At 41.8% G+C, this 144,179-nt stretch overlaps 2 protein-coding genes and 1 long non-coding RNA gene across 3 annotated transcripts; all 3 read left to right on the top strand.

Moving 5' to 3' along the window:
* Nucleotides 1-13,314: 13,314 nt before the first annotated feature.
* On the top strand, nt 13,315-16,607 carry LOC134222769 (uncharacterized). Its single transcript, XM_062701923.1, has 2 exons — nt 13,315-16,055; nt 16,220-16,607. Exons 1-2 carry the CDS (start codon nt 13,315-13,317, stop codon nt 16,605-16,607), a joined length of 3,129 nt encoding a protein of 1,042 aa, XP_062557907.1.
* A 77,425-nt stretch (nt 16,608-94,032) lies between these two features.
* Nucleotides 94,033-143,738, top strand: LOC134221411 (elongation of very long chain fatty acids protein 4-like). The gene is made up of 4 exons (XM_062700602.1): nt 94,033-94,363; nt 94,673-94,866; nt 142,856-143,099; nt 143,174-143,738. The coding sequence occupies exons 1-4, from the start codon at nt 94,303-94,305 to the stop codon at nt 143,473-143,475; spliced, it is 801 nt and encodes a 266-aa protein (XP_062556586.1). The 5' UTR covers nt 94,033-94,302; the 3' UTR covers nt 143,476-143,738.
* LOC134221412 (uncharacterized) lies at nt 127,458-127,946 on the top strand. Its single transcript, XR_009982349.1, has 3 exons — nt 127,458-127,591; nt 127,652-127,727; nt 127,780-127,946. It is a non-coding gene; the product is annotated as an uncharacterized LOC134221412 (long non-coding RNA).
* Nucleotides 143,739-144,179: the final 441 nt, after the last annotated feature.

Here is a 144,179-nt window from a genome sequence, read left to right as displayed (position 1 = left end):
TGGTCGAAAAATCTCGTCGTTTGACTGAATAGGTCATCAGTCCGATAATGTCTTATGGCCGAAAAGGTCGTTTGACAGAAAGAAAAAAAATAGCCGAGCGATTCATACGGCCAAATGACATTTGCTGAACAGGTTACAGTATCCCCCCGCTGATCCGACAAATGTATGGCCGGACTATCGAGGTTTCTCTCGTTAATCCGACTGTCAAATCCATACAAATGAACCAAAACAAAATCACAGCACAAATTTGAAAACTGACAGCATAATGTGTTTAAATGGGTGTTGATACTTTTTAATCCGGAAAATTCCGAATTAGCGAGATCCGGACTAATGAGTCGTCGGACTAGCGAGGTCCGGATAAGCGGGGGGATACTGTATATGGTCAAAGATGTTCAGCTGTTTGGCCAAATGACATTTTGGGCCAAATAGCCTTTCTGCCAAATAACCATTTCGCCTAAGTGACCTTTTCGGCCAAATAACTATTTCGGTCAAATGACCAAACGACAAACGACATTCACGGCCGTATGTCAATTTCGACTAAATTCCATTTTTGCCAGATGGGTTTTGGCCTAATGGTTTGTTCAGCCAAATGTTATACACTTTTCGGCTTTCGGCCAAATGGCCCTTCTAGTCGTTTGACCGAAAATCATTCGACGGAAGGCCATTTGCTCGAATGCATCTTGGTCAACAATTAGAATATGTACTATAAATTATGCGGAGTGTGTTAAAATGATGCACATGCATCATAATGGACATTTTTTCTATATGTAAAATTCAAAACTCGGAGATTGTAGTTCGAACAAAATTGAAACAAACTCAAAAATAGTAATCAAACGATAATATAACTAATTTGAAAAATTCATAGTACAAATTTAATAATAAATAATATTTTAAATTAACAATAGCGTCGGCTACGTCCTTACAAAAATACAAGATGACTAAATATGCTACAAATTTCGAATTCTTATATAACGGATTTATTGGAGGCAAACTTTCTTGTGGTCGGTGTGATTAAGAGTAAAGTTCTGTGCACAATTTTCCCTGACATTATGGAAAAATGAACGCAAGGCATAAGACGTTCCAGTGTTTTAGAAAATGGTAACGGAAATCTGCATTCGGCAAAACATACTTTTGCATATAAACAATAAAGACGGATCCATAAAATAATGAAAAACGATCCGTAAATAACATCTGAATGTTCCATAAAACGCTACCATAAATCCATAAAAGATTTCAGGAGATTTCATAATGAATAATGGCAGGCAAACGCACGTACTTTGGACTCCATAAAACACTCCGATCGAATAGAGCTCGCCGCCGTACCACACAGACTCCCTCATTAAACCGGTGACGGTAGTCCTCCTTGATCACGAGATCTGGACAATGCAGTGATCAAGGTGGATCCATCAGGTGCAAGACGATTTACGGACCCTCCGTAGACTGCGTGACTGACTGGTGACGTACAGCAGTGGACGGAGATGTACCGCAGAGGCCACTCCGGCCTTATGGGCCAAACACAATAAATACGTTTGCGTACGTTTTGACAGTTTTCCCATGGGAAGTCACTTCTCCCACAGGCATAAGACCTTCTCATCTTTTCAATTGTAGGGGAAGGTGGGTAGACTTGATCCCCGGGGAGACTTGATCACCCCCTGTTTTGTCGAGAACTAAAGTAGTTTTGTTCTAGCGTATTTTTCAATATAGATCCTTTAAACAAATGACCTTTATGTGGTGAGTTATTTTTTGGATTGACAACCTTATTTATTCTGCAGGGCGATTTGTATGTTTTGACCTTCCCAAAGACTGGGCACGCGAAATGTGAGCTACTTTTCATAACAATGACCGAATGCTTTCGTTTTTTTCACAGCACAAAGCCATTAATATGCTTAATGATCTGTACTGATAAAAATGTCAAAATTCTATCAAAGTTTAAGGATATTTGGATTTGAAGTTATTGCCTCAATATGGGGACACTTGATCCACCATTAGTCATCCATACAAAAATTTGGCAAAAAAATTCAAAAAAAATTAAACCTCTATTCAGGCTTCTAATTTTTTGTAGATTTGACAGATGTGATGAAGTTTTGGCAGGAAAAATATTTATTGCGTAGATATCATAAAAAGGGGATCAAGTCTCCCCAAATTTTAAAATTGCATGTGCTGTCGAATTCAATAAAAAAAATCGTTCATGTATACGTACAGCAATTTGAAAATTCTGTATATTTTGAAGGAAAAATATTTAAAAAATCGGAGGACACCTTTCTAATTTTATCAAAGCAAATTCTTGGAGAGGGATCAATTTCCCCCGAAAATTCAAAAAGTCGATTTTTGACAGCACTCCAAAAAACGATTGTGTATCAATAACAACAATAATTTAAAGACTGTCATACATCAGTAAAGTTAAATACTATATTTCTTAGAGAGTCTGTGTGGAAATCGCGTATGTTTATTTATTTTTGGCTGTGGTACATCGGAAATCAGAAAAACGGATCAAGTCTACCCAGTCTCCCCTAATATTGACGTTATAAAACAATGTTGCAACTTCCAGTGAAGGAAGTTCAATAAATCAATCAATTAAATAACATTAACATTCGGTAGGTTTTTTTAAACTATACATAATGCATAAAATCTAAAAATATATATCGGCTGTGATTATTGTGATAAGTGGCGTAGTTGACTGATGGAGGGCAGGGCTGGCAAAGGCGGGTGGGTGGTGATTGGCTGGTGGTGGCGGGCGGTTGGAGGCGTGAAACGATAGGAGCATAATATGCATATCATTAAACATGTGGATACATGTACAAAAAGTTAAGGATTTTCAGCTTCAGCGAATTTCGGATTAATACAGATTAATAGTGATGCAAAGTGATACATTTTCGAGACTCTCTGGCAAAGCGTTGTAAAGTTTACTTCCAAAGAACGTGAACCTTTTCTTCCCATATTCCGTGTTAGGTCTTATCAGTGAGATATGACTGGCTTGCCGCGATGCTCGGTCCGGATGTATTCTACGAAGGACTGTATTGTGGTGTGTTGAGCTTTCTTTAACGATCTTCACAATTTTTACCAAAGTTTGGAATTCATAAAGACCTTTTATTGGTAGCAGTGAGTCAGCATCATTGGAATATAGACGATAAGTGGGGTACATATAAGGTTTCCGAAAAACGATTTTTAGAACAACGATTTTGCTAGACGTGGAGTTCACGTAGATGGGATTTGTTTGCTGATGGTTACCAAATATTGCAACATTGAGTGTACCAACGCAAAGTACATCTTCTTCATGCAGGACTGAGGCATAAACTTGGATATCTTCCATAATATTCCGCAAATTTAACTCAGCTTTGCTTTCAATTTGTTAATGTTGGCCGACCAATTCACCATGGAATCAATCATAAGGCCCAGAAATTTGTTTTCAAACACTTTTCTAGGGTGTGTCCATCGATAGAAATCACTTTCCTTCGCGAAGAATGAATCAGCATATATTTCGTTTTGTTGAGGTTTAGGGATAGGTAGATGTAGGATGGCGTTACAATCTGTTCATCGATAGAAGGCTGCGGTCAGGGTAGAAATATTTCACAGTCAATGCAGTGAAAAACATGGATCTCAGTATAATCTGCAGTCGCCTTCATCGCCGCCGTGGTGAGAGCGACTGGGTGCAGCCGAAAAATCATTTCCAACACCAACCTTTCGATTTCCCATTCAGCCACTCACAAGTCGCTCTGACCGGCTGCTCAGTTCGCGCCTTACCGTATGACTGTGAGTGGGCCATTTAAAAGCGTGGTGATTTTTTTTCAATTTGCTGGGTGAATGTGTACATTTTGCTGTGGTAAATTTAATCTTCGCGGCGCAGTGGGTGATGTGAGTTCTGTTGTTTACTTTTTGCCTCTCCGGGAATGTGAGGTGTATTTCAAAGCAGGAAGAAAATAAAAAAATGATATAAAAAAACATCACCTTCATCCAGTGCTGCCGAATATTTACAATTACAGCCCTGGCTGCGGTATCGTCAGCAAAGACACGAAGTATCCCGTGCAGTTTTTATCTAGCTAAATTGTTGACGAATAACAAAAATAATATAGGCCCCAAATTACTTCCTTGGAGGACGCCAGTGAAAACGTACCCAGTCGTACCCACCAATACAAATACAGGAATACAAAACACCAATACCAAATACAGGAATAACACGTGCAATTTTTAGTCTGTCCGGAAATTGGCCAGTCTGAATGATTTCTTTAAAGATATCCATCAGAAACGATGCAAAAAGTTGTGACGGTTCTTGATTAATGATGCTGGAATGCCATCAGGTCCTGCTGCTTTTTTGCGTACAATTGATTGATTAGGAGAATGATCTCGTTTCGAGAAGTTGGTTTCAAAAATAGCGATGATTGTGGAGAGCTTAAAGTACCAAAGCGAATAATATTACGACTCGTGTTTATCGTGGATGAAAGCTTGGGTCCAACTCCACAGAAGTAATCGTTGAAGGTGGTGCAGATTTCAAGAGGGTCAGAAATCAACCGTCCTCCTTCCTCAAATACAATGGGTGGACTACTATTTTTTGGCTGCTGGTGAGAATCCATAAGACTTTTTAAAGTTTTCTGCTCCTCCGTGATGAGTTGAACATCGGCTTTTAATGCTCCATGCGTTTCTTTAACCGACTTAATCTCGGCCAAAAACGTGTTCAGCTTTTCAGACAAAAAGTTTTGAAATTGCTCCACATCTCCTATCGTACGTTTGTATCCATCTCATTCCGGGTTGTCGCACCTCTTTAGAATTGTATGCAGCTCGTTTATCACTTTCGAGTTTCGACTCAGCATCAGAACTGGCAATAGTTCTATGGTAGAGTTCTTGACTTCGTGGGAGTAAAATAATTCTGCTCGAGAAGCTTCCGGATTCCATTCCCAATCACATTTTTGCACTAAAAGTGCTCCAATTTATGACAATACACGCACTTTTCAGTGTTTTTCTCTTCTTTTATTCTGGCACTTGATATAGATAATCGCGTTGTCAGACATATCACACGGATGATCAGCCCGGCAGAAACAACAGCAGTCAACGAAACGAAGAGACACAATAGACATAGACAGAGACAGAGACAGACAGAGATGACAGATAAGCTTGCTTAAGTGAGAAATGTATTGAATGGACCATGGTTATTGACTGGTTTTGTTGATATATAGTTATGATACAATATGCACATCAACCGTAATAGCCAACCAGAGGGCCCTGCCAACAGAGAAGCACCGTCAGCAGAACCCCTGGACTTCGATCCCAATCAGCCGTTGTCACCCAGAAAGTAATAATGCACCATCAGCAGAATTCCCCACCGGTCGATCACCGATGTTCCAAATAGGCAGGCATAGGAAATGTTAAGTTAGCAATAATAAGTTATAAAAGGTAGTGAAAGACAGTGAATTGGGCAGTTCATAGTTAGTAAGCAGTGAATTCAGATGTAATAAGTGTAAAGTTTGATTAATAAATTATTTTTTTTTATGATTCCGTAACACTTGTTACTATAATTATATGTTGTTCAATCTACTGAGATGATAAATCTACCTTCAGATCAAGCGTATACCTCGATGTGGCTCTCGTTTCCCTTCCACTTTTATTGATTAATTATGTGCGTATCAGGTATCAGAACGTCGGCTCCAGGGGCACGTTCACCTCAATTTGGGAGATTTGTGCCATCGCCTTCACACTCTTTTTCATCACACACCTGACGGAAAAGGAAATGAACAAAAAGGAAAGGAATGTGGATGGGAGAACAAAGGGAATGTTTGGAAAAGGGCCCTTGAAGAGGGCATACAACGCATAAGCGTACCAAGATTTTGTTATGTACAGGTTATCCGACTTCGTCAGTAGATGGGAATAACCAGCCCGGGGGGAAACATACATTTTCAGTGCAAAACGTAAACAAACGAGCATAAATCTTCTTATATATAAAAATGAAATGGTCTGTGTTCGTATCCGCATAACTCGAAAACGGCTGGATGGATTTTTTTCATTTCTTCAGCAGAAACATTCGTCATAGTTTCCGACGGGTTTATATGATATTTCCTAATAAGAAAATCACGAGTTAGGTTGAGTAAATCGTGAAAAACCAAAATTAAGATTCGTATGGAAATTTCATATGGGCAGTTCACAACGCGCATTTTCGCCTACTATGCAGGACAACGTCTGCCGGGTCGACTAGTTCTATACAAAAATCCAAGATGGCTGAGTTGGGGATATTGACAAGTCCGATAACCTGTACATAAAAAAATCTTGAAGCGTACAAGAGCTTATAGCTCCTTACCACAACGGGTTATGAACAACAAAATACTCTGAAGGTTCAGGTTTCTGAAGTCAATTTCACTAAGTAAGTGTTTACCAAATATTTGGAAGCGCAATTGTGCATAGACTGGGCAGTTACATATTACATGATAAGAAGTTCCATAATCGGATTCACAACTATCACAAATAGATGATTCAACGCGTTGAATATTTGCCATATGATAGTTCAGTCGGCAGTGACCTGTTTAAGGCCTTGACTAAGACACTGCAATACTGTTTAGACAGATTAGCTTAATAGCTTGCTACTACCGGAGATGGCTCCCGGATGTACAATTTTGTTTGATGGCATGCACCCAGACTACTCCAATGCCATTTGTGCTGAGTGACAGAGTGATCAAAAGCTTCAGCCAACACTTGGATTTTGGAATAGCTGGCACACGACCAATAAAGTCATGTGATGCCCCATTATGAGCTAACTCATCACCCAATTCGTTTCCAGCTATGGAAGAATGGCCAGGTACCCATGTAAAGTGTAAAGTATTAACTAAATTCAGTTCCTCAATTTGAGTTCGACATGCGATTACTAACTTCGACTTTGAGTTGGCCGAGGCGAGAGCTTTAATAGCTGCTTGGCTATCTGAACAGAAGTATATTCCCGCGAATAGACGCCTGCACCTGCACCTACCTTCGAGGAGGGAGCCGTCAGTGTAACAAACAATGCTGTCCGACATACTTCTCTCCAAATAGCCAGATGTCCACTCATCCTGCGAGGGGAATTGTGTTGAAAATGTCCTATAAGGAAAACTACTAACGTGTGTGAGATCACTTGGAGCAAGGAAAATTTTGTCCCAATTAACCATAAGCGGTAACAACGAAGTGTGTGTAGAACTACGGTTTACAGGATTCTCTTCCATAAAACCGAGTACCCATAGTCGGTAAGTACAAGAAAATGCTTCTTGTTTGAGATGTATGTGTAGTGGGGCCACGTCGAAGAGAACTTCGAGGGAAGCCGTGAGTGTTGAAGAGAACGCACCAGTCATTGCCATATTAGGCACATCATTTGAAGATGGCATAATTTAGACTGAATTGTCCTCACTTCCCCCTTTTGCCACCACACAAGACATCCATAAGCCATAATTGGTCGTACAACTGTTATGTAAATCCATTTGATATATTTGGGTTTAAGACCCCAAGTTTTACCAAAGGTTCGTCGGCATTGGCCGAAAGCCATACACGCCTTTTTGATTCTGAACTCAATGTAAGGAGTCCAGGAAAGCTTTGAATCTAAAATTAGACTCACATACTTTACTTGATCAGTTACATTGATTTCAGAACCAAAAAGATGTAATGGACGAATACCATTACGATTACGTTTTTTCCTGAAAAGAACAATAGATGTTTTAATCGGATTGACCGAAAGGCCATATTGGCGACACCAGCTTTCGACTACCTGAAGAGCATTTTGCATCAGGTCGAATAAGGTAGTAATGCACAAACCCACTATCAATGTTAGATAGTCGTCGGCAAATCCATAGGTAGGAAAACCGCCATTATTGAGTAACCTCAATAGCGTATCTGCAACGAGATTCCACAAAAGTGGAGATAATACTCCCCCTTGAGGGCATCCGCAGACACTTAATTTCCTAATCGCTGCTTGACGTAATGTCGAGTAGAGATGTCGGTTTTAAAGCATCTGGTGAACCCATTTGGTAATTATATTAGGTAGCCCATGACAACGTGCGGCTTCCAATATTGCATCGAAAGACACGTTGTCGAAAGCACCTTTAATATCTAAGAAAGCACCCAAGCACGATTGCTTTTGAGCGAATGCTTTCTCGATATCGTACACAACCTTGTGTAGAAGAGTCACGGTGGACTTTCCAGATTGGTAAGCATGTTGATTAACATGAAGAGGCATGTTTGCCAAACAGTCATCACGAATGTGATGATCGATAATACGTTCTAAGCATTTCAGAAGAAATGAGGTCAGACTGATGGGTCTAAAACTCTTTGCTTCTTCATACGCCGCACGTCCTCCTTTTGGGATAAACTTTACAGTGACATCCCGCCAGGATATGGGAATATAGCCAGTAGCAAAACTGCATACTAAAAGCTTTTTCAAAACATGTTTGATATGCTCGAAACCTTTCTGCAGCAGAACGAGATGAATCACATCCTCTCCTGGAGATTTGTGAGGAGCAAAACTGTTTAGTGGCCATTGAACCGATTCAGTAGCTATGATTCTACCTGCTTTAGCCCAATACCCACAACTACATCAAAAGACATCAGGAACATCCGAAGATGCTATATCGACACATCCAGGGAAGTGCGTATCAAATAAGTGCTCTAACGATTTCGCAAGAATTTTATTCAATCGACTTGCTTCACTCAAATTGGAAACATTTGCACAAAGGTTTTTCCAGCCAGATCGTTCAGCAGATCGTAGATCCTTCTTGTAAGCTTTGCGAGCCAACTTGAAAGAATCCGTCCCTGCTGAATGGCGTCTGTTCCAACTCCTTCTGCACTGCTTCCTTAGCTTAGCCAAATCGGAATTCCACCAGGGGTTCCTCTTGAGGTTTTTACAGAACGTAAAGGGCAAGCTTCTTCGAAAGCTTCCACGATGTGCAACGTTGTAGTATCAACTACATCATCCAAGTCGATAGGAGTTTCTAAAGAAGGTAGATATCCATTAAAGTTGATAGAGAGCAACTCTGTATGAAGATCCCAGTTGGTTGAACGAGGATTTCTAAAACGTAAGGTCTGCGAAGTAACAATCAAATGATTAATATAGATGTAGCGATGGTCAGATATCGATTCCTCATCTGACACATGCCAATTCGTCAACTCGTGACTGATTCTATTGAAGCAAAGGGTTTATGTCTAAAACCTCTGCTATGAGAGATACCACAAAGGTTGGATGATGAGTTGCCTATGTTAAGTACACTCCTGACAGAACTCAAGTTTCAAAGTGCTCGCGTTTTCGGGGGCACACCACTCGATATGAAGAGGGCGGACAACTGTCGAAGCATGCGTAAAATGATAAAAATGACAGTTGTGCGTTGCTTCCATATCGAGTGGTGTGCCCCCGAAAACGCGAGCACTTTGAAACTTGGATTCTGTCAGGAGTGACCTTAAGTAAACTAAGTTCGGTACTACTTAAGTATTCCATCAAGCTGGAGCCTCTCAGATTGATATCCGAGCTACCCCAGATGATGTGATGAGCATTAGCATCACTGCCGACAATTAGCGGAAGGCCTTTTGAAGTGCAATATATGACAACTCGTTTGAAAGCATCTGTCACGACGAGACCCCTTGTTCTGCCTCAACTGTGGCCGACCAGCGTGATGGTCAACAGCGGTCCACAACGGACGACTGATTAGAAATGTAGATGTGCCTAGATTTGATGAATACATATATGTAGAGCAAGTAAGATACACTTCGATTGGGCTATTGTTCAAACTAAAAACAACAATTTGTAATCCAGCGCTCATAATTTGTAAGTTCTTCATAAAATTGGCTGAAATTCAAATAAAACAACTCACTAAATAGCTAATCGTCTACGGTAGCATACAGTTCGACTAAAGGGCTGTTTAGTATCAGTTAGCTCAGTGTAGCAGTGTTATTTGGTATCAAAGGTAACCATGCACATGCGAATGAATTTATACTTATATCTATAGAACGTGAATTCAATAAATTCTAGGAATAGGTTTAGCTAATATAAGGCGCAATATCCGCAGCCGAAGAGTCACTGAACTCGAAGTGAATTATCTAAATTGTAAGTAGCCCAAACAAAGACATTTCAGTTACAGAATATGTATTAAACTTAATCTATACATAGGGTTATCACTACTTACTACCGACCGTATCGTTACTGCACTTTGTAACACGAGGGTCTACCAAAATTGTATGTATAATTCGATAGATTCATGAATTGAGCAGTAAATAATGTTTTTTTTTTGTTCTAGCTTAAAGCTTACCAATCTAAATACCAGGTTTGCTAATTAGATTTGAGAAACCCCATAGAACACAGAACATTCTTTAAGAATTTTGTGATTTCTACAATGGAAAGCGGAATCGATACCACCGGGTCGAAATGCAAGGTTTGTAACCGATCAGATTCATCCGACATCAACATGGTGTCCTGTGACCAGTGTCATCAAACGGAGCATATCTCTTGCGCCGGCGAAGACAATTCGGTTAAAGATCGTAAGTACGTTTGTAAGGATTGTATCGCAAAACTAACCGCGAGTAAGCCGAAAAGAGCAAAGAATTCTACGGCTGACAATAAGTCCACCAGAACTGCTGGTGCGAAATCAGCTTCTAGGAAGGGGACGAAAAATCCCTCTATTCCGGCGAGTCAAACTTCTAGTGCAAGGGCGGCTGCTATGGAAGCTCAGTTAAAAGTCATCGAGGAGGAGAAGCAGAACAAGGAACAAGAACTGAGGGAACAGGAGGAGCTCCGTACTCGTGAGCTGGAAGAGGAGCAGCGTCAAATTGAAGATAGAAGACAGCTGATGGAAGAAGAACGGCAGCTCCGTCAACGAAAGTTGGAGGAACAACGTGCGTTGCTTGCGAAACAGCAGCTGATTCGAAGAGAATCAATTGAAAAGAAAAATGAGCTGATTAAGCAAATGTCGGAGTGTGGTAGTGGTTCAAAATCGGTTCCAGATTCGAAAGAGAAAGTGGAGAGTTGGTTAGAGAACCAGGATGTAGATGGAAGATCCGCGGGGAAAACTAAGAAGGAACTGGTAGCAGGCACCGAATTTCAACATATGGTTCCCCAGGACCCATCGCAGATTCATCGAGTGGCCAATAGACTGAATTTGTCTAATGGACCGTCAATTCTAGTACCAAAATTTAGTACCATACGTCCTGTGACACATGATGCTCGCTCTGAAATTGTAGTTCAGCCATTTCATCAGTACGTGGCAAAATCACAGCCTCATCCTTTAGTAAATCCGCATCGTATGCAGCAACAGTACCCGAGCCAACCCTTCTCTCAGCAACAAGTGTGTCGGTCTGTGGCGGCTCCACAACTGTTTCAACTGTCGCCCATGCAGAAGCAGTATCAGTCGTTACGTCAACATTGCCGCTCAATGCCACCGGGTCTGGAGCAACCATCTTTGCAACACACAACTATCCCAGAGCAAGGTATACAGGTGAATTCACCAACATTCCTGTCACTTCCTCCACAACGCCGTTCAGCGCCATCGGGTTTGGAACAGCCTTTCGTACAGCATATGACTATTCCAGAAAACGGTTTAGCATCGAGTCATCTACCATTCAATGGTCCGTCGTATCCAACAGCAGATCGGTCTTCGTTTTATGGTCGACGAGAAAATGTTAAAAATACCAGTGAACCAGTGGCAGTACTACAATCGCAACAAATTGCGGCTAGGCAGGTAGTCGGTAGGCAGCTTCCTAGATTTGATGGGAACCCTATTGATTGGCCAATGTTCATTAGCAGCTATGAACAATCGACGGCTGCTTGTGGCTATACAAATGCTGAAAACTTGATTCGTTTACAGCAGTGTCTTATAGGACACGCCAAGGAATCGGTTTGCAGCAAACTCCTACTACCAGAAAGTGTTCCTCACGCCATCGAAACTCTTCGAATTCGCTATGGTCGACCAGAACTTCTACTGAAAACTATTCTGGAGAAGGTACGTCGGACACCTGGACCCAGACAAGATAGACTGGAAACGGTGATAGAATATGGCCTGGCAGTTGGCAATTTCGTGGATCATCTTCGATCGGCACAGTTGCAAGAGCACTTGTCCAACCCAATGTTGATGCAGGAGCTGGTGGATAAGCTACCGGGCCCGATGAAAATGGAATGGGCTTCCTTCAAGGGCCAACATCCGTTGGCCAATCTGGCGTCATTCGGGATGTTCATGGAGAAACAAGTGGCAGCTGCAAGTGAAGTTAGTTTCGAACTTCCTGTGCACGAAAAAACCTTCAAGAACGAGAAACACCGCGGAAGGGACAATGCGGGTGTCCATACACATCTGCAAGGCGAAAGTTCAGGCGGCAAACCACCAACTTCAACCACAAATGCTCGAAAAACAGCTAAAGCATGCAGTATGTGTGCAAACGATGGGCATAGAGTTATAAATTGCTCTCAATTCAAGGATTTAAACATAGATGAACGGTGGAAGATCGTCCAAAAGAAAGGTCTTTGCAGGACATGTCTGAACTGCCATGGGAAGTGGCCATGCAAGTCATGGCAAGGTTGTGGAGTGGAAGGTTGTCGTCAAAAACACAACACGCTTCTTCATTCCCCTACAGTATCTCATTCCGTCAACCACTCTTCATCGTCCACTAACAAGTCCCAATCACTATTCAGAATATTGCCCGTTGTACTTTATAACAAGAACAGCTGCGTCTCCATTTTCGCCTTTATTGACGAGGGGTCGGAAATCACCTTACTTGAAGATAACGTCGCGAAGCAACTTGGAGTGGGAGGTCCCATCAAACCTTTAACGCTACAGTGGACGGGCAACGTCAAACGAACCGAATCCAAATCTAAGGAGATAAATTTGGAAATATCAGGGAAAAGCAATTCACAACGATACACTCTTCGTAATGCAAGGACAGTGAGTAGCTTGATCCTACCCGGTCAGTCGCTAAACTACAGCGAATTGGCACAACATTTCCCACATCTAAGAGGCCTCCCCATGGAGAGCTACAACACGGTTCAACCCAAGCTCCTGATAGGTTTGGATAACTTGCGGCTCGGCGTACCGCTGAAACTTCGCGAAGGAGGACCAGACGACCCTATAGCAGCAAAATGTCGCCTGGGCTGGACTGTATATGGATGCGGCAACAACGACATTAATGGTGGCGCAATTATCAATTTCCATGCCGCACCAGCTATGGACTCGGATCGTGAGTTGAACGAACAACTTCGAGATTTCTTCACCCTAGAAAATAGTGGAATCACAAATAAACTGGGAAGTCTAGAATCCGAAGAAGATAAACGAGCAAGAATTATTCTGGAAGATACGACTAGGCGAATAGGCGACAGATTCTGAGTTTCCCAATAGCTGTCCAATGGCCGTGCGACGTCTCGTGAGTCTGGAGCGAAAGTTTGCGAAAGATCAAGCGCTAGCAGATCGTGTTCGTGATAAAATCCACGAATACGAACGAAAGGGCTGTGCACCCAAAGCAACTCAGGCTGAGCTGGACTCATGCGATCGTGACCGATTATGGTTTCTGCCCTTGGGAGTAGTACAACACCCAAGGAAGCAAAAGGTCCGTCTCATCTGGGATGCCAAAGCTACCGTCAACGGAGTATCATTCAACTCCAGGTTGCTGAAAGGTCCCGATCTGCTGATTCCTTTGCCCACAGTGCTCAGTTCTTTCCGCCAATTTCCGATTGCCGTGTGTGGCGACATACGAGAGATGTTCCATCAGGTACAGATCAGAGAACAAGATCGTCTTTCGCAGTGCTTTCTGTGGCGGGATAAACCAGCCGACGACATCCAGGTATTCGTGATGGACGTTGCTACGTTCGGCTCCACATGTTCACCCGTTTCAGCCCAATTTGTAAAAAATCTCAACGCTGAGCAGTTCTCCGCTGTGTATCCTAGAGCAACTAAAGCTATCACGAAGAACCATTACGTGGATGACTATTTAGATAGTTTCGAAACGGCGAAGGAAGCAATCGAAGTCGTCAAACAGGTGAAACTCGTCCACTCAAAAGGCGGGTTTGACATTCGGAATTTCCTCTCAAACTCCGCCGAAGTACTACAAGAAATCGGTACAACATCAAAGGATGCCAACAAAGAACTTGCATTGGAGAGAGGGGAAAACATGGAGTCTGTACTGGGGATGATGTGGCAACCAAATGACGACTGCTTTACGTACACGTTGGCTCTACGAGGTGACTTGCGCTCAGCCCTGAGGGAAGATTACGTCCCTACCAAGCGTGAAGTACTCAAGGTCGTTATGAGTCTGTTCGATCCACTGGGTCTCATTTCGTTCTTCCTTATCCACGGAAAAATCATCATCCAGGGAATCTGGAGCTCCGGGACCGGCTGGGATGAAACAATTAATGAAAACTCAGCCCGACAATGGCGACAGTGGGTGCAATGCTTCGATCAGTTAAGTAAGCTCAGGATACCCCGCTGCTACTTTCTCGTTCCATCTCTCCGAAATCTCTCTGGACGACTAGAAGTGCATGTTTTTGTAGACGCTAGTGAATCAGCATACTGTTGTGTTGTGTACTTTCGGTTGATCTGCGGAAGTAACGTACAATTAGCACTTGTAGGAGCAAAAAGTAAAGTTGCTCCACTCAAGACACTCTCAATTCCACGGCTCGAATTAAAAGCTGCTGTTCTTGGAGTTCAGTATCTTCAAACGGTTTTGGAAAACCATGAACTCTCAATATCCCACAAATATATGTGGACTGATTCGACCACTGTACTTGCGTGGATTTTGTCAAATCATCGGCGGTACCAGAAATTTGTGGCTGTTCGAGTGGGTGAGATCTTGACCCTGAGTGATCCTCAGGACTGGCGATGGGTTCCAACGAAATTCAACGTAGCGGACAAAGCAACCAAATGGGGGCAAGGACCAGACTTCCAAGCGACTAGTCAATGGTTCTGCGGCCCGACGTTTTTGCACCAAAGGGAAGATCAGTGGCCAGTTCGTCGTCACATTAACACTACGGAAGAAGAGCTCCGCCCTGTTCACACTCACTGGCTAACGACTCAGGTGATTGACGTAGCTAGATTCAGCAAATGGGAGAGAATTCTACATTCGGTTGCCTATGTCCAACGTTACCTTGAAAAACTGCAAAGCAAGCGTCAGAATCTACGAATCAAGTTAGGCGCCCTGAACCAGGGCGAACTGAAGCGAGCGGAGGAGACGTTGTGGAAAATTGTGCAAGCCAAATCTTACCCTGACGAAATTTCAGTTCTATTACCGAGTCAGGGCTTACCGGAATCACGACATCCATGCGTTTCAAAATCAAGTCCTATATATAAATTGTGGCCATTTGTCGACGCCTGCGGAGTTCTTCGGATGCGTAGCCGTATCGGCGCAGCAGCATACGCCGTGGATGAAGCAAAGTATCCTGCGATTCTACATCGACAGCATCCCATCACCAAGCTTATCGTGAACTGGTACCATCGTCGTTTTCGCCATGCCAATAAAGAAACCGTGGTAAACGAAATACGCCAACGATTTGAAATTGCTAAGCTGAGGGCTGTCGTAGAGAAAGTATCTAAAGATTGTATGATGTGCCGTGTGCGGAAAGCAGTTCCGAAGCCACCTGTGATGGCTCCGCTCCCCTCAGCCCGTCTGCAACCATTTGTTAAGCCGTTTACATACGCCGGTGTGGACTATTTCGGGCCAATTCTCGTCAAGGTTGGAAGAAGTCTAGTGAAACGCTGGGTGGCAGTATTCACATGCCTTACTATTCGTGCAGTGCACATTGAGCTTGTACACAACTTATCAACCGAGTCGTGCATCATGGCGGTACGGCGGTTTGTTGCAAGGCGGGGTCCTCCGGCTGAAGTCTATAGCGATAATGGGACATGTTTTCAAGGAGCTAGCAAAGAGTTGCAACGACAGACCAACAAAGCCTTGGCGTCTACCTTCACGAGTGCTCAAACCAAATGGCTTTTCATTCCCCCGGCGGCGCCACACATGGGAGGCGCCTGGGAACGTCTTGTGCGGTCGGTAAAAGTAGCAATTGGTGCCGTAACAGACTCTCCTAAAAGACCAGATGATGAGACACTTGAAACTATATTGACGGAAGCAGAGTTCAGCCCCTCACAAACTCTTATGTACCTCTAGAGTCGGCAGACCAAAAATCGCTTACACCAAATCATTTTTTACTGGGGAACTCGAGCAGCCTATAGATTATTTCTTCCGAACCAGTACTTCAAAGAGCTTCCCTTCGCAGTAGTTGGAAACTAGCACAATGGATTTGCGACGAATTCTGGCGTAGATGGGTGAAAGAGTATTCACCGGTTATTGCCCGTCGAACCAAATGGTTTGAGGAAGTTCGAGAGTTGAACGTTGGAGACCTGGTTCTGCTGATTGGTGGAACGTCAAGAAATCAGTGGATACGTGGACGTGTTGAACAAACTATTCCAGGACGGGACGGTAGAGTACGCCAAGCAATAGTACGAACAGCGTCAGGAGTTCTACGGCGACCGGCAATCAAGCTGGCCATTCTCGACGTGTTAGAGGAGAGTAAACCTGCACTAGTTCCAGATGGTATGGACCCATACCAAGGTTTACGGGAGGGGGGATGTCACGACGAGACCCCTTGTTCTGCCTCAACTGTGGCCGACCAGCGTGATGGTCAACAGCGGTCCACAACAGACGACTGATTAGAAATGTAGATGTGCCTAGATTTGATGAATACATATATGTAGAGCAAGTAAGATACACTTCGATTGGGCTATTGTTCAAACTAAAAACAACAATTTGTAATCCAGCGCTCATAATTTGTAAGTTCTTCATAAAATTGGCTGAAATTCAAATAAAACAACTCACTAAATAGCTAATCGTCTACGGTAGCATACAGTTCGACTAAAGGGCTGTTTAGTATCAGTTAGCTCGGTGTAGCAGTGTTATTTGGTATCAAAGGTAACCATGCACATGCGAATGAATTTATACTTATATCTATAGAACGTGAATTCAATAAATTCTAGGAATAGGTTTAGCTAATATAAGGCGCAATATCCGCAGCCGAAGAGTCACTGAACTCGAAGTGAATTATCTAAATTGTAAGTAGCCCAAACAAAGACATTTCAGTTACAGAATATGTATTAAACTTAATCTATACATAGGGTTATCACTACTTACTACCGACCGTATCGTTACTGCACTTTGTAACACGAGGGTCTACCAAAATTGTATGTATAATTCGATAGATTCATGAATTGAGCAGTAAATAATGTTTTTTTTTGTTCTAGCTTAAAGCTTACCAATCTAAATACCAGGTTTGCTAATTAGATTTGAGAAACCCCATAGAACACAGAACAGCATCCGTAGGGGAAGGTTCATCATGTGGTAAATAAACCGAACAATAGACGTATTTTCTGACGGGGGTTCTGCCAGTTGCATCAATTGTGACAGAACATACATCTCTGGTTGTTAGTTCAGAGATAAGTGTAGCAACAATAGCATTGTTAACAAGCACACATGCACGCGGCATTGATCGAGAGTTTGCCATTTCTTTACTGAAAGCAGCAAAATCCGGGTTCACTAGGTTACCTAGGTAGAAGCTACCCTTGTGAAAATAGGGTTCCTGCACCAAAGCCACTTGGGATTTGCCATTTTGCATAGACTTATTCGTTGCTGCTCTTTTATGCTGGAGATTGATTTGAGCTATCTTAACTGAAGCCATTGCAAATTAAGATAATGCACTCCACAACTTCAGCATAAATATGAACAGCAACGATGAAACCAAATTGGTATTTTATCAAGAAAATCGAAGACAAAACACAGAGTACAATGTGTATAACGCATAAAGCGAATCCATATAGGTGACAATTTGTTAAAAAACTAAATAAACACATGCTCATAATCCCACCCTTATTTAATCTCAAGTTGAGATTGAATAAGAGTAGCCGATTATTTCGGAGAAGCAAAAAAGTCAACTACGCCATAGCTCCGGTTAGCGAGTAAGGGCTAGATACTGTGAAGGGTGCCCTGGTGCTTCACAGGCTCCGTTAGCGGTTAGGTTCTTTCTTCTTCTCTTCTTCTTCTTATTGGCATTACATTCCCACACTGGGACAGAGCCGCCTCGCAGCTTAGTGTTCATTAAGCACTTCCACAGTTATTAACTGCGAGGTTTCTAAGCCAAGTTACCATTTTTGCATTCGTATATCATGAGGCTAACACGATGATACTTTTATGCCCAGGGAAGTCGAGACAATTCTCAATCCGAAAATTGCCTAGACCGGCACCGGGAATCGAACCCAGCCACCCTCAGCATGGTGTTGCTTTGTAGCCGCGCGTCTTACCGCACGGCTAAGGAGGGCCCCAGGTCCTTTCTAGACCCCCCTAACCATTCATTCATAGGCTTCTTCTTCTTCTTCTTCTTATTGGCATTACATCCCCACACTGGGACAGAGCCGCCTCGCAGCTTAGTGTTCATTAAGCACTTCCACAGTTATTAACTGCGAGGTTTCTAAGCCAAGTTTACCATTTTTGCATTCGTATATCATGAGGCTAACACGATGATACTTTTATGCCCAGGGAAGTCGAGACAATTTCCAATCCGAAAATTGCCTAGACCGGCACCGGGAATCGAACCCAGCTACCCTCAGCATGGTCTTGCTTTGTAGCCGCGCGTCTTACCACACGGCTAAGGAGGGCCCCATTCGTAGGCACGGTAAGCATAAAGCCGCATCACGCCAAGAATTTGGGGTCACCTGTATGGTGGACTTCTACCACCGGAACAGGCAATCCGTAGCGTTATTCTTAGCCAGATAACTGGCTGCCGACACCACACAGCTATCTTGGCTGTTCGGGGAGAGAAGTTGACATTGACTTTACGTCAACTCTCAATGTGGCCGAACAGCCTTTTTCTGATTAATTATGTGCGTACAACAAGAACAATGAATCCGCCACGTTCTTGCAATTCTGTTATGTTGAATTTTTTAATCGAGCAAATAGATCTTTCGTTACGCGTATTGACCTTCAGGCCTGTACTCCAGTTCTTGGATGTCCTGGAATGGGACACATGTTGATGGCATGTCCAATTCAATTGAAGAATCACAAAAAATATTGATGGTTGAACCGCATACCAAAAATACCTAAAGATATTAATTCATGCGTGGAGGCTCGAAAGCCTAAACCCAGGGAACTCTCGGAAGACCTAGAACATGTGATAATAACATCCTATGTTGGTCTTTGAATTGTTATTATTATGTATCGTATTTAGAATTGTCCAAAAATCAATAAACTAAGTGAAAACAAGTTATTTAAGTAACAAATCTTTTTAGTTCTCAAGTTCATATCGCATTCTGCATTCGATGTTATCATGTGTTGAGCTACGAAAAGAAGTTAGCAATTTTTATCGATTCATAAACAATATGTAGCAGCTTTTGGTCGGGAAATGCCAGGAGTTATCTTTGGAGAGACACATCTCCTACTGTTCTATTTAGGTTCATTGTACATAATTGTTGCTATGGTAATGTGTTTCTTTGTTGCTTTATTTGGTTAGGCCTTCCTTATTCTATAAGTAAGATGCGTGGCATCAAAGCAAAACAAGAAAGACCATGCTGAACGCGGCAGAGTTCGATTTCTCTACTTCCCCGGGCATAAGAGTATCGTCGCGCTAACACGCACATAGAATACGCATGCAAAAATGGTAACTATTGAAGTGCCTAATGAACATAAGTTGCGAGGCGGCAATGTCTTATTGATGAATCACGATGAATGTAAGCTAACAAAGAAAAAGATGATGATCTACCGTGAAAATCAATCCGAATTATTATTGATAGCACACATGTATTGAACGGTAAACATCAATTAAGCAAAGCGAACCAAAAATATAATTGCAAGCAGTTTCGAAATAAAATGTAAACAAAGCAATTTGTTTGGGATTGCTATAAACATTACCCAAAGGATCACCTACTTTCCGTTGTTACAAAGATTCTACATTCAAGCCAACCAGCAAGGTCAGCAAGCTTTACGGCGTACATTGTTTTGGTTTATTTGCAACAGTTGCATTGATGGACGGTTCCGATCTATGGGGTCATTGTGACCAAGCACAAAACATTGCTCGACTGCCGAATGACGGTAAATGCAGGTTCAGTTCACTGTTGCATGATTTTTTTTTCGCTTGAGCTCGATAATGGTGCGAAGAATTTACCTCGTTACAACTGGCAGAGTCATAAACGGCTCATGGAAAAATTGCTAATACATAATTCAGTTAGAATAGGGAATTCTGTATGTGAACCCTAACGAACTGGGTTGAAATCTTAGCATATGTCAAATTGCAATAATTTCGAAAAAAAATATAATACATAGAAAGGGTGTATAATCGATTTGAATCGAAATAGATTTGAAATACAATTTGTTGAATAATTCGAAAATAAAGTATACGCCAAAATTTATAAAAAAATTGTAAGGTTTTATACAGAATTGAATAAATACTTATAAACTCCCCAAGTATTTTCTAAAATATTTTTATTCTATTGTGAAAGCTTTATATTTTCGTCAGGTTTATTCGTTCGCGCCTTCCCATACGTGCATTATAAGTGTAAAAGTCAATTAGCTACCTGCCATCGACCGAAATCAATCGAGTGTGGTTTATGAACCTTTACATGCTGGCTGATCATGAGCATCACTTTTCGCGTCGATCCGATTCAACGGATACAGCACTCTGCGGAGTGACCCGGACAGTTAATGGTCTGTGCTCACCAGAATGTGGGTGGAAGCATACAGTTTCTGAAATCTTGAACTTCGGTTCGCTGCCAGAATGAAAATCACCATCGAGCAGAACTGTTGCATATCCGAGCGGAGGACATCGACAAAGAACCGGTTCCCACTGCAACGATATAATAAAGAAGAAAATATTTTAGCAACCGCTCACCATCCATGATCACATGCAGAAATCTGCTGTAATGGCCTGAACTCGACGGAACAATCAACGCTTCCTGGTTGTCATTGACAAAATAAAAGATTTAAAAGTCAGAGCCGGTTGATCTTTACGTCGCCAAAGTAAAGTGCATCGCACCTAGCCCTCTCGGGCAAGATGATCGTACGACCGTGCACTGAGGACGACCTTGGCAATGTAACATCAAGTGAAGTGTTGAGTTTTGAGCTGGTCAAAAAAATGGAGTGGTAAAGGGTATGCGGTATATGTAGAGAGGAATTTTATTAACTAGTCCATATTGGCACAGCATACAACATGGCTGATCTAAAAATATGTTTGTAAATCAAAAGTTTCTTCTTAAGACAAAGTTTTGATTTTCTGTTCATAAGTGGATATAGACACTTAATATACTTGTTACATTTGGCTTGAAGGCCTTCAATGTGATTTTTAAAAGTTAATTTTTGGTCCAGCAGAAGTCCTAAATATTTGGCTTCGCTAGACCAATTAATTGGAACCCCATTCATAGTGACAATATGTCTGCTAGAAGGTTTCAAATAAGAAGCTCTCGGCTTATGTGGGAAAATTATAAGCTGAGTTTTGGAAGCATTCGGGGAAATTTTCCATTTTTGCAAGTAAGTGGAGAAAATATCCAAACATTTTTGCAATCTACTACAAATGACACGAAGGCTTCGCCCTTTGGCTGAGAGACCCGTGTCATCTGCAAACAAAGATTTTTGACACCCTGGTGGTAAATCAGGTATGTCAGAAGTAAAAATGTTATACAAAATGACAGCTGCAACTAGAAGGATATTTTTCACTGGAAACGCTCGCCATAGGTGCGCTCACAGAAATTATTTTTAAGCGATTCGGTTGCGAAGAAGCAAGAATATCAGGTGGGCTAAGAACTAAACTTGGCTCTTCTTCTTCTTCTTCTTATTGGCATTACATCTCCCACTGGGATATTGCCGCCTCGCAGCTAAGTGTTCATTTAGCACTTCCACAGTTATTAACTGCGATGTACCTAAGCCAAGTTACCATGTTTGCATTCGTATATCGTGAGGCTAACACAATAATACTTTATGCCCAGAGAAGTCGAGAGAATTTCCAACCCGAAAATTTTCTAGACCGGACCGGGAAGCGAACCCAGCTACCGTTAGCATGGCCTTACTTTGAAATCGCGCATCTTACCGCACGGCTAAGAAAGGCCTAAACTTGCTACTGGATGTATTACTTCTGGTGAGCTTTGTTGTAAGCTACGATACGAGTCGTGTTGAAGCAACCTCTTCCAACTGTGCTGCACGTGAACTTCGTTAAGTCTAAAGTAGACAACAATCCTCACTAATTCGTTTGTAGGTAGATCTTCCCCCATACATGTTGTCGCCGTTCAGAAGTCTATATCGAATCGGGTTACTCGTTACAAGCTGGTTCCCAAGATTAACCTGTTAACATCAGCAAACCAATTTCCGGCTGCACGATTCCTGCGAGACAAAAACAGCTGAAGATATACCTTCCCTATATGTTACCAGATGTCGAACATTCTCACATTAGCTGCCTCATCAGACCAGAACGGTAGATCACGTCAATTAAATAAATTTCTCACAACAATAACAATGTTTCTAATTACCAAAACATTGCATAAAGAAGGAAAGCTCGAATCCGTAATCCTGGAAACTCCAAGGATCAACTGTAAAAAAATTAAGAAAGCTATTTGATTTGATAATCAATTTGTTCAATTATATACAAGGAATGTAATTGTCGCTGGAAAATGCAAAAACAAGCGACAAAAGAGAATAGCGATAACTCTTTGTCCCCATCTGCAGAGGATAAAGACATTGTCGCGTTCCATTTTATTTGCAACAAACATGGAGAGCCTAACAGCCCAAGTCCTGGTGTTAGGTGGGACGCTAAACAGCCCTGACACGACGGCCCTCCGACGAGACACAGGAGGTTTGCGCAGGCCCAATAAGCCGCCCTTAAAACAACTAGTACGAACGACATAGAAGATAATACGACTCGATACAATCGGCAACGACCTAGGCGCCAAATAAAGGATCACGATTGAAAGCTTGGAACATGGAACTGCAAGTCGCTAGGCTTCGCAGGTTGCGACAGGATAATCTACGATGAATTACATCCCCCAACTTCGATGTCGTAGCGCTGCAGGAAATCTACTGGACAGGACAGAAAGTGTGGAAAAGCGGGCATCGAGCGGCTACCTTCTACCAAAGCTGTGGCACCACCAACGAGCTGGGAACCTTCTTCATAGTGCTGGGAAAGATGCGCCAACGCGTGATTGGGTGGCAGCAAATCAACGCAAGGATGTGCAAGCTGAGGATAAAAGGCCGTTTCTTCAACTATAGCATCATCAACGTGCACTGCCCACACGAAGGGAGATCTGACGACGAGAAAGAAGCGTTCTATGCACAGCTGGAGCAGACATACGATGGATGCCCACTGCTGGACGTCAAAATCGTCATCGGTGACATGAACGCTCAGGTAGGAAGGGAGGAAATGTATAGACCGGTCATCGGACCGGATAGTCTGCATACCGTATCGAACGACAACGGCCAACGATGCATAAACTTTGCAGCCTCCGCGGAATGGTAGTCCGAATCATTTTCTTCCCCGCAAGAATATCCACAAGGCCACATGGAAATCACCTAATCAAGTAACCGTTCTAATCGACGGTAAATTCTTCTCTGACATTACAAACGTCCGTACTTACCGCAGTGCGAATATTGAATCCGACCACACCTCGTTGTAGTATGTCTGCGCTCAAAACTCTCGTCGGTGTACACGTGTCAGAGTCGTTCGCCGCGGCTAAACATTGGGCGGCTACAAGACGGTAAACTAGCCCGAGACTACGGGCAGCAGCTGGAAGTGGAACTCCCAACGGAACAGCAGCCAGGCGCAGTTTCTCTTGAAGATGGTTGGAGAGATATTCGATCCGCCATTGGAAGCACCGCAACCGCTGCACTAGGCCTTAGTCTGATGATAAATAAAATGGAGAGGTAATTGTTGTGAACTTTTCAAACTGCGATAGCTTGTATGTTTCAGAAGTAAAACACAAATCATGTCAACAGATGGTTAAGTATATGTCTAAACTATGATAACTGATGCTTATTTAACCAAAAACATCATCGGAAACTGACTTCTTCTCAAAATGCGCGGCAGGCGATATGCATAAAAAACCTCAAAAATGCATCGGAGAATGATTTGTTGTGCATCCTACTCCTAATTACACAATTTTCTATATACCATGTACATGAATGTAAAATTATGATGCAATTGACTACCTTTTCAAAACCATAGGGTAGTGAGCTAATTCCCGTCGTAGTATGTACTGCATAGTTTTCAAATCCAATTTAAACGCTAACCCAACTACTGACTCTAATTAATTTACATGTAACATGTATTTTAGAGTTCCTACTTTCCATTGCGTACTATTAGCGCAATGAACAAATAATAGTTTATAAGGAATCGGTAATTAAAAATACCCTTCATTTTTTTCAATTTTGTCTTACGGGAATCTGTTCACGTCCATGATAGTTTTCATTCGTCCAAACCAATATTCGGTAGATTGCTGTCGAATGAATCTGTTGGTATTGGTGTGCGATTTCAACAAGTACACCAAACTAGTTTTTTATGCGGTGCATATGCACCGTGTTAAAACAAAATGACATAAATTTTACTTAATACTAGCAGACCCGACGAACTTCGTTTCGCCTAAAATTAATTTATTCTCTGATTAGATCTCGAGTTATGAAGAAATTGGTGTTTCATCTTAAGAACCTTCCCCGGCCCCAAAAACCTCTGCATGCAAATTTTCACGCCGATCGGTTCAGTAGTTTCGGAGTCTATAAGGTTCAGACAGACAGAAATTCATTTTTATGTATATAGATTGGCCTGTTCTGAATATGTTTTGTATCCATTGTGAAAAACAGAATAGAATATGTGAATGTACGATGTTCTTGGTTATCCAAGAAATCTCTGAAGTGAAGGTCTTTAGATCTACACGCGTAGCCAATGATCTACAGGCCTGTTTTGAATATGTAATATGCCCATTGTGGTACATATGATCGAATATGCGTATGGAAGATGTTCACGGTTATCCAAGAAACTCCTGAAGTTAAGGCCTCTAGATTTACACGCGTAACCAATGATCTACAGGCCTGTTTTCATTATGTTATATGCTCATTGTGAGACATATGATAGAATATGCGTAGGGAAAATGTTCGCGGTTCAGAAACCCCTGAAGTTAAGGCCTCCAGCTCTACTCGCGTAAAAAATAATCTACAGGCCTGTTTTGAATATGTAATATGCTCAATGTGGAACATATGTTAGAATATGCGTATGGAAGATGTTCGCGGTTATCCAAGAAACCACAGAAGTGAAGGCCTCCAGACCTACACGCGTAATCAATGATCTACAGGCCTGTTTTGAATATGTAATATGCCCATTGTTGTACGTATGATCGAATATGCGTATGGAAGATGTTCGCGGTTATCCAAGAAACCCCTGAAGTTAAGGTCGCTAGATCTACACGCGTAACTAATGAACTACAGGCCTGTTTTTATTATGTTATATGCTCATTGTGAGACATATGATAGAATATGCGTAGGGAAGATGTTCGCGGTTATCCAAGAAACCCCTGAAGTTAAGGCCTCCAGATCTACACGCGTAACCAATGATCTACAGGCCTGTTTTGAATATGTAATATGCCCATTGTGGTACATATGATCGAATATGCGTATGGAAGATGTTCGCGGTTATCCAAGAAACCCCTGAAGTGAAGGCCTGCAGATCTACACGCGTAACAAATAATCTACAGGCCTGTTTTGAATATGTAATATGCCCATTGTGGTACATATGATCGAATATGCGTATGGAAGATGTTCGCGGTTATCCAAGAAACCCCTGAAGTTAAGGCCTGCAGATCTACTCGCGTAACAAATAATCTAAAGGCCTATTTTGAATATGTAATACGCCCATTGTAGCCTAATTGTGAAGTAAATTGATCTTTGGTTGTGCGTACAGATCGGAGGCCTTACTCCAGGAATTTCTTGGATATCCAAGAGCATATGTTGTGAACGCATTCCATTATTTGTACAACAGAGAGCATGTTCCATTTTTCAATTAAGTAAATTGATCTCTGGTTACGCGTGTAGATCGGAAGGCCTTACTTCAAGAATTTCTTGGATAACCAAGAGCATATGTTGTGAAAGCATTTCATTCTTTTGTACCACAGAGATCATGCACCATTTTTCAATTGAGTAATTTGATCTTTGGTTACGCGTGTAGATCGGAAGGCCTTACTCCAGGAATTTCTTGGATATCAAAGAGCATATGTTGTGAACGCATTCCATTCTTTGTACCACAGAGAGCATGTACCAATTTGAAATAGGGCAAATTGACAAACTCCCTTGCAATTGGTGCTAGTCGACGGCATAAAATTTGTGAGAGTACCTTGTAGGCGGCGTTCAGCAATGTGATTGCGCGGTAGTTGCTACAATCCAGCTTATCGCCCTTTTTGTAGATGGGACACACGACACCTTCCATCCACTCCTGCGGCAAAACTTCCTACTCCCAAATCTTGTTAATGACCCAGTGCAGCGCTCTAGCCAGTGCCTCACCACCGTGTTTAAATAGTTCTCCTGGTAGCCACCTCCTGCCGCCACCTTTGGATCACCTCACGCTCGTTCGTAAGAAGGTTCCCGTTTATGTCCTTACACATATCAGGCTGTGGTACGTGGCCCTTACGTGAACGGTTCAACTTCTCATAGAACTTTCGTGTGTTATTAGCAGTTACGGTACAGTTGCTCCGTCTCTTCACGGTCTCGATCTTCCTGCTGACGCTTTTTCCTCCGGAAAATCGAGTTTTGTCTGTTCCGCGCCTGTTTATATCGTGCCTCGTTCGCCCTCGTGCGGTGTTGCAGCAATCTCGCCCATGCTGCATTCTTCTCTTCTACAAACTGCTCACATTCGCCGTCATACCAGTTTCTCTGATCCGGGGGCACCGTGCCAAGTGCAGTGGTTGCGGTGCTACCAATGGCGGATCGAATATCTCTCCAGCCATCTTCAAGAGACGCTGCGCCTAGCTGCTGTTCCGTTGGGAGTGCCACTTCCAGCTGCTGCGCGTATTCTTGGGTTAGTCTACCGTCTTGTAGCCGCCCAATGTCAAGTCGCAGCGTCCGACTTCGACGCGTGTTGTACACCGTCGAGAGTTTTGAGACCAGGCATACTGCAACGAGGTAGTGGTCGGATTCAATATTCGCACTGCCGTAAGTGCGGACGTTCGTGATGTCAGAGAAGAATTTACCGTCGATTAGAACGTGGTCGATTTGGTTTTCCGTTTCTTGGTTAGGTGATCTCCATGTGGCCTTGTGGATATTTTTGCGGGGAAAGAAGCTGCTTCGGACTACCATTCCGCGGGAGGCTGCGAAGTTTATGCATCGTTGGCCGTTGTCAATCGATACGGTGTGCAGACTATCCGGTCCGATGACCGGTCTATACATTTCCTCCCTTCCTACCTGTGCGTTCATGTCACCGATGACGATTTTAACGTCCCGCAGTGGGCATCCATCGTATGTCTGCTCCAGCTGTGCGTAGAACGCTTCTTTCTCGTCGTCGGGTCTCCCTTCGTGTGGGCAGTGCACGTTGATGATGCTATAGTTGAAGAAACAGCCTTTAATTCTCAGCTTGCACATCCTTGCGTTGATTGGCTGCTTTAAAACTAAACTGACATTTAATTAACATTTCAGAAATATCTATTTCAATTAAAAATAAACCTAAATTCAATTCAAATAAAATATAATTTAATATAAAACTAAATTTAAATTGAACTGCAAATAAAGTCTATTAAACTTGAATCAAAATTCAAATGAAGATGAAATAAACCTAAATGAAATTATTTTTTTTGTTTTAATTGAAACTAATTTAAACAAAATTCAAATTCAATAGAAATTTTAAGTTGAATTAAAACTAGATGTAACTAAATTGGGACAAATTGAAAAATGAATAAATTTCTAGTTTGAATAAAAATAATTGGGCATAAATCAAAAAATGAGAAAAATGAACTAAAATAAAAAGCTAAGAAGGCTCGCTGTAATCTTTTTCACAAATTTTCAAAATCTTACTATTCACGTGTAGGTACGTCAAGTTTAGTTAGACTGAAAACTATATTCAAGTAATTGGAAATAATGATTTTCTTTATTATTACCTTTACGATCAGATCCACACGGTAGCAAACGTGATATTTAGACTTTTTTTTAAATATGTGGTACTCTAGAAACTTCAAACCTTCAAGCGATCGAGAATATACTCCGTCAACGTTTCCACGTTTCCACGTTTCCTCGCCTTCTTTCTGAATGGTACTTCTATCAATTTAAAAAAGCTTCGCGATTCCCAACTACAACCGCGTACGAGATTAGAATTTTTGCTTCGTTCTCAGCCTCGCTATACAAGCTCGTTAGTACCATCTTCAGTTCAATCACTGACATGTCGATCGTTTCGGTTCTGTGACCTGCTCCCGATTAAAAGTTTCATAACAATAATCATTACTATTTCTCCGAGCCGGTGACAAGCGCGGTGTCATCATCATCAATAGACATAGACCGCTGTCATCATTGAAACGCAGTATGAAAAAATTTATAGCCCGGGACATCCTGGCTACGATCTGGCGATGGGCCAAACAATAGGATGTCAATAGCCTGTATTTCTCAAATCGAACAATAGGAAATTATCCACTGTAAACAAACAACAAACCGCTCGATTTTTGTTTCTGCCTGACACGTGCTGTCAGCTGTATTACCCAGTATTACCTAGTATTACCCAAAATGCTAGTGCGAACAGTTTTGTCATTCAGAAGAGTAACATCTTCGAATAACTTGTTATTCGCCCGGAGCCTAAATAATGAACATACTGTAAAAGAGGCCGTTTTGTGTGAATGAAACAAAAAATTCTGAAAACTCAGAAAATCAAAATCTTCCACATAATGTACATATTCACATCTGAGTTACCAAAACATTGTAAATTAATGTCCAAGTCGGGTGGTTTAATACCAGTTGGGTGGCACGACGCCATGTTTTCGTAGCCAAAATATCAGTGTAAAATTCATGATAGTACTATGATACTATGTACTATGATAGTAAGGCTTGATCGCGACAAAATCTGGACACATAACTTTAAGAATAAAAATAAACTGCTGTTGGTTCATTTCGGTACGTTTTTCACTTCAAATTATAGATAGTGGAATATATAGATGAGCGAAGATAAATCCTCTGTCTCCAAACGAACTGTCAAACGTGTATCCAAACGAGCATGACGTCACGATTTCAATGGAAACGTTAAGGGCTGTGACGTCATATGCGCGTGTGCACGGTCAAAAAAAGCGACTCAGCCATGCTTTCGCTCATCTATAGATTCTACTATCTAGACTTCAAATGGCTTCATTCCTTATCGATGCTTCGATGTATGCACGAAACTTGGTGACATTTGAATTTTCTAAGAAATAATATGTGCCGAAAGATTTGGCATCCTCAGTAGAATTTGTTTCGAGCTCGTATCCTACTGGTGGCTCATAAAATCCGTTTGACACTGTTAGGAATAAGACGTATGCAAGTAGTGAGGTTAATATTTAATTATTTTACATATCTGCATATGTCCCTGAATATGTGTATAGAATTTATAGCTACATCTAGTACCTCAATTAATAGAGGCGGAAGTAGATTTCTCTTAATAAAAGAGCGAAGCTTGATATCACTCATTAATTATATCCGACAGAACAAAAAACTCAAAGGTGCAGCCCAATCGGGTTGTACGCAAAGGTGACGTAGGACTACGTAGCTATTCGAAAATGATGGTATTCGCCATAATAATTTGTCTCGTTTTATTAACATTGAGCAAACTGCTCGGAGGCCAACTCAATCAAGAAGTCGATTAGTTGTTCCCAGTTGGATGGACTTTGAGTCTCTAACCGTGGAATTAACATGACTCATCGGCCACTAAAGCCACTCGACTGGCTTTCAGTCGGGGACATCACAATCCTTACTTTGCCACGTACGCTTACATCGCGGGCGAAAATCAAACGTTGCAAATAAATATATTTCCGTTTGGTTTCACGCCACTGCTTATTTCTCCTTTATTTCGTCAATTTTTGAGGATGATGTCCTCCAAAAAGGCCTTTATACAAAAGGTTGATCCGACAATCCGATATGAACTTTCTTCAAAGTGCAAAACTCAATCGTAACTACCAAATTTGATAGCGCATCGGAGGGAGATGATGCAGTAAATTTGAATGGATGGAATCACTAACAGCAACCAAGGTACCACGCCAAACCCGATGCCACCGAAACCATTCATTTTAGCAATAACCTCTTTCTTATCATAAAATGTTGGTCCTGAGAAGAACCATTTTTCATTTCGCAATGCGACTTTCTAATAACTAACTGCATCCAAACGCTTGCCGGCACCTTGCGTTGAAACTGTCCGACCGCCACCTGAGGATTTTTCGCACAGCCTGCAAAATTTGGAATAAATTTTCCGCATTGCCACTGCCACCCACTTCGTGCTGCTGTGTCCGCTTCGCTGCATCAGATGTCGAACCGCCTTCTGTGGAATCTCGATCAAAATGGCTCGCGCGCGCCGAACAGCAGCTTTCTTGTATTTAATAAATTAAACCCGTAAGCCCCGCCCCTTTGTGAGCTGATATAGTTTAAATTTAATGTGCACTCATAACGATTAATGAAGGGGCGGGGCTTTTCCGCGCGCGCGAGCCATTTCGATCGGGTTTCCACAGACAACGGACCGGTCGGAGAATTATGAATTCTATGAATCCAATGAAACTTTCTCGAAAGATTCTGAATTTGGTTATGAGATGTTGTTTATCTAAGATGCGTATTGTTGCGAGGAATGACAACAGAAATTCGACTCAAGACGAAGTTTCTTCATATTACCAAACATTATCTCTTGGCATCTGTCTATTCAAGCGACGTTCACTTATGGGTAGTTGCTGTAGGTAGATAGTTTTCACAAAGGTGGCGACTTTATTGATTTTATACAAAAGAAAGTTGATCCGAAATAAACTTTCTTCAAAGTTCAAAACTCAATCGTAAATAGCGAATTTGATAGCGCGTCGGAGGGAGATGATGTAGAAAATTTTAATGGATGGGATCACTATCAGCAACCAAGCTACCACGCCAAACCCGATGCCACCGAAACAGTCCATTTTCGCAATTAACTCTTTCTTTTTATAAAATGTTGGTCCTGAGAAGAACCAATTTTCTTTTCCCAATGTTCCTTTCCAACTAACTGACACCACAGTTTGTAATAAATTTTGATAATTTGGTGCGGGATCTCCACAGTGCTATTTTCATGGTCAACCTTTTCTTCATATGAAATTCTGGTTCGTTGAGGTTGAATGATCTGCAGCAACACATCGAGCACCACCACCAATGCGATGGATTTTCTTTGAAAATGTTATTAGCGCCTCCATGATGCTGTGTCCGCTCCGCTAAGATCGCTTTGATGCGTCTGCTATGCGTAAAATCTTGTTCAAACTGAGGATAGGATCCAAACCCGCAAATGATTGATTTTTGATGTCTGTGTTAGTGATGCATGTACGTGATTGGTTAGTTTGCCTATTTCTAAACTTTTTATCAATTATCGGTAATAAATAGTTGAAAATCAGTATTTTCAAATAAATACAAAGAAGCGTTGACTCATCCTTGATCGAATGGTCCAAAAAAATTGAAAATCCATCGAGAAACGGCTTAGATATTGAAGTTTAAAGTCTATCATATTTTCGTGACGGTCCCCGATTTTCGCAATCGTAAAGTGTACCCCAATATAGAAAACACAGACGTAGTCCTACGTCAAAAAAAGAGAGAGAGAAAGTTAAAAGTCGACCGAGAGTACATATGTATAATCGTGCTGCGAAATTTCTCCTTCTTTCTCTAAACGTAGGGGAACTGGGGGTAGGACGCCCACGTTAAGGAAAATGCCATTTTTATCAATGAAAACCACCATTTCAGCCAGTTTTCATCAGCGCGTACTGAAGAACAGCATATCTGCGACTGACTACCGATAACAGATATCTAATTGTCCATTTTATTGCACAGAAATTTGATTTTTAAAAAGCACCCGAAATAAAATGATTTTGAAACCATGCGGGGTGAGATGCGCCAGTGGATGGGTTAAAACGCGCATGTGCTTATCGTACTGATTTTCATTTTAATTGCCTACATTAAGGCAATTAACCGAATGTTTCAGCTGTTTCGGTCATACGAAATGAGCATGGGCGTAATGCCCCACACCGACATCAGAGGTTTGAAGGCCCATAAAATCGTTTTAAAACCATTTTTGACGACGATTTCGTGTGGAACATAAAGAACACGAGTAAGCAGCATGGCTCATGGCTCAATTATTAATTTATCAATGTATAACAGCGACAGAAAGACTAAATTCCACCGAGCTAGAATTGCATCAAAACACGCAAAAATCGTTTTTCGAGTTTTTCATGTATAACTAGAGAAAAATCATGAAATATATGTATCCAATGGCAATATTTTTCATTGCTTTATCGTATAGACTATTGAAAATAATCAAAATGGGGATATTTAACCTTATTCAGGGGTGGCGCGTTTTAACCCCTATGGGCGTGCTACCCCCACTTCCCCTACTGCTTCGTATCTCTCGGATAAACCGAATTGAAATTTGAGGGCCAGAAACTTGGCATTCTCTCGACGACGTTTGCAGCGAACGGTTGGAACAGTATTCCATCCGCTATGGATCGGCGTTTAAAAAAATCGGCTGGTGTTCACCACAATGGCGCGGAAGACGCTCCCATGAGGTAAGATAGTTGAAGAGAAAATTTATTATAATGTGATTTGAGTAAAACGGAAGTAACTGCGTAAGTGAAAAAAAAAAGATGTGAAAATATTCGGCTAATAATTGTTCAACCTGTGAATGGTGTGTAGGAGTGTACTAAAATCGTGAATTATGCAGATAGTTCTCAATGAGGAAACAAAAGAAATCCACGACGGAAGGGCGTGCGAGGAAGTTGTTCAACGCGTCATTCCAACGGAAGGGTGGAATGAAACAAAAAAAAAAGAAAGAAAAAAATACTCCTCGACGGAAGGACGTTGGAGTGATGCACAAAGTTCCAAACTCGGCTTCAAACAACTTTTGATACGTATAAAAAAAAAATTCCACGACGGAAGGGCGTAGGAATGAATCGTTTCAGGCAGCTTTTAACCCTTTATAAGGCAGTGGCAACTATATTGCCACCAACAAATAATATGTTTTTCTATTTATTAACAAGAGCTCTACTTATTATATCACATGTAGTGACTTTATTTGCTTCCTAGTAACACTCCAGATGAATTTGAGCCATAAAAAATTGAAATGTCAATTTGAGATCAGTTTTTTTACAAACAGATCGTAAGTTTCGAGTGGAAGAAGGATTTTCAGTTATAATTCGTTAAAAAACGACAAAGATATATTTTTTCCCGTTGGTATCAATTAATTTGAATCTCCTGTGTTAGATTACTACGTGATTAGCGTGAAAAAAGCTTTGCCTTTCTGTATATTTGGTTCTTGGATTTTTGACGAAATTGTGTTTTTTTTCCCAAGGGTCCCCCCTTGGGAGAAAAAACGCGAAATTTTTTTTTTCCACTTATAATGCGTTTTCTGACTAGGACTCTTGATGATGATGATGATGATACTACCATCTATTGTAGCAAGGCACCTGCCGATAGCACTGGCCATATTTGACAAACGATTTGATCATGCTTATATTACTGTTTGTATTTCATCAAACTCCTGTATGAAGGGCCAAAAATGGGTGGGGTGGTTCCATAAGCAAATACACTTATGCGAATCCACGGGATAAATAGAGAATCTCCTTCCAGAAGAAAGTTCGTACATACAATATTATAATCTAGCCCTCGTTTCCCAAATTGACCCAATAGATGGGGAGAAGAGCCCGCCCTTTATCCACGAAATGTTAACAATAGGAAGTTGGCCGTCCCACTCTTCCTATCCAAATCGCTTCAATCTGGTGCCCTGATGGTTCTTTTTTATACATATATTATGGATTTAATATAATTTTCAATATATACAATGGAATTTTCTCACCAAATTTTTTCTGACTAGGACTCTTCACCAAAAAATGTAACGTACCTTGATTTGACTGGTTCTACGTAAAACCAAATTTTTAAAAATTCGTCTTATTATATTTTTGTTGTTTTCCCGCTTGCCGGGCAGTGGCAACTATATTGCCACCAATGTTGTCCCGCTTCGCGGGCAGTGGCAACTATATTGCCACCAATTTTTCAATGTTTCTGAACTGTTTAATGTATAACATACATTTGAGTTTAATACCATGTCAACATTGTGTCCTATTGTTGTTTTTGTTAATTTATTGTTTAGATTCGTCTGCCTTATAAAGGGTTAATCTAGTGACTACCTAATGTGTAAAGTTAGGTTAAATTGTAACAGACTAATGACATGTTAATTATCTCTTAATACCATTTTCTAATGTAGTTAGATAGTATGGCTCATTATTTTAATTGGTTATTTCCGTTGGTTTCAGTGAAGCGTCACCTAAGAAGAAGGTGAAATCAGACAAGATACCGAAAGCACACAAAGCCAAGTCGTTGGCTAAAGAGTTGGAAGAATCGAAAATTCGTATGGCAGCATTAGAAGAGGCACTCAAACAAGAACGCGCTGAAAAATTGGCTTGGAAAGCGACCGCGGATGCATTAAACTCGTCGAATAGCATCGCGGAACATAGTAGCATTGATTTCGATGGTGCACCAAAACCATCTAGTACACGTCGATGTGAAACAGCATTGAACGCTGACGAGTCCCGGTTTTTGTCGTCCGTAAACCAGCTATCGGTGTCATGCCTTCCGCTAGCAGACGATGATGACATGAACAGGTTTTCATTTAAAATGTGGAGAGATCTCCTTATCGACTCGATGAAGTTGGCCGGCATTGAGGATGAGGCCACACAATTCATTCTTTTCAAGATAAAGGCAGGGACACGTCTTCTTGGAATACACAGGATTTTGTTTTTACACGATTTTTTTTCGCTCGTATTTTTGATCGTGTGACTTCAATTTGCCACCAATCTCTTCGCAACATGTTTCAAAAAATCCAGAATAAATCAAAGAAAAATCACAGGACATTTAATATACGTTAAACGTTTAGGATGAATGGAAAATTGAGAAAATGTAAATCGTGTAAAAACAAAATCCAGTGTATACAAAAACACACGCCCAACGCCCTTCATCGTTTGAAGGCGTATTTTGGATCCGGGTCCGACATTATGCTGCAGAGGAGAAAGCTTGCACTAATGGCTCAAAAACCCGACGAATCGGATTTGCATTTCGTTAACCGAGTTTCGTCAACTGCAAGGCTATGCGATTTCACTAATGGGAAGGAGCTCGAAGAAATAATTGGCACCGTCGCTGGACAAGCGCGCAGTCGTGAAGTTAGGACAGCTGCCTTAAGGATGCTCAACAGAGGCGGCACGACCATCCGTTTCAACGAAGACTACTACAGACAGAAGCACGTGAGGTCCGAAACAGCAGTCATTGCGCCGATCCGGACAGACTAACCCAGAAATCAGCCAACTCGAAATCGTTTTAATCCGTATCAACCAGCTAATCAGTTTGCATCAAGCACGCGTTTTGAGCGTCAGGCCGGCTGGCGCAACAATCGTCGAGACGCGACTGGTAGTCGATGTATTAACTATGTACAGCGGTGGAGAAAAATGCTGGAGATGTGGAAATGCATATCACACTTCCTCGGAATGTCCAGCCATCGATAGAACGTGCAGAAATTGTAATAAGGTTGGTCACTTCCAGCGGGTTTGCCGTTCCTCGATCCGACCAGTGTCATCTAAAGAGACCAAAACAGAACCGTCAGAATCTAATATCAAGAAGATAGCAGTGGTTGACGAAGCTGAAACGGAACCAAAATCAGAAAACGTAAGTGTCGAACCAGATAATTAATGATTTCAAACTATAATGACATTTGACCTGTGGTTACTATGATGGCTACTACAGACGATATAATTTTGATTATTAACTATATAATTTTGATTAAATCTGAATTGAATAAGAATTTTGTTTTGACTATTTTTTTATTAAATAAAAATGATTCAAAGTAGCATAGGAGTACAATTAACTTAAGGTCAAAATATAAAATACGTACAAAATAAGTAACAATAGCAAAAAAAAATAAAATAAATAAAAGAAAATTGTTTTGAACAAAAAAATTTACTTGTTATATTTGATGATTCAGGTTGAAATTCTGGAACATGTCAACGTTGTATCATCCATTGCTTCAGGCAAAGATGAGGGAGTCATATCAGCGACCGTGGCTGGAATGGAATGCGAATTTTTGATCGATTCCGGCGCTCACGTGAACACGTTCACCAGGAATTCTTCTGGGAATTTTTTATTGAAGAAACTTAGGAAGAAATTCCAAAAGTAATTTCTGATGGAGCCCCAGAAAGTATTGCAAGAAATTCCTTATGGAATTCGGTAGGAGTATCCTGTAGTAATATTGTGGCGAACTCCGAGAAAAAATTCCGGGAATTCTAATGAGAATCCTTCCAACGGCCCTACCTGACTCGCGAAAGATAAATCCCATATTGCATACAGGAATCATTGGATTCTCGTTAGGATTCTGCGGATTTCTGCAGTCCGTCAATTTCACAGAAAACTTTATTTTCATTGCTTTTAGATTTGCAAACTATTTAAACTTGTCGCATACCCTGAAAAAAAGTGGATGACAGTGCTGTTGACTTAATTGACCATGTTAAGAAACTAGTCGAGGTTTTTTGGATAATGTTGAATGTTGATTAAAAGTTGTCTTCCGATGGCCAGTTTATACAATTGAATTATTTATCGATATTTATCATTTGCTTTACCATTACAGCCCGCATTCGAATTTTTGTTTACTCGGGATGACCAGTTGGTAAACGCTTCACCCAGAAACAAATATCGGAAAGATATTAAAAATAAAACAAATTTGCCAGACTCATTCTCGTAAAACTCGAACTGGTTCGGTAAATGTGAACTGTTCCCTAGCGGTGCCGCTTTCTTCCACCGCAAAAACGCGTCCGTTATGCTCGTCGCTCTCGCAGTCTCGAACCACGTCCTCCCAAACAGCCAGGTGTGACGAATTCCAAATTCGATATCGATCTTTGAACCATTAAAGATCACGTGGTGGTGAGTAGCCACGTTACTGGTGGTAGGTAAAACGCCGCTGTCTCGGTTGGATCCAATATTTGGAGACTAGGCACCGTAGACAATTAGCATTTAATCAAATGATTCAACAGCACATTCGGGTGAAAATGAGAAAAAAAATGACCAAAATTGTTGAAGATTTGTTCTGGGTACATTTTTTCAATCTATTTACATACGATGATGATACTTTAATTAGTGTGTTCGCCAATTGAAATTCAGGTACTGCAATTACGCTCGATAACGTGCGATTTCAAACTAGATAGGACAAAGCTTATATGTCGTTATTTTGACACAATTTATGACGTTGTTGCCCTATTGTAGATTTCTTTCAAAGATCAGCTTCCTAAACATTGCTATATTCTAACCCAAAACAAGCATCCGCTGTTTGGACGGTTTGCCGGCTTATGATATTGAAATGATTTTCCAAACTTCCTTTAATTTGGCCCTGCACAATGTTTTACTTGATCAAGCCCGAGGGCGTAAAAATTTGGTTTTCTTCTGAAAATAAACATAGCGAAAATAACATGACGCAGTCGGTTTTTGCTCGATTCAACGGATGACGCACATTCCGATTGCAACGCTATGTCACCGCTGACTGTCCGTAGACTTACTGAAGGGCTTGAAAAGTTGGTCTACAACACTCTATGGGAAATTCGAAATCTGTCCTCTTGTTGGATAGAAAAAAATCGTACGCTTCGTTTGTCATAGTTATCTCGATGCATTAAATAAACTTTTGAAGGTTAAAAGGTTTGGAACCAGCATGATTGATCGTGGTGTTGAAAACCATTGATAGTCTAATTAGTGAAAACACTGTGATATTGTGCTTGCCACAGAATAATTCAAGTGTAAATGCAGCTGGCATTGGAAACCTTCAATAAATTTCTGTAGAAGTGCATTTAGAAAACTGTGACTCGATTTGGTAATTAGCTAATTGCCATAATCAACCAGTAAATATATAGATGAAGGAAAATTGATTAATTAGAAAATATCTAATGTAGGGATGGAGTTGTAGTTTTCTGCATTTTTTTCATCATGTGTGTCATTGACGATCAATAAGTCTTACGGGTATTGGATCACTTAAACTTTTTTCATTACTTTTGAACATCACTATCACCAATTTGGAAGGAAGAATTCTAGTTTATTGAAATCTGCTACTTAATATACATTCTACTACTTAATATACATCCTTGAGATGTGCATCGAAATAGAATTGATCAGCGTTCCGCCAGCGATATATGTTGGCATTTGATATTTGCACGCCTGTTGATCCGAGGGAAGAAAGCGGATTCGCTTGTTCCACCCGAACGAAATGAGTATTTTTGGCAAAACCAGTATTGGCGATAGGAAAGCGAATTTGCTGATGCCGCCTGTTCCATCCGAGCGAATTTTTATATTTTTGTTGAGATAGTGACAGGTCATCAGTCGAGTAGTTTTAATATTTGCATCATCGCCTAAAACTGATGAGCTCGTTTCAATATTCAAATTGCATGCATTAATGAACAGAAAAAAAAGTTTGAACCATGGCTAACCAATGTAGGTATTCTTTGGATTTGCAAATTTTTACCTATAACATTTCGAAGAACTTTTCGTCTCACTTAAGATAAATGGTAAGGTTTTTATACATCCTTCTTTGGTAGGTGTATCGACAACCACCATTTGCGTTTGCATCCGCAAGGACAAGGCCAGGACCAGTACTGGAAAAGGTCGTGATCGTCATAAGACATAGAGCAAAGCGCCTTTTCTATTTCAGGCGACCAAATGAAAGAATCGTGGGTTCTTTGATCAATTTCGCATGAAAGGCAGTCATGAAAGGATGTTGTGCTTTATTTTAAAATTAAATTTTCTTATTATTATTATATTAGTTATTTTAATAGATATATGCGAAGAATAGTGACTACTCGATAAATTAATCATACTCCTTCAATTCTCCCCCAGAAGTAATGCTGAGAGGCAGTTCCTGGGGAAACCAGGGTATTAGTAGAGAGGGTAACTCAAGTAACCTTCTGTTGCTTGGGTGGGTTTAGTGGGTCCGGTGGGCTGGCCTTCTGCCTTCCTCGCCAACCCCACTCCCTGAGCGATAATTTCAGGTGTCTGTATACAGATTTGCCTCCATCCCTCTATAAAAAAAAACTCCTTCAATTCACCGAGTTGAAAGTGGTAATAAACACAAAAATAAAGCAGATAGGGGAAATGACGGCTTTGGCAGGTTTTGTTCTATTATTGTCAGGGGGGTTTTAGTTGACCAAATTTTATTAAACTTGGCCACAATATTATTTGCAATAGGGTATTGAAACTAAGATCAATTTCAGTACACTGAGAAAAATTCCATGGTAACGGTTACTATTTTGTAGACTACGCCATGTTTTTAAAACAACCACAAATTTTCAGTTAAATTAACCACGCATTCGGACAAATTCACCACTGATTCAATTCATGCAACAACATTCCACCAGGACCACAGTTGATTTTTACTGCGCGCATGGTAAAATCAAACGGGTTTGTTGTCTGCTGAAAATCGTCGGTGCGCATTCTTAAATTAACCCTCGGAATTTCGACCGCAACATTTTTTTGCGTGTACCACTTGGTACACGGAAGAAATAAACTGCCCAATAGTGAGTTTAATTCACCCAACCTCGAACATCCGGGAAGCCAAAATTGAGTAAGTAGGGTCGAAGTAGTTTGCCTTTACTCCCATGTTAAAAAAGTACCCAACGGAGAATTAATTTACCCTAATGTAAGTGTAATTCACTCGATTTCGACCTCAGGTAATAAAACTCAAAATTGGCTTCCCGTATTGAACTCGCGTCGTTGGATTGTTTGGCTCTTTTGTTTTTGACAACAAAAGAAAGAGTGGATGAAAGAGAAGAGAAAAAATAACTCAAATGTAAGTTTAAAAATACTCAATTTTGGGTACTTTTTTTCTTCCGTGTACAGCATCATCAAAGCAAAACAAACGTGCGGCCCATGGCCGTGATGTATGCACCTGGTCACTCCTACCCTACCATATTTTTATGTAGTTTGCCAGATCTGTTCCATTTGCGCCATTGATAGTAGATTGGTTCTTGTCATGGAGATTTCTTAACTATTTTCGTATGGAAATAATTAAAACAGTTAGGGACACGGCAGGTATTTCCGTCCATCATCATAGGGGCTAAAACCAGAGCCTAAAATATTCATCTTCATGAAGCAACTTCGGTCCGAATGTGTTTACTATGTGCAGAAAAAAACATTATTATCATTGTTTATGTTGATGTTTACCGCTGAAATTGCCTCGTGTGTGTGATAAATCTCTTTACTCATTTGAAACGTGTTCAGATTTCAGATAATTTATCAATTTGTAAAATGTGCATAAATATTCAATGACTAATATTCAACTGAATATTGACTGTCCAGAGCCGACTATGAATGTGTCGGAAGTGAACTGACAAATGAAGAAAAATCGACTTCACTAAAAAATTTCGATTATTTTACACTCTGGCTAAAACCATCGAAATCAACATCCATTCGCTAGAGCTCCACTATAGCAGAACGTATCTCCTGAGCTTAAGATTTGATACGAATGAGTTTGTCAAAAAAGTGTCTCCTTTATTGGTTTTCGAGACTATGACGAAAAGACGAAAATACCTGCCTACATTTTTCTAGGGCTTACATCAATGAATGGTATTTTATAACTGTGGTATGAACAGTTATTTATGAATGCTTTGATACTAGTGAAACAAATAGCTGGTGAAAACAAAAGTTTAAGAGATCTAGAACTTAAAAAGAAGGTATGTCGAAAATATGTTCGGTTCAATGAAAAATGAACCTATTTTGGACATGCCTCAGAATACTGTTTTTAAACTTACAATGTTTTGTTCGAGATATAAAACTGCTTCAATTGGGTTTTAATAAGTCAACAACATCATTCACATGTTTTAAATCTATGTACAAATAAACTTACAGCTTTTGAAAGTTGACTTCAATTTTACAATGTCGTCTTGATTTTGGTCTAATCCAGTCAGAATGAGTAAATGCGGGAAAATATTCTTAATAATTACAATATTTTGTAAGAAACAAATGTAGGAGCTACCTTATGGATAGTTTCTTTTGGCAATAAAAATTAAATGTTGCATGTTTTATATAGTTTCGTGCGATATAAATGCAAAATTCAGCTAGGTGGTCCAAAATATGAGCCCGGTCCAAAATACAGCCCTTACCCTAGCATGCCATTCATCCTTCCAGTTTCTATAGATATTGAAAGGGGCAGATATGTATACATCGCGTGACATCTCTCATTGAAAATAATAAATTACAGTACTAGCCAGGACAAATCTTGGATAAAAAAAAACCCAAATTAATCAACCTAGCGGTGACGATGCCTTTCTCGATTAAATCGTTTGGTTTTGCTGGTTAAACTTTGAATGTACAATCAACTTATACTGAAGGTGGTAACTTGTTTTTTTTCAATTCGTATCTCCCGAAAATGTTGGCAATTTAGTTTTTCTGTAGAATAAGCATAATAAATTACGTTATAATCAAGTTATGACGATCGTGAAATTTTCTTCCATATTGATATAAATGTTATGACTAATTGGTCGGATTGTTATATAACATCATGGGTCTCCGAGACTTCTATAAAAGGTTCGATGTTGGATTGATATGATAGCCTTTCGGTACAACTTAGTTGATGCTGGGTCATTAGGCCGAAGGTCATTAGGCCGAATGGTCATTAGGCCGAATGAGAACTGGGGAGTGAGAAGTGAGTAGTTCGAAGTGAGGAAGAAGTAGAACGGAAGAAGAAAAAATGAAAAAGGAGGAAGAAGCAAGAAGGAAGAAGAAAGAAGGAAGAAGGATGCAGGATGCAGGAAGAAGGAAAAAGAAAGAAGAAAGAGGAAAGAAGGAAGAAACAAGAAGAAAGAAAAAAGGAAAGAAGGAAGAAACAAGAAGAAGAAAAAAGGAAGAAGAAAGAAAAAAGAAGAATGAAGGAAGACGGGAGAAAGAAGGAAGAAAGAAGAATGTAGAAGAAAGAAGGTAGAAGGGAGAAGAAAGAAGGTAGAAGGAAGAAGGAAGAAGGAAGAAGAAAGAAAGAAGAAGGAAGAAGGAAGAAGAAATAAGGAAGAAGGAAGAAGGAAGAAGGAAGAAGGAAGAAGGAAGAAGGAAGAAGGAAGAAGGAAGAAGGAAGAAGGAAGAAGGAAGAAGGAAGAAGGAAGAAGGAAGAAGGAAGAAGGAAGATGGAAGAAGGAAGAAGGAAGAAGGAAGAAGGAAGAAGGAAGAAGGAAGAAGGAAGAAGGAAGAAGGAAGAAGGAAGAAGGAAGAAGGAAGAAGGGAGAAGAAAGAAGAAAGAAGGAAGAAGGAAAAAGAAGAAGGAAGAAGGAAGAAGGAAGAAGGAAGAAGGAAGAAGGAAGAAGGAAGAAGGAAGAAAGGAAGAAAGGAAGAAAGAAGAAGGAAGAAGGAAGAAAGAAGAAGGAAAAAAGAAGAAGGAAGAAGGAATGAGGAAGAAGGAAGAAGAAAGAAGGAAAAAGGAAGGGGAAGAAGGAAGAAGGAAAAACGAAGAAGGAAAAAGGAAGAAGAAAAAAGGAAGAAGAAAAAAGGAAATGAAGAAGTAATAAGTAAGAAGAAGGAAGTAAAGAAGTAAGAAGGAAGAAGGAAGAAGAATAAAAAGGAAGAATGAAGAAGGAAGAAGGAAGAAGGAAAAAGGAGGAAGGAAGAAGAAAGATGGAAGAAGAATGAAGAAGGAAGAAAGAAGAAGGAAGAAGGAAGAAGGAAGAAGAAAGAAGAAAGAAGAAAGAAGGAAGAAGGCAGAAGAACGTGAAGAAATAAGAAGGAAGCAGGAAGAAGGAAGAAGAAAGAAGAATGAAGGAAGAAGGAAGAAGGAAGAAGGAAGAAGGAAGAAGGAAGAAAGAAGAAGGAAGATGCAAGAAGGGAGAAGGAAGAAAGGGGTAAGGTTGAAGAAAGAACTTCTCATTTTTCACTTTGTGCTTCTTTTTGCTAATTCGGCCTAATGGCCATTCGGCCTAATGACCTTCGGCCAAATGGCCTTCGGCCTAACGGCCTTCGGCCTAATGGCCTGACACCAACTTAGTTGTACGAGAAAGACAAAAAAAAACTATTTGTTATTTCTACTAAGGGAAGATGCATAAATTATGGATTACATAATTTTGTATAAATCAGCTGATAATTTTGTATGGATTTTTCCAACACCCTCTCTCCTCCTTCTTTAAGCGTAATGTAATTTATGGATGCATCCTAATATATACTCTGGAATTAGTATTGTTTATTGCAAAAGCAAATTATTTTTATCATTCAATTATAGAATAGAATTTCCGGGGATTAAACCACCCGAATTGGACGTTAATTTACGGTATGAAAACTCATATGTGAATATGTACGTTATGTGGAAGATATTTATTTGGAAAATGTATTGGACGTAACCACTTTCCCTTCGATGGGACTCGAACCCATCACCCTACAGTACGCTAGACTGGTGCTTTAACCAACTAAGCTACGAAGGACCTCCGTCGGCCTTCGCAACCTAGCGGCTACTGTGAGTGTGAGTTTTTGAGGTTGAAAAAGTGACCATACAGACACACAAACATACACTTACACATACATACACACACACACACACACACAGACATCACCTCGATTCATCAAACTGAGTCGAATGGTATAAGAAATTTTACTATCAGATGTTCCTTTAAAAAGTTCGTTTTATGAGTGGAATGATAGCCTTTCGGTACAACTTTGTTGTACGAGAAAGGCAAAAAGGCAATTCTTTCTTCTATTTAATAGACAAACATTTGTCTCAAATCTGATTGATTATGATTGATTGTGGATATAACCCGTTAGGCATAAGTACGTTGGACATAATTGACGGCAGACGTAAAATGCTCCATAAAACAGTTGTACGACAACTTTCCAAAAATTATTTCCCTGGATGCAATTTCTCTGTTTGGAACAATTACCCGAAAAGCAAGTATTTTTGGCATGCTAGTCGCAGTCAGGAGTTAATTCGAGTATTCGGTATAACACATAAATATATTTAGTTTCTTTTGTGGCTGGAAATGTTGACCAATGTTATTAACAGAAATTTGAATTATATTCAATACCCAACCAGAGCATGTCGGATTTAAATACAGCTCTGCATTATTCACATGCAGATATTGTACAAGAATTGTATAAGACTGAACCGACTATTACTTTGGAGAATTTGAAAGGAGTATTTACACGTGGTGTAATTCGTCACGCAGTAAATTTTATTTTTGAATGTATCCTCTGTTCTACAACATGTTATGTATTTAACAAAAACCGTATTTAGATCTGACCTAGACTTGTTTCTAGCATCCACACAGCGCGCTTGCCACCGAGTCCAATTAAGTTGAGTAGTTCTCCCGGAAATCACAATTCTTTTCAAGATTTCATTTTTGTATCTTTTGATATCCCTAAAATTTTGCATATACATTCTACAATGCCAAAAACATAATCTGCATCATTGGTTTGCCATTTTGCCTCCAGTGTAACTTTTGACAAGGCCCTCCACTACTAAAAATCCACACATATTTATTGGAAAAAATCCATAGATTTAACTTATGATGTATATCAGCGCACACATAACCATTCTCCACGCGAACTTCTAATAAAATATATATGCAAATAAACTTTATGTGTGATCTCGAATTAGCAATTATTTAATTTATGTGTGGTTCTATATCGATTATATTAAGGTGGAGCTATTGCAAAAATTTATAACGGCGACACATATATCTTATATAAATATTTTTGGCAGTGTAAGCAAAAACACCCTGAACATTTTCAAAAAAATATAACTCGAAAAAGGCTTGTCCGATCGTTTTGTTGTTTTTGGCAAAGTTTTAGGTAATCAATGGGGCTATGTGAAAATATGCACTGTGAAAAAAAATTGTTCAGACATTGAAAATAAACTTAAAACCCCACTTTTTCAATCGCTAATATTTATATATTTTTTAAATATTTACGGCTTAAGGATTCACTTAAAATTTAACATCTCAGTCTCGTTATAATAATTTTTCGATCTGTTTTCACGAAATCTTTCCGTATAAAAAATACTTTTTGGATTATGGTTGACAATACACAAGAAAAAAAAATTTTACCAGGTGATTTTCTGCGTAAACTATCGAGAAAAAAATGTTCCTTTAGAGATATTTAAATGGTTCTAGAGCTAGAGGTCATACAATTGCATAATACCAACCGTATTTACATGCAATTGTATGACCTCTACATGGATACTCATTATGGTCCACAGAAAAATATTAAACGATCGAAAAAGTGATTTGAATGTGGCGAATATAGCCAATATATGACCATAAGTGCGAAAAAAAGAGTTTTTTTTTTTCAAAAATCGCTCTGTCGGAACCTTTAAACTATTTTTTAGAATTTTGAGTTTTTCTGCAGAAATGCTCCAGATGCGATTATCATTCACTTTTCGAACAAAGTGTTTTTTTTTTGGGACACCCTAATGAGAAAGCGTTTCCATGTATTGAGTAAAACAAATAACATAATCTTAAACTGTAGGCTGGCGGTGGAAAGATAAAATTTCTTGTGAGGTACACCGGGGCAAGTGAAATGCGGGGTAAGTTGAAACGGAAGCTGTAATTTAGATAGGAAATGACCGAATGCTCTGATTATTTTTTTAAACAAACTGCCTACTTCCCTAAGCGCACCTTCTGACTGCCATTTCCGGAAGATTGCAGCTTTCAAAAGCAATCCCTGCCCTTGTTTATTTTTCGCCCATTGCAAAATCCAAACCAACTAGCGGAACGGGTCACCACTTCATCCCATAGCTCCTATTTCCATCCCATCAAAAACAAAGCAATGGAAAGGAATTGTGTTTGTTTATTATCAGGGGCCCTCCTTAGCCGTACGGTAAGACGCGCTGCTACAAAGCAAGACCATGCTGAGGGTGGTTGGGTTCGATTCCCGGTGCCGGTCTAGGCAATTTTCGGATTGGAAATTGTCTCGACTTCCCTGGGCATAAAAGTATCATCGTGTTCGCCTCATGATATACAAATGCAAAAATGGTAACTTGGCTTAGAAACCTCGCAGTTAATAACTGTGGAAGTGCTTAATGAACACTAAGCTGCGAGGCGGCTCTGTCCCAGTGTGGGGATGTAATGCCAATAAGAAGAAGAAGATTATTTTTGTGATTTTTTTCAGCAGTTGTTGTTGAAAAAAAGAAGCTACTGCCGTATTTCTTTGTTTAGCGATGAGATGGATAAATGTACAGTAAGATGGAGATCGGAACAGTTCCCCTATTTGACCAATGAAACATGTCTCAAATTGATGGTTGGAAGAGTTTTTTCATCAAATTTTCACGGTAGGTAATCATTCAATGTTGAATAAGCGTGATGATTATGAAATATCTATGAAAGACCTGTTTTAATTTTTGTATTTTGTTTGTTTGATATTGCTCCGTGTGGTGCGGGGCAAGTTGAAACAACGATTCAAAATCAAAACGTCACTCTCGCACCTTGTCAACACAAAACCGTATATGATGCAACATAAGATGCTAAAGTGGAAGCGATATACGTACATGACATGTTGTATGGGGAAGTACCTATATCGCCTCCACTTAGCATCTTATACGATCTTGTGTTGACTGAGCAATTAAAACTATTTTTTTCCACTAGAATGAAAAGGGGCCATGTTTAAATTGCAGTTTTGAGATTCTTAATCTTCTGAGCACTGACTCTCAGAAAAATAAAACATATACATACTACATATGTAAACATTTCGTTAACTCGAACTTTCACTTCCCCAGTGCATATTTCTGCAATCGAAGAGTTTATGAGAGATATGCTGGCTGGTTAATTAATGTGCGTTTATGAAGAAGCCGAATTAATCAAGTGCACAATATACAAGTGAACCAAATAACGAACCATCCTGAATAGTAATCCGAGTGCACAGACAAATAGACATAACACTTGTCAAATTTACATCGTTTACTGATTTACTGGTCGATTCAAATAATCATTAGTTGGCCAATCGATCACTCGTGGCGCGCGCATCGGATTTGGTCAAGTTTGACATTTGCTCACTACCGCCATCTGGTTCGTGATTTGCCCAACTAACTGAAATCAACAGATGTCGTTAGTGTTTTAACGACGAAGAATTTGATGAGTGAATGTTCAATGTGTTATGTCTGTTTGTCTGTGCCGAGTGGTTACCAGTAGGAGGGAATCAATTTGATGAATTTTCAGCGCAGTGCGTTCTCCAGAACTTTTCGACTCCCGGTGTCGGTCCAGGCAATTTTCGGCTTGGAAATTTTCTCAACTTCCCTGGGCATAAAAGTAACATCGTGTTAGCCTCATGACATATGAATGCAAAAATAGTAACTTGGCTTAGAAACCTACACGGTAAGCTGAATGTACTCTTTTAGAACTATAAAGAACGCATAATCCTGGAAAAGTGGAACTATTCCTAAAAGGAGTATATTTCGTTTACTCATTTATGAGTATACTTCTCATACGTCTAAATAGGCATACTTTTTACTCCTTTTCTACAAGTAAAAAGTGTGTAATTTTTACTCCAAAAACAAAAGTAAAATGTGTACTTTTTACCCCTACTGTTCCATCTAGAGTTCCATGTAATGACTTGCTTTTGAAAGTCGTTAAGGTTTTTCTACCTAGTTTATTTCGATAAGAAAAAGGACAGTAAAACCAATAACACCTTACAACAACACCTTCGATTCCCGTAGCCTCCGGGAGTATTCTGGGACCATGACATTTCTTCACCATCGGCTTCTTCCGGCACGTTTATGCCTAACTCAGCTTTCTTGGATGCCTTGGGAGCTTTCGGTACCGGTGGTAGGTAGGCTTTTCATTACCACAGCAGATCGCAGTGGTCGCAGAATAGTACACCCAAAAAACAAATCTAACAAATATTGTATAAAATCTTGGCATATACAATTTTGTAAGCTTTTTATACAGATATTGTATTAAAATAATAAATACAAATCTGTATAATTTCAATACAACAATTGTATTAAAATCTTCCTAAATTTCATATGCCCAATTACTATACAGTTTCTGTAAGGTCCTTATGCAGAACTGTATTAAAATCTGACATCCACTCGTTGGGTGTACCAACACGTCGTATACAGCAGCTTCAAGAACATCGCGGCAACCGCGACGAAAGCGGTTAGCGAGGCTTAAACGTAAACTTACAGTTTGCTTTGGCTGGTCCCTTGACTTGGACAATATACAGCCTGGATGCCATTGTCAGCTGGAACGACTCCCCTGAACTTCTTGTAAACTAATCCGAAGCAACAGAATAAGCTCAGGTTCATGATGAACGCCTATCGCAATTCCTATTATAAAAGGACAACAATTATCATTATAATTTATTCTAAGAAATTTCAAAAATATTACCATTACGTACCTGTGTTATAAGCCGTCTTATAATAACTCACTGATTTCAACTGTTAAGTCGCGTTCATGAAAATTTTCTTTTCTTGCGATGAACTACTTTTTACGCATTACTCAGCTTCATCCACATACCACAAAAAGCGCGAAAAACACTCCCACGCCAATAACTAAAAGTACACATAATTTGGCGTGTAGGCGATATTCTTCAAAGAGATTAAAAAGTACTCCTAAAATGAGTATTCCTGTATTATCGTGTAGGTAAAGTCAATTTTTACGATTTTCGATTAAACCGCTTTTTTACGCGGTTTTTGGGATTCATGCGGATTAAAAAGTTCAACATTTTATTATTTTCTCAAATATTAAATTTTGGTTACGGAATTTAGAGGAAGTGACGACCGAAAAAGATAATGAAATTTTTTCCTGCCTAATTGTATTACGTGTGACGTATCCTCAGTGTGCGAGAAAAGCACCATTACCGTTAGGTGAAGCAATCAGGGTTTTCTTTATTATGCCAAATAATTTTATGCTCAACTAATTTCAACGGGAAATGACTGGGTGATTAAGTGGTGCGTGATTGGATGTATTTCAAATAGGACGCAGGACATACACGAAATTTGGGCCTAATGTTGTGCGGTCGGTGAGAAAATGAATCAGTGCGCGATCAGACGTTTTTCAAATAAGAGCGCGCGATCAATCATGTTGCTTTCGTACACACGGAACATTTTTGAGATACGAGTTGTCTTGTTCTGTTTTGTGCGATCGGTGAGCAAATTAATTAGTACGCAATCCATCCGGCCTCGTATAGGACAGGGCGCATTTTATCGTGTTTTCAGCACGCAGAATGATAACGCGATCATCCAAAATATTTTACTCTGCTTTTTGCGAACGAAAAGTTAATTAATCGTGGTTTCAATTAGCACGCCAGTTCGATAGCAAGGAACGTAAGTAGAACATTTTAAATGCGTATTAATACATCCCATCCCATGGGCCTAGTCAGTATTTCGAGTAGGGGGTGGGGAGGGGAGGGGCAACTTTTTTAGGTCTTCTAAATTGTTATTTTTTCAGTAGTTTTATGAAAACACATGAATATTAGTGCTTGGCACCAGTGGTGCAATTTATCAACAATGCCTGCTGAGTGTGATTCTTTTGTTTTGTATTTTTTTCTGCTCCTCTTTGCCTATGACGGTGCCTTTCAGTCAGAACGACAAAGCAGGAGTAGCTTAGCAAACTCGGTTTGCCAACAGCGGGCTGAAGCTGGTGATCATTCGGCACAAATTTCCTGTCATTGTCTTTCAAGTGATAGTATTCACCCATGCATTTATATAGGGCCGTCGCATTCACACAGCAACGAGTGAACTGAATAGACTGTCAGTGCGGGCTGCGTGTGCAATGAGAAGAGAGGTCTTTTGTTTACTTTATCTTTGATTGTTGCTGCTAACCATTTTCAGTTTTCACTGCTAGGAAGTGAGTGTGAAGAGGGAATAGTATCAATATTCAACAAATTTCAGTCACTGAGATTGAGAATTCGCACCCCTGCTTGGCACTATTTCCCTCTAAGTTCCAAAAACTTTGAAACTCATTCCACACCCAACAGTAAAGGCTGAATCACACTAACGCGTTGGAGTCAGCGTTTTGTACTAAAATGCAACGCCAATGAACGTTACGATTCACGCCCACAATGCAACGTTCAAGTTGTGCGTTTATTTAACAACAATATTGATTAAAACAATAATGGATTTAAAAATGCATGCATTCATTGAACAGATATTTTTAAATAAAGTGAGAAAATTATTAACGAACTTAGTTTTCAGAAAGAATATAAAATCGGTTATAACAATTATTATAAAAATGTTGCATTCTTCCATAAGTTATAGAAAACTAGAACCATACATCCAAATTTCTACACAAATCCTCTCTGAAATAATATTATAAAATAGGCAGAAATAACAATATCCTTCGAAAATTGCTCCAGGCATTCTATCGGGACTTCTATTAGGGATTTTCCGTGAAAGTTACGAATAATTTCTTGTAAAAATTTCAAAGAATATCTCCAGGAATTTCACCAATTCCATCCAATTTATACAGAAATTATACCGAAAATTAAATTATCATTTGAAATTTTGGAGGAATTCCTAGAATAATTACCGAAGAGATCTGGAAAGAATTCCGGTGGAAACTTCAAGATTTCCACAGGGAAATCCTCCAGGAGTTTCTCCGGAATTTCCTCCGACAGTTTCTCCAAGAGTTCCTTTGGGATTTCCTCCGAGAATTATTCCGGTAGTTCTATCGGCAGTTCCTACGAGGGTTCCTCTAAATTCCAGAATTTCCTCCGGGAATTCATTCAGGCTTTCTTTCTGGAATTCATTTAGGCTTCTTCAGGAAACTATATAGAAATTCCTCCAGAAGCTGCTCCGAGAATTTCTCTGGGAGCTCCTCAGAAAACTTCCGGGAGGTCCTCTGACGATGATGATGATGATAATCCAGCTACATACCCCTACAAACGTTTCAGCTTAACGAGATTTATCTATAAGATGAATTCTCTAAGACTGGCAATTCCTTCCGGGAGTTTCTTCACAAATTGCTCAGCGAGTTATTTCAAGAATTTCTCCAAGAGTTACTCCGGCAATCCATCCGGGAGTTCCACCTGGAATTCCACCGGCAGTGCCTATGCAAATTCCTCCGGGAGTTCCACCAGTAGCTCTACCAGGAAATTATTCAGGATTTTTTCAGGAAATCATTATGGCTTTCTTCAGAACTTTAGCTGAAAATTCTTCCCGTAGTTCTTCCGATAGTTTCTCTGGGAGTCCTATAGGAATTCTTCTAGGAGTTCCTCCTGAAATTCCTCCGGGAACTCCTAGGGAAGTTCCTCCGGCAGTTCCTTCTGGAATTCCTTCGGGAGATCAACCGGAAATTTTCACGAGAATTTTTTCGGGAGTTCCTCCTCTGAAAGAAAGCCTGAATAAATTCCCGGAGGAACTACTGGTGGATAAGCATATGCGGTATTTCGAAAAATTTCGTTTTAAGGCATTCGAAACGAAATTCCGCGGAATTTGAGTATGGCGAAATCTGTTTTTCTGATTTCGTTTCGTATCGTTAAATTTCGAAAATTTCGACTGAAAAATCGATCTTTTAACGAAATTAAACGGAATTTCGCGGAATTTCGAAATTAATTTTTAATAATTCCAATTTCCATAAAATAAAAAAAATTCGGCTGTGCCGCTGAATAAAGCCGTTCAAATTCTACTCAATATTTTATACATTTAAATTCTTTCACTAAATCTTACTACGTAATACAATTCTGTATCTTCAACAGAAACGCATTTAGCTTTCAATTTGTTAATTTAAATAATATTGTTCAGTGAAGTAAAATAATTTGTAGATTTCATCGTTTTGGTATGTTATATTTTTATTTAAATTAACTGATTTGTGTATGAAATATGTAATGTATTATGAGGCGCTTGTTCGATTTGTGCTCTTCTAGTGCTCTTCGTTAAGCGAAATAATCCTCACTGACTACTGAGTAATTTCCGTTTTCCGTTGTCTTTTGAAAGTATTCAGTTTGAACAACCATTGTTTGAAAGCAATGAAATGGAAATGGTGACGTTTTCCTGATTTAGTAGATTGTTAGATATTTGCATTGTTAGATATATCCAGATTTGAGACATTCTCTGATATCTGATTTATTTCGGATTCTGGAACTGATTCATATCTTTCCGATAAGGATCATTGTCATGACCTAAACTTCTATCTTCAGGTATTTTTGATTCCATACATTATGGAAATCTGTATTTTTCTCACATTTTCTAGATCCTTCAGATCCAGATTATTCAATTGTTTCAAAATCGTACCGATTTTCTGTCACAATCGTGTCAGTGCGGTGCGTTTTCCGTAGGGCAGTTTGTTGTTAGTTTGGACGTGCTGCTGCTTTTAACAATTCTAGACCAACATTTGAAAAATGCGTAACAGCCAAAATTTATTCCTTCTGATTCTTCGTACCCATATATAACTTTATATGTAGACAAAGAACCAGAAGGAATACATTTTGGCTGTTACGCCCTTTCAAATGTTGGTCTAGAATTAATATTTAGCAATAATTGTGAAGGTCTGCGTTCGAATTGTTGGCATAAAATGAGAAATGGCAAAATACTATTTTTTGTACAAAGAGCGCATAAATAGTCCAGTAATTTTTTTGTACGTATTTTCAACCAACATGTTGCATTCAAATGGAAATCCTGTATTATCATTTCAAATTGAAAGTTGGCTGGATCGGACTATGGACTCAAAAGTTATGGCAATAATACTATTTTTCCATTATACACCAGAAAGTCGACGATGCCACAGGTGGATTATTCAGGGTTTTTTTTTCTAAATAATTTTTGACAACACCACTGCAAGTAAAATAAAACATAGGCTATTTAATTGCAGATTTGATTTTTTATGGTCATTCGATTATCCAGAGGATTTGATTATCCGGAGTGAAAAAAAAATCGATTCTCCGGATAATCGAGTCCGACCTGTATTTGGAAGATTCTGTGTCAAATTAATTAGGTTACACTGGCGATCACCTCTTCAGAGCTACCGACTGAAGAGTAATAAGGCAGTCTCAATTGAATTGTTATATCATGTCCTAGCTTTCATTTTATTGCTAAAATCAGCAAATAACCGTATTTTTTACGGAAATTTGTTCTTTATTTTCCTGAGCTGCAGAAATAACGGCTTTACAGATTCATCATGGAATTCGGAACGTTTCCGGGGCACCAGGAAATGCGAGGCAAGTAAACTATTCCACATAATCCGGGACGTTTAGCCACTGTAAGCTAATGCCTATATGCAAATAGCGTGAAAGTGTTGCTAGGTCACCGCATCCCACGCACCAAAGAATTTGTGAAAAAGTCATGAAACAAAAAAAGGTTTTCATCTAGCAGTCACGATTTTCGTTTATCTTCCAAGGCTAACTCCATAAAAAAGTGATGGATGAAAACGCCCCTCCTCGTAAAAAAATAACTTAAAATTTAAAAATTAGTTTTTCCAACAGACCTTAGTAAAAAATTTGAAAAAGTCGAGTTTTGTATTGCAATCAACTGCAAGATCTGTTGAAAAGACCATTTTGGAAAGATTTATAAATTCAATAAATCTTCATGAATTTGGTCGAAAACATACCTGAAGAATCTGTAATAATTTTCAAAATGGTGAACAGATCTAATCAATATGAAATCTGTTGAGCGATATTAAGCGATGAATATTCTCACGTTGTTCATGGTGAGAGAAAATGTTCAATTTAATGAAAACAATTTGTTGCTGCCAAGAAAGGCGCCTTAATTGCAAAGTGGATTGATCCGTGGATAAAATGACGCATTCAGACACCAAAATATTTGAAACTCGTGATTCATTCGTGGTTCAAATCTGCATATAATAGAACTGAGCGTTATGCAACGTACACACCAGTCAAGCGTTTTGACGAACATTGATTCCGCCCCCAAGAAAATGCTTCGGTTGCTGCTTTGTTTGAACGTGTGTGAAGTTGTTCGAACAACCATTTGACAGTTGGTGACTCGGTTGGAAAAAATTAAAACGGTTTGATTTTGGTTTGAGTTGTCGGGGGTGGAGTCAAGGTTCGCCGAACATGTTTGAGCATTTGTAGTGAAGTTGCACAAACCCCCATATATTTTTTGATGGTTGGTGCTTGAGTTGATGCTTCGGTCGTTCGTGTGTGATATTGTTGGTCGAATAAAGTGATTGTTCGTGTCGCTGTTGGTAAAACTTGATGGATGTTTGAATAAACGAAAGGTGGAGTCAATGTTGGTCAAACTGCTTGACCGTGTGTACGCTCCATTATGCCAGTTTAAAGTTTTTGACAGTTGACTGGTATAAAAAATGAATCTAGAACAGCTGCAAATAATTTCAAAAGTCTTGCAGGCAGGAATCATCACGATTTTCATTAAATATATCAAAACGTAACGTAAGTATTTGATTTATATATATTGAATGCAAATTTTGGTAATCTACACCTGGGTACTGCGGATAGAGCCGCTTTTCTGCGCTCAAGCAAGCAGAGGGATATTTTGAAATCACTCCCATAAACAAAATTATTTTGGAGTTACTTGGCTGTCAAATATTTCCCGCTCTTCGAATTTCTCTTTCCACGCTGCATGAGAGCACACAAATGCGCTAGACTCTACATGACTTTACGATTGTTTACATATATTCATGCTCCAATCAGCTGCTGAATCTCGTGAAATTTCGTAACGAGTGCTTTTTAGTTGCATTTCCACTAATTTTCAACTCGAAATATAATGTGAGAATATTTGTTACAAAGAATACAAAACTCAAACAAAGTTTATTTTTATTTTTTCCCAACATAATAACAATACTTCTCAATATTAGATCAGAAACGAACATAACCACAATCTTCAATGTTTGGCTCCGGCACAATAGAAAATTTTGGTTTCAGTTTGACAACCAAATCGATTCTATCCGCACCACCCAGATCTACACTTATTTCGTATCAGGTTTTCGACTAGATGAAGATTCGAACGCTTTTCAATACATGACGAAGCAAGATGGAGAAAAAATTAGGTGTTTATTGTTTCATTTGCATTCAACAGTGGTTGATATTAATATTAACAAAGCATTTACTTTCTTCAGCAGGTGGAATGAAATATGAAATCAAAACCTTATAATCGAGCTTATAATCTGGACAGCCGGGACCGTCATCATCCGCAGCCGGTGCTCTAGGTGCTTTTGGTGCTCACGCGAAAGAGGCTGATATTATATTTGTATTATTTTTATTATGTGTTTATAATATTTCTTTTGTATTTATATTATGAAGGAATAAAAAATGCATGTTTCCAAATTTTTAAAAATTAACTTCAACTATTTTAATTTCAACGAAAATGCTCCCAAATCTGTTCATAAAAATGGGTATTTATTTACCCATTTTTATCAAAAAATTGCACTGTCCAATGGGTAAAATTATACCCATCTATTGACAGAAACACCTTTTACCCATTAATGGGTAAACTAGATTTACCCATTAAATGGGGAGAGACACTTCTAGCGAAAATGGGTGTTTTTTCACCCATTAATGGGTTTTTGAAAACAACCGTGTAAGGGTGAAATCAGTAGCGATTCAGTTTCATTCCAAATTTTCGACCACTATTCTAGTTTGAATCTGGAGCAAAATAGAACATACTCGCTCGTTTCCCGAGTTTCCCATTCATGTTTTAAAAAATTTAAATTTAATGAAATAATTAAGTTGCTGCCAAGAAAGACGCTGTAATTGCAACGTGGATTGAAACGTAAATGAAATAATGCATTCATACACCAAAACAATTGACAAATATTTGAATCTCGTGATTCATTCGTGATTCAAATCTGCAGAAAATAGAACTAAGCGTTATACCAATTTTAAGTTTTTGACAGTTGACTGGTATAAAAAATGACTCTAGAACAGCTGCTGGGAAAATTGATGTTTCAGATTCATATTTCAACTGACAGCCCCGAACGATTTGAATCACTGCTGATTTTACTTTTGCTCTAAGGCCGTTACATTCAATAAAAATTATGTTCTACAGATGCCGAAAAGGTCAAGGGGGAGGGGGTAATAAAAGATAAATATTAAAATGAAAAAAAAAATCAAAAACCTCCTCGGATTTGTTGAAGAATGTTTTGAAAATCCTAATAATTTTCCGAATTTTTAATGTTGTCGCATCAAAATTTAATTTTAGAGAAAAAAATCTACGACCTTGTCTATAAAAATATTAACACGTACGTCACACACCCCCATTTTACGACAAAACTCAAAATTCAAAACCACGCAGCTCAGCCAATTTCTAACGGAATTTCAAGCAATCTTCTGGAATCGATCACAAAATTCCTATAGTTTTAGGAACCGAGGTCAATTTTTGTGCAATGGTCACGGTTCCGGATATATTCAGGGGAGTACTGGGGTTACCTCCCTCCCGGAAAAAATGGTCACTGGCAGATCGGCTTCGAAATTCATCGTGCGACATGTCAAACTTCATGATTTTGCAAAACAAGTACACTGGAGTAAATTTCGGCGATTTTCGATCGAATTGGCCACCCTCCGCGTACTTCCAGGGCCTGGTTCTCTTGGGGTAGTGGCCAATTTTCTTTCAATCTTGGAACCCATCTTGCGACATGTCGAACTTCATGATTTTGCAAAACAAGTACACTGGAGTAAATTTCGGCGATTTTCGATCGAATAGACCACCCTCCGGGTACTTCCAGGGCCTGGTTCCCTTGGGGAAGTGGCCAATATCTGTTCAATCTTGGATCCCATCTTGCGATATGTCATACTTTATGATTTCGCAAAACAAGTACACTGGAGTACATTTCGGCGATTTTCAATCGAATTGGCCACCCTCCGGGTGCTTCCAGGGCCTGGTTCCCTTAGGGAAGTGGTCAATTTTCATTCAATCATGGAACCCATCTTGCGACATGTCAAACTTCATGATTTTGCAAAACAAGTACACTGGAGTACGTTTCGGTGATTTTCGATCGAATTGGCCACCTTCCGGGTACTTCCAGGTAGACCTGTGCGCTGATTGAAATTTAACCGGCGGTGGCATGATAGATCATTTTCAGCCAGCGGCGCCACGCCGTTGGTGATTGACGGCGGCGTGGATCGGCGTGAACCAGTTTCAACCGCAAAAATTTCTTCAGAAGCTCCTCCAGCCATTCTTCCAGAAGTTCCTCCACGAGTTTTTTCAAAAGATCGTCAAGAAATTCCTTTGGACATTCCTCCAGATATTCCTCCATATGTGCCTCTGGGAAATTCCTCCAGATACTCCCCTCGGATTTCGTCTGGAAGTTCCTTCAGGAAGCTTCTCCAAGGATTCCTCCAGGAATTCCTCCGGGAGTTGCTCCAGGAATTCCTCCGGAAGTTCCTCCAGGAATTCCTCCGGAAGCTCCTCCAAGAATTCCTCTGGAAGTTCCTCCAGGAGTTTTGAGTTTTGAATTTTGTCGTAAAATGGGGGTTGGGGACGTACGTGTTAATCAAAATTATTTCTCCGCGGATTTTTTTTATTCGTTTTTTTGCATTATTTATATTAATGCTAAAAAAACATATTTAATAAAAATTTCGCGGAAAAAAAATTAAATTTCGTTTCGTTTCGTAAAATTTCGAATCAAATGGATCCGGATTTCGTTTCGAAATTTCGGAAGAAAATTTGAATTTCGTTTCGTTTCATTCCGATCCAACAGTTGCATTTCTAATTTCGTTTCGTTTCGTTTCGTTAGGAAAAATTGTGTTATCGCATACTCTACTGGTGGAACTCCCGTAGGAATTTTCAGAGGAACAGCCGGTGGAATACCCGGAGTTGAATTTCTTGAGGAACTTCCGAAATCCCATTTCCCGGGAAATTCCTGCCAAATATTCTCCAGGAATTCCCTGTGAAGTTCCTGGAGGAATTCCCGGAGGAACTCTTGGAAAAAACTCCTCAAGGAGCTCCTGGAGGAACTCCCACAAGCACTTCTGGATTCCCACATGAAAGTCCTGAAATAATTATTCCAGGAAAAATACCAGGAGCAATTAAATGAGAAATTCCCAGATGAAATTCTGAAAGTATTCCCATACGAATTGCTGAAGCAATTACCGGATAAATTCCTGGGGGTTTGTTCTAAAGAAATTCCTGGAAGAACTCTTGGAAGATATCTAGGATGAACTCTCAAATCAATTTCCGAGTGAAGTCCGGAAAGAATTCCAGGGCGATTCCGCGGAAAAATTCCCGGAAAAACTCCTGAAAGAATTCCTGGAGAAGTACCTGAAGGAATTCCCGGAAAAAATACCTGGAAAAATTTTCGGGGAATCAGGGCCGGGAGGGCGTGGCCCCGGGCCCCAACAAATCTTATGTACCAAAACCAACCTTTTTGGTACATTTTGGGGCCCCGGGGCCCCCTTCCGGCTAAATCCGGCCCTGGGGGAAATACTTGGACGAATTCCTGGAGAAATTCCTAAAGTAATTTCTAGAGGAATTCTTGAAGAATATTCTGAAGTAATTGCGAAAAGAATTCCAGAATGAAATCCTAGATGATTTTGCTATTTAATTTATGGAGGTATTCCCGGAAAAATTCCTGGAAGTTATCCCGGAGGAATTTAAGATGAATTCCCGGAGAAGTTCCTAGAACAATTTCCGAAGAAATTTCGAAGCAACATAAAAAAACTCACAACCACTTCACGTACAGTCGCCATCCCCCCTTCTTTTATTTCTTTATTGAGGCTTCGCCGCCATGAGCCTCTGGGTCTGCCTCTGCTGCGATGTCCCGCTGGGTTCCAGTCTAATGCTTGTTTACAGATTTCGTTTCCGCCCCTACGTAGAGTGTGGCCGACCCAGCGCCACTTCCGATCCCGAATTTCTGTTGCTATCGGCCTCTGGTGACAACGACGATGGAGCTCGTTGTTTGAGATCCAGTTGTGAGGCCACCAGGCCCGAATTATATACCGCAGGCATCTGTTAATGAACACCTGCAGCCGTTGAGTGTTCTCCACTGATACACACCATGTTTCGCTAGCGTATAACAGCACAGATTTCACGTTAGAGTTGAAAATTCGTATTTTGGTGCGTTCACTTATCTGCCTGTTTTTCCAGATATTTCTCAAACTTGCAAAGGAAGCCCTTGCTTTCATGATCCGTGCGCCTATGTCGATCTTGGTTCCGCCGTCTGACGCCATTTGGCTACCAAGATATTGGAAGCTTTCAACATTCTCCACTGGTTGCCCGGCTACTGTGAAACTGGAAGGAGTCACCGTGTTTACATCCAACGATTTGGTTTTGTTGACGTTGATGACTAAACCTGCCGAGGAGGAGCGCTCGGCAAGGTCGTTGAGCTTACTCTGCATATCAGAGCGAGGAGTGCAACGTCATCAGCCAATTCGAAGTCGTTTAGGTGCTCCATGGTTATAGGCTGGTGCTCCATGGAATTGGCACGGCAAATGCTGGGTAAAGCGTACCATTGGTACTTCGCGTACCTGAAGGAATAAAATAGACCCCATCTCGCGGTCCTTAGCCTCTTACCCAGCAACTCCTATCCCTACCTCCCCGCGGTGCTGGCCGGGATACGAGCAACCTTAGGGAAGATCGGGTAACCAACCCCGGTGGGAACTATGGTCGTATGCTGACAGGGAAGGGGGGGTTTGCTCCTCTCCGGAGGTGCAAATCTTATTGAGCGTCTGTTCTCCATGTCAGGATCGGCTCACAACAGCGACTGTTCTCCATGTTAGGGGCGGCTGATCATCGTCCGAGTGCCAGCGAGGGACTCTAAGTGAAACTGTGCACCATGGTCCACCGGAAATAAGGAGGAATGGTCCTCCGGAAATTTAGGGGGTTTGGTGTCAGGCCCTGCAAGCCAGCCTTTAAAAATCATAAGCAACGAACAATCAACAAGAGAGTACGGACCGGAACCATCGGCGAAGACCACTGCGACGAAAAGGGACTAGCGATTGGAAACTCGGTTCGTGGAACTGCAAATCTCTCAACTTCATCGGGAGCACACGCATACTCGCCGATGTGCTCAAGGACCGTGGATTCGGCATCGTAGCGCTGCAGGAGGTTTGTTGGAAGGGATCAATGGTGCGAACGTTTAGAGGTAATCATACCATCTACCAGAGCTGCGGCAGCACACACGAGCTGGGAACAGCTTTCATAGTGATGGGCGACATGCAAAGGCGCGTGATCGGGTGGTGGCCGATCAACGAGAGAATGTGCAGGTTGAGGATCAAAGGCCGGTTCTTCAACTTCAGCATAATCAACGTCCATAGCCCACACTCCGGAAGCACTGATGATGATAAGGACGCATTCTACGCGCAGCTGGAACGTGAGTACGACAGCTGCCCAAGCCACGACGTCAAAATCATCATAGGAGATTTGAACGCTCAGGTTGGCCAAGAGGAGGAGTTTAGACCGACTATTGGAAAGTTCAGCGCTCACCGGCTGACGAACGAAAACGGCCTACGACTAATTGATTTCGCCGCCTCCAAGAATATGGCCATTCGCAGCACCTACTTCCAACACAGCCTCCCGTATCGGTACACCTGGAGATCGCCACTGCAGACAGAATCACAAATCGACCACGTTCTGATTGATGGACGGCACTTCTCCGACATTATCGACGTCAGGACATATCGTGGCGCTAACATCGACTCTGACCACTATCTGGTGATGGTTAAACTGCGCCCAAAACTATCCGTCATCAACAATGTTCGGTACCGACGACCGCCGCGGTACGACCTAGAGCGACTGAAGCAACCTGATGTCGCCACTGCATACGCGCAGCATCTCGAGGCTGCGTTGCCGGAAGAGGGTGAGCTCGATGGGGCCCCTCTTGAGGACTGCTGGAATACAGTCAAAGCAGCCATTAACGACGCAGCGGAGAACAACGTCGGGTATATGGGTCGAAGTCGACGGAACGATTGGTTCGACGAAGAGTGCAGACAGATTCTGGAGGAGAAGGACGCAGCGCGGGCGGTCGCGCTGCAGCAAGGTACCCGGCAGAACGTGGAACGTTATAGACGGAAGCGGAGACAGCAGACCCGCCTTTTTCAGGAGAAGAAACGCCGCCTGGAAGAAGCGGAGTGCGAGGAGATGGAACAGCTGTGCCGTTCTCAAGATACACGCAAGTTCTATCAGAAGCTCAACGCATCCCGCAAAGGCTTCGTGCCGCGAGCCGAAATGTGCCGGGATAAGGATGGGAGCATCTTGACGGACGAACGTGTGGTGATCGAAAGGTGGAAGCAGCACTACGAGGAACATCTGAATGGCGCTGAGAGTACAGGCAATGAATGTCAAGGCAGCGGAGGAGATGACTACGTCAGTTCAGCGGACGATGGAAGCCAACCAGCCCCCACCTTGAGGGAAGTTAAGGATGCCATTCAACAGCTAAAGACCAATAAAGCAGCTGGTAAGGATGGTATCGGAGCTGAGCTCATCAAGATGGGCCCGGAAAAGCTGGCCACTTGCCTGCACAAACTGATAGTCAGAATCTGGGAAAACGAACAGCTACCGGAGGAGTGGAAGGAAGGGGTTATATGCCCCATCTACAAGAAAGGCGACAAACTGGAGTGTGAGAACTTTCGAGCGATCACCATCCTTAATGCCGCCTACAAAGTGATATCCCAGATCATCTTCCGTCGTCTGTCACCATTTGTGAACGAGTTCGTGGGAAGTTATCAAGCCGGCTTCGTTGACGGCCGCTCGACAACGGACCAGATCTTTACTGTACGGCAAATCCTTCAAAAATGCCGTGAATACCAGGTCCCAACGCACCATCTGTTCGTTGATTTCAAGGCGGCATACGACAGTATAGACCGCGTAGAGCTATGGAAAATTATGGACGAGAACAGCTTCCCTGGAAAGCTTACCAGACTGATCCAAGCAACGGTGGATGGTGTGCAAAACTGTGTGAAGATCTCGGGCGAACACTCCAGTTCGTTCGAATCGCGCCGGGGACTAAGACAAGGTGATGGACTTTCGTGCCTGTTGTTCAACATTGCGCTAGAAGGTGTCATGCGGAGAGCCGGGTGTAACAGCCGGGGTACGATTTTCAACAGATCCAGTCAATTTATTTGCTTCGCGGATGACATGGACATTGTCGGCCGAACATTTGCAAAGGTGGCCGAACTGTACACCCGCCTGAAACGTGAAGCAACAAAAGTTGGACTGGTGGTGAATGCGTCAAAGACAAAGTACATGCTTGTGGGTGGAACCGAGCGCGACAGGGTCCGCCTGGGAAGCAGTGTTACGATAGACGGGGATACCTTCGAGGTGGTCGAGGAATTCGTCTACCTCGGATCCTTGCTAACGGCTGACAACAACGTTAGTCGTGAAATACGAAGGCGCATCATCTGTGGAAGTCGGGCCTACTACGGGCTCCAGAAGAAACTGCGGTCGAAAAAGATTCGCCACCGCACCAAATGTGTCATGTACAAGACGTTAATAAGACCGGTAGTCCTCTACGGACATGAAACATGGACAATGCTCGAGGAGGACTTGCAAGCACTCGGAGTATTCGAGAGACGGGTGCTTAGGACCATCTTTGGCGGTGTACAAAGAAGACGGTGTGTGGCGGCGAAGAATGAACCATGAGCTCGCCCAGCTCTACGGCGAACCCAGTATCCAGAAGGTAGCTAAAGCCGGAAGGGTACGATGGGCAGGGCATGTTGCAAGAATGCCGGACAGCAACCCTGCAAAGATGGTGTTCGCTTCCGATCCGGCAGGTACGAGACGACGTGGAGCGCAGCGAGCGAGATGGGCAGACCAGGTGCAGAACGACTTGGCGAGCGTGGGGCGTATTCGAGGATGGAGAGATGCGGCCTCGAACCGTGTATTGTGGCGTCAAATTGTTGATTCAGTGTTATCTGTATAGATGTAGACTAAATAAATGAATGATGAATATTGGAAGCTTTCAACATTCTCCACTGGTTGCCCGGCTACTGTGAAACTGGAAGGAGCCACCGTGTTTACATCCAACGATTTGGTTTTGTTGACGTTGATGACTAAACCTGCCGAAGAGGAGCGCTCGGCAAGGTCGTTGAGCTTACTCTGCATATCAGAGCGAGGAGTGCAACGTCATCAGCCAATTCGAAGTCGTTTAGGTGCTCCATGGTTATAGGCTGCCATAACAGCCCGCGGTTTGGTTCACGGTCAATCGCATCTACCAGAATCTCGTCGATTACGATGAGGAACAGTAACGGTGATAGAATACATCCTTGCCTCACACAATCCTTTCCTTTAAGAAAATTATTTTGAGCTTTTTAGTGGAATGTCTTCACTTGTCGTAAGACGAGTTTGTACCTTCCCATTTAATTCCACCACTTGATTTTATCTTGACAGATACGTATTTCGACCTCAACAGTAAGGTCGTCTTCAGTGTCTCGTACTTGACTCGACTCCTTGAGTCGGGTTGATTGATTTAAAATGATTAATGGTCCATCTCACACATAATGGCAGTACACGGTAGCAAAAATACGAAAAATTAACGGTAGACAATCTTATATATAAAAATGAAATGGTCTGTGTTCGTATCCGCATAACTCGAAAACGGCTGGATGGATTTTCTCCATTTCTTCAGCAGATATGTTCGTTATCGCTTCCGACGGGTTTATATCATATTTACCCAAGCGAAAATTACGAGTAAGGTTGAGTAAATCGTGAAAAACTAAAATTAAGAATCGTATGAAATCTTTGCATGGGCAGTTCAAAACGTACATTTTCGCCTACTATGCAGGACAACGTCTGCCGGGTCGACTAGTTAGAAATAAAAATTACGAAATATATGTATGTATCCTACCTTAACTTTTCTAAACTGAGTTAAACGAGAAGAAACAATGAAACACATCTCAAATTATTTGCAATATTATTTGAAACTAGCGAGGAAGATAGGAGTTTAGACCATTATAAGTATTCATTAAGTTTGTAATGTAACATGACATGAACATAAATAAATCAAGTTTTTTTTTACAATAATAAAAATAAAAATATAAAAATTAAAATAATTTAACCAGAAGCAATAATCACGGCTGTATTTCTTTATCTTTATTTATTTTTATTATAATTGAATTGTTAACGGGACAAAAAATCGATTACGAGAAATCGATCAATCCAGTTACGCTTTTATGATAATAAACAAGAGGAAATAATATATTACGACAAACCGATCAGGGCAGAGGCTCGTTCTTAATCTATTTATATTATAAAAATAGAACTCCGCATCGCAAGTTGAGCAAATAACTTTGATTTGGTGTCATGAAGATATTAACATAATATTCTATATTCAATAATCGGGAGTATTACGCAATAAAACCTGCTTTAGACACAAGCTAATATATGTACTGTTTATTACATAATTATGCTAAAGAAACGTCTATTCTTTAGGCTGTCACTAGTTGCTACAACAACAAGAAACAGCTACAGTCAAGCCCTCTGAGCATCGATTATGACATTCGATTCGAAACTAGTTTCTGTAGTTTATATTTTATTCAGAATACAGTTTTCTGCAACGGAGTAAATGTTGGCGAAATTCTGATGGCGATAATTGGAATAGTATGTTTCCTTCTCGTAGTAGTACGATGGCCCTCATTTTGAATTGCTTTAGAATGAGTCCCTATCTCACAAGTTGATGCTATTATAGTTCATCAGGAAATATCGCCTCATAGATAATCGACTGTATAGTAGTAGACAGATCCAGACAGATTATCAATTCCACCTTTTGCTTTCAGCACACGTGTTGATTATGAATTTTTAAGCCGATTATTAGGCTGACCTACCTCCCAATACATAGAGGTAAAACAAGTTCACATTTTATAAGCCGTTTGATAACTGCAACATGTTTACTTTTCAGTTAACGAATGCCGTTCGATAATTGCAACGCATTCTAGACGTCAAACGGTTGTCAATCGACGTTAGATGAAATGAAAGTGCATCTAAATGTGCAGCGTAATGCATCTGTCATTGAGTTTGACGTCAGTTTGAAGTTTAGCGGTCCGATAACTGCAAAACTGTTGCAACTATCGAATTGCAGTTAAATGACTTGCAATTATCGAACGTCTACTGTATATGATGTTATTCTTCTCATTGCTGTTTCGATTTCATTGCGAAACTAAGTGTAAACACGATTCTTAATTACCCTGCCCTTATCATTTGTATTAAATATATTTAGCCCTTTTTATATTGTATTCCACTTGATGATAACTGTGCAGAATCGTATTTCGACCTCAGCAATAGGGTCGTCTTCAGTGTACCGTACTTGACTCGCCTTGTGAAATGGCAACATTTGATAACAAAAAAGCTCTAAGCATATACCTATGTATTGCCTTATGTTACCAAATCATGTCTGGATTACGTCCATTAGACCAAAAGCAGCACGAGACCATCAGCTGACCCACTTGTTTCCAACGAGATCAAATTGGGTGGGTCTCACGTTATTCTCTTTGGACACGTTTTTCGGAAACTTCCGTCTCCGCGGCTTACTCAATTTTGTCATCTGCGGAAAGACAAATAGCAGCACGAAACCTGTGATAAGAAGTGTATTATCAATTCTCCCATAACAAAAACTACCGAGGACTTACATGTAACCAGCACAAGATAGGCACGTTTCTCATACACACAGAATTGGCGAAAGTGCGCCGTTGGCTTGTTGTCAAGCGACTTGTACGGGATTTTTAGGATACCGGGCATTTTTGTCTATTCGTTCGAGTGGATATAGGGTTACTGCTTTTGGGCGTTGGCTCATTCACACTCGAAACCAGAAAATTGAACCGGAAATGTTTGGTTTTTTTTTTCATTTTTGTGATTTATTCCATCAGCACATACCTGATAACTCATAGAAACCGGAAACATAGGCTCGATTGGTCTGTTCCGATTCGGAACTTCGGAATACTCTATTAGTTGTATTAGATAAACAGTTTATAATTAATAGAATAAATTACTTGTCAATAAGGTTTAAAGGAATGGACATTTAGGGATCTCGTCGTCGAAAATGAATGAATCAATTAATCGAAGGTATCCAAACCTCTATGTACAATATTCTAATGGCAGCTGATGAATGGGCCAGCAAACAGGTTTGGTCGCTATGATAAGTCGATTATAATGTTTGTGAACCACATGGTTTGCAGAATTATGATATCAAAACAAATTTGACAGACTTTTCAACAGGTTGACCTACTGGTTGACTAGTGTGACACATTTGGATGTCGTAACAATTTAGAGAATCGTCGGTGGCGGCGTTTGTCACAATTTTGCTCGGCAGCGGCAGTGACGCCGACATCAACAGCAATTTTAGCCGTTATTGGCGTGAATCGACATGGCGATTTGTTTTCTTACGTTTCTGAGAAATTTGTGTGTTTTTTCCAGAAAAATCATAAGGACTTTCCCGAAAAAATACTGATTTTCGCGATATGTACTTTTGAATGCTCCATAAAATATTCTACTGACTAACCCCAGAAAATACAGGACAGGACAGAAAGTGTGGAAAAGCGGGCATCGAGCGGCTACCTTCTACCAAAGCTGTGGCACCACCAACGAGCTGGGAACCGGCTTCATAGTGCTGGGTAAGATGCGCCAACGCGTGATTGGGTGGCAGCCAATCAACGCAAGGATGTGCAAGCTGAGGATTAAAGGCCGTTTCTTCAACTATAGCATCATCAACGTGCACTGCCCACACGAAGGGAGACCCGACGACGAGAAAGAAGCGTTCTACGCACAGCTGGAGCAGACATACGATGGATGCCCACTGCGGGACGGTAAAATCGTCATCGGTGACATGAACGCACAGGTAGGAAGGGAGGAAATGTATAGACCGGTCATCGGACCGGATAGTCTGCACACCGTATCGAATGACAACGGCCAACGATGCATAAACTTCGCAGCCTCCCGCGGAATGGTAGTCCAAAGCACCTTCTTTCCCCGCAAAAATATCCACAAGGCCACATGGAGATCACCTAACCAAGAAACGGAAAACCAAATCGACCACGTTCTAATCGACGGTAAATTCTTCTTCGACATCACGAACGTCCGCACTTACCGCAGTGCGAATATTGAATCCGACCACTACCTCGTTGCAGTATGCCTGCGCTCAAAACTCTCGACGGTGTACAACACGCGTCGAAGTCGGACGCCGCGGCTTAACATTGGGCGGCTACAAGATGGTAGACTAGCCCAAGAATACGCGCAGCAGCTGGAAGTGGCACTTCCAACGGAAGAGCAGCTAGGCGCAGCGTCTCTTGAAGATGGCTGGAGAGATATTCGATCCGCCATTGGTAGCACCGCAACCGCTGCACTTGGCACGGTGCCCCCGGATCAGAGAAACGACTGGTATGACGGCGAATGTGAGGAGTTAGTGGAAGAGAAGAATGCAGCATGGGCGAGATTGCTGCAACATCGCACGAGGGCGAACGAGGCACGATATAAACAGGCGCGGAACAGACAAAACTCGATTTTCCGGAGGAAAAAGCGCCAGCAGGAAGATCGAGACCGTGAAGAAACGGAGCAACTGTACCGCGCTAATAACACACGAAAGTTCTATGAGAAGTTAAACCGTTCACGTAAGGACCACGTGCCACAGCCTGATATGTGTAAGGACATAAACGGGAACCTTCTTACGAACGAGCGTGAGGTGATCCAAAGGTGGCGGCAGCACTACGAAGAACACCTGAATGGCGATGTGGCAGACGAAGATGGCGGTATGGTGATGGACCTGGGAGAACGCGCGCAGGACATAATTCTACCGGCTCCGGATCTCCAGGAAATCCAGGAGGAGATTGGCCGGCTGAAGAACAACAAAGCCCCTGGGGTTGACCAACTACCAGGAGAGCTATTTAAACACGGTGGTGAGGCACTGGCTAGAGCGCTGCACTGGGTCATTACCAAGATTTGGGAGGAGGAAGTTTTGCCGCAGGAGTGGATGGAAGGTGTCGTTTGTCCCATCTACAAAAAGGGCGATAAGCTGGATTGTAGCAACTACCGCGCAATCACATTGCTGAACGCCGCCTACAAGGTACTCTCCCAAATTTTATGCCGTCGACTAGCACCAACTGCAAGGGAGTTCGTGGGGGCAGTACCAGGCGGGTTTTATGGGCGAACGCTCCACCACGGACCAGGTGTTCGCCATTCGCCAAGTACTGCAGAAATGCCGCGAATACAACGTGCCCACACATCATCTATTCATCGACTTCAAAGCCGCATATGATACAATCGATCGGGACCAGCTATGGCAGCTAATGCACGAACACGGCTTTCCGGATAAACTGACACGGTTGATCAAAGCGACGATGGATCGAGTGATGTGCGTAGTTCGAGTTTCAGGGGCATTCTCGAGTCCCTTCGAAACCCGCAGAGGGTTCCCGAGCAGGAGAAATTGGCTCAATGATACCTAATGTTGTTATTGATACCATACTCTGTTATGAACTAGCCCTGGATAAGAGGTAAAATACCAAAGGAATAATACCAAAAACTAATATGCACGATACTTAAGCCATAACAAACTCAGTTATTAAATTGAATTTTAATACCAAATGCATAACCAATTATTATTCGTTTGGTATTGAAATACCTAAGCATGGTATGCCTCAAGTATTCTGCATATAATATTTTGGTATTATTTTTTGGTATTTTACCTCTTATGCAAGGCTAAATCATACCAATTTCTGTTATCGAGGTCGTCGCTCCTGCTCGGGTTACGGCAAGGTGATTGTCTTTCGTGTTTGCTATTCAACATCGCTTTGGAAGGGGTAATACGAAGAGCAGGGATTAACACGAGTGGTACAATTTTCAATAAGTCCGTCCAGCTATTTGGTTTCGCCGACGACATAGATATTATGGCACGTAACTTTGAGAAGATGGAGGAAGCCTACATCAGACTGAAGAGGGAAGCTAAGCGGATCGGACTAGTCATCAACACGTCGAAGACGAAGTACATGATAGGAAGAGGTTCAAGAGAAGACAATCCCTAGTAACATTTTAGTTTTATGGTGGTTTTATAACACTCTTGTAGAGTGAATAATGCTCTTCAAGAGCGTAATAAAACTTAAAATGTTACTTGGGAATGTGAGCCACCCACCGCGAGTTTGCATCGGTGGTGACGAAATCGAGGTGGTAGAAGAATTTGTGTACTTGGGCTCACTGGTGACTGCCGAAAATGACACCAGCAGAGAAATTTGGAGACGCATAGTGGCTGGAAATCGTACGTACTTTGGACTCCGCAAGACGCTCCGATCGAATAGAGTTCGCCGCCGTACCAAACTGACAATCTACAAAACGCTAATTAGACCGGTAGTCCTCTACGGACACGAGACCTGGACGATGCTCGTGGAGGACCAACGCGCACTTGGAGTTTTCGAAAGGAAAGTGCTGCGTACCATCTATGGTGGGGTGCAGATGGCGGACGGTACGTGGAGGAGGCGAATGAACCACGAATTGCATCAGCTGTTGGGAGAACCATCCATCGTTCACACCGCGAAAATCGGACGACTGCGATGGGCCGGGCACGTAGCCAGAATGTCGGACAGTAACCCGGTGAAAATGGTTCTCGACAACGATCCGACGGGCACAAGAAGGCGAGGTGCGCAGCGGGCAAGGTGGATCGATCAGGTGGAAGATGACTTGCGGACCCTCCGTAGACTGCGTGGTTGGCGACGTGTAGCCATGGACCGAGCCGAATGGAGAAGACTCTTATATACCGCACAGGCCACTTCGGCCTTAGTCTGATTAAATAAATAAATAACCCCAGAAAATTAAGATTTCAACGCTCGGTGCTTCTCCTGGTGTTGAAATCAATCGTTTGCTGAAACTTATGTAGTTTTCCCATTTTTCCTGCTCCTTCACAAGGAAAAAAGAAAAGCCCATTCCCTGAAGAATCGGATTTCAAATCGAGATTTACAGTAAACTTTTACTGCACAGGAAAATGGTTACCAGAATGTTGAGAATAAGAAAAATTGGGAATATTAATATAAGATCGATAAAATAACAGAAAAACCCAGATTAATCCACCTAGCGGTGATGGAGCCTTTCTCGTGTGTTGTCGATGTTGGACGCCAAGCTGGAGAGTCGGTCGGGACGGCCAAGTGCAAACCCGTGAAATCCGTGGAGTCGAGGTCTACCCAGACTGAAGCCCAAGGATTCGCGGACACGGGCAAGGTCGAAGCGACCGAGGGCGAGCCAGCGAAGACTAAGGCTCAAATATTCGCGGGCATGTCGGGGGTGACTACTCCAACGGAGCAGACACAAAAATGGGGAGACAGTTTCCAGGGGATCAGCTCCCTGGGGACCGCTCTAGAACGCGGAGGGTTACTACCCCGAACATGTGTAGTGGGGCTGGGAAGCTAAGCCCCGGCCTGGTACCTCCAAAACCGGGGGAGAAAGGACCTAGAAAGGTCCGTCCACCCAGGAAAGATGGTGGTGGCGGGTTACGGCAGGCTGAGAGCTCGCAGACGCACCAGACCAGGGAAATTGAGGGGGATGACGCCTCCTGGACCCTGGTAAAGAACAAGAGGAAACCGAAGACGTCAAGGGCCCAAAAAGAAAGCCCAAGCGAATGAGGGTAGCAAGAAGTCTAGGGTAGGCGCCAATCGCTCCAGGGGCGATGCCCTAGTCATCAAAACGGACGAGGTTAAGTACTCGGACGTCTTGAAGGCGATGAGGAGTGACGTCAAGCTCGGTGCACTCGGTGCCGACGTACGTCGAATAAGACGTACCCAGACGGGCGAGATGATCCTCGAGCTGAAGCGGGGCGTTTCGCAAAAGGACGCCGCCTACAAGAAGTTGGCGGAGGAAGTCCTAGGCGAGACTGTCGAGGTGAGGGCACTCACGACGGAGGTGAATCTAAGGGTTAAAGACCTGGACGAGATCACCGAAGTCGAAGAGCTCGTCACGGCACTGCGGCGACAGTGTGAAGTGAAGGCGTCCACCGCAGCCGCAAGGACACAGGTAGCATTGGTTCGGCTATTTGCAGCGGACGCCTCCAAGGTAGTCAAGTTAGGGAGCGTCAAGGTGGGGTGGTCGGTATGCCCTGTGGGCATATATGAGCAACCCGAAGTTGTGCTTCAAGGGGCACAAGCAATGGGACTGCAAAGGCCCTGACAGAAGCAAGCTCTATCGACGCTGCGGATTGGAGGGACATAAGACAAAATGCTGCATGAACCCTCCCAACTGTTTGATCTGTTCCAGCAAAGCTGCGAACAGCAAGCACCATGGGGGTTCAGAAGTGCCCGGCGTTTAAGCGTGCTGCAAAATCACAGTGCAGGTAACGCAGCTAAACGTGAACCAGTGGGATGCAGCCGAGCAACTGCTGTGTCAGAGAGTGGCGGAGTGGGGGGCGGGTATCGCCATCATAGCAGATCCTTACCGGCTACCCGCCAGGAACGGTAATTGAGTCACCGATGGGTCTAAAATGGCGGCGATATGGACAACGCGAAAATACCCAGTCCAAGAGTTGGTGTCTTCGACACACGAGGGCTTCGTCATTGCCAAAATCAACGGGGTCTTCTTCTGCAGCTGATGGTCGATCGAGCAGTTCGGTTGAATGCTAGATTGTTTGACGGCTAACTTGATGGGGCGTAGGCCGGTGGTGATAGCGGGGGACTTCAACGCATGGGCCGTGGAATGGGGAAGCCGATCCACGAATCATCGGGGGCAGATCCTGCTGGAATCACTGGCCATGTTGGATGTGGACTTGGCTAATGTCGGTACCAATAGTACCTACAGCTGGAACGGGGTCGAGTCGATTATCGACATTACGTTCTGGAGCCCTGGCCAAACGAGTAGTTCGAAATGGAGGGTAGATGATGGCGACATTCACAGCGACCACCTGGCGGTTCGCTACAGTATCGACTATACGACCAGCATTCAGCGGACGAAATAAGGGTCGAGGCCTAGCCCTCGTGTGTGGAAGACATCATACTTCGACGACGAGGTATTTAAGGAAGCGCTCCGCCGCAAGCACAATACTCTCGGTCTGAGCGGCGAGCAGCTGGTAACAGTACTCTCGCGTGCATGCGATGCCATCATGCCTAGGAAAGTCCACCCTATGAATGGGAGGCCACCGGCTTACTGGTGGACTCAAGCAATTGCGAACCTGCGCCGCGCCTGCCTACGGGCAAGGAGGCGGATGCAGCGAGCCCGCACAGAAGAGGAACGTGTTGAACGACGGGTGGCGTTCGTGGCTGCCAGAGCCGCTCTGAAGACTGAGATTTGATCAAGCAAAAAAGCCTGCTTCGAGGGCCTGTGTCAAAGTGTCAACGCAAATCCATGGGGTGACGCCTACAAGGTCGTAATAGCCAAGACACGTGGGGCGATGGCCCCTACAGCACGGTCTTCAGAGATGCTGGAGAGGATCATCACGGGGCTCTTCCCAAGTCATGACCCAAGTCCCTGGCCTCACTTTGTGGAGCTGCCAGGGGGCAGGGTGGCCTACGAGGGAAGAGTTACTGTGGCGGAATTTGCGGGGATTGCACAGTCCCTTAGTGTAGGTAAGGCGCCAGGACCGGATGGTATTCCGAACCTGGCCATCAAAGCAACCATTGCTGTGGCTCCCGAGATGTTCAGATCTGTCGTGCAGAGATGCCTGGACGAGGGAGTCTTCCCTGAAGCAAGGAAAAAGCAGAGCTTGATCCTATTGCCAAAGGCGGGAAAACCACCTGGGGATCCGTCGGCATATAGACCAATATGCCCGCTTGATACGATGGGGAAGGGGCTCGAGAAGATCATCCTCAACAGGTTGTTGATACACACGGAGGGTGCGGATGGCCTATCGAGTAACCAGTTTGGCTTCCGAAAGGGTAAGTCGACCGTAGACGCTATCTTGTCAGTTACCAAATCTGCGGAGATAGCTATCCAGCGTAAGAGGAGGGGAGTTCGCTATTGTGCAGTAATGACTCTTGACGTGAAGAATGTATTCAATAGTGCCAGCAGATGCGCTCCTGCGTCTCGGAATTCCCGAGTACCTGTACAAGATTCTCGGAAGCTACTTCCAGAATCGAGTACTGGTACACGACACGAAGGCGGGGCGGAAGTGCGTTGACATAACCTCAGGGGTTCCGCAAGATTCCATACTGGGTCCGGTGTTATGGAACGTCATGTACGACGGTGTCTTGAGGTTTGAAGTTCCCGGTGGGCGTGGCAATCGTCGGCTTCGCTGACGATATTACGCTGGAGGTCTACGGCGAATCAATCGAAGAGGTGGAGTTGACTGCAGCCCACTCGATCGCAAATGTGGAGGAGTGGATGAGTTCCAGGAAGTTAGAACTGGCTCACCACAAGACTGAGGTGGTTGTTGTTAACAACCGAAAGTCGGAGCAACAAGTGGTGATAAGGGCAGGCAACTGCACGGTCACCTCTGAACGCTCCATCAAACTCTTGGGGGTAATGATCGCGATAAGCTCACCTATGGTGAGCAAGCAAGCGTGCCTCCACAGCTATAGTGGCATTGTCCCGGATGATGTCCAATAGCTCTGCGGTTTATGCCAGTGAGCGCAAGCTTCTGGCTAGTGGCGCTTTGTCCATACTGTGGTATGGGGGCCAGCTTGGGGCACGGCCCTGCATATTAATTGCTACAGAACGAAGTAAGAAAGTACGTATAGGCTAATGTGCCTAAGAGTTGCGAGCGCGTAGCGTACCGTGTCGCACGATGCACTTTGCGTCATCACCGCGAGTATGATGCCTATGACATAGAGTGCTTCGAAATGCGCGGCACGAGAAGCATCCGTATGACTGTCAGGTTTTCCTCAATGGTCAAATGGCAGCGTGCGTGGGACAGTTCCATTAAGGGTAGATGGACACATAGGTTGATACCGGAGATAGGTACGTGGGTCAAGAGGCGCCATGGGGAAATCACTTTCCACCTGACCCAGGTTCTTACAAGCCATGGTTGCTTCAGCCAGTATCTACACCGGTTTGGACACTCGGCCTCACCCGAGTGTCCGGCGTGCGCAGGTTTAGAGGAAACGGCGGAACACGTGTTGTTCGTGTGCCTACGTTTTCGCGCAATGCGTGACCACATGCTTGCCACATGTGGTCTGGACACTACCCCGGACAACCTAGTTCGGAGGATGGGTAAAGATGAAGTTGGCTGGAACGCCGTTTTATCGGCTATCGTCTAAATCGTCTCGGAACTACACAGAAGGTGGCGCGTGGACTCAAGGATGGCTAGTTCAGGCGCAAATAAGAGGTGGTCCAAGGGATCGGAGTCGGCTTCATGGGTCATTCCGGTGGTCATGCTCTGTGGTCGAACTCGATCCTTTTATCGAACAAGTGGCCGCGCGAAGAACAACATGGTATCGTCGCTTTCGCAGCGTCGGTCAACCGGGCGGGTTCCGAGCCCGAGGACGGAAAGGGGTCCTCGTCAAGGCTGGGGCAGGCGTAGGCACCGCGTCGGCAAGTCCCTCTGTGTGTTGGCGAATAGACCCTGTCGCAGAGAGGTCAATTTGGGGTGCACGCGGCATCATCATTCTTGATACCAGTCGTGCAGAGGGAAGCAAGCGCGAAGTCGACCCTTCCCACCTTCCGAGGACATAGGGCGTGGTAAGGCCACCTGGAAAGCCGGCAACGCGCTGGCACGATACCATGGTGTTCTTCTAAAAAAGCGAGTTACGATGTTCGATGCTGCAAGGACACGCAGCTAACCTCGAGGGTGCGTTGTGCACTGGCCCTCCTTTGAAGCATTACTTTCTGGTTGTACCGAAGGGACGATGGGCAAGGCGGCAAAAAACGGTTTAGCGGGTCGGGGATGCAGTCCTGCCTCCCTCGTTTGCTTTTGGAGGTGGTCCCTAACCCCGCACTTCCTGGACAACCTAGGATGTCTGTTGAGCAGATTCCCCCTCCATTGCTTAGGAAGAAAAAAAAACACACACACACTCAATTATTGCTGAACCGTACCGGATTCCCACCCCCAAGGTGGACTTTGGAGAAGTATAACCGGATGCTGGACCCACTCACGAAGAAGCTGATCGGCCGAAAACCGGTGATCATAGGAGGCGATTTCAATGCTTGGGCAGTAGATTGGGGAGAAGCAGACTGACTAACGTCAGAGGTTACAGTTTTCTGGAGGCGCTGGCTAAACTGGAAGTCTTCTTCTTCTTCTTCTTATTGGCATTACATCCCCACACTGGGACAGAGCCGCCTCGCAGCTTAGTGTTCATTAAGCACTTCCACAGTTATTAACTGCGAGGTTTCTAAGCCAGATTACCATTTTTGCATTCGTATATCATGAGGCTAGCACGATGATACTTTTATGCCCAGGGAAGTCGAGACCATTTCCAATCCGAAAATTGCCTAGACCGGCACCGGGAATCGAACCCAGCCACCCTCAGCATGGTCTTGCTTTGTAGCCGCGCGTTTTACCGCACGGCTAAGGAGGGCCCCACTGGAAGTCAGATTGGGCAACGAAGGTACCGTTAGTGCATTTCGCAGAGATGGCAGGGAGTCCATCATCGATGTCACGTTCTGCAGTCCGTCGATGGCGAGGAACATGCACTGGAGAGTTTGTGAAGAATATACCCATAGCGATCACCAGGCGATCCGATATAGTGTTGGAACGCGAACGCCGACGGTACGACGAGAGATAAGGTCTGGTTGGCGTCGAAGGAAGTCGAAGGACTTCGATAAGGATCTTTCATCGAAGCACTTCAAGCGGACAGCGACGCCACAAACTTTGACGCAGACCAGCTGACGGAAACGCTAACGAGGGCTTGCGATGCGATGATGGCGAGGAAATTTGAGCCAACGAACAGCCGGCGGCCAAGTTAATGGTGGAACGAAAATCTTGCCAACCTTCACGCTGCCTGTCACAGAGCTAGGAGACACTTTCAGAGGGCACGGTCTGAAATGGTCATAGAGGAGCGAAAGATAGTTTTCCGTGAAGCTAGAGCGGCTTTCAAACGGGCAATCCAAATCAGCAAGTCCAACTGCTTCAAGGAGTTGTGCCAGAAGCTGACGCTGATCCTTGGGGTAACGCTTATCGAGTCGTGACAAAGAAGATCAGGGGTCCTGCGACGCCAGCCGAAATGTGTCCGGACAAGCTGAAGATCATCGTGGAAGGCCTTTTCCCGAAGCCGGCCTTTTACCGAGTAACCGCTGCAGGTATGCAAGTCTCCAATGACGAGCTATTATCAGTTACGAAAGGTTTGAAGATGACGACATTCTGGGTGCGGATGGAAATCCAAATGTGGCTCTAAAATCCGAGATTTTGACGTTTCCAGACCTGTTCAGGATGGTGCTGCAGAAGTGTTTAGTAGATGGTAATTTTCCGGATACGTAGAAGATCCAGAAACTGGTGCTGCTGCCGACATCAGGAAAAACGCCGGGGAACCCAGCACCGTATAGGGCCATATGTCTGCTGGATACACTAAGGGAGCTTCTGGAAATGGTTATCCTTAATAGGCTTACACAGTTCACGGAGGGTGAGACAGGCTTATCGGAAAAACAGTTCGGATTCCGTAAAGGCAGATCGACTGTGGATGCAATCAGGACAGTCATTGAAAATGCAGAGAGGGCGTCCAAGAAGAAGAGGAGTGGCAATCGGTTCTGCGCGGTAGTGACGATTGACATCAAAAACGCGTTCAATAGTGCCAGCTGGGAGGCCATCGCCGCAGCGCTGCATGGAATGCAAATCTCCGACTTCCTGTGTAAGATCCTTAGGAGCTACTTCCTGAACCGGATTCTGGTTTACGACACGAACTCGGGGCAGAACGGCGGGCGTTCCACAAGGATCCATACTAGGCCCGACGTTATGGAATGTGATGTACAACGGGGTGCTGATGCTGAAGTTGCCCAAAGGTGTAAAGATTTACGGATTCGCGGATGGTGGTCCTAACGATAACCGGTGAGTCACTGGAGGAGGTGGAAATGCTGGTGGTGGAAGCGACCGACTCAGTAGAAACCTGGATGAATTGAGTCAAGCTGCAGCTGGCTCACCACAAATCGGAAGTGATGCTGGTCGGCAACTGCAAAGTAATCCAGCGGATGCAGATTACCATCGGAGGGCACGACATCCCGTCGGTACGGACTCTGAGATATTTAGGTGTGATGATCGATGACCGGTTGAACTTCAACACCCACGTGGATTATTCCTGTGAAAAGGCGGCTAAAATGATCAGTGCGTTAGCAAGAATCATGCCGAACGTCGGCGGTCCGAAAAGCAGGAGTAGGTGTCTTCTTGGGACAGTATCATCCTGGATACTAAGGTACGGAGCTCCAGCCTGGAAAACTGTGCTCAAGACGAAACGTAACCGGAGGAAGCTGAATAGCGTGTTTCGTCTAATGGCCATTAGAGTCGCGAGTGCGTACCGAACTATATCGTCGGAGGCAGTTTGCGTTATCGCAGGGATGATTCCAATCTGCATAACCCTAGCAGAGGATATCGAGTGCTGCCGACGGAGGGATACCAGAAATGTGAGGAAGGCGTTGAGACTGGACTCTATGGTGAAGTGACAGCGGGAGCAGGACAATGCGGATAATAGAAGGTGGACCCATCGGCTCATCCCCAATGTGTCGACGAGGGTGAAAAAGGAGCATGGTGAGGTGAACTTTTACCTCACACAGTTCCTGTCCGAACACGGTTGTTTCCGCCAATATTTGCACCGGTGTGGCCATGCGTCATCGCCATTCTGCCCGGCGTGTATCAACGTAGAGGAGACTCCAGAGCACGTGATATTCAACTGCCCTAGGTTTGCGGAGGCACGTAGAAGAATGCCTGCCATAAGGGCGGATAACATCGCAGAGCGAATGTGTCGCGATGAAGGTACGTGGAATGCGGTACCCAGAGTCGTGACGCAAATACTGTCAGAGCTGTAGCTTCGATGGGGAAGGGACCAGCAAGTAAGCGTCGGTTTGGAGGGAAATCCAGCACAGTGAGCAGTATTTGGTCTCGAGTCGTCGGGGCGCCAGCGAACCGGAAGTCTTCTGCCAACCGGAATCGTCGGACCGACCTCGGCACTCGAACCGCAAACCTGCTGAAGAAAGAAGAAGGAAGTGCTTCGGGTATGTAGGACACCGCCAGTGAGGACGTCATCCACCACCGGAACTGTCGGACCACCTCTGCAACCCGAAGACGCAGTCGGCGCAATGCGCGAAAGTGTCCCCTGCGATAGCCGCCGGTAGTCGGGGCACCATCAGTGCGGAAGTTTCCTTCACCGAAACTGGTGGATTACCCTTGACACCCCGGGGGGAGTCAGGAGGATTCGAGTTAGGAAGTTTATGGCACGACCGGTGCGGGATCGAGACAACGTAGCAATGGATCTCAGCAAGCCAGTCGGCGAACTAGCCTAAGTTAGGGGCCAGAATATTAGAAGAAGCGCATGAGAACAGACGCCCCCCCCCCTCGTAGTAGTCGCAGCATCACATGGTCCCGGGGGGATCGAGGCAAGGAGGAAAAGGGACCCGGTTTATCCGGGAGGCACATTTTTAGCAGGTCGGGAAGAGCCCATCCCTGTTCACCTTCGAGCATAGTGTGGATGCTCGAGGTGTCTGTCGCGCAGATTTTTGATGGCCTTAAACCATTGTAAAAAAAAAAGGTTTTCGGGGAAGCTCTCGCCGTTCCCGTCGGAGTAGCATAGATTCGCCGCCGGGGACTATCTGAGTAGGCTGCGAGCACGTCGAGAGCTAGATGGCTCAAAGATGCAGTGGTGCTGAGGCATGAGGAAGAGATACAGTGAGCGTCAAAGATTAAGAGACGCGCAAATTGAATAAAAAATGCTTCGATGAGAAAAATGTAGCGAACTAGCTGTGCTTGCTAGAGGCTGAACACGTCAAGTGCATAAGCACAGCCCCCCTCCGAAGTATTGACATCCAGTAAGTCCCGGAAGGAACAGGGCATGAGAAGAGAGGGTAACTCAACGAAACCTGTTACTTGGGTGGGTTTAGTAGGTCCGGCGGGCCGGCCTTCTGCGACCGCGCCAACCCCACTCCCTGAGTGATAATTTCAGGTGTCTGTAAGCAGATTTGACTTCATCCCACTATAAAAAAACACGCACACACACACACACGCATACAGACATCACCTCAATTCGCCGAGCATTCTATCAAAATTTCGGTCCGCGAAAGGCAAAAAAAGTTCCTTGAAACGAAAATATTTAAAAATAATAGAATTTTATATAAAGAAATCAAAATTTTCCACAAAATAAATATTTTTTTTCCATAAAAAATAAAAACATTCCACAAAAAATCAATAAAAAACAACAAAAAAAAAGAAATTTTTGACAGAAAAATAGAATGAATGCTTTTAAATCAGGGGTCATCCATGGGAAAAATGCTCAGTTTTATAGCTTTAGGGCTACGGCAATCGCATAAGCGCATATGCTGTGAAGTGTGGGTTCGATTTCCGCCCTGGTAAGAAGAAAACTTTCGTGATCGAAAAATTCTCCACTGTCCACTGGGTGTTATGTGTCCTGTTCGTTGGCTCTTGCTAGGTGTTAAGTGTTCAGTCGAAGACGGTTTTCCTGTCTTTTATATTGTTCCATGGAAATTTTCAATTTTTTTTCTGTTGCTCTTCATTGATTTTTTGTGTTTTGAAAAAAAAAGAAATTCTTCTAAAAAATTTGCAACTTTTACTATTAAAAGAGCTTAAATATATTTGGTTTTTTATATTTAATATTCATTTACTCTTGTCATAAGACGAGTTTATACAATCCCATTGAATTCCACCACTTAATTGTATCTTGACAGATACGTATTTCGACCTCAACAGTAAGGCCGTCTTCAGTGTCTCGTACTTGACTCGAGTCAAGTACGAGACACTGAAGACGGCCTTACTGTTGAGGTCGAAATACGTATCTGTCAAAATACAATTAAGTGGTGGAATTCAATGGGATTGTATAAACTCGTCTTATGACAAGTGAAAACATTCCACTAAAAAGCTCAAAATAATTTTCTTATTCATTTACTGTTTTACCTTGCACAGATAGAAAAATCCACTGAAATTTACGCTAAAAATCATGCACATAAATGGAACGCCATTATTAGCGTAATTCCATGCGGGATATAGCCTAAATGTATACAATATTTGACGTGAATCATCAATATTGCATGCAAGTTGTAAGCAAACTTGTTAGGAAGGGCACCATTTCTGCGTAGAAAAGCGTAAATTTCCGCACCTCAAGTTTTACGCGCTGTTTACTTTTCATTATTTCTTTCTGTGTGATTTCTTCATTGCAATTCCTCAATTTTTAGAGGGAGTTTTTATATTAGTCACTAAGTTTGGATTATTAAATCGTTCTTCCATTGAACGGTATCGTTCGATATTTGTGGCGAACATCCATTGATCGAGGCAGTTCAGTGATGCTGGTGGCATCCGTATTTAAAGCCCCGTGTACGTACTCTTATCTCACAGAACAGTGCCATGCATGTGTGCATATCCAAATTAAATTAGTCGCTAATTGATCACACATATCAGCTTCTGTGCCAGTTCATAGCAATATAGATATGACATGCTCAATTACGCAACACCTCAAACACCATCGTACTGGGCATGGATCTCTCATCAATCGCTTTGATAAGTTAATATCTTTCGATCCAAACACTGACTGAAAACGAGGTTGTAGAAATGTGTCAGTTTTTGCGATAACACAGCTGTAAATTTCAAAGCCAACACAGGCAATTTTTTTATACACTATCGCGGGGAATAGAGATAGAAAATACAAAGTCATCCAGAAATCACGTGGTTATATAAAAGAAATTTAGACTCCACTTAGACCTTAGACTTCTTTCTTCACATATTTTATTTGTTGCTAAAAATAAGTTAATTAATACACTTAGTAATAGTACAAACTATGAATAGAAATAAGTCATCTAACGGCAAGGTAAAACATCACATGAAAAACAGCCCAAAAATAATTTTCCATTCGCTTCAAATCAATCTAAGGTTTATTGCCGTTTTGATTCAAGTCCCGAACAGACCCTTTTTTTGTTTCTTCAGATATATGCATCTAAAATCATAAGATATTTCAGAAATCATTTTTGGAAATCATTAAATTAAAAAAAGCGGGACGGTCCACCTAGCGGCGATGATGTCTTTTTCGTATATTATGAAATGAAATGAGAAGAACACACGAAAGATGTTAAAATGGCGCTTGAGGTTTATGGATTCTATGATTTTCATCAATTCTCATTTATTGGCATTAATTTCAAAGCATTGCAGAGGATTTCATACTATTTTTTTTTTATTTTTATTTTTTCCAAAACCTTGAAAAAAAGGTTTTATCAATAACTCTGGAACGCGATGGTCAATCGGGCCAATTTTCTATAGGGGAAAATAGGAAACATTATTACTGACTATTTATTTATCTACTAAAGTAGCGTCACATGATACACTAAACAAATTGTCTATCTCACGACTGTTCTACGATTTGTGGGAACCCCTTAATGACATCAGATACCGGTCAACAAGTGTAAAGTGTCTCGAACACTTATCCTCTAAAAAAAATATTAATTTCTGCTTCCCAGGTGTTAACTTTTCAGCGGGAAAGTTTTTTTCCCTGCTCATATATTACAGATAAAAGCCACAATGAACCCTACATTCTGCGTCACTGTGGACGCAAACGTTGCGGAGTACCCAACCAGTTCAGTAACGGCTTGGTTTTTTACTTCCGATGCATCGTCACACGGTGTAAATAAAAACGACCAAAAAAGAGGCTAATTTTGTCACCACATCGCACCATCTTCGTTGTATGTCCTTCATGCGGAAACGAATCTATACGACATCATATGAATGAGCTGACTACGACGAATTGTGACCATACGATAACCATTTCGCATGCCTGTCTTGCTTTCTAGTACTAGCCACAGCACACATCTAAGCAGCTCCAGGGATACTGAAATGTTTGTGGAATAATTTGCCAGTACGAAGTTAAAATTTCTGTCAAAAGTGGAGTAAAAACAGGAGTTGACTGATTTTTTTTTGTGTATGCGTATTTGAACAACAAATTTCAAACTGCGTTAGATATATCTGGCCTAATAGCAACTCTGAGCAACACCCAAATGACCGCCGCCATAAAGTTCGCACTTCTGGGCAGCACGAGCGTGACACAGTTTCAAAGGCTTGCTTTCTACTATTTCCTAGCCTAGCTACATCCAGTGCCTTCTATCGGTGCTAGCAATGTTGTTCCTGTTTAAGTAGTCGATTTTGGTTTACAAATTCCAAGAACAAAACCAGCCACAGGTTCTAACTAAAGTTTGCAACCATAGAAATGTGCTAATTAACCTTTCAATCTGCTAATGACCGCGCGAAGCTCCGACCAATGTCGATCGAACCAAACCTTGAACCACACACCCGAACAATTTATGATCGGCGCGAGATGATCGATCGTCGTATAAAAAGTTTCACAATTTTCTCCCGCGCTGCCAAATTTCAATTGAACCCCAAATGGCGAATTTCCTGAACCACCCTCACGGACGTACACATCCTAGCGGGTGAGCTTGCACTACTAAGCGACTAGGCGGATAGTCTTTTTACAACAACGCCTTCCGCCAAGAGGTCAAGCTTTTATCACCGCTAGTCACTCGAGCCGCTGCGTCTGTGCACTCGCAGAGCTTGGGGTGGATCAGAGGTTTCTATTGCTGACTGTGCGGAACATTCGACGAAATATGCTCTTAATAAAAGAGCAGTAGCTCAAATCATTAATTAGAATATGGAATGGGAGTTTTCTGAATATGTTTTGATGCTAATATCTCTTTGGATACCAAATGTGTTATAGAACTTGACAAACCGTCAGGCGAATATGATATCAAATAATTTGCTACATCACATTAAAAACTATATGGATTCGCTCGAGTAGTGCCCAACGGGACAAATAGAGCTAAAATAAATAGCTTTAAAAAAATTATAAAAAATGCTTGAAAACGCCATTAAAAATAAGTTAGGAGACAACTACAGTAGCATTGATTAAGTTGTCATTAAAATGCGAGTGCCCACTACCGAATTTCGCGGTGGGCAGTGTAGTTCGCCTCCGCGCTGTACCCACTGGAAACGATGGTCGGTCAACACTAGTTGATAAGACCAGTCGGCTAAATGAGCTACAAACGAGGGAGCGCAGTAGCGCATTGAGGCTGACGCCAGTAAGGTCTCAATTATGGTTCTGGCAGGCACGTCAAGGCTATGTGTATGGTATATTGCAATATTGTAAAGTGAGGGCTGGCAGTCTGACATTCTACTATCTTAGTAGTGCCGGGTGACACCGACTCGAAACGGCGAATGGGATAATGGCTAGGCTGTCTTCCATCCCATAAAACCGTGGCGGGTCTTGTAGCACGCTGCCCAATCCTGCCATCCAGTTTTGCCTACTGGGTAGGAGTAGGCTCAGATGCCCTTTCCTGACTTGCGCTGGTCTGGCTCTGAACACGTAAGTGTCAACCCTCGCATGGCCTCCCTGCTTGCCGCAAGGCAGGCATAGATAACCATGGGATCACTAAAGGCGGCTACTCCCGGGTAGAAGCCATGAACAGAATAACAAAACACGATAAGGACTTGATTGATATAAGAGATAAATAAACAGGCAACAATATCAAAAATTTGCACCGGAATATCATTTAAATATCAATATATGCTATCGATAAGAACAAACTAATGGCACATGATTTGGATCACTTATTACAAATAGCATAACTTGATCTCCTCATGATATTTTAGTGCAAAATATTGATATTGTCGTCTGATATTTTATCTCTTATATCAATCATGTCCATATCTCATTTTGCTATCTTATCAACATTTGATATTATTGAGCTATTTTCCTCTACTCGGGCTCCAGTAGGATTTGGCGGCAGCCGCAAGGGGGACCCATATAGCAATGGATCTTGAAAGACAAAAATCTTTGGAGATAGAGGTGGTGGAGCCCTTTGCCAAAAGGGGTCTAGCGAGGTCCCCTATTAGAGAGGAGGAGAGCGGAGTGACGGTTGCTGCAACTGGCAGTACCGAAGAGTCTCCAGTTGTGGTGGGGAGTCGCCCTGCTTGCACGCCTGGTGAGCCACTACCAGGGATACATCGAGTTCATAAGCGGTAAGCAGAACACCAACAAGGAGCTTAAAAAGAGCCTGTTGGTGCTTCGGCCAGCTGTTCGAGTCGCAAGACAAGTACAGGACGCTTATATCAGGTGTGTAGCGGCAGCAGAGAAGGTAACCAAAGGTATCCATACCAAGGCCCTCTCCTCCCCTAGCGGTGTTACTGCGGCAAAAGAGGCGACCGACACCGCCCTTACGGCCAGTGAGGGCAAGAAAACGCCAAACTCGAAGCGACCCAAACGCGCTACCATTAAGGCTAAACGTCGCCTGGATGGTGCACTGGAGCCTGAAGGGCGTGTGCCCAAGAAGGTGAAAGGCACTAAACAGGCACAAGTTGCTGAGCCACAAGCTGGCCCCAGCCAGCCATTGGTATCCGCCGAAGGGGATGCAAATCCTTGGCAGCTGCCCTAGCAACACACTTGTCATAGACGGGTTTCTGTGACTTATATTCGACCAAATCTAGTCACATTTAAGTCGCTGCAACCAAATCCGTCTGATTTGTGCTGCTCGGGTGGTCAGTAGGGTGCGGAAGTCGAACACCCCTCGACCTGCGAAGAAAGTGAGAGACAGAGGCGAGGCCTTGCTGGTTAAAACCGACAAGGACAAGTACGCCGATGTCCTCAAATCGTTGCGAGCGGCCGATAGCCTATCGGCCCTGGGTCACGATGTGCGCAGCGTCAGACGTACCAAGAACGGTGCAATGATCTTGGTACTGAAGCGTGGCGCGCAATCCAGCGGTGTAGCATAAAAAAAGTTTGCCCAGGAGGTCTTGGGTGACGGCGCTCAGGTCAGGTCGTTGGGTGCGGAAGTGACCCTCCAGTGTAAGCAACTGGACGAGGTTACGACCGCGGAAGACGTCGTCTCTGCCGTCAAAGAGCAGTGCGGCACAGAGGTTGAGCGGTCCTCTGTACGTCTAAGAGGGGGACTCTTTGGTACGCAGGTAGCCGATTGGTACGCCGAAACGATGGCGGAGCCCAAGGGAGCTTAGTCGGTATTACCGGTACGGTCGAGTCCGACACACCAGTACACTTCCTTGTGGTATGCACAATGCACGTGTGCTGGGTTAGTGTGTAAATGCATTCTCCCTTGTAAAAAAACTACCGAATTTCGCTTTGGAATGTGAAAAAAAAAATCGCTCTCAAATTTTGATGACAATCGTTATTGATCCTCAAAATAGATTGTATTTACTGTATAAATACGCATTGGAACTCTTTTTTTTTAATTGAACCACTTTAATTTATGGCACGCTGATAAAGGGTAAAAAAAACTGTCGTATTGTTTTTCTTGTGAAAAAATGATTTGTTCGTAGTTCAAAGTAGAGATGTCTATTTAGTTTGATATTGAGCCCAAATCAACTTGTTACTATAGCAAACAAAAGACGGTTGTCAGAATAACAGCATCTGATTTCTGCCAAAAGATACGTAGGGTTGCCCATAACTGAACGGTGCCCACAACCGAACCTCTTCCCCCAAAGGTGCCGTCGCTATATGAATAATTTGCACTTTGAACAAAACTCGTCTCGGTTCAACCTACCCTTGAGAAGACCCGATTTATTTTTAATAATGCGCCTTCCTTATCACTAGCAGCAATCACTCAATTGTATAGATTTACAAGAAAATGATGGCTTGAGTGCTTCTTCCACTGATTGCCGGTCGAGGATTCATACTTCAGATGCAGCCGTTCACTCAAAATAATTTTCACTTAAGAGTTACATGAAAACATATACGGATATTTTCCATCTAGTTTCGTTTGTAGAAGTTAAATGATTTGTTAGTGATGGTACTCACTGCTCTCAATTCACTAAAAAATGTTATTAAATTTAAGTGAATTGAAATTTCAACAAACACATAGCTTTTAAGTGAATTGGAATAATAGTTTGCGCAATACCCGTGTGAGTGATGATAATTCCCGTCCACTAGAGACGGACGGGACCAAAAATAGAGTTATGAAATAATTATTTCATACTCAAGACTTATTTTTGTAAATTGCTCTCATGATGTTTCTGCACAATTTTTCATTAGCGATTGATGCAAAACATAGACTTCGGTCTAAGTACCCCACATATATATTTTTCATACATTCGTGACAAGTAGTATTCACTAGAAAAGAATATAGATATTGTTTTCTACGTTTTCATTTAAATTTCACTACATTTCTTTTTAGTAGGCATATGACATGTGAGTATGTTTTATTAGACACAAGTAAGGTCTTCATAAATGTAGATTTTTAAAGCCTACCTGATTTTATAGTGGAAATTAAGTGACAATTATTTTGAGTGTTGCAGAAGGAAGGAAGTTTTATTTCTACCGACAGCGTGGGTCGTGTAGTCACCGTCGTCAGCATTAGAGGCCTCGAGTGGAACTTTCTGGCAACATTAACATTAGGATTATCGGTTGCTTGTTTCGCTTCGATGGCGTTTGTGGCGGTCGTGGCAGCGCGGTGGAGTACATTTTGGCATGTGAATAGGGGAAGGTGGGTAGACTTAATCCCCGGGGAGACTTAATCACCCCTAGTTTTATCGAGAACTAAAGTAGTTTTGTTCTAGCGTATTTTTTAGTATAGATCCTCTTATTTATTTATTCTGCAGGGCGGTTTGTATGTTTTGACCTTCCTAAAGATTGTTTTATTGGCCACGCAAAATTTGAATAACTTTTCATAACAATGACCAAATGCTTTCGTTTTTTTACAGCACAAAGCCATGAATATGCTTAATATTATGTACTGATAAAAATGTCAACATTCCATCAAGGTTTTAGGATATTTGGATTTTAAATTATTGCCTCAATATGGGGACATTTGATCCCCCATTAGTCACCCATACAAAAAATTGGCGAAAAAATTCAAAACAATATAAATCTATCCTCAGGCTTCTATTGTTTTGTAGATTTGACAGATTTGATGAAGGGTTGTCAGGAGAAATTATGAATAGCGTAGATATCATAAAAAGGGGATCAAATCTCCCCAAATTTTAAAATTGCATGTGCTGTCGAATTCAATAACAAAAATCGTTCACGTATACGCACAGCAATTCGAAAATTCCGCGTATTTTGAAGGAAAAATATTTTAAAAATCTGAGGGCACCTTTCTAATTTTATCAAAGTAAGTTCTTGGAGAGGGATCAATTTCCCCCGAATATTTTAAAAGTCGATTTTTGACAGCACTCCAAAAAATCGATTGTGTATCAATAACAACAATAATTTAAGGACTGTCATACATCAGTGAAGTTAAATGCTATATTTCTTAGAGAGTATGAGTGGAAGTCGCGTATGTTTATTTATTTTTAACTGTGATACATCGGAAATCAGAAAAGGGGATCAAGTCTACCCAGTCTCCGCTACATTTTTGCAGCCTCTAATTCTGATGCGCGCCTGTGATTGTTCTACTGATTTGAACATTCAACCATCGCGAAGCGATTATCATTTGCACTTTGAAGAAAATTTGTCTCGGTTTAACCTTTTCTTCTTTAAAATTGTGGTTCTGGAAAGAACCGAATTATTTTCCATAATGCGCCTTTCCAGTTATTAAGGTGATTATAGAATGAAGCCATTTTTTTCAAATTCACCACACGTTTACCTACATACATTTCCAAAACCCCAAATCTGGCGTAATAGTTTTCGTACAGTGCCGAAACTCAAATTAAGATTGATCAGCATAACTAAGCAAACGACCTACCATTATTTCAGCCCCATACGCGTTATGATTCTTTCATCTCGTGCTCGTGAAAAAAATATTAGAAAAGCACGTGGTTTATAAAATGGCCGATTTCTGGCTTCATTCTATAATCACCTTAAAAACAACAGATCCAAATCAAAATCTTGAGATCGATTTTCTGATGTCATCCATGCAAATACATTGTTGCAGCATGTCACTCCGACGCGCGCTTCAGATTTTGCTACAGATGGCAACATTTGGTCGCCTAGCGATTAATTTTCACTTTGAACCAAATTCATCCAGGCTTCCTTTGTATAGCATGTTGATCCTGAAAAGAACCGATTAATTTCCAATAATGCGCCTTCCGAATCACTAACAGCAACCACTCAATATTCCGGAACGCACTTGAGGTTCTGCTGCCGAAGTCAAAAATTTTTCGACATAACCTTTTCTTTCTCTGGCAACAAAGCCAGATCCAGAACCATGCGAGAAAATGTCACTGGAGTGCCGCTAACGCGGACGATAGGTACTTGATAATTGGCCACATAATTGCTACAGATGCAGAAACTACTATCATCGATGCTGGGATCACTACCAACGCCATCGTTCTAACCACTCTCTGTAACCACTTCCTTGAACACAGAAAATTACATCATTCTAATGTCCCCGTAATCTAATATTTTTACTGGGTAGGACAAGAATTGAAATTTTTAACAGTTTATCGTATTTAATCAAAAGTTTCAAAGATATTGACAAATTTCTGAAGAGTTTCCTAGTAGATTAATAAATAAATCTGCAAAATCCATCGAAAGATAAAGCCTCTATTAACGTTCAAAATCTTACATGAATTCGTGATGGTCCCCAATTTTAGATTCTGATTTGACAATCTGTACCTTTGGTGCTACCTAGAAGTTCACAAACGGAGACTCATATAATCCAGTCCACTCGAAAATATGTCCACCTTTATACTGGGTTGCACCAAGTGTTTGGTTAAGCACTTGGGCAGTTAATAACTGTGGAAGTCTTCTAGCCTGCAAGAAGGCTGCCTGAATATGGCGAATAATATAATTTTTTATTTCATTCCTCTCCGCCCTGTGTGACACTTTTGTATGGCGCATCTGAACATTTAGTAGGGTCGTCATGCTTCTAGCAACCTCCTAACTCCTCCTTCCCCTCTCTCATCGTTACGTAATTTATTAACGTTCCCTATCAAACAATCAAGATGATGAAGACGGCCAAGCAGTTGATCGTAGTTCTAACAACCATTCCACACAGTGGCGGAAAGCCGGACAAAACCTCAAATTGTTTTTCGTGAAGCCCATATTTTTTTAATTTAACATTTAAGGTACCCCGGGGCAAGTGGGACCTAAAAAAACGCTAGTTCAGCGAAATTGTTAACGCATACTTAGAAAAAAAGGTTCTTCAGAACATTAACCACGGATACATCATTATATGCTTCCTTTGTTGAAGTGTAGACGTATTGGAAGCCATTTATTCAATTACAAAAAATATTGGTAGTGAAAGAAATAAATTCACCTGTAGGACCCACTTACCCCTTCAAACGGGGCAAGTGGGACCTATTCTGCTTTATACTATCGAACGAAACTAATTAAAGGAATGTGTATATAATATTCATATTATTTCTGAGTCGTAGTATTTTTAGATCATGGATGGAGGTTGGTTGCTTGTCGGACTTGTGTTTTGGCTTTCTTGTTGCTAATAATGTTTCAATGTTGTAATGAAAGCAAGACAACAGCCGAATTACTGTTTAACTGTTTCTTGTCTTGCTTTCCATTAGATTACTTTTGTACCAAATATTTTAGGTGGAAAGGATAAGCAAATCTTTATTCACCATTCGATTTATATTTCTCTATACAGAACACGAATTATTACATAAATCAAAACTTCAAAAGAAACGTTTTTATTCAGACAATGCGCAGTGTTCTAAATTTGTAATAGAACGAAATTACCAATTAATATGTTAAGCACTTTATTTATCTGAAAATCTCTAAATCTGATGCAAAGTTTGAAAATAACAAAACACAAAACAAAACCTGCTGACCTTATGTAGAATAAATTAATTATTTGCACTGTAGACGCAAAATATCGTATAGTCATAACGATTGCTCTTCTTATTCGGGAGATAATTTTTGGAATGTAAAATACACATCTATTAATGAACAGTTACTGTTCAATACTTTTTAACAACGAAACCAACGATATCAAACCGCATCTGATTTAGATCCGTATGATATATGAATGTAGAAGTTATTTTTCACTAGACAAAGATCTAAAATGAGTTAAAATTGTTCTATCGAAAATGTTGTTCAATTATGTCCCACTTGCCCCATGTATGTTAAAACTCAAGGGCAAGAAAAAATTGCAAATTTTGGCTTTAATTAAATTTTTTAAATCGTTTTCGATGTCACACAATTATTCAATTGCTTAAACTATTCGCCTTCCACATCAATGACAAATTTAAAAACGACTATTCTGTTGGAAATCCATTGAATAAAAATAAAAGTATTAGCTTTTCCCGGTAGTTTAAAGTCATGATCAAGCAATAGCATTAGCATGGTGCCTCAAATGGTTTTGATTACAAATATTTTTGTGTCGGGTGGATTCGTTGATAGTCCTGCTTCATCTTTCTAGAACATTGTTACCATTAAAAACGTTCATCGATTCATCGGCAGCCATAGTACCCACTTACCCCGTATTTTCACTTGCCCCGGGGTACCTTATGTTGAATGAGCTAGTTCCAAAATTTGTTGATTGTAGCTTGTAAATTAGATTTTTGGTGTGTTGTTGAAGTTGATTCCGTAAAGTCTCTCCCGAACAAATATGTATGGGGAAATGAAATTTGGCTAAACTTTTTTGGGAAAGATTCGAAAAGATCTGGTATTATGTATTAAGATCTTTTTTTTGTCTACTTTCCTTTGGTTAGTGTGGTGAATTGCGCATAGCTGCGCCAAAGCGGGAAATTGACTGGTGCAATGTTAGAATGAGGACGCTGTCTTTGTTCTAGATCCTAGGTCCTGGGCTTGCGGAAGCCCTTGGATAACATAAAGTATGTCGGATAACCATTTTAACCTCAACATGAATTCAACGTTTCAAAATTACTATGTGGTGAAGTTTTGAACGAAATCTCAGGTTTTGTCCGGGATTTGTATAAGGACCCGCCACTCTGTACCGTTCAACGCACAAAAAAGCGATACCCGAAATTGGCAAATATCTACCTTCTGATTTGCTCATCAATACTCATCGCGATGATTTTGTCGGAAGTGATTATAAACAGTACCGTCAACTGGGGGGAAGATGATCATTGAGGTGAAGATGATCATTTGATGTGTCAGTCAAAAGTGCCAATTTTTTTATGAAAAAGGTAGTCAAAAATATTCTTGGTCTGTTACCGAAACCTGATAAGCCACCAGGAGATCCCTCAGCGTACGGACCAATCTGTCTGATAGATACTGTAGGGAAGCTACAGGATAAGTTAAGAAGTCTGAACAGGCTGTCATCGTACGTCGGACAGACGGGCGAGGAATTTGGCTTCCTGAGAGGAAGGTCTTCGTCTGCCGAGGTTGTCATCGAATACAAACAGTGCGGAATCTGCTAATATTCTTTAACTACCAACAGTGGCGCCGGGAGTGCGTGGGACAAGTAGGACATATCCCACGCATGAAAATACCTGGGTAGGACAGTCGAAGCATTATTGTCCTACTCATGATTACGGTACTATGGTGAGAAAATAACATATGGATAACTAAAAAATCTAATAATATCATTTAAACGTTCCAAATTCAATCAGATGTTTGAAAACTTATTAGATGTTAAACTGACAATCGTGGAGGTTTCGGGGATTGTAAAGGAGAACTCTATTCCGAAAACCACCTCAGAGTCTATGAGGAATGCTTTATATTCCAAACAAAACAGAAGTATAGATCAAGGATTAACTTAGAAAAGTCTATGCCACATTATATGACATGTTTTATCCAGCAGATCTCCTGTCTATAAGGCAGAAGTGGTAGTCACTAGACTATCTAACTCATCTCCAAAAGTTAAACTAATCAAGAAACTCGCAAATATGAAATAGTTCATGATGATTGTAGCACATCCGGATGTGTGATAGCAAGCACGGAAATTTGGAGTATCATTATTCTTGCGATTTCTGAAAACCCGTAAATAGTACTGAACACCCTGACAGATTCTTTGACGGTCATAAGCTTTACTTCGAATTCGTTCGTTCGAATTCCTAGAAGCTAGTGATAGTTGATTGAAACCATTAAATATTAATTTATTTTTACCGAAATCCATAATCACTTCTGAAAATTCGTATAGATGTTTGAAGATATTGGAAGATCTTGGAAAAGATCTACGAACTCTGGAAATTATATTATTAGTCATGGCGAGTTTTATAACTTAAAAAATCTCTTGAAATCCGAGAGGACCTACTGAAAGTCTCTGAAATTCTGTTTTTGTCCTACCCACGTCTCGGAACATGACCGCGCCTCTGACTACCAACAATGCCTTGAAGGATATTTCCAGAATCGAGTACTGATCTACGAAACAGAAGAAGGCTTGACTAGCGTGTCCATCATGGCAGGTGTTCCACAAGGATCAATCCCGGGTACACTGTTTACTACTCTCCCAAATTATGGCAAACTGTACGCGAAACTAAATGCAAGATTGCAATAAAATGTTGCAATCTCTGGTTGTGTGTAGAATAAATCTACCGCCGGGAATTATCCGAATCATTCGCGATCGTGATCGATACTGGAGCGGAATAGCTCACCGACTAAGCAGGGAACTAAATGACTCAAGGGCATGCAAAGCCGGTTACTCAAAAAAGGCTGGATCCATCGCCGGGGACTATCTAAATATATCTTGCCTAAACATACCGGTCTCGAGTCGTCGGAGTATCATTAAACCAAGCACCATCTCCACCTGAATCTCTGGATCGTATTCGACCGTTGTGGCGGGTGATCGGTTGTGGGGAAGGTTCCAACGTCGGGGACTATCCGAAAAGTATGCGATCAATGTTGCAGCTGAATTGCTCTGCAGGGAAAAGGAGCAAAAATAGAGCCAAACGGTGCCCGAGCCGAATGGGGAACGACGAAAAGTTTGCCAGAATGGAGAAGGTGCAAAGTTCGGTTACTTAGGAAGGTGCTTAAAGAAAGTAGAGACTGTCTTTCGAAGTTGTATTGGGATGATCTAGGTTCGGCGCTCAAAAAAGTGGGTCTTCCAAAACACGGGCGCTTTGCCATCTTCTAAAATAAAGCAAATAAATCAGCATTTCGAGATGCTACTTGTACTTCTTTTCCTATTATGTACAAGGAACGCGAATCATGCTTCCATTTATACTACACGGGGGTTCAAATCCCGGGACACTATAAAGGATGATTGATGTCAGTCATTTAATTTGAAACGAACGTAAAAACCAAGGAATGTAATTGTCGCTGAAAAATGCAAAAAACAAGCGACAAAAGAGAATAGCGATAACTCTTTGTCCCCATCTGCAGAGGATAAAGACATTGTTGCGTTCCGATTTATTTGCAACAAACATGGAGAGGTAATTGTTGTGAACTTTTCAAACTGCGATAACTTGTTTATTTTAGAAGTAAAACGCAAATCATGTCAACAGATGGTTAAGTTTATGTCTAATCTATGATAATTGATACTAATTTAACCAAAAACATCATCGGAAACCGACTACTTCTCAAAATGCGTGGCAGGCGATAATTGTCCTATTCTGTTGCAGTTTGGGACAAACGCTTATTGCGAGTTGAGTTTGTCCCAACATTTACAAGAGAGGATAATGTCGTTGTCATTGGCAATGTTGTTATTTTACATTCCTTGATCCTGACCGTTGGATGATTGTCAGCATGTTAAATGTTAAAAAGACCAGGAACTGAAGTTTATAGAAAATCCCTCGACACATATACTAAGAGTCATTGGTAAAACAAATGTGTGATCGATTGTTTAGAATACTAAATTCCTTCTAGGGGAACGGTTCGGCACTTCATCTCATAGCTCCTATTTCCATCCCATCAAAAACAAAGCAATTAAAAGGAATTTGGTTTGTTTCTTATTTTTGTGATTTTTTGTTATCAAAAGAAGCGACGAGATTGGTTCTGTATTTCTTTGTTTGCGAGTTTTATTGCTGTTGTAACAAAGAAATATTTCACATCACACGAAAAATCAGCATGCTTTCACTGGTTGCCAGTGAATAAAAAATTAATCTCAGTATGAAATGTTCCGTCGCGTACCAAACCGATGCACCCCTTGCTTACAACGCCTCGATCGCGAACCATGCGTTGTACTGTGTATAGTCGCGAAGCGCCAGGCGAAAGGAACTTGAAAATCATGTCCGAAGGGTATTCTTCCTTCGATCGATATAAGCTTTAGGCGCGCTGCGAGCCGGACTTAGTACCACTGCGGTCGCCCAGCCGTTCTGTTCTGTTCTGCTCAGTTCAGTTTTCCTCGTTTGGAAGTACATCTCGTTCCCGATCATTTCTGGAAAATCGCATCCACCGGATAGGATAGTTCTGCCAGAAGACATTGCGCGCACGCGATTTCGCCCGATGGAAAGTGAATAGCCTGGGCAGATAGGACACACTAATTGAGTGGAAATAAAGTGCATAGGTGCAACATAAATATCAGTTGGTGATCACTTCGCGAAAACAAAAATGTCATTCATAATGGAAAAGCTGTTCAACGGATACAATCAGTTCATTTGGAATAATCGAGGTACGGCGCAGCGATGGCAACTCCTTGAAAGACTGGTTCAAGAACATTGTGCAGAGCGTTGCCCTTTTCGCAACTCAAGTTCAAAGTCAGTGCAGCAAGCAGAAAAGTCTCAATCTTCTTATTCGGATCGTTGAGAGAAGACCGGAAAAGTGAATGGTTGTTGCTGGTTTGGTTACCTTCGAGTCCGTTACCACCAACAACGCTTCCGTGCATATTCCATGTTGCTTTGTCTACACATATTGTTCAAATTGTGCAGTGTGTGATGATGATATTTACGTGACAATTTGTGCTTGTTTGTCCTGATTGCAGATGATCGGAGTAACCACCTACCGCTGATGGATGGCACCTGGCAGGTGCCGACTATCATTGCGGTCTATCTAATGGCAGTGCTCAAGTTCGGACCACGCTTCATGGAGAATCGTAAGCCGTACGATCTGAAAAATTGGATCCGACTGTACAACCTGGTGCAGATTGCCGCCAACAGTGCCTTCTTCCTATATGAGGTGAGTGAAATATTGAAATATCTATTTGGCCCAAAATGTCGGTAAATCAAAAAACTAAGATGCAAATGAATATAAATAATTCGAAAATGGAAATACTGATATGAAATTTGTGAACGTGTCTTGGTTCAACTAGTACATGAAGGCTTGATTTTTTTTATAATTAAATTTCGCATAAAGACACCTTAACGTATTACCTTGAGAGGAAAAACGGTTGCAACATTTACAATTTGACAATATCCATTCATCATTTACATCTCATTTGCTAATATCCACAAGGATATCCACCTGCGTCTGGAAATAGCAAAGCTTTTTGTGGAATTCATCCGTGAGACCCTACTTAACCTTCCGGGACTCGCATGGTCCTGGATCACTCACGCAGTCCCGCCGCACTCACACAGTCCCCCTCCAGCTTTACATCATTTGTAAATAGCTCATTCACTTTAGGCTGACCATACGTACCGTATTTAACGGGACAGTCCCATTTTAAGGCCTTATTGTGCTGTCCCGTCGTATTTTTAAAAATCCTCAATTTGTCCCGTTTTATTAATGATCCTTCCAAAGAGCTCCAAAATAGTATTCAAACAAATTCAGTATTTTAGGCAGGAATCTGAAACCAAATAAGTACAAAGAAAGTGGACGAAACCCATCAAAAAAGTGTTAGATGTTATGTTATTAATGTTGCTTTTTCAAAGAATGCTATCTATACCGTTATGTATTTTCCATGGATCGACTTTTCTTAAGGTTTTTTTTTTAATTAATGACAACAGTCGTTTCTCCGGGAGATTTTTTCATACAGTTTCATATGAATGTTTTTTTCTGCTTATTCCGAATGCATTAAAATTTGGCCAATTTCATCAGTTGATTGTGGAAATCAGGGACAAACATTCTTATTTCCAGATTAATTTCATTTCGTTTTTTTATCTTGCAAAGTAGGTAATTCTCAAATCTGCTTTACCACATATTTTTCAATCGTTTGATTCTTTTCGAAACTTTAAGAATCATTCAAAGTCTTTCTGAATAATTCTGAATATTTCAAAATCAGCCACTGTAAAAAAACAACGACATCAAAAAATAATTTATAAATCAGCTTAACAAAATCGAATTTAAGGCAGTTTCATTATTATTTATTTAATCAGACTAAGGCCGAAGTGGCCTGTGCGGTATATAAGAGTCTTCTCCATTCGGCTCGGTCCATGGCTACACGTCGCCAACCACGCAGTCTACGGAGGGTCCGCAAGTCATCTTCCACCTGATCGATCCACCTTGCCCGCCACCTCGTTGTCGAGAACCATTTTCACCGGGTTACTGTCCGACATTCTGGCTACGTGCCCGGCCCATCGCAGTCGTCCGATTTTCGCGGTGTGAACGATGGATGGTTCTCCCAACAGCTGATGCAATTCGTGGTTCATTCGCCTCCTCCACGTACCGTCCGCCATCTGCACCCCACCATAGATGGTACGCAGCACTTTCCTTTCGAAAACGTGCGCGTTGGTCCTCCACGAGCATCGTCCAGGTCTCGTGTCCGTAGAGGACTACCGGTCTAATTAGCGTTTTGTAGATTGTCAGTTTGGTACGGCGGCGAACTCTATTCGATCGGAGCGTCTTGCGGAGTCCAAAGTACGTACGATTTCCAGCCACTATGCGTCTCCGAATTTCTCTGCTGGTGTCATTTTCGGCAGTCACCAGTGAGCCCAAGTACACAAATTCTTCTACCACCTCGATTTCGTCACCACCGATGCAAACTCGCGGTGGGTGGCTCACATTGTCTTCTCTTGAACCTCTTCCTATCATGTACTTCGTCTTCGACGTGTTGATGACTAGTCCGATCCGCTTAGCTTCCCTCTTCAGTCTGATGTAGGCTTCCTCTATCTTCTCAAAGTTACGTGCCATAATATCTATGTCGTCGGCGAAGCAAAATAGCTGGACGGACTTATTGAAAATTGTACCACTCGTGTTAATCCTTGCTCTTCGTATTACCCCTTCCAAAGCGATGTTGAATAGCAGACACGAAAGACCATCACCTTGCCGTAACCCTCTGCGGGTTTCGAAGGGACTCGAGAATGCCCCTGAAACTCGAACTACGCACATCACCCGATCCATCGTCGCTTTGATCAACCGTGTCAGTTTATCCGGAAAACCGTGTTCGTGCATTAGCTGCCATAGCTGGTCCCGATCGATTGTATCATATGCGGCTTTGAAGTCGATGAATAGATGATGTGTGGGCACGTTGTATTCGCGGCATTTCTGCAGTACTTGGCGAATGGCGAACACCTGGTCCGTGGTGGAGCGTTCGCCCATAAAACCCGCCTGGTACTGCCCCACGAACTCCCTTGCAGTTGGTGCTAGTCGACGGCATAAAATTTGGGAGAGTACCTTGTAGGCGGCGTTCAGCAATGTGATTGCGCGGTAGTTGCTACAATCAAGCTTATCTCCCTTTTTGTAGATGGGACACACGACACCTTCCATCCACTCCTGCGGCAAAACTTCCTCCTCCCAAATCTTGGTAATGACCCAGTGCAGCGCTCTAGCCAGTGCCTCACCACCGTGTTTAAATAGCTCTCCTGGTAGTTGATCAACCCCAGGGGCTTTGTTGTTCTTCAGCCGGCCAATCTCCTCCTGGATTTCCTGGAGATCCGGAGCCGGTAGAATTATGTCCTGCGCGCGTTCTCCCAGGTCCATCACCATACCGCCATCTTCGTCTGCCACATCGCTATTCAGGTGTTCTTCGTAGTGCTGCCGCCACCTTTGGATCACCTCACGCTCGTTCGTAAGAAGGTTCCCGTTTATGTCCTTACACATATCAGGCTGTGGCACGTGGCCCTTACGTGAACGGTTTAACTTCTCATAGAACTTTCGTGTGTTATTAGCGCGGTACAGTTGCTCCGTTTCTTCACGGTCTCGATCTTCCTGCTGGCGGTTTTTCCTCCGGAAAATCGAGTTTTGTCTGTTCCGCGCCTGTTTATATCGTGCCTCGTTCGCCCTCGTGCGGTGTTGCAGCAATCTCGCCCATGCTGCATTCTTCTCTTCCACTAACTGCTCACATTCGCCGTCATACCAGTCGTTTCTCTGATCCGGGGGCACCGTTCCGAGTGCAGCGGTTCCGGTGCTACCAATGGCGGATCGAATATCTCTCCAGCCATCTTCAAGAGACGCTGCGCCTAGCTGCTCTTCCGTTGGAAGTGCCACTTCCAGCTGCTGCGCGTATTCTTGGGCTAGTCTACCATCTTGTAGCCGCCCAATGTTAAGCCGCGGCGTCCGACTTCGACGCGTGTTGTACACCGTCGAGAGTTTTGAGCGCAGGCATACTGCAACGAGGTAGTGGTCGGATTCAATATTCGCACTGCGGTAAGTGCGGACGTTCGTGATGTCCGAGAAGAATTTACCGTCGATTAGAACGTGGTCGATTTGGTTTTCCGTTTCTTGGTTAGGTGATCTCCATGTGGCCTTGTGGATATTTTTGCGGGGAAAAAGGTGCTTCGGACTACCATTCCGCGGGAGGCTGCGAAGTTTATGCATCGTTGGCCGTTGTCATTCGATACGGTGTGCAGACTATCCGGTCCGATGACCGGTCTATACATTTCCTCCCTTCCTACCTGTGCGTTCATGTCACCGATGACAATTTTAACGTCCCGCAGTGGGCATCCATCGTATGTCTGCTCCAGCTGTGCGTAGAACGCTTCTTTCTCGTCGTCGGGTCTCCCTTCGTGTGGGCAGTGCACGTTGATGATGCTATAGTTGAAGAAACGGCCTTTAATCCTCAGCTTGCACATCCTTGCGTTGATTGGCTGCCACCCAATCACGCGTTGGCGCATCTTACCCAGCACTATGAAGCCGGTTCCCAGCTCGTTGGTGGTGCCACAGCTTTGGTAGAAGGTAGCCGCTCTATGCCCGCTTTTCCACACTTTCTGTCCTGTCCAGCAAATCTCCTGCAGCGCCACGACGTCGAAGTTGCGGGGATGTAATTCATCGTAGATCATCCTGTCGCAACCTGCGAAACCTAGCGACTTGCAATTCCATGTTCCAAGCTTCCAATCGTGATCCTGTATTCGTCGCCTAGGTCTTTGCCGATTATATCGAGTCGCATTATCTCTTATATTGTTCGTAATGATTGGTTTTCTAGGCGGCTTATTGGGCCAGCGCAAACCTCCTGTCTCGTCGGAGGGCCGTCGTGTCAGGGCTGTTTAGCGTCCCACCTAACACCAGGACCAGGGCAGTTTCAAACCGAGGGAAAATTTGATCGGATTTCGGTCCTCATGTACTTTAAGGCTAGTTTACAGATCAGGAGCTTGTCTACAAATTTCGCATCCATATGAGTGGGTGGGATTATTTGGACAAGATTCCCGACGTGTGAGGCTACTTTAAGCGTAATTAAAATCAATTTCGATCAAAAATGACTGTGAATTGATTAGATTTGACATTTATTCACATGCGCCAACCTTATTTATGGAAATCTATATACATAAAAATGAATTTCTGTCTGTCTGACCCTTATAGACTCGGAAACTACTGAACCGATCGGCGTAAAATTTTGTATGCAGAGGTTTTTGGGGCCGGGGAAGGTTCTTAAGATGGTTCGAGGCCCCTCCCCGCTTTGGAAAGGGGGGCTCCAATACAAATGAAACAGAAATTTCTGCATAACTCGAGATCTAATCAGAGAACAACTAAATTTTTGGCGAAACGAAGTTCGTCGGGTCTGCTAGTAATTAATATTAAATTTCATTGATGTTCTTTCCTTGTCGATTTTCCTGTTATTCTTATCGGCAGATTTTCCCTCACTTATATTCATGAAAAAGGGTTTTAGCAAGGGAGAGCACCCTATATATTGCTCTCCTCGCATTTGTATTTTGACATTTTTATCTTATAATTATTTTTTATTATCTCTTTAATGCCCAGACTGGCTTTAGGCAGGGGGCATACTTTGACTATTTTTTGTTATTTTTAATTGTTCAGAATTAGAAAAGTGTTTGATATTGATCAGTAATAAAATCTTTAATGCATGTGGATTAAAACAAAATCTAAAAATTCCACTTCTTTTCTCTTCTCTAAAATTTGTCTCTAACTTTTACACGGAAAATGAAAATAAGCCCCATGAATTTTGAAATTTCTACAACGACCATAACGATATTCATCTAAATTGGATATTACACAACATCGGTTTGCTCTTGGAATGTGATGCCTAAAATATAACTTTGATATATCTCGCAGTGCTCAATGATCGTCTCAATAATAATCTGAATTATTTCTGGCAATCAATTGCATATTTGTGTTTCTATTTCTTTACATAAGAATGAGAGACTTCTTTTGAAAGCGTATTAATTCTATTTAAATGAGCGCTTTTTGTAATTTATTAAACAAAGATTCAAGACTAGCATTGCAATACCATTGCATTGAAGCTTTGAATAAGTGATTAAATCCAATCAAACTGTAAAATATTAAGAAAAGAAAGGCTTACCACTTGTTTAACTAACCCGTTTTCAGATTCAAATGATCTTAATGCTCTTACGATAAGAAAGCGTAAACTCCAAACTCGAACGCAACTTTTGTCAAACAGGATCCAGCTGAAATCAGCCTCCGCTTGTGCGTATTTTTAGATAGTTGATGTTCACGCGCTACCCCACACTAAACACAAAGAAAACGACTTATCCGATTGTTTAATCGTGAAGGACACCAGCCTATTTGCTTAATCCCATGAATCAACTAGACACGAAATGCAAACAAACCACTCGCGGTCTTTTGCGAATTAAGCAACATTAAGCATTTTTTTGCATCTGTAATGAGGTAGAGTGCATAATGCATCATCTTTTTATAGAGATGATTATTTTTGCGAGCGAGGAAAGAAGACTTATTTTCATATTCAGAAATACTTGTTAGTGATAACAATATTTCGCAACTCAAGTTAACATTATCGTCTCAACTTATGCATTTTGTATAAATTCCAGCATTACTATACGCATTTGTATATGTTGATGGTTTCTGAAAAAATAATAGTTAGCTCTGTCCATGTTACTACGTAATTAAATTTATTAGATGGCTGACGGGTTTTGTCACGCCTTCTTCGGGTTTATCTGGGTGCACCTTCACTGCCTGTGATCGCTTATCAGTCTTGTTTTCGTAGTTTTCGAGTATTCAATTAATATTTAATGATCATACTTATGATAGTATTATCAAATGCAACGGTGAAATGGAAATGTTTGTTCCGGAACAGTCGAAAAAATATCAAGCCAGTTTGTTCCAGATGGAAAGCGGCCGCATTTCCTTCCGGCAGCAAAATAAATTTTTCGTAAATAGTTAGAAATTTTCCATTTAAAAAAATAGGAAATTGACAAAAAAAAAGGAAAATAAAAATAAGAATATTGAAAAAATAAGAAAAGCAAAATAATTAATTATCTTCTCCATGAACAATAAACGTTTCTAAAGAAGAAGTCATCTATGAAAAATGTTCGAATGTTTCGAAAAAGAGAGATAAACGTGAAAAATCGATTTTTGATGAAGTTGTTTTTACTCGATTTTCTGTATTTACGTGGTTTTATAGGGTGATTTAGGTACTTGCGCGATACGTATCCCCTGCGTAAAAACCGACTTCAGTGTATGGTGTAACATCGATTTATTTATAAAAATTTTGTATTTTTCAATGGAAAATTTTGATTTCTTTATGAAAAATTCCTCTGTAGTGGAATTTTTACTTTTTCAATTGCTAATATATTTCTGTTCTTTGAAAAAAAACTCTATGTTTATGGAAATTTTGGATTATTTTGGGAAAAAAAAAATTTAATTAATTGTTTCCACCGTTATTCTTTTTTTGCAATTTCCTTATTTTTAATGGATTTTTTTTATATACAACTTTAGTCTTTTTCTTCCTCCTGGACTTCTCTGGTGCATCGTTCCCGTAAGCCGATGCCATTGTGGACATTTACCCAGTGCGACAGTAAAGAACTATATCAAGTTTGAAACTCACTGCAAGTTTCCCAACCAACTTTTCAACTAAGTGAGACTAACTTTCCATGGTCAATGCTCGCACAAATTTCGAACCGGCAATCCAAAACTGGGCAAACTACCAAAAACGTGGGGGATGCTGTAGCTCAATCTCGATTGATTAGACTACGTATTCACTGATTATTTGGGTCGACCAGATATCATTTGTTACGTTGACACGCTCCGTTAATAGCGTAAAGTGCACTGCGATTAGCAACGCCACATTACATTTTCCGCTTGGATTAATCCAGATATGAAATGAGCGTTTATATAGCTTCTATAGAGTGGGGCCTTTTTCATAGCATAGCTGTAGGGTGACTCCGGTCAAAGAACTTTTCGAGTTGTAAATTGTCTCGACTTCCCTGGGCAGTTGATTCTGAAAATACTCCAGACTAACCAACTAACCAACAACATCTCTTGATGTTTGAATACAAGTCTCTTTTCCGCCTAAAACGTCTTATTTCCATTATTTACCTATGCTATGAACTTTATTCAATACATAAGTTCGAGGAAAAAGTGATCGAATTATTATATAAACATATGTTATATTTTGAACAAATACCGTTTTGACTCAAACTCCGAACACTCGCTTTTTACATTATTCGTGAAATTTTCTTCACAGGAACTTGAATTCGTTTGTAATCTTGTAAGCTTTGGAGAGCTAAAACGCCAGTGTTTGGAATATGAGTCATGTTCGGAATTTGGGTCAGAACGGTACTTCACGTAATTGTGGTGTTATGCTAAATGGAATGTATCCCAGCAGTTTATTTGAATTAAGCTTGTATACTATTTTGCCAAAAACATTTCGCAGATTTTGACGTAGGACATACGTCTTTCTTTACTACACTGGGTGTCATTTAGATTTTTGGAAATCGAGAGCGTTACGCTGGAAGGGAAGATTTTGAACGTTACTAGCGCCTCTACCTTTCGATGGATTTTAAAGATTTATACCCAAGTAACATTTCAAGTTATATTCCGCTCTAGGAATGGTTTTTAAGATCAAATTATAAGAGCTGACAATAAAACCCACTACTAAAGGACAACCTTCAGATGACCACTACACGCAGAAAAATAGATTGTAAAATCAACAAAATATGGGGTCAAATTTGACAATCTTGTTTGCCATCTCAGGGCTTACAAACATTTTTGTTGAATTCAAACCGAAATATTTGTTGATTTTACAATCGGGTTTGTCATGACTGTCAAAAAAGATTTTTGTCATTTCAATAATCATTTTGGTTGTATCAACAATCATGTTAGTAAAATCAACCATCGGTATTGTTGAAGATGACGTTTTATTGGTTTTGTTCAATTGTTTTTCATTTTCAAAATAAAAACAAACTGTTTCATAGACTTAATCAATTTATTTAAAAAGAACTGCATAGCAAATGATGCAAGAACATAAACATCAAAGAGAAATAACGTATCTACATTGAATTGCATCACACTGACCGCTAATTAAGGAAACTATTCTTCTGAAAAATGTCTAGGTACCGCTTTTTATTACCGATCCATGTCGCAGACAATGGTTCCTCCTTGCTGGAAAAGTATGGAGACAGTTTTTATTATTAATTATTATACGTAAATATTACTTACCGCAAATGCTCAAGATGATACATGATACATTTATATTCAATAAGTGTCTAAAATATATTTTTCCTCACTAGTGAAAATAATACTTCAGTACAATGTCACACTCTAAATTTTACAAACACGTTTAAAAAAACATGGTGACTTTCAACAAAACATTTTGTTGAATTTACTAACAACATGGATGATCCAACAAAATATGATGTTTGATATAACAAACCATATTTGTTGATTAACTAAACCTGCTGGGTTGAAATCAACAAACAGTTTTGTAAGATCAACCAAACGAGCTTTCTATGCGTGTATAAGAGTAAGATATTGCCTAATGGCCCTCTCTAGATTACCACTATAAACCTGTTAAAAGAGTATATAGAAATCCGTTTCAAGCCGCCCGCAAAAAAGGGAATTCGGCTGCGGCAGCTGTCAAAAATGTTCCTTTGAAAAAGAGAAACAAAAATTTGTTGACAAACAATAACAAAATAAATGATGATGAAAATTATGATGAGGATGCATTCAAAATAATATTTTTTCAGGTTTGTTTTCCAAAGAACTTTCATGGAAATGAGGTGCGCTTTCGATTTCATGGTGAAAGCTAGTACAAAATTAAGATTGAAAACCACGCGCCCGCAAAATAATATAGTTCTGGGCAATAAATTTAAAACGATTATTAAACCAATATCGTAAATCTTCACTTAATCCATTAAAATTCCATCCAAATATTAAAATCTATAGCCAAAAGGTGTTTTTCGCGAAGAAAACACCGTCTAATCATGTATTTCCGTGGAAAATTCCACCGACTTGAAATTGCGTCTCCTTTTTCAATATGGCCATCATAGTTTTCAATCAGTAAAATGTTGCTCTCGTTAAACACCGTTAGGGGAAGGAGGGGCAATATGCCCTAGCTAAGCAAACACTGCTCTATTGTCTTATTTGTAACGCTATTCATGGGTATTTTTACATTATGCATCAGTTAAACAAGATAGCTAGTTGATGCCATTCAAAAATTGTCAAAAATCTCAATCATATTGATAATATTCACATTTCAAAAAAGTGGTGATATTCTGTTGCCGGAAAACTCATGAGGCAAAACGCTTTTTAGCTGGCAGCTCCTAGGGAACAAAGTACCACGCGTCGGCGAATCAACATTCTAGTATGGATAGTCCGTGGAGACGCAAGTACTTTGTAGGTTATTGCCACTAGGGCGTTTTGCCTCGCTAAAATGTTAGATGTTTCTACAAAATGTGGAAATTTTCGGTTTTTCCGACCTTCCCATGCACTATTTTGAAACTTTCTTCTTTCTTCTTAATGACGGTAAATATGAGGGAAACCACAAAAGGCGTTTTGCATCGGGGGGGCGTTTTGGGGCCTCTTCCCCTATAAACCCTTTGCAATGTAAATATTCTTATTGTGGTCATTCTTTTGACCACATCACGACCAAACATTTTGGATTTGATAGAGTATTGAAAATAGGACTTATTACGTTCTTCGTCAGCAGGGACTATGTCCAAGGGCTTGACGATCCCTCCCCAGGCCATCTGCGAGTTGTGGCGCCTGCCTAGGATGTGGTGGGGTTTGACAGTGGGCCCTGTTAAACCTCTATAAAAAGCTGCATGAATCCGCAAGTAGGCTCCACCAAAGCGACCGTGTGCCGCTCAAAGCGCACAAGCTCAAGTCCTGGTGTTAGGGGGGACGCTAAACAGCCCTGACACGACGGCCTTCCGACGAGACAGGAGGTTTGCGCAGGCCCAATGAGCCGCCTTTGAAAACAACTATTACGAACGACACAGAAGATAATACGACTCGATACAATCGGCAACGACCTAGGCGACGAATAAAGGATCACGATTGGAAGCTTGGAACATGGAACTGCAACTCGCTAGGCTTCGCAGGTTGCGACAGGATAATCTACGATTAATTACATCCCCGCAACTTCAATGTCGTAGCGCTGCAGGAAATCTGCTGGACAGGACAGAAAGTGTGAAAAAGCGGGCATCGAGCGGCTACCTTCTACCAAAGCTGTGGCACCACCAACGAGCTAGGAACCGGCTTCATAGTGCTGGGAAAGATGCGCCAACGCGTGATTGGGTGGCAGCCAATCAACGCAAGGATGTGCAAGCTGAGGATAAAAGGCCGTTTCTTCAACTATAGCATCATCAACGTGCACTGCCCACACGAAGGGAGATCCGACGACGAGAAAGAAGCGTTCTATGCGCAGTTGGAGCAGACATACGATGGATGCCCACTGCGGGACGTCAAAATCGTCATCGGTGATATGAACGCTCAGGTAGGAAGAGAGGAAATGTATATACCGGTCATCGGACCGGATAGTCTGCATACCGTATCGAACGACAACGGCCAACGATGCATAAACTTTGCAGCCTCCCGCGGAATGGTAGTCCGAAGCACTTTCTTCCTCCGCAAGAATATCCACAAGGCCACATGGAAATCACCTAATCAAGTAACGGAAAACCAAATCGACCACGTTCTAATCGACGGTAAATTCTTCTCCGACATCACGAACGTACGCACTTACCGCAGTGCGAATATTGAATCCGACCAAAACCTCGTTGCAGTATGCCTGCGCTCAAAACTCTCGACGGTGATCAACACGCGTCGGAGTCGTCCGCCGCGGCTAAACATTGGGCGGCTACAAGACGGTAGGCTAGCCCAAGACTACGCGCAGCAGCTGGAAGTGTCACTCCCAACGGAAGAGCAGCTAGGCGCAGCATCTCTTGAAGATGGCTGGAGAGATATTCGATCCGCCATTGGAAGCACCGCAACCGCTGCACTAGGCACGGTGGCTCCGGATCAGAGAAACGACTGGTATGACGGCGAATGTGAGCAGTTAGTTGAGGAGAAGAATGCAGCATGGGCGAGATTGCTGCAACACCGCAGGAGGGCGAACGAGGCACGATACAAACGGGCGCGGAACAGACAAAACTCGATTTTCCGGAGGAAAAAGCGCCAGCAGGAAGATCGAGACCGTGAAGAGACGGAGAAACTGTACCGCGCTAATAACGCACGAAAGTTCTATAAGAAGTTGAACCGTTCACGTAAGGACCACGTGCCCCAGCCCGATATGTGTAAGGACATAAACGGGAACCTTCTTACAAACGAGCGTGAGGTGATCCAAAGGTGGCGGCAGCACTACGAAGAGCACCTGAATGGCGATATGGCAGACAACGGTGGTGGTATGGTAATGAACCTTGGAGCACGCGCGCAGGACATGTGACTTCCGGCTCCCAATCTCCAGGAAATCCAGGAGGAGATCGGCCGGCTGAAAAACAACAAAGCCCCTGGAGTTGACCAACTACCAGGAGAGCTGTTTAAACACGGTGGTGAAGCACTGGCTAGAGCGCTGCACTGGGTGATTACCAAGGTTTGGGAGGATGAGGTTCTGCCGCAGGAGTGGATGGAAGGTGTCGTGTGTCCCATCTACAAAAAGGGCGATAAGCTGGATTGTAACAACTACCGCGCAATCACATTGCTGAACGCCGCCTACAAGGTACTCTCCCAAATTTTATGCCGCCGACTAACACCAATTGCAAGAGAGTTCGTGGGGCAGTACCAGGCGGGATTTATGGGTGAACGCTCTACCACAGACCAGGTGTTCGCCGAACGTTAGGTATTGCAGAAATGCCGCGAATACAAAGTGCCCACACATCATCTATTTATCGACTTCAAAGCCGCATATGATACAATCAATCGGGACCAGCTATGGCAGCTAATGCACGAAAACGGATTTCCGGATAAACTGATACGGTTGATCAAGGCGACGATGGATCGGGTGATGTGCAAAGTTCGAGTTTCAGGGGCATTCTCGAGTCCCTTCGAAACGCGTAGAGGGTTACGGCAAGGTGATGGTCTCTCGTGTCTGCTATTCAACATCGCTTTGGAGGGAGTAATACGAAGGGCAGGGATTGACACGAGTGGTACGATTTTCACGAAGTCCGTCCAGTTATTTGGTTCCGCCGACGACATTGATATCATGGCACGTAACTTTGAGAGGATGGAGGAAGCCTACATCAGACTGAAAAGCGAAGCTAAACGGATTGGACTAGTCATCAATACGTCGAAGACGAAGTACATGATAGGAAGAGGCTCAAGAGAGGTCAATGTAAGCTACACACCACGCGTTTCTATCGGTGGTGACGAAATCGAGGTGGTTGAAGAATTCGTGTATTTGGGCTCACTGGTGACCGCCGATAACGATACCAGCAGAGAAATTCGGAGGCGCATAGTGGCTGGAAATCGTACGTACTTTGGACTCCGTAAGACGCTCCGATCGAATAGAGTTCGCCGCCGTACCAAACTGACTATCTACAAAACGCTTATAAAACCGGTAGTTCTCTACGGGCACGAGACCTGGACGATGCTCGTGGAGGACCAACGCGCACTGGGAGTTTTTGAAAGGAAAGTGTTGCGTACTATCTATGGTGGGGTGCAGATGGCGGACGGTACGTGGAGGAGGCGAATGAACCATGAGTTGCATCAGCTGTTGGGAGAACCATCCATCGTTCACACGATTTGCGGACCCTCCGCAGACTGCGTGGTTGGCGAAGTGCAGCCATGGACCGAGCTGAATGGAGAAGACTTTTATGTGCAGCACAGGCCACTCCGGCCTTAGTCTGATAATAAATAAATAAATTATTTGGCCGAAAGGGTCGTTTGGCCGAAAGGGTCATTTAGCTTGAAGGGTCATTTGGCCAAAAGGGTCATTAGGCCGAAAAGGTCATTTTGCTGAAAGGGTCATTTGACCGAAAGGGTCGTTTGGCCGAATGAGTAATTTGGCCGAATAGGACATTTGGCCGAATGCCACTTGGCTGAACAACCCATTAGGCCGAAACCCATCTGGCTGAAAGTCTCAAAAACATCTGCCATGGCCTTACTCGATGTCAAGAAGGCATTCGACAATGTATGGCATGATGGCCTGGTGTACAAACTACAACGCTAAAATCTTCCCAGCTGTCTGTTGAAAATAATCAACAATTACCTGTAAGCGGGTGTATATCAGCGGAGCGAGTTCCAATGCGCACAACATTGTCGCAGACGTCCCCCAGGGTAGTATCCTTGGACCCCTGCTTTTCAATCTGTTCATCTCCGACATGCCAGAACCTCCAGAAGGCGGCATTCTGTCTCTGTTCGCCAATGGTACCTCCATTGTCCACAAAGGTAGAGTGATCAGAGCGCTAGTAGCAAATGTCCCACGAGACCTGTATACCCCGACAGAGAGTACCTCACCAGCTGGAAGACCTGTATCAACGCGGCGAATACCTAGATCATCTTTTCCCCCCACTCTAAATCCCCTAAACATGTTCCGCCCGAGGACTGTACAATCATCCTCAATGGCACGACATGACTACTGTGGGGTGGGTCAATAAGGCCGACTGCTTTGGCTTGACCCTCGACAGTTTGTTATCTGGAGGAAGCGATTGAGCACTTGAATGAAGATTTGCATTCTTTAAGTAGATGGTTGAAGAACAAACATTTAAAATTGAATATTAGTAAAACAAAGTATATGGTTATTTCACGAAATCGTTCAATTAATAATATCTCTGTGAAAATTGATGACGAGACTTTTGATCGCGTACGGGTAATTAAATATCTTGGCGTGATTATTGATGATAAATTGAAATTTGACCAACATATTGACAATGTCATCAAGAAAATAGCCAAGAAGTATGGAATCCTATGTCGACTGAAAAACTAATTAAATACCGTCTAGGGGGTAAGATTGGACCAAAAACGAAACATGTTTCCACTCCTAATATCTCAGAAACGGTTACGAATTTTGATGAAAACTTCAAACGGTTCGAAATTATATTAAAATTTACGTCTAGGAAATCCCAAAACAAATTCCAAGAACTAATTGTGCTCGTACCATAATGCTTGGAATTTGAATGTAAAACTATTGATCGAATGAACCCGTAATAAAATAGTGTCAGTAGTGCACCACAAATCTATTACATAACTAGTTTTTAGATTGATGATTACTTGGTTATCATGTTACGATATTCTGATTTTGTTTTATCGAATTTTATGGATATTTTATATAGCGGTTCTAGTTTTTCGTAGCAACGAGCAATACACGCTGAAAAAGAATGAGATTGGGCCAAGCCTCTGGTTGATTTGCCGTACATAGTTGGTAAGAACCGTAATGTAGGCAATTATTTTTAATGAACGATTGAATCGTTGCATCGTCCCCGCTGAACTTTATTTTACTTGGCCCAATGTCACCCCCTGTGATGGGTGAGAATGGGCCAATTTTAAACAACATATAACTTTGAAGAATTTCCCTCATTTATTATTTTTTCCCCCCACAGTGGTAAATTTATTATTCAAGCTTGTACCAAACTAATTAAAACTTGATTCTAATGTTAACTACTAGAGCTTTGTAACATTTACTTGGAACGTACCACATTTTGGCCCAATGACACCCCCGTTGACGGTACAGCTAGTAAAATACAGTTGTACAAATCAATCATCTCTCCTCACCTGGACTTTTGCCCTTCCTTTTTTTTACAAATCAAACACAATTATCGAGATTGCAGAATAAGATTATGCGTTTGATTTTAAGATGTAACAGATTCACTTTCTCAACTTTTTTCGTTGGATGCATTGCAGTGGCTCTCGGTGAAGCAAAGAATTGTGTATTTAACAATGGTGTTCATTTTCAAAGTAGTAAATGGTTTGCTGCCTCGATATTTGTGTGATCGAATTGAAAGAGGAAGTGACATTCATAGATATAACACTAGAAACGCGGAGGATGTAAGAACACCCAACTTTTTGCATGGAGCTTCACAAAATTCTTTGTTTTTTAAAGGTAGGGGAAGAGGCCCCAAAACGCCCCCCCGATGCAAAACGCCTTTTGTGGTTTCCCTCATATTTACCGTCATTAAGATGTCCGTAACAAAACTAGATCTAAAATTATGTAGGTTAGGCGAAAAAGTTTCAAAATAGTGTATGGGAAGGTCGGAAAAACCGAAAATTTCCACATTTTGAAGAAACATCTAACATTTTGGCGAGGTAAAACGCCCTAGTGGCACTAACCTACAATGTACTTGCGTCTCCACCCGCTATCCATTCCAGAATGCTGATTCGCCGACGCGTGGTGTTTTGTTCCCTAGGAGCTGCCAGCTAAAAGGCGTTTTGCCTCATGAGTTTTCCGGCAACAGAATCTCACCACTTTTTTGAAATGTGAATATTATCAATATGATTGAGATTTTTGACAATTTTTGAATGGCATCAACTAGCTATCTTGTTTAACTGATGCATAATGTAAAAATACCCATGAATAGCGTTACAAATAAGACAATAGAGCAGTGTTTGCTTAGCTAGGGCATATTGCCCCCCCTTCCCCTATCAATGATTTCAATTCGATGCCTACACATATCAAACGAGCAACGACATTATCACAATTCAAGAGACTTTGTGTTTCACACGTAAAAGCTGTATTTTAAGCAGCTTCTTAGTTGACTTTTTAAAAAATCATTAATTATTGTATCTTGACGAAGTTCGACCTACGGATATTTTGTTTGGAAAATTGTGTTTTTCAATTATTGAGGCACTAATAAACTATTTTGTTCGCCTCGATTATGATGATGGATTTTATATTTATTGACGTAATTGAAATTTGACCTTTTTCTTGTGTAGTCTACAAAAGTTTGAGTCTCGCGCGCGTAAAGCAGATATGAATGATTTTCAAATTTATGTACAGACTTGCGCTTTTTCAGCTGTTTCAATATTTCTGAGGATTAATAATAGGCTATCTAGTGGAGTTTGGTTTCCGCGGTTGATACCGAAACTTTTGATATCGACGGAGCGGTAACACAAGTTTTGATTTTGTTGACAACGACATAGCTTATTAGATTATTATTAATGCTTTCGAGTGGCTAACGTTACTTAATAACATGAAACGCGATTCTTGGTGGAACTTTTGAAATCTGTGCAAGAGGTATCACAAGTTTTGCATTTTTATGCACTCGGAGCATCACTACTGATACTGTAGAATCTGTAGATGAAATAAACAGTTTTTTTACATTTAATATTTTTGCTGAATAGTAATGGAAAGTTAAGAAATTTATATCTGTGATGGTAATCAGATCGTTTTTGTTTTGTTTTGCGAATCTGATTAAATTGTTGAAAAATTAAATTCAATTAATTGTCTTAAAGATAAATCGTCTAGCTCAAACCTTCGTAGGGGTATGTGGCGGGACCCGCATCATCATCATTAACGTTTTGTTGAAACTATTGTACCCTTTGATCAACCGCCGGTCATCATTGTCCCTAAAAAATAAGCTTGCTGTCTACAAGTCCTCCATGTGATCGAATATGGCATGCCGGTCTGGGAGAGCTGCGCTAAAACTCATCATCTGAAACTCCCATAAGTGCAGAACAAGTTCCTGAGGGTGATCCTCAACACTCCTTCCAGGACAAGAAATTCTGAGGTCCATCGTCAGGCCAGGATAAAAACTCTTGAAAAACGCTTTGAAGAGAGAGTAAGGAAAGGTTTAGGGTCCGTTGCTTGCACTCCGACCAACCTATGATCCGGGAGATCATCCCCAACTAGGTTATCATATTTTTATTGTAAATATGTAGTATAAATAGTCGTCATGACAAATCGAATTTATATTTTAAAAATTGTCAAATACCAATAAAAAATTAAAATTGAGATTGGAGGGCCTAGCCGGCATATCACATTGCATGTAAAAAATAATTGTAGAACAAAAAAATGCCTAAATAAAGAAGAATTTTACTACTACACTTGGTTCTAATATAGTTTGAAGAGTTTAATTTTTAATTTTGAGAAATGGCTCTTCAAACGAAGTTTGAATTAGTTCCTTGATATCTTGTTTTTAGTGTTTCGCACACTTTTGCTGTTTTAGAAAAGCAGTACAGCATAATGCTGAAAAAAAAGTATATTGCTTATACTAAATGTTTAATTGTGCTTCACTTCAGCAAAGCTTTTGTCTCATCGGGAATTCCACGGAAATTCCAAATAGTGTTCCTTGGAACCTCCAAACATTTTCATCCGGAAATTCCCAACCAAACAAACTTTCTTGGAAATTTCAAAGAATTACCCGTGGAAACTTTAAGCTATTTCCCATGAAAAATCCGAAAAAAAATAAATGATTATTTTGGAAAAACTAAGAATTCCCTTGGGATGTTCATTAGACTTTTTCGCTGAAATTCTAAAGTTCTTCCGTTAATGTCTTGAAAATATCCCGAAAAAATCTTTAAGAAAGGAACACAATAAAAACCCACCACGCTGAGTCACGCCACCGCCCCACCGCCGACCAAAATTATGAGAAATGCCGCAACCAACGATTTTTGGACTGGTGCACACCTCTACAAGAAGCTCAGTTAAACCTCAACCTGCTACAACAGTCAGTCCATGAGCGTAGACATACTGAAACTATACTTAACGATCTCTTTTTACAGAACTGAATAAGAACCTACCAAAATCTGTAAAACAAATTAGCATATGCAAAATTGATATGTATATTCTTATACATATATTGTATTAGACCTTACAATTTAAAAAGCTGTTTTTGCAATACTTGTATAAGAAATTTGCATTTCTCGAATGAGAATCTAACAATTTTGCATATCCCTATAATTCCCATTCAGATTTTGGATGAGGCAGTTTGATTAGAAATCCATGTGGCCTTGTGGATATTTTTTCGAGGGAAAAATATGCTTCGATAGACTCAAACTTCAATTAGTCCAAAAAAAAAATCCTGAGAATAATCTCAACATCCCTCCCAGGATAAGACGTCCACCGTCTGACAGGACGTTTTGATGAGTGTAAATAGAAGTTTAGGGTTCATTGCATACACTCCGAACAGGCAGCAATTAGGTATTAGCGTACGTATTAGTTAGGTTATCGAATTTCTCAAACAAATCGATGCCGTCTCAAGGTTAGAATGTGAAATTAGAATTAAAATAATACTGTACCGCTCATAAAAAAGCTGCTCCTTCGCTTATTTTTAATCGCAACAGAAAATGAGCGCCAGATAGTCGCCTAAGAACAACATACCGCCAGGAAAAAAGCTACTTTGATATTTTTGAAAATTCGGTCGACACGTGGTGGATTGCCACGATGAATGCTTTGATGGCACGTGTTATTTGTACTGCGGATACATTTTTCACATCTATGAGAGCCTTGGGAAATGATCACGAAAGTTGTCATATTGTTGCAAGGCACAATATTATTAAAATAATATGAAAATGAATACTTATAGTCTAAGGTGAAGGGTCAAACACTTTACCTGAAAAAACATTGTAAAAGAAGCAAAAATGAAAAATAAATGAATTTAAACGGCGCATTCCGTAGGACTGTAGGAGGCTTCAAAGTCTATGATAGACTATTCGTTCCGCTCACCGATCTGCGATTTTTTTCTCTTCCCGCAAGCACGTTTTAATCGATACCATTTATTGGTAATTTTGAAATATTTTTTATGGAATTGTTGAGTTTGATTGAACTTTTTAATCTCAATTTTTGATAAAGATATATTAGATGAAGATGTAAGGATATTCTAATATGTTAATAAAAGTTTAATTCTTTTATGGAAATATTTTATATAACAAAACAAATCAGTTTCCCGTTTTCCTTTAAAAAGTGTGTTTTATAATATCTATTATTAGCACTGAAATTGTAAAATTACATGTACATCACTTTGTCAGATTGCGGCAGTGCTGTACAAGTTCTTGCTCTCCCAAGAAGTATATAAAATTAAATTGATCTGCTTAGCTTCGTACGACACTACACAATATTGCTTTCAAAAGGAATCTGTTACTTACTAAACTATTGCCAAATACTTTACATTGCGGTAAATTGAAAAAAAAAATGCCTTTTATCACGCCTATGAAATAATTTCTGCTACTCATTTACATACATAACAGATTCCATTTTAAGTTGGCACAATAAATTACAGACGTTTCCTAAGACATCTCTTTATTATACATTCATTTGACTTCGTATTTAGACACATTTGAAGCAGACCACCATCGGTTCCGATAGCCACCCGGTGGTGGCTATCGACGACCTGTAGAAATGTATTCATGCAGCCATGAACTGCGTATCAAACGATCGGAACCAGCTCGGTACAGCAATAGTGCCTGAAATGTTGTAGGTATTTATTTTTGTGTTTTGATTAACAGGCATTAGCCTCTTTTTCGCAATACATATAGGGTTGGTACGTAGAACTTTCCTCACAGTCGATGACCCTTATAACATGTGAGGAATCCGATTAAATATACGTATACCGACATGACGTCAATATTCATTGACGAACGATAACCACTTTGAACGAAATTGAAAGCGTGCTGATTGACATGATTGCACTCTAGACACTTGGTAGAAAAAAACGCCCCCAATATTTGTCTGTACTCTGTGTACAACATTTAATATTTCCGAATGTATGAATGGTTTCATGAGTACCGTTTTTGCGTTAACTTTTTCGGGAATCGTCTGTCATGTCAACCAATGGGCATCGGAATCCGCTTTCAACCTGTTATCTGGATATTCCACCAAATAATAAAAGTCATTGGATAACACTATGAGATGATTTGCTATTCAATTCACACGAGAAGCAGAAACGTAAAATCAGGAACCAAAGGATTAGATTTTCTAGGATTAATGATTTCTCTCTGAATGGCAACGACTTCATGATCAGCGAAATCAGCAACACTTTTGATAACACTTGTAACATACAGTTTTTTTGTAATTAGTGTATTGTCTCACAAGTCAATAACAGTCCACTCAGCTTAATAAGGAGTTATTATTAAATGCATGAGTCAAATGCCATCTTTAAACAATCAGTCAAATTTATCGGATGGTGGCATTCCATTCTGGGAAACATCGAGTCATTTGAGCTGTTAATGTTTTGATTATGTTTGCAAAGCCACAAGCAAACAAATAAGCACTTTATGTCTTATTATAATTGTGCGTCAATCATCAGTCATCAAGGAACTAAGGGAACACCCCTTGCACGACATGATTGTGGGTTTACCAGAAGCGATAATTACGAAAGCTGATGAAATCGGAAGCGTTCGACAACAGCGTAGGTATTAGGTTAGGGTTCCGTTTGATAGGAGCCGAATGGGCACGCGTGCTTGCGTTTTATTCTAATGACCGTGCATTTCTAGTTGGCTTCATTTTATTCAGCTAGACATGCGTCTGCCTTACTACGACTTTTACGACACTCCGACGAAATTGTGTAAACAAAAGTGTTGGCCGATATCAGAAGGAACGCCAGATATTTGAATAACTGTAGCAACATTTAGTTAACGACGCATTTCAGGAAGCCCTCCATGCACTTAAGGAATTTTATCAAATTTCAAGAGTTGCGGAACTTCTTTTTCTATCCCACAGTTTACTTTTCGCTCGGGAGATTGTAAAGAATGTATTTTAGCAGCACGTTTCATTTATTTTTTATTTTTTATGTATCATATACACTTTAGTGAAACGCTAATTACCTTACCTGATGAACTGCAGTCCTTTCGAGGCTTTCAGCATAACATTCTGTATTTAACTCACTTCACGTTCTCCCGGATAAGCTGGCGTACCCTACGACCAAACGTTGTGGGAATGTCTTTGCAATTAAGATTTCTCGCTATACAACGTATGCTCTACCAAATATAAACATGAGATGTTCTTAGACGCTTAAGGGATTGCTCCTAGAACGTCTTCGGAACTACCTATTCGAAATCCGTTGTAATTTCGGCCGAAAAATAGTTCAAAATTCCATTTTAAATTTGTTTAGGAACACAACGATATTTTCTTTTAGTAATTATTTATTACTTCCTTTGGAAATGCTTCTATATCTAGAATTTCTCCCTGAATTTCTTTAAAGAGGCCGTCCAGAAACCACGTGGTCATATTTTTGAAGATTTTCAACACCCCCTCCCCCCATGTGGCTTATCGTGGTCATTTGGCAGACCCCCCTCCTCCCCCCACTATGACCACGTGGTTTTTTCAAAAACAAAACAAAAAATTAAAAAAAAGTTATATAATTAAAACATATGGCCGATCAATTTTAAAGATGGACAAAAACAGTAATTTCAACTGTTTCAAAATCAAACTAAACCCAGCATGGAAATTATAAATTTTCATGAATTCTAACATTTTGATGATGTTATCATGTTGTAATCTGTATCAGGTATTAGGATATCTAGAACTCGCACACCTTCGATGCATCAGGATACAAAAAAATGTGGACTGGTGAATATGTTATAAACATTTCTAGAAAAATTTGTAATGGCTTAGAAACTTTCCAAATTATCCCTATATTTTTTAATTTTTTGGCATAAAATGCTAGTTTTCATTTTAAATCTACAGTCTTTAATATCTTTGGGTTCCTTTTGGTATTCTAGAATTTATTGTTATATTTTGGTATTTAACCCTTTCAGGACGATTTTTTTTACATGGATTTAACGTACATATTTAGGGTTTCCCACTCGATCTTGTCAAAACTAGTATAGTAAGAACAGAAAAGTAGATTTTTTTTTCGGATGTCATAGGCCAAACTGCTCTGAAGTACATATCCTCGAAAGTATCTAATATCTAAGCATCCAAACAGGTACATTGAGCCGATGCGATTTCATTTATTACTTTCACAAGCTTCAATAGACCTTCCATGAGTCGATGTTCTAAGATACGATATCATCTGAAGTAGAAACCCTGCTTAAAAATTTTCCATAACAATTAGGAAATTTACAATAAAGAAATATTATGGTATGAAAAATATAAAAATATTATATTTTTCTACAAATAATGCAAAACTTTCATAAACAATTGAGAATTTTCCACAAAACAAAAATGAATTAACACTTTTAAGGTCACTCCTGAAAGAATCCAAGATTAAAAGTGCTCGCGTTTTCGGAGGCACACCACTCGATACGAAAGCAACGCACAACTGTCATTTTTATTATTTTACGCATGCTGCGACGCAGCAAAGCTAAATCAACAAAAATTACAGTTGTGCGCCGCCTCTGAATCGAGTGATGTGCCCCCGAAAACGCGAGCACTTTGGAACTTGGATTCCGTCAGGATTGACCTTAAAACCAAAAATTGCAATGATGAAAGAAGAATTTTCCATAAAGAAATCGAAATGTTTCACGTAAAAAAAATACAAACATTCCATAAATAAATCATTATTAGCAATAAATAATTACAAAATTTCTAAAAAATATTTTTTTTTTTTACCAAAAATTAAAACCTTTCCACGAAAAAATCAATAAAGAGCATTAAAAAAAGGAAATTTTCCATTATAGAATATAAAATCTATCTATCTTCTTCTTCTTCTTCTTATATATATTATATATATTTTATATATTATATATATATATATATATAAAACTCAATGTTTGTATGTTTGTATGTATGTTTGTATGTATGTTCCAGCATAACTTCTGAACCCATTGACCGATTTCAACCAAATTTGGAACACACATTCTTTATTTTAAGGAGACGACGATAGGGGGGTTAGGAATGCTCTTTGAAAAAAAGGGAGGGTGTGGGGGGAGGTGTATTGCTTAGTTATCGATCAACTCAGTGTATCTTCTGAACCCCTTGGCCGATTTCAACCAAATTTGGAACACACATTCTTTATCTTAAGGAAACGACAATGGATGGGGGCTAAGCATGCTCTTTGAAAAAAAAGAGGGGGGGGTGTGCGGGGAGGGGTATTGCTTAGTTTATAATCAACTCAGTGTAGCCTCTGAACCCCTTGGCTGATTTCAACCAAATTTGGAACACGCATTCTTGGTCTTAAGGAGACGACGATAGGGGGTTGGGGATGCTCTTTGGAAAAGGGGGAGGGTGTGAGGGGAGGGGTATTGCTAAGTTATTGATCAACTCAGTGTACCTTATGAACCCCTTGACCGATTTCAACCAAATTTGGAACACACATTCTTTATCTTAAGGAGACGACAATGGAGGGGGGCTAAACATGTTCTTTGGAAAAGGGGGAGGATGTGCGGGGAGGGGTATTGCTTAGTTATTAATCATCTCAGTGTAGCCTCTCAACCCCTTGGCCGATTTCAACCAAATTTGGAACACACATTCTTTATCTTAAGGAAACGATGATAGAGGGGGTTAGGGATGCTCTCTGAAAAAGGGGGAGGGTGTGGAGGGAAGTGTATTGCTAAGTTATTGATCAACTCAGTGTACCTTTTGAACCCTTTGGCCGATTTCAACCAAATTTGAAACACACATTCTTTATCTAGAGGAGACGATGATAGGGGGATTATGAATGCTTTTGGAAAAGGTTGTGGGGAGGGTATTGCTCAGTTATTGATCAACTCAGTGTAACTGCTGAACCCATTGGCCGTTTTCTACCAAATTAGGAACACACATTCTTCATATTAAGGAGACGACGATAGCGTGATTAGGGATGCGCTTTGAAAAAGGGAGGGTATGGAGGGAGGGGTATTGTTCAACAATCGATCAATTAATGGAAGTCTTGAACCCAATGACCGATTTGAACTAAATTTGTATCAAATATTGTATGTCCTAAGGAAACAACTTAAGTGGATGTGGGTAGGTAATTTTAAAAGGGGATGGTGTGAGAGAGGGGTATTGTTTAGTTATCGATCAATTCAGCATAACTTTTGAACCCATTTGCCGATGTCCACTAAATTTGGAACCCGTATTCTCTGTTTAAGGAAGACTATATCAGACTGGATAGGAGTGTCATAGCTGAATGAGAGAGATGGTATATTTATTAAACGAACAGTTTAGTATACCTTTTTACCGCATGGGTCAATTCAAACAATTTTGTAAAAACATATTCTCTGCCCAAAATTATTATATAGAGGCTGGGAGAAACTTTTGGGATGCAGGAGGTTGTTGGGGTTAAGTATTGTTCAGAAAACGTCTTAATTTAAAATCCCTCTTATTTAGTTCATTCGAGGTTCTTTCACATTGTACAATGCACCGAAAACAAATTTCCCAAATTCCTTAAAAATAGCAAATCCTTGACAATAACATTTTCCCGTTAATAACATTTCCCCAATAATGATCTCAACTTCCCTGAAAATGACATATCCCTGAATGAAGCAGGCCCTTAACATAACAATATTTGGCTTTAGGTCATTTGATATGAAGGGCATTTGGGATAATTATGAACAGCATCAGAAAAATCTTTCATAGAAAGCATGCATTTGCTGGGTATAGAGCAATGATTATTGTTACCCTTCATCGGAATCATGGTTTGCCCAGTGAGAAGCAATAAAAAATGTGTTTCCTTCTGGATGGTGGATGTGATTGCTTCTTTAAAAGAAGGCATTTGCCCGGAATAAGGAAATGGTGAGTGTTATCCCTTCTTTAAAAATGGGCGTTTGTCCGGAATAAAGCATCGGTGGATGTTTTTCCTTTTTTAGCAAATGACGTTTGCCAGGAATAAGCCTATTCAAACCAAAGATCCCTTTTTCTAGATCAGTCAATGCTTCCAAAAGCCTTTTATTAGTCAAATGACGAAGTATCAATAAGTTAACACAATTACTCTGTTGACCGATTGGTTTTATCTTTTTCTGATTGTAAAAAACTGAAAACCAAACTGGCAATTCCGAGCAAGGCCGGGTACATAAAGCTAGTAATATATAAATTGAGCATTTTTCCATAGATTACCTCTTCTTTAAAAGCGTTTGAAGTTCATGGAAAATGTTATCAATTTGATTGCTTATTAGTATTTTCTCAATGTAAATTTTCTTATTTTTTCATTGCTCTTTATTGATGTGAAAGAAACCCAGCATTGTCCAGGTGTTGCAAATGTCACAATGAACTATTTGCAGCACCGCACTCTAGATCAATTTCCGTGCGTTTGTTTTGTTTTCCTCAACAGCTGACCCAAAATTCACCAACTTTTTGTATATACAAACCTTGCGGATCCCAAAACGAATTGATTAGGGAAAAATCTTGCATATCGGTCAACCCGGTCGCGAGTTAAATAAATCGTCAAGAAGGAAATCTCAACTCATTTTTATTAAATACTAGCGGAAAATACCCAGCTTTGCCCGGGTGTTGCAAATATCACAATGAACTATTTGCAGCACCGCACTCTAGATCAATTTCCGTGCGTTTGTTTTGTTTTCCTCAACAGCAGACCCAAAATTGTATTTTAATGATTTTTTACATTTCCCCGTTAAATTCATCAACTTTTTGTATTTAGAAACCTTGCGGATCCCAAAACAAATCGGTTAGAGAAAAAATCTTGCAAATCGGTCAACCTCTTCGCCAGTTAAATCGTCAGGAAGAGAATCTCAACTCGTTTTTATTATATAGATAATAATAATATAGAAGAAGATATTTTGTGGAAAAAATATTTTTGTGGAAAAGAATTTTTTTCTGGAAACATTTGTAATTGTTTATCGCTTTGATTTATTCATGAAAATTTTGTTACTTTTTCGTGGAACATTTTGATTTCTTTATAGAAAATTCTTATTTTATAATTATTTATAACTAGCAGACCCGACGAACTTCGTTTCGCCTAAAATTGATTAGTTCTCAAGTTATGCAGAAATTTTTGTTTCATTTGTATGGGAGCCCCCTTTCAAAAGGAGTGAGGGGTCTCGAATCTTAAGAACCTTCCCGGCCCCAAAACCTCTGCATACAAATTTTCACGCCGATCGGTTCAGTAGTTTCGGAGTCTATAAGGTTCAGACAGACAGAAATTCATATTTATGTAAATAGATTTTCAGTCCAGAGCTGGCTCATCTCTCAAAATTTCTAATTCTCTATTGAAATTTTATTTTAGCATCGACTCGTGGAAGCCAATGATGTCATAATAAACATATTTTCTCAGTTACTCTGAAGGTTCTTTCGAATAATTTTCCAAGGAACTTCTATTCCACATATCGAATATGCTTTAGTCAATGGTCCTTTCATAAGCGACTCATAGAGTAATGAATGTATTATAGACCAATTATTATTTTGGAGTTCGGATCATTCGATTTATCCAATTAACCAACATATTAATGATGCATGATATAATATCCCAGTAGGTTCATTGGGTTGATATGACTTCAATTATTATTTATACAAGCTACTACAAACATTTTAGCATATACAAAACGTCCTGGAAGTCGTAATTTGAACTACTTAATCATTCAAGTCCGTGAACCCAGTGCTTCTAAGGCCCTATAGAAAAAGTTTGCGAACAAACCTCATTGTCATTGTGCAACTTGATGTTGACTAGATAATTTTGGGTACCTTGTCTATTGGATCTCATGTTAATGGAAATTAGGATCATATACTTATTACATCGAATTGGGTATATACCGATGATGAAGACATTGCAAATGTCTTGATTGATCTGGATATCGTGGGCTGAACTTGAGAACATTTTGGAGTACCTTGAGCATCTCGTATTCCTGAATATTAATCACTGGCTTAACGTTCAGGATGACCCATCTTATCTGAGTATTCAGAATGATGAAACAATGTGGTTCACGATTCAAACATTTCAACTTCATTTGCATGCTCTTAGAATCGAAATCTTCCCAAGGTCTCGAGCTCCCATATTTTTTCTGTAAAGCCAATATCTAGATGAACAATTTTGCTGAAGAAAATGGTGGCCTAGCTCTCTTTTGTGATTTTATAGACAATCTAAAACGCTGGGCATATATGACCCATCCGTCCTGAAAGGGTTGAGATTTGTTTTGGAATTGAATTTCAATTGTTATTATAACACTATTATTTAACCTAGATTGTTTTAGGGATTGGAGTGTTTTTTTCTGGAACACTGAATTTTTTTCTATATCGCAGGAATATCCTTAGTTCTAAGACCCTTTTATGAATTTAGAAAGCATTATTATTAATTAGAATTTCATGTTGATTTTTTAAATGCAAGCTTCTCTATGTCATAACCTTTTTCATACGCACTACTAGAATTTTGTGCATTTAGAACATTTAGGTGCATTATTAAATTTTTCGATCAATTATCCTAATTGTTCAATATCATAAAAACTAGGCTTCTTAAACCTAAATTATTGCCTACATTTGTTGTTGGATTAATTTTAAATATATTTATTCTGGAGCTGCAAGGGAAACCCTTCAGAATATTGACAAGAAATTTTTTGGAGTCTCCACGGAAAAATCTTTAAAATTTCAACGACTTTTTTTCCGAAATTCTGTGGAAGAGTTCCGAAAATGTTCGGTAGAAATTTTTTAAGAACTAGAAGAATCCGTAGAAGGATCCGAAATGCATACTTACGATGAAAATTCCAATAAACATCAAATTCGAAGAATTTCCAGTATAAATTAGAAAAAAAATTCCAGGTGACTTTTGTTTACAGAATCTCGAAAATTTATTTTCAAAATCCTGGGCAATAATGAATCTACAAAGGAAGAATTCTAAATTTCCAATGGAATTTTTTGACGTAGAATACGTCTTACGGGAAAATATAGGGGGGGGGGGTCATTCAGCAGAATCAAATTTAAGACCGTCACGAAAAGTGGTCAGGAAGTATGAACTAATAATAACTCAGCCGATTTTGATGATTTTTTTATCGATCGATCGACAAACTGTTTAAGATTTTGCACAATCATTAGAAACAATTAAATAAAGGCGCTAAACTATTAAAAAATTGAATATCATCAGGAACTGTTGAAAACTTGTTCATCACTTGGCGACGATGCAAATAAGATATAAGACCAAATTTGGTTGCATTCGAGTAACTGTAACTACTCTACAACATGTGTGTTGCTCGGGAAGACGCCTGTGGAGTTTTATCCATCCGAAAGAATTCCAATTTCTTTCTCATTTAAATTTTTGTTACGTCTTCTTGAAAACTCAAGATTTTGCCTTTCTGGAATCTCTTAATTGATTTTCTGGAAATAGCAGAAAAATCCCCCAAATTACCATTCGAAGCTACAGAAAGAAATGCTTTCAAAATATCTGGATCGATACAGACATATGATACGTAGTATTTGGCTCTCACTTTTTTAGAACGATTCTTTTGATAATTCTTTCAGAAAGGCCATGCATCTTTAAGAACTATTTCTGAACACGCTAGGTTTAATTATAGATAGTGGAATACTACTATCTATAGGTTTAATTAAATATACTCGCAAAACTCTGTAAAAACTTAAAATGTAAAATTAAATATGTAAAGATTTAATACTTGCTGAGAAAACCAATTTTAAATCTGGATTTTTTAGAAATATGCCAATATGCTAAGCATTCTGTGTTCCTTGAACAATTTGTCCAACATTTTATGCTGTATCAATATTAGGACCATACAGACATGCCACTAGAACTTTATTTATCTAATCAAAATTTTAGAAATTGTATTTGTTTTCTTAGTCTGTTGCTTCTATTATTTATTCAATCAGCATTGCATCAGCATGGAATCACTATTCCTACTCCAATTTCCTAAAGTAATGATATCTGGCGCTGGAGAATCAAGGAAGCGTACTATTTTTCAAATTTGTTAAAATAGATTCAATGTTTTGTAGAGAGAGAGAGAGAGATGTGAATGAAGAGAACTTATCCTTGTCAGTTACGCCTATATATGATCAGAGAGCCAGATAAGTACAATATTCATGCAAAGTGGCAAACATTCTAGGGGGGCTAATTTAGTTCTAGGTGGGGCTATAGCCCCCCCTAGCCCCCCTGTAGTTACCCCAATGTACACAGTTCATTGCCTACATTTCGTAAAAACATGAACTCTCATTGTACATTTTGAAAAACATGAACAATTTTCAAAATTGTAGTTGCAGTCCGCTGATGCAAAAGTGTCGGCGGCGTGATGCCAAAAACCATCTGTGGCGGTGGCGTGGTGCGGCGAAATTTTTTAAATTTTTTTTTCCTTTTTTCCTTTCCAATTTTTTTTGTGGAAATTAAGACTGAATCGCAACATGTTTTTCGTTTTTTTATGGAAATAGGATCAAAGGCTAAGATGGTCAAATAACGCAGATATACATCGGCGTTGCGACTGACGCTGCGTTGCCGGTTTTTTTCCGATGCACACCTACGTCTTTTTAACGCTGAGTTGAAAAGACGCTACGTGGGCATCATCTCGCTTTGCGTTCAATGATTAAATCATTAAATGTTAATGCTTTGTATTTTTTACACCGTTATTGTTATTCACCAAAAGTTTTTCGTGTAAAAAAAACCACGTGGTTCGAGAGCAACACCCCCCTCCCCCCCTGTGACTTATCGTCGTCATTTTCCAAACCCCCCCTCCCCCATATATGACCACGTGGTTTCTGGACAGCCCCTAAATACTTTTATATATTTTTTCGAAAATTTCTCCTAGAAATCCATCGAGAAATCCACCAAAAATTATTTCAAGAATTTATCAAAAAATTCCTCCAGGGGTTCATATCAAGAATTCATTCTCGATTGTCTTAAAGAAATACTCAAGTAATTACCTCATAAAACTTTCACTAACATTTTTGAATACTCCCCCAAAAATTCTAACCTTCTTTCTTCATGAATGATGAATTTCCCGGAACAATTCCTGGAGTAATTTTCTGAATAATTTCAATACGAGTTTGCGGATGAATATTTGGAGAAATTACCGGAGGAATTTTTAGATGGATTGCTGCAAAAAATGTTTCGAAGGTTTCTAGAGGCCAGTTTTGCAGAAGTGCCTGGAGGATCTTTTGGGAGAATTCCCCTATTTATGGAGAAATTCGTGGAAGCGAAAGCGGTTGAATTTCTGAAGGATATTCTGGTGGAATTCCTGAAGGCAATTTCCGTTAAAATCCTGAAGAGTTTTCTGAGTGAATTTTTGTAGACATCTTTGTTAATTTGTTAATAATTTATTCATTTGACCCAAAGTCTTAATAAATGATATACAGTCGACTCTCTACATCTCGATGTTCTATATCTCGATATCTCTCCCTATGTCGATGGTTCCCTCAGTCCCTTCAATGTGCATACATTTCTCGCGCTTAGTTTCATAGGGGCGTAAATGTATTAATCGATTTCTCTTCGTCGATGTTTTCTTTTAATTATTGTACCGAATTGCGCTAGTTTGTCGATGATTTAATGGTTTGGTGTGATAAAGGATGATTATATCTTGCACTAGAATCAATAATCACGGTTGTAGCTGTTGAAACAATTGAGTTATTAACAAAATATAAAATCGATTAAGAGAAATCGATGAATACAGTTACGCCCCTATGAAACTAAGCGCGAGATTTGGGCTTTCTACATCTCGATAACCTCCCTATCTCGATATCTCTGTATTTCGATGAGTTCTGATCATATTTTGTTTAGGATTCACTCTCCTTATGTCGATATGTTCAAATTTTTAGACTACTAGACCACCTTTGGACAATCACAAATACATCAACAACAGGAAACGACATTTGGTTTGTTGTCGTTTTTCATAACAACGAGCTTTTTTGGATCTAGTACCCATTTCAATTTTCCTTCTATTCCTCGATCTCTCCCTAACTCGATGGCCCCTTCAATATCGAGATGTGGAGAGGCGACTGTAATATGAAATTACAATTACTACAATACTAAATTAACACTAAATTAACAGCTTGTTCGAAAATCTACTAGACACCTGACCAAAGTTCTCCACCTGCGTGAACATTCGGAGGCACGCTGTAACCGGCTCGTGATATCCAAATGACGTTCTGTGGAATCTGGGTTGTAGCAGATTCGTGGTACGCGACAGTCTTGGAGGTGTACCGAAATCCAAAAGTGACAGTAGATGCGGTGAGTCAGTTTCTCCAGTTAGAAGCTTCCCAACAAACAACGCTTACTGGATCTCCGTTCGTCGTTGTAACGTGTCCAGCTCTAGAAGTCTACGCCGATTAGAATACGGAGGAAGATTTGAAGAATCTCGCCAGGGCAAGTTTCGCAGGGCTAGTCGAATAAATCGCTTCTGTATGCATTCAACCATTAAACACCATGAAACCTGGTATGGAGCCCAAACAATCTAAGCTGTTTCCAATATGGGTTGAACCAAGGCACAGTAGAGTGATTTCAGGCAATATAGGTCTGTAGAGTCTTTAGCAATCTTGGCGATAAAACCCATCTGACGAGTGGCTTTAGAGATAACAGGCGAGCGATGTTCGTCGAACGACAATTTAGCATGTTGCATAACACCTAAGTCCTTTACTTGTTGTACCCTGGACGGCGATAATCCGTTAATGCAATAGTCGAAAACAATTTGTGATGTAATGCGATGGAATGTTATCACCACGCATTTAGGGACACTTGTTATTGCTGCACCACGCGATGAATACATTGAGCAGCGCTTGGAGGCGTTCACAGTCTTCAATTGAACGTACAATAAAATACAGCTTCAAGTCGTCTGCATATACAAGCTTACAACCACCTCGCAGTAGCAACGTCACGTCGTTGAAGAACAATGCGAACAAGAGAGGACCGAGATTGCTACCTTGCGGGACCCCAGACGTATTAGAAAAAGTCGACGAAAGACAGGAGCCAATTTCCTCACGCAATGCTCTGTCAGTTAGATACGAATTCAGCTAGGACAGTAGTTGTACGAAGAATCCAAGTCGAGATAATTTACAAAGAAGTATACGGTGGTCAATTTTACCAAAGGCAGCTTTCAGGTCCGTGTAGTCGACATCGCAGCGACGAAATATTACGGCTGGAATGCCGTCAGGTCCAGAAGAGTGGGAATTCTTCATCTTTGATGCTGCCGCCATGATCATTTCTGGCGTTATCGTAAATGTTTTATGGTCAACTGCATTCATCGGAACGTTTGTAACACAAGTAAGGGTCCACTATAGACCCTTTACCTTATTACATAAACGGCAGCCAAACGGTAACGTCATCTGCCTGAGAGTAGAGAAAAAAAAGGCTGACAGCATGAAAGTCGGTTCTGGGTACTCATTGACTAGGTACTAATTTTCGGGCCCACTCTTCTCCGCCTCAGAGTATGGGTTAGATGCAAAGTCGTACCAAGTGGTATGGACCATGCAAATGGGACGACGACGTGCTACCTACGCTCGTGGACTGGGAGAGTGAACTCTTTGTCCCATTGTATGGTGTGAACGAGCGAATTTTATGAAGGCCAAGGCCAACCGAACTGTGAGATGCGTAGTGGGATTAGTCGATGTCGGATTGCCAATACGAATAGTGTAAATTTGAAAAGTATCGAGAAGTGATTCGAATTTATTTTTTAAAAAACCGAAAACGTGCATTTGTTAAAACGGTGCAATAAGGTGAGCTAGGGAGATCCGATAGTCTTATGGCAGTGATGTTTATACATTCTAAATTTATAGAAACGCCATTGTACGCAGCTAGAGAATTTATGATACTCAACTCCACGTGGTTCAGGGTTCATTATTGGAGTTTACGGTAAGCATGGGATAGAGATTTAAGAATCACGCTAACTTAGGCATGTTAACAGGTCCCAGAATCTCCTGCTAACGTGGGGTTTTTGTCCGGAGTGGTCGAATACCACGAATACATCATCGGCCACGTGATCGCGACTGTCGCCAACCATTCCAAGCCCGCGTGTAAGCTCATCCAGCCATAACAGCCCTGGTAACGCCCTCAGGCCTCCGGGACGGTCGAAGACTTCCTGGTCTCGTCGCTGTTCGCCTCCACAACCCCCCTAGCAGCACACATGTTCCACATAAGTTACTGCTACTTATATGTGACCGGATTCAGTCACAATTAAGTTGCTGCAACCATTTTTGTCTGACTTGTGCTGCTCGGGCCGCGTTGAGGGTCTGTGCACCCAAACTACCTCAGGGGCGTTTTCTGCCCTGTGTTCGGCCAAGCCAAACAAGACAAGACGGTCGTACCAGGAGATCTGCAGGCCCTGACCCGTTCCGTCCGCGACGGAAACACCGAAGAAGGCCGCGTCGATACATCGGGCGTGGGCGACCAAAGACATCGAAGTCGTATCATCACTGCCCTGCAGTAACCCCGAAGACGGCCCATTAACTTCCCCCGTCTCACTGGTGGAAACAAGCCGCGCTTCCACCACCGCCTCTCCGGTATCAAAGCCCGTGGAAATTTCAGGAGTACGAGCCTCCGCATTCTGCGTCGAGGGCTGTTTCATCGTTCACTACCGGAGTGGTCAACCGAAGGCCACGGTGCATCATCGCTACCACGTCGAGGGCTTACGCTATTTGCATCGTCGACCGGAGAAGGCTAACCTCCGCCGGCGTCAGTAGTCCATGCTGACGATTGGTAGCCCCGGACTGTCTACCGGAATCGAACGTGGTACCACGAATTGAGCCCTGCATGCCTTGCATGAACCCGTCATCGATCTTCAACGGCGCCCAACGTTACCGCAAGTATTTAATTAAGCATAAAAAGGTTATTTTGAGCTCAAAATTAGATTAAAGTGTATAAGTTACCTAGCACATCCCTTGAGATGGATAAATTGTATCATTTGAAAACTAGCCATGTAATAAATTATGATTCTAAGTTACAACTGCCCTTCAACTAGTTGTATCTAATAACGTCAGTCCTGTGAAACATTTAGCAGTTCGTTTTGGACCTTTAATTATTTGTTTCCTTTTCGCATCGAGTTCGCTTTCCCTCCAAACGTGGAGGAGGAAGTCGGTGTGTTCGAGTGATAGAGCCACTTTCAAACCTGCCCTAGTAAGGAGTCTTTGGCCGGACTTTATCAGCGTCATCAACCTCTCAATCTCAGAGAGTGGCGCTTAAGTTGCAGTACGCCGTGTGCACTAAACAATCGTTACACGTTCAGAGCCGCTAACTCAGCTTCCTATGCAGCAGAGGCTACGTCGGTCATTGCAGCTGAACTAGATTCATCTAGGTACACGGTTGATGGGACAGATTCAGACTTCCTCTTGGAATTTACAAACCTCCAACATCCTCTAGGGTTTCTTCTTAAGATTGACTGAACTCGTACAAAGATGCGTTCAGATGGCGGTATGCATTACTGGCTCGATGAAGGCAACGTACTGTCTCCGGGATTCTGGGGGTACGTAAGTTGCGAAGCCTACGTTGCTGTGCATTACGTGTGCGTTTCAGTTGCTTTAGTTCACGGATGTTCCAAGGTGACGCTGCAGGCCGTTTATGCGGCACATTAGAGTGCAGCCACGACACGATTTCTGCACAAAACGTCTCCGCCATTCCGTTCACGTTTTTCTATGAGAGACTTTGCGTCCAGTTAACAGTCAGCAGATAGTTTTGCATAAGGGGAGCACCAAAAGAAATTTTGGAGAACTTCCGATAGGAATATCCGGGAGAAATTCTGAAGATGTTTCCATGGGAATTGTCAGCAGAGTTTCTAAAATAATTCTCGAAAGAATTTTCGAAGGACTTCTCGAATTAAATCGAATTAATTTGTAAAGCAATTGGTAGGGGTAAAACCAAATCTATTTCTGGAGGTATTTCTAAAGTAATTGCCAGAAGAATTTCTGAAGTATGTTCCAAAGTATGTTGCAGCCAGGGTTGAAATATGTCAAGGTCAATCCGAGCCTCTTAAAAGGAGGCTTCCGAGCCTTTTGAAAGGAGGCTTCCGAGCCTCTTGAAAGGAGGCTTCCGAGCCTCTTGAAAGGAGGCTTCCGAGCCTCTTGAAAGGAGGCTTCCGAGCCTCTTGAAAGGAGGCTTCCGAGCCTCTTGAAAGGAGGCTTCTGAGCCTCTTGAAAGGAGGCTTCTGAGCCTCTTGAAAGGAGGCTTGAGCCTCTTGAAAGGAGGCTTCTGAGCCTCTTGAAAGGAGGCTTCTGAGCCTCTTGAAAGGAGGCTTCTGAGCCTCTTGAAAGGAGGCTTCTGAGCCTCTTGAAAGGAGGCTCTGAGCCTCTTGAAAGGAGGCTCTGAGCCTCTTGAAAGGAGGCTTCTGAGCCTCTTGAAAGGAGGCTTCTGAGCTCTTGAAAGGAGGCTCTGAGCCTCTTGAAAGGAGGCTTCCTGAGCCTCTTGAAAGGAGGCTTCTGAGCCTCTTGAAAGGAGGCTTCTGAGCCTCTTGAAAGGAGGCTCTGAGCCTCTTGAAAGGAGGCTTCTGAGCCTCTTGAAAGGAGGCTTCTGAGCCTCTTGAAGGAGGCTGGGAGCCTCTTGAAAGGAGGCTCTGAGCCTCTTGAAAGGAGGCCTGAGCCTCTTGAAAGGAGGCTCTGAGCCTCTTGAAAGGAGGCCTGAGCCTCTTGAAAGGAGACCTGAGCCTCTTGAAAGGAGGCTCTGAGCCTCTTGAAAGGAGGCTCTGAGCCTCTTGAAAGGAGGCTCTGAGCCTCTTGAAAGGAGGCCTGAGCCTCTTGAAAGGAGGCTTGCGAGCCTTCTTGAAAGGAGGCTTCTGAGCCTCTTGAAAGGAGGCTTCTGAGCCTCTTGAAAGAGGCTCTGAGCTCTTGAAAGGGAGGCTTCTGAGCCTCTTGAAAGGAGGCTTCTGAGCCTCTTGAAAGGAGGCTCTGAGCCTCTTGAAAGGAGGCTTCTGAGCCTCTTGCAAGGAGGCTTTGAGCCTCTTGCAAGGAGGCTTCTGAGCCTCTTGCAAGGAGGCTTCCGAGCCTCTTGCAAGGAGGCTCTGAGCCTCTTGCAAGGAGGCTTGAGCCTCTTGCAAGGAGGCTTTGAGCCTCTTGAAAGGAGGCTCTGAGCCTCTTGAAAGGAGGCTCTGAGCCTCTTGAAAGGAGGCTTCTGAGCCTCTTGAAAGGAGGCTCTGAGCCTCTTGAAAGGAGGCTTCCTGAGCCTCTTGAAAGGAGGCCTGAGCCTCTTGAAAGGAGGCTCTGAGCCTCTTGAAAGGAGGCTTCCTGAGCTCTTGAAAGGAGGCCTGAGCCTCTTGAAAGGAGGCTTCTGAGCCTCTTGAAAGGAGGCTTCTGAGCCTCTTGAAAGGAGGCTCTGAGCCTCTTGAAAGGAGGCTTCCTGAGCCTCTTGAAAGGAGGCCTGAGCCTCTTGAAAGGAGGCTTCTGAGCCTCTTGAAAGGAGGCTCTGAGCCTCTTGAAAGGAGGCTTCTGAGCCTCTTGAAAGGAGGCTCTGAGCCTCTTGAAAGGAGGCCTGAGCCTCTTGAAAGGAGGCCTGAGCCTCTTGAAAGGAGGCTTCTGAGCCTCTTGAAAGGAGGCTTCTGAGCCTCTTGAAAGGAGGCTTCTGAGCCTCTTGAAAGGAGGCCTGAGCCTCTTGAAAGGAGGCTCTGAGCCTCTTGAAAGGAGGCTCTGAGCCTCTTGAAAGGAGGCTTCCTGAGCCTCTTGAAAGGAGGCTCTGAGCCTCTTGAAAGGAGGCCTGAGCCTCTTGAAAGGAGGCTCTGAGCCTCTTGAAAGGAGGCCTGAGCCTCTTGAAAGGAGGCTCTGAGCCTCTTGAAAGGAGGCTTCTGAGCCTCTTGAAAGGAGGCCTGAGCCTCTTGAAAGGAGGCTTCTGAGCCTCTTGCAAGGAGGCTTCCGAGCCTCTTGCAAGGAGGCTTGAGCCTCTTGCAAGGAGGCTTGAGCCTCTTGCAAGGAGGCTTCTGAGCCTCTTGCAAGGAGGCTTGAGCCTCTTGCAAGGAGGCTTCCTGAGCTCTTGCAAGGAGGCTCTGAGCCTCTTGAAAGGAGGCTTCTGAGCCTCTTGAAAGGAGGCTTCTGAGCCTCTTGAAAGGAGGCTCTGAGCCTCTTGAAAGGAGGCTTCTGAGCTCTTGAAAGGAGGCTTCTGAGCCTCTTGAAAGGAGGCCTGAGCCTCTTGAAAGGAGGCTTCTGAGCCTCTTGAAAGGAGGCTCTGAGCCTCTTGAAAGGAGGCTTCGAGCCTCTTGAAAGGAGGCTTCTGAGCTCTTGAAAGGAGGCTTCTGAGCCTCTTGAAAGGAGGCTTCTGAGCCTCTTTAAAGGAGGCTTCTGAGCCTCTTGAAAGGAGGCTTCGGAGCCTCCTGCAAGGAGGCTCCTGAGCCTCTTGAAAGGAGGCTTCTGAGCCTCTTGAAAGGAGGCTTCCGAGCCTCTTGAAAGGAGGCTTCCGAGCCTCTTGAAAGGAGGCTTCCGAGCCTCTTGAAAGGAGGCTTCCGAGCCTCTTGAAAGGAGGCTTCCGAGCCTCTTGAAAGTAGGCTTCCGAGCCTCTTGAAAATGACACCAGCAGAGAAATTCGGAAACGTATAGCGACTGGAAATCGTACGTACTTTGGACTCCGCAAGACGCTCCGATCGAATAGAGTTCGCCGCCGTACCAAACTGACAATCTACAAAACGCTCATTAGACCGGTAGTCCTCTACGGACACGAGACCTGGACGATGCTCGTGGAGGACCAACGCGCACTTGGAGTTTTCGAAAGAAAAGTGCTGCGTACCATCTATGGTGGGGTACAGATGACGGACGGTACGTGGAGTACGAATGAACCACGAGTTGCATCAGCTGTTGGAAGAACCATCCATCGTTCACACCGCGAAAATCGGACGACTGCGGTGGGCCGGGCACGTAGCCAGAATGTCGGACAGTACCCCGGTGAAAATGGTTCTCGACAACGATCCGACGGGCACAAGAAGGCGAGGTGCGCAGCGGGCAAGGTGGATCGATCAGGTGGAAGATGACTTGCGGACCCTCCGTAGACTGCGTGGTTGGCGAAGTGCAGCCATGAACCGAGCTGAATGGAGAAGAGTTTTATGTGCAGCACAGGCCACTTCAGCCTTCGTCTGAATAAATAATAAATTCCACCTGCAAACTTTGGTGGCAACAACGTGCAGATTTTTGGGAATGTATTTCAAGACTACTTGGGGCACCAAGTGCATCTCAAGGCCTCAAAACTCAAACAATTGGATGACCCTGATACGGACAACAATTTGAACGACCCTAGATCTGAAAGTGGCGAGAGCTACATTTTTATACTAAATGTAAATTAAATATCAAACTTTGTTTACCTGAGAGATAGCGCTTCCTCTTTTTACGCATTGATTCAATCCACGCTCCCCCGTTTTGGGGCGCAAAAAGAGGTTTTGCAGTACGGATGCGTAGATGTGTCGTTTCTTTGTTCGCTGAATGAACGAATGATGCAACAGCTTACCGTACTTCGACCGATCCTGCTCGTCGTTTAGATTATAATCGATAATATAATTAGCGAAGAGAACCATCTCTGAACACATTCTGATTAGTTCATGGTTCTCTTCTCTCCATGCGCCCTTATGATGCTTCGTGGTATCTATTATGGGTAGCTACCACATACCCATCTTTTTCTAAAGATACAGTTCTAGCTTGGAGTCAATTCTTTTTGGAGTACTAGTTTTCATAATAAACTAATTTTATTTATTTTATAACGTCGCTAACTGCGACTCATTCAACTACGATTCGTTAGTTACCTGTATGGGTCTCAGTTTGCAACAACTGTACAATTATAAGACCGTAAAAATTCAATTGAACGTCAAAGACAATGACAGCTGCATTACGTTGAACAATTAGATGCACTTTAATTACACCTGACGACAATAACAACCGTTTTAGTTTCAAAATAAGTTGCAGTTATCCAACAGCTAATGCGATCACTTTTCATTTTCCGCCTTCTTGAGCACTTGAGGAGTACTCCAATAACACCAATAGGGCATATTTCCCCAAGGGCCCTCCTTAGCCGTGTGGTAAGATGCGCGGCTACAAAGCAAGACCATGCTGAGGGTGCGTGGCTGGGTTCGATTCCCGGTGCCGGTCTAGACAATTTTCGGATTGGAAATTGTCTGTAACTTGGCTTAGTAACCTCGCAGTTAATAACCGTGAAAGTGCTTAATGAACACCAAGCTGCGAGGCGGCAATGTCATAGTGGGGGGTGTAGTGCCAATTAAGAAGAAAAAGGGCGTATTTCCAGAATTAATTGCATCTGGATTACTGCCACAATTACCTATTCCAAGCATTATCTGTGGGTTTCTCATGCAAACATCCAGATTAAGATATGATAATAAATACATCTGAATGTTCCTTTGTTCACATGATTCTATATTTTTCTGCGGATGACTCAATTTAAAAAATGGAAAGAAGTTTATTTTCAAACGACCTCAAAATGCAAACTGAAGGCCTTAGGAATATTCGCGAAGTGGAATTTTGTCCAGTCTCTTTTTTTCATCATAAAGGTCCCCCATATAATCGCTGTGACGCAAATTTTGGGAAAAAAATATGCATTTATTGGCAAAATTATGTTCTTTAGCTTTGCCCGGCCGGATGGGATCCAACTTTCGATTCAACACAAATCATTGGCTGGACAGCAAGAAGAAGGCAATCGCGACAGATTGAAAAACTTGTTTTAAATATTAGCAAGGCTTTTTCGTTTCCTACAAACACGGTCGTGATTCACGGGTTAGGATGAACCGCTTCTCAGTTAAGCCTCCGCTGACCGAACTGTGTGGCTCATCTAAATGCACTCGTATTTTAAAATTCAATGCAAGCCCCACCGAAAACGGGACTGAGTGTCATTGGAGGTTATTAGTGATGTTCAGGTCTCGAATGCATGTGATTAAATCGCTATCAGCTTGGCCGAACAGCAAACAGATTGTGTTAGATGCAAATGGTAGTCCAACCCGCGCATCACAGCTGAGTTTCGCGAAATTAGATTACCCAAACAGGTTTGAAATAACTTGAAGGCAGATGTGTTTCTAATTCTCAGTTTTGCAAAGTAATATAAATCGGTTAGAACTATTTAAAAAAAAACTTATTGAGAACCATATGTTGCTCATTATTATTCATCTTCTTCTTCTTCTTCTTCTTCTTCTTCTTCTTCTTCTTCTTCTTCTTCTTCTATATAATAAAAATGAAATGGTCTGTGTTCGTATCCGCATAACTCGGAAACGGCTGGATGGATTTTCATCATCCCTTCAGATGATATGTTCGTTATCATTTCCGACGGGTTTATATGATATTTTCTCATGTGAAAATCATTAATAAAGTTGAGTAAATCGTGAAAAACTAAAAAAAACGATTCGAATGGGAATTTTGCATAGGCAGTTATCAACGCACATTTTCGCCTACTATGCAGGACAAAGTCTGCCGGGTCGGACTACTATGCAATAATGATCGATTATTCCTAAGCAAAAACTTTATTCTGTCATATTTCTAGGTGATGCGGAAAAATTAAAAATTCATTAGTTAATGCAAATAAAAAAAAGCAGGTTCCACTCAAACTTGTCGTCGACATTGACAGCATCTTTTTTAGAGTTCAATTAAGTTTTGTGGATTTAAATTCCTTGTATAATTAAAGCAGCTTCCCTCACTTAGTTTCCTTAATTTATGTATAGAGCTTTCAAACATTAAACTAGACTGGATTTTGTATAATTAAAACAAGTCCTACAAAAAGGTGTTGTTGCTTTTGTCAAAATGTTCTTATGTTAATTCCTGCAAAGGTATTTTTCAATAGTCAGAACAGGATCCAAAATTAAGGTGCGTTTGATGTGCTGGATAAACGTCGTTTATTTATTGCAAAATAGGTTAACAGGTTTTCATATTCGCTCTATAAGACTCATCAGTTATGTAACACAAAGGGACCTTTTTTCGACACGCTCTGGTCACACGTTTTGTATGAAGCACCTGGAATTCTCGTTTGGATCATCGGGATGGACGAGCTACAGAACGCTGACAGAAGGTTGACAAAATGATAGCTGTTAGAAAATGAATCCTACTCAGACTTCTGTGTTGGAATTACTTTTGTTTACTTTTGATTAAGCAATGATGGAGTCCAGGGCCGAATTTAGGGGGTACTTATGTACTAAAACCAACCTGTTTTGTACATTTTGGGACCCCCACAAGCTATCGGCCCCGGGTCCCTTCCGTCAAAATCCGGCCCTGATGGAGTCACTGGTTGGTGATTATCCCAAGGGACACGAAAATTTTAACGAAATATATATCCTTGCGTATGATGTACGATTTAGATATGTTCAAATCGGATGTTATAAGTTCTCCAAATCATTCTAAATTTCAGTCCTAAAGGAACTGCAACGTCAACTGCCCTTCGTACAAAACTAATAGCACTGCATTGTGTCCATGTATGTCCCCAAAGGTTGTAAGTATAATTTACGATTTAGGTATGTCCAAATCGGATGATCTAAGTTTTCCAAACCATTCTGGAGATCAGACCTGAAGGGTCGACAACATCAACTACCCGCGGAACGTTACCAAAAGCACCACATTGTGTCCATTTGTGTTCTTAGGGGCCATGCGTATGGTTTAAGATGTAGATATGTCCAAATCGGATGTTCTAAGTTCTTCAAATCATTCTAGAGATAAGACCTAAAAGCTCTACAACTTCAACTATCCTCAGTACAAATCCAATAGCACCACTTAGTGCCCATACAGGTTCATAGACCTGGACACCTGGAAGCAGTGAATCTCAAGCAACACTTGGTGAATCCGTTGCTTATTCAAGATCTTGTGGATAAATTGCCAGACAACGACAAACGTGAATGGGTGCGCATCAAGCGTGGAAAGAAGAAAGTGACACTCCAGACTTTCACGGATTTCGTATCTGAAATCATGACGGAAGCGCGCGAAGCGAATGTCGATCTCGAATACAATCCAGCAAACAAACCTTCTGGTGATGAACGTTCGGTAGCCGGGAACAGCAAAACTAGGCAGCATTGCCACATCACAGCGAAAGAGAGAGCCTGCCGAAAAGTTCGTCAACTGGCGTCGGAGGTTTGAGAAGCTTGAAGCCGTGCCGAGTATGCAATCGAACGGATCACCTGCTGCGGTATTGTCAAGATTTTGAAAATCTTACGTATGCCGATCAGATGAAAGTAGTGGAGCAATGGAAGCTTTGCCGGTTGTGCTTGAATGAACATGGGATAGCACAATGTAGATTAAAACTACGCTGTCATATTGGAGAATGTCGTCAGGCACATAACTCTCTCTGCCAAGCAGCACAAGTCATGTGAAACTAGTTGCAGCAACCTAATTGTGACTGAATCCAGTCACATATAAGTTACTGTGACCTGTGTGCAACATGTGTGCTGCTCGGGCTTGCATCTAATGGCTCCGTCCATTAGTGGGGACTACTGCGCACATTCGGATGAACAATATAACAATGTTCCGAATGATTCCGGTGCGACTGCACTGCGGAGAAAAGTCGATCACCGTTCTAGCTTTTCTTGATGAAGGTGCATCGGTGACACTTCTTGAACGGAAACTTGCAGATCGATTATTGAGCGAGTTGAAAGAGATTCAACGAGAACGAATGTACCTATGGGTGTCGGCTGTTGGAGTCCAAGATGCTTTTGACTACAGTGCATACGGTCAACAAGCTTATGCTGCCGGCACAGGCGCTGGATGCCAAAGCACTTAGTTGCCAGTACAGCCACATCAGAGGATTGCCAATTGCCTCATACAACGGGCGACCAGAGATGCTCATCGAGCTAAACAATCTACATTCCTTTGCTCCGCCTGAAGCCAAGATTGGAACAGTCATGGAACCGATAACTGTGCGGTGTCATCTCGGATGGACAGTGTACGGACCGAAACAAACGTTAATTGTAGGTGTAACAAATGAAAACCTCCATGATCTTTTAAAAAATCACTACGCAGTCGAATAGTCGGTGGTAGCAGTACAGTTGGAATCCGTAGAAGACAAGAGAGCTCGCCAAATCCTAGAGCATACCACTAAGCGGATTGGAGATAGATTCGAAACCGGTCTACTATGGAAGACCGACTGCCCGTCATTTCTAGACAGTTATCCGATGGCGTTACGCCGGATGAAGCAGTTAGAGAAGAAGCTGGAGAAGAATCCGGACTTGCATCGGAACGTACGCAAACAGAACACTGAGTATCAGGAAAAAGGTTTCACACATCTTGCTACGCCCGAAGAACTTTCTGAAACAGACCCAAACAAGGTAATATGGTATCTTGCATTAAACGTTGTCTTAAATCCCAAATAGCCGGATAAGGTGCGCCTCGTGTGGGATGCTGCAGCAGCTGTTCAAGGCATGTCTCTCAATGCTCAGTTGTTAAAAGGGCCCGATATGCTAGTTCCACTAGTAGCTGTTATAGCAGGATTTCGAGAACATCGAGTTGCCATAGGTGGTGATCTGCGAGAAATGTACCATCAAATCAAAATTATAGCTCGAGATAGGCAGTTCCAGCGCTTTCTCTTTCGAGATAACTCCAAAGATGCTCCTCGTGTGTACGTTATGGATGTTGCAACATTTGGGTCGACTAGCTCTCCCTGCTCAACGCAATATGTTAAGGTCACTCCTGACGGACTCCAATTTTCAAAGTACCTACTCGCGTTTTCAAGGGCACACCATTCGATACGGAAGCAACGCAAAACTGTCATTTTTATTTATTCAGCTTTGCTGCGTCGCAGCATGCGTGAAAAAATAAAAATGACAGTTGTGCCACAGACAAACAGACATAACACTCGTCAAATTTCCATCGTTCAATGATTTACTGGTCGATTCAAATAATCATTAGTTGGCCAATCGATCACTCGTGGCGCGCGCATCGCATTTGCTTGAGTTTGACGTTTGCTCATTATCGCCATCTGGTTCGTGATTTGCCCAACTAACTGAAATCAGCAGATGTCGTTAGTGTTTGAATGACGATGAATTTGATGAGTGAATGTTCAATGTGTTATGTCTGTTTGTCTGTGGTTGTGCGCTGCTTTCGTATCGAATGGTGTGCCCTTGAAAACGCGAGTACTTTGAAAATTGGATTCCGGCAGGAGTGACCTTAAGAACTGCAATGCTGAGGAATTCGCCGTACAGTTTCCAGAAGCTGCGACTGCAATTATTAAGCATCACTACGTGGACGATTACTTTGACAGCGTCGATACCGTTGAAGAAGCCATTAGCCGGGCGAAAGATGTACGATTCGTTCACCAAAAGGGAGGTTTCGAGATCAGGAACTGGGTTTCGAATTCGGTGGAAGTACTTCACAGTCTGGGCGAGCAGAAACAGGTCTCGGCAGTCCATTTCATCGATGATAAAACGACGCTGCAAGAACGAGTGCTAGGAATGATTTGGGACACAGCTAACGACGAGTTTTCCTTTTCTACAAAACACCAAGAACAACATTTGCCTTATTTTAACGGTGAACAGCGGCCGATGAAGCGAGCAGTACTTAGTTAGTGTTCGGGGATTCTTTGATCCACTAGGTCTGCTCGCTTCTCTCACGATTCATGGTAGAACTACAGTGACTATAATAACAGTGTCGTCAAGTGTCAAAATTGGAACAGAATCAGCTGTCAGTTCCATACAAATGCGCGTTCCAAACGAGCAGGAGACCTGTCAAAAGTGGAATATGACGTTACTCTTCTTATAGGACTCTAGGTAGAACCATTACGCAACACTTAGGGAAGATCCATAAAGTACGTCACGCAAAATTTGGCTATTTTCAACCCCCCCTCCCCCCTTCGTCACACTTTTTGTATTAAACCTCTAAAATTTTTGTATGAGTCGTCACGCTGTTCGGAACCCCCCCTCCCCCCCAGGAGCGTGACGTACTTTGTGGATGGCCCCTTATGGCGTGGGGACTGCGAATGGGACGAGTTTATCGACGACGAATGTTGGATAATGTGGAAGTCTTGGATTAATCTGCTTCCGGACCTAGAAAACATTCGTATACCACGCTGCTATCTTGGAAGTTTTTTATCGTCGGAGATTGCATCTGTCGATGCGCACATTTTCACTGACGCCAGTGAACATGCGTATGGCTGTGTGGCTTACTTGAGAGTAGTTGTTGGTGGATATATCCGGTGTACCTTGGCCATGTCCCGATCAAAAGTAGCACCGCTGAAGCGACAATCGGTTCCCCGTTTAGAGCTCATGGCAGACGTTCTGGGAGCTCGGATGAGTCAGGCGGTGATTGCTTCACACTCTTTAAAAATCAACCGATGTCGGCTATGGACTGATTTACGAACAGTATGGAGCTGAATTCGATCGGACCAACAGCAATACAAACAGTTCGTTGCGTTCCGGATCGGAGAAATACTCGAGTGAACCCGAGCTACGGATTGGAGATGGGTTCCGACCAAGCAGAACCAGGCGGATGTTTTGACGAAGCACACCCCGATGCCCGACCTTAAATAGTAATGGAGAATGGTTCAAGGGTCCTTCCTTCCTCTACCAATCTGATGAACAATGGCCGGTCCTTGGCGGACAGATAGCGCAGACAAACGAGGATGCTAGGGGTTACGTGTCCTTTCAGTGTGTCATCGATGTCGACAGGTGTTCGCGGTGGAGCGCAAGGTGGCGGACAACTGCAAGCGCAAGGTGGCGGGAGCTCAATTGATGACTGTGAAGGTTACAAAGAATCAGCAACGTGTGGTCCTAGTACATCTGCCATCCGTTCAACGTTCGTTAGAAAAGGAAGAGTTCCGAAGAGCAGAAATCATTCTATGGAAACAAGCCCAAAGCGAAGGATTTCCAGTTGAAATAATTGTGTTATCCAAGAACCTAAAATAGAAGACCAGGGATATAATGGAAACTGAATAGAAAACTAGCTGCCTTTATAAGTTGACGCCGACACTAGACGCAGAGGGTGTGCTTCGAATGGGCGGTAGAATGAAATTGTCGGAAGAAATGGCGTTCGATAAGAAGTTTCCAATAATACTACCACGGAGAATGCAACAACGGAAAAGGTGATCCAGTTCTACCATGAGAAGTACGGTCACGCTAACCGAGAGACTGTGACGCTTCGTCAAAGATTCTGGATTTCAAACATCCGTACCGCAGTTCGACAAACCATAAATGAATGCTTCTGGTGTAAAGTACATCGGTGTCGTCCACAGGTCCCAATGATGGCTCCACTGCCGGCACAACGAATTACGCCACAGTTTCGCCCATTCCATTCTGTGGGCATTAACTACCTGGGCCCAATTGAAGTCAACGTTGGACGAATGAAGGAGAAAATGTGGGTGGCAGTATTCACTTGTCTTGCCATACGTGCCATTCACCTAGAAGTCGCCGCAAGCTTGTCTACACAATCATGTCTGATGGCAATCAGGAGGTTTAGCTGCAGGCGAGGAGAGATTTTTTCTGACAATACGACATGTTTCAAAGGTGCTGGCAATGAAATGAAGAGAATTTTTGGCGAATTCGCAGAGAGAAAGCAACGACAGCATGGCATTTCAATCCGAGTACATGTCGTAGCAGGCAGACGAGGAAGCGATCACACCGAACCACTTCCTTCGGGGATCAATCACGTGTACGGACTTGGTGGTTGATGAGAGCGCTGGAACAGCACTCGCACTGCGAAATGCCTTCAAGCGTTCGCAACAACTGGCGAACCAAATATGGAAAAGATGGTCGAAAGAATATCTTCCGACTATCAACAGAAACCGTTACAAGTGAACGACCTGATGTTCCTTGTGGACGGTGACAATAGAAAGAATTGGATCAGAGGTGTCGTAGAAAAAGTGTTACAAGGCCCCGACGGACGAGTGAGACAAGCAGTTGTACGTACAGCTCGAGGAGTGTACCGGCGTGCAGTAGCCGAATTAGCGGTGTTGGAGATATGAAGGTAAATCCTTAGGATCTCAAGAACTATACAGGACGTTACAGGCTGGGGCATGTTAACACCGCAATTGCATCAGAGTGCCTACCAATACTATCGCGTGTAAAGAAGATGCAAGTAGCGCACCTGTTTTGGAGTTGCCCACTTATATCGTTTGTTGCTGAAAAGGAGAAAGAAAGATGAAGTAAATAGAATCTATTGTAATGTAAAAAGTAAACAAACGGACTATTCAGTGAAAGTTATTGCTACTATTTTCGGTGAATTAAAAAATTATAAGAAGTGAGGAAGTAAATTCGTATACTTATTTAAGGTTTCCAGTCTCCAGTATATTTAAGGTTTCCAGTGCTGAAATTGTCCGCAAAGATTGAGACCTGGAATAGAAAAGAATAATTATTCATGGTTATTAGCTGTAAGTAAGTAATAAGGCAAATGAAATGTGAAGAACTAATAATATAAATGTGCACAGGAACGGAATTGGCAAAAAGGACTGGGGAAGTTTGTTGGAAAGAGGTTCGCTCTACGGAAACGGTTGTTGTGCGAAAGGGGAGTGTAGAACCAAACGTTGTAAGTAGGGTAAAATATGAAACTTAGTTGCGAAATAATAATAAATATAAACATATAGTTTTAGCAGCTACCAAAAAATAGGACTGCTCAAAAAACTGGTTTGAATCCGAACAAACAGCTTGGTAATGAAGTTTATTATTTTATGTGCCACCCACACTGCGAGCTCACTTGAGTAGCTTCATATCAGTGTTTATACATATAATCTTCAGATAAATTAATTACTTGATATTTGGGCTACAGCTCCTTTTCGATGAGCCTACGCCGAATGGAGTATCGTTCTTATCTTTCAGATAAATTACAAAATTAATTTTGAAATTTTACTCGAGCTTCCGACGAAAGTTTAGGATTTTGTTTTGGATTTTAACGTTCAGAGATCTAAGAGCACCTAAGAGTATTATGAGGTTCGAAAGAATCTTCATTACTTCCAGAAAATATAGTCAGAGAACAAATGACAATTGACGTGTAAAAAGTTCATAGCATCTTATCTATTAACAATAGAGAACCCTCTTTTACGAAGAATATGAACAAACAGGCCAAAGCCAACACTACCCTGATATGTGATCTGCGAAACGTCTAATCTATCACCTTCTTCACCAGATCTACCTACTCATCAAACGGCCCAACTTCTCGTACGTGTGCCAACCAGTGGACTTCTCCCGAGCGGCCAGCGGCTACGAGGAACTCTACATCTCCTACGCATACTTCCTGCTCAAGGTGCTGGACCTGGCGGACACCATGTTCTTCGTGCTGCGAAAAAAGACGTCCCACGTGTCCTTCCTGCATGTCTACCATCACGCCATAATGGTCACCATGACGTACCTCGGAGTGCTGTTCGTGCCTGGTTAGTATCGCGGTGAAACGAGAGGGGGGAAGCATTCCCAACACGCCACTGACATAAATTCCGACTCTTCACAGGAGGTCACATCTATCTGCTGGGACTGTGGAACACGCTGGTGCATGCCGTTATGTACACGTACTACTACTTGGCATCGTACGGATCTCCACTGGCCGCCCGGTTCAAAAAGTACATGACCCGGATACAACTGGTGCAGTTCATCCATCTGGGAATCCACTTCGGTCGACCGGCGCTAACAGGAATGGACTGCGGATTCCCACTGCTGTGGCACTGGATCGGGTTCGGGCAGGCCATCTTCATCTTGGGCATGTTCCTGGACTTTTACATCAAATCGTACGTGAAGAAACCGAAGGCTCAGTGACGGGTAAAACGATTGGCATAGCTGAAGATGGTAATTTTTACAAATGGATTAGCAGTGCTTGGGTTGTTCGTGTGACATCGAAAAATGACGACAATGCATTGCTTTCCGGGGGGAGTTTCAAATGAGGATCGGTTCTGTGAAGCGGTCTCAGTGATTCAACGTAGTACTTGGGTAAGTCATGATGTGATGTGAGTACTCGCTAGACTTAAGACTGTATGTGACATAACTAGTAAGAAAATAATAAAGCTTAATGGTTAGTGATACGTTTTCGATATGCAGCACTTCTTAAAAATTAAGTTGAGAAAATCCTGCTTCGTATACAAATCTAAAAAGAAAAACCCAACTATGTACATGGGATGCTCGGACGACCGCGGTTGGCCGGCCACGTACCCAGAATATTGGACAGTAACGCGGTGAAAATGGTTCACGACAACGATCCCACGAGCACAAGAAAGCGAGGTGCTGAGCGAGCAAGGTGGATCGACCAGGTGGAAGATGATTTGCTGACCCTCCGCAGACACGCAGGCTGGAAACGTGCAGCCATGGACCGAGATGAATGGAGAAGACATTTATTTACTCCACAGGCAACTCCGCCCTTAGTCTGAGTAAATAAATAATAACGCCACAAGGAACTGGACACATGACATCAAATGACGATGTTCCAAAGGATTTAGGCAGCCTTCAATCAGGTCCTTCACTCCTGC

Source organism: Armigeres subalbatus, chromosome 3 (genome assembly GCF_024139115.2).
Source record: "Armigeres subalbatus isolate Guangzhou_Male chromosome 3, GZ_Asu_2, whole genome shotgun sequence".
NCBI classification, from domain to species: Eukaryota; Metazoa; Arthropoda; class Insecta; order Diptera; family Culicidae; genus Armigeres; species Armigeres subalbatus.
This window is presented reverse-complemented; position numbering and strand designations above follow the sequence as displayed.

Excerpts from the sequence above, each read along its gene's own strand:
- LOC134222769 (XM_062701923.1), top strand. The coding sequence starts at position 13,315 with ATGGCCGTGCGACGTCTCGTGAGTCTGGAGCGAAAGTTTGCGAAAGAT. Across the intron at positions 16,056-16,219 it reads AGCCCCTCACAAACTCTTAT|ATGGGTGAAAGAGTATTCAC; the intron begins GTACCTCTAGAG and ends ATTCTGGCGTAG.
- LOC134221411 (XM_062700602.1), top strand. The coding sequence starts at position 94,303 with ATGTCATTCATAATGGAAAAGCTGTTCAACGGATACAATCAGTTCATT. Across the intron at positions 94,364-94,672 it reads GTTCATTTGGAATAATCGAG|ATGATCGGAGTAACCACCTA; the intron begins GTACGGCGCAGC and ends TCCTGATTGCAG. Across the intron at positions 143,100-143,173 it reads CGGAGTGCTGTTCGTGCCTG|GAGGTCACATCTATCTGCTG; the intron begins GTTAGTATCGCG and ends GACTCTTCACAG.